Genomic DNA, 144,179 nt, shown 5'->3' with positions numbered 1-144,179 from the left:
AAGGGTTTTCAATGCACTCATTAACCAATCCTAAAACTCCTAAACTTTAATTCGTAATGAAAAGGAGGAAATTAACATGACATTTTAGGGGGATTTAATAAAGCATGTAGTCCTCTGCCTTTGACATAGCAATGCAAAATGTTTCCCCCAATCCTAGTTTTTGTTCAGTATCAATATTAAAATCAACTTAGTGTTCAATAAATATATCGGTCTGCATGTACTCCTGCAATTCAAATATCAGTTGGTTATACAAAATATACATTTTCATGAGATTCAGTGGAATATACAGTATGTCTGCCAAATATATCCATTTTTTAAATGTCCTTAAAAATAAATGAGAATGCATAAGACCTTTTGGTCATGTGTGAATCCTTTCTTTTTAGAAAGTTGTTCTCATTATCTCTTGTAACATGTGACCATAACATGGGTTTATTGACAGGGGTCAGAGGCCTTATTCAACATTCTGCGACTAGAATACCAATTGTATTAGACTATCCACAAACCAAGCAACAGCTGAAACCACATGAACATGTAACTTTCAATTACTGTGATAGAATGTAGAACTTAGAACATTAAACTGTTGAATGGAAGCCCTAGAACATAGGTAACAAACTCATTCCACGGACGGCCAAGTGTCTGTGGGTTTCTGTCAAAGGAATTTAACAATTCCTATATGTCTTCTGATTCAATTAAAATCATTCCGTCTGTTTCGAAGAATTTGTAAGATCCTTATTTGCATGAAATAGACAGAGACCAGTCGATCAAAATTAGACAATAGCATTTATTCTCGAGAGCGCACTGCTCATAGAACCCTGTAGAACAATTTATATATAAAATATGACGTCATAGGTTTAAAATGTCCTTCCTCCTCTCGACCAGGACAAAGCAGGTTCAAAAGTTCATTCCAACTCACTAGCGCACATATATAACACACAATATATCTGGATTAACTCCTGAAGTCTCACCATAATTGATTGCCACTTTAGCAGACAGTTCCAGATACGGAAAACCCGGAGGGGCTCTCGCTGTCTTATTTGATCGCCACAGAGTTATAGTTGAGCAGGTTCAAACATAGGTTAATTAACCTGTTACATCTATGGGGGCGCTATTTCATTATTGGATAAACAAACGTGCCAGTTTTAAGCGCAACATTTTGTCACAAAAAGATGCTCGACTATGCAGATAATTGACAGCTTTGGAAAGAGAACACTCTGACGTTTCCAAAACTGCAAAGATATTATCTGTGAGTGCCCCAGAACTGATGCTACAGGCGAAACCAAGATGAAACTTCAAACAGGAAATGAGCAGGATTTTTGAGGCTCTGTTTTTCATTGTCTCCTTATATGGCTGTGAATGCGCAAGGAATGAGCCTGCCCGATCTATCGTTTCCCCAAGGTGTCTGCAGCATTGTGACGTATTTGTAGGCATATCATTGGAAGATTGACCATAAGAGACTACATTTGCCAGGTGTCCGCCCGGTGTCCTCCGTCGAAATTGGTGCATCATCTTCAACTGCACGTCTTTTTCCAAGCGATTCACAGGAGACAGTAGACATTCACGAACAATATATCAATGAAGAGATATGTGAAAAACACCTTGAGGATTGATTCTAAACAGCGTTTGCCGTGTTTCAGTCGATATTATGGAGTTAATTTGGAAAACAGTTCGCCGTTTTGATGACTGAATTTTCTGTTTTTTTTGGTACCCAAACGTGATGTACAAAACGGAGCGATTTCTCCTACACAAAGAATCTTTCAGGAAAAACTGAACATTTGCTATGTAACTGAGAGTCTCCTCATTGAAAACATCCGAAGTTCTTCAAAGGTAAATTATTTTATTTGAATGCTTTTCTGGTTGTTGTGCAAATGTTGCCCACTAAATGCTACGCTAAATGCTACGCTAGCTATCAATACTCTTACACAAATGCTTGTTTTGCTATGGTTCAAAAGCATATTTTGAAAATCTGAGATGACAGTGTTGTTAAGAAAAGGCTAAGCTTGAGAGCTAGCACATTCATTTCATTCATTTGCGATTTTCATAAATAGTTAACGTTACGTTAGGCTAATGAGCTTGAGGATATAACTGGATACAGGTTTTTTTCATAGCCAAACGTGAACAAAACGGAGTGATTTGTCCTACACAAATAATATTTTTTTGAAAAACTGAACATTTGCTATCTAACTGAGAGTCTCCTCATTGAAAACATCTGAAGTTCTTCAAAGGTAAATGATTTTATTTGAATAATTTTCTTGTTTTTGTGAAAATGTTGCTGGCTGAATTCTAGGCTTATAGCTATGCTAGCTATCAATACTCTTACACAAATGCTTGTTTAGCTATGGTTGAAAAGCATATTTTGAAAATCTGAGATGACAGTGTTGTTAACAAAAGTCTAGGCTTGAGAGCAAATATATTTATTTCATTTCATTTTCGATTTTCATGAATAGTTAACGTTGCGTTATGCTAATGAGCTTGAGGCTATAAATAGGATCCCGGATCTGGGATTGCTCGACTCAAGAAGTTAACCTCTTTGCTTACTTAAGACACACACACACATTCCTTCCTACACAATGGTTATCATTTCCAATTACCCCTTGTCCATGCTACATAACCTCTTTCTTAGGAACTAACATTATTAATCAGATATTGTAAAACAGGGTAGAGTTTAATTAGTTATAGTTCTATTTAAATGTAAATATATTTTTTAGTCATTATTCATAAAATTCCTAACAGTTTCCCCTCCTCCCTTATACTTGATTGATGAATTAAGGTGACTAATTAGTAAGGAACACCCCACACCTGGTTGTTTAGGGCTTATTACAGTTTTTCTCAATTGCTAAAACACTAAAACCCATTGGCAAAACAAAGTTCTCAGTTGCCTGGACTCATTTAGCTAATTATGCAGTCTGTTGTCAATACCTTAACCTCTAGTGACACCCCATCCCGTGAACGCTTTCAAAACCTGGGGCACTTCCGGATTGGATTTTTCTCAGGCTTTTGCTTTTGCTTGCAACATCAGTTCTGTTATACTCACAGACAATATCTTTACAGTTTTGGAAATGTTAGAGTGTTTTCTATCGAAGGCTGTCAATTATATGCATATTCTAACATCTTTTCCTGACAAAATATCCCATTTAAAACGGGAACGTTTTTTTTCCAAAAATGAAAATACTGCACCCTAACACCAACAGGTTTTAAACCATCCCTCATGATAAAACACAATTTGCAGACATTTTGCAGACATTTCAGCAAAACTCTAAACACATTCTCATTCTCAAAACACATTCTGCACTCTAATGCATATGTCATCCATACTGGTAAACACAAGGGGCAACAATCAAATACAAATAGCGAACATATTTCATTGATTGAACACAACCACTCAAAATTGATTTAACCTGTTTCAAATGATGCGACACAACCCATATAAGCCAGTTCAGAGAGAAAACAGGTTGTTGAAGGTGGGAAGGAGAAAGTCTGAGAATGGATACTGAAGTACAGTGCATTGTAGGCTGTCTACTGTACAATGGACAAATTGTATGGCCCTGAACATTGCGCTTTCTATTTATTAACAGCACTGACTGCTCAATAGATTTTGACTGGTTGCAGGTTCAACAAAGAACAAGAATTACAGTATCACAGAGACAAAGGACAAGTTTGTGAGATGCAGGGTACAGTACTGTAAAAATAGGGGTACAAGGAGGAGGAAGAACAAAAAACAAAATTGCAAAGAGTTAAGCAGAGTAGTAATTTCTGAACAATTTTGAGCTACTATGATAGATCATGTTTTCGTTCATCAAAAGACAATGAGGGAAAAATATGAATATTTTTTTTAGATTAAAAAATGTACTTCTCCCTGATAATTGTATGTTTTGAACAATGTGTTTTCTATTTTTCGGTATGTTGTTCACTGACTGCTTGAGAGTGTATATCATTTTGATCATTTTGTTTATGATTTGATAGCAGTGTTTGATTTGGAACACAGGTAAAACTGTTTTGAGGCGAATGTTTCATTTTGCAAGAGGAGTCAGAGGTCATGTAAATAGTGCTTGAAGATGAGCTGTTGAATGTTTTCAGGAAATGGAGCAAGGTTTCAGAAATAGTGTTTTAGCAATTGAGAAAAACTGTAACTGAAAGGAAAAAACTCAAACCTGCAGTAACTAGGCCCTCCATGGAATGAGTTTGACACCCCAGCCCTAGAAAAGAATCAAATCCCCTAAATATAACAGAGTAGAATGGAACAACTGTAGCGAATGTAATGTGCATGATACATTCTCTTATTTACAAAAGCCTATTTTACAGCAATAGAATTGGCCCTTTGAAATGAAAGAAAATTATTCTAATCTCACAAACACACTACTCCCTCTAGAGAGAGAGAGAGAGAGTGAGAGAGAGAGAGGGAGAGAGAGAGAGAGGGGGGGGGCTGCTGTGTGTAGTATGGGCTGTGTGCAGAATAATCTTTAAGATCCCTAAGAGGATCGAAGCCAGGTAATTACAGATTTCTGATCCTGCAAATTGAAGTCAGTCACTGAGAGCACGGTCTATCAGATTTGATAAAAATATAGCAAATACGATGTGAAAATAAGTGCCATATCATTCATTCACACCCAAGCCTCACACACAGAGAGGAGAGATTTGTTAGCCTGTAAGACCATGACAAATACTATTGTAATACCTGCAATTTTTGGCATTACCCCTTCATCGGAACAATGAGGTATTCCAGTGTTCATACAGAATTATGAAGCTAATCCACTACAGGAATTTGACTACCACAGTAACCTACCAGGGTTGATGCTGAGTTTCTGTGAAGGAGCTGTCCCTTGCTGCGGAAGCCTACATTAAGCAAATGTTGAAGTGGCCGGAATTCTAAATTACACGAGGAATTTAAACACCTCTCGAGGCCAAAGATACAGTAGTACATGATTAACGTTAGCTCGGCTAGGGGTTAGGTTTAAGGTTAGGGTTCATTTTAGGAGTTAGGTTAAAGGGTTAAGGTTAGTGTTAGGGGAAGGGTTAGCTAAAAGGTTTACGACTAGGATTAGGGGAAGGGTTAGCTAACATGCTAGGTAGTTGCAAAGTTGTTAAAAATGTGTTAATTAGATCGCTCATCAAGACCAGTAACATAGGGCTGCTTGGAATCCGTGTAGCTGTTCAATAGTGTTTGATCTGTGAGCTAAGCCCTTAGACAGATGATCACTGACTGCCTTGCATTTGCTCAATTTCATGTCCATTTTACATTTGCGCAAAATGAACAGATGTTGATATTTGAATGGAGAAAATAGTACAATAAATACCCATAACTTAATATTTGTATGGAGAGGATACTATAGTGAAGGTTTGAATCAATACGCTCGTCATTGTCGGTAATATGATTTTCAATATGGGAAAGAAATGCCTCAATTTAACACCAATACCTGGCAACAAGCATTGTCCACAGATTACACACCAGCAAGGGCAAAAAAATATATATATTTTTGAATTCCCGGAAGAGGCAGAGGAAAGATTACATTTTGTGTGGCCAGAGAGCTCCCTGTCATCCCGCATTATTAAAATGACCTCGCGGGAAGGAGTGACTGATTGAATTTGTTAGCCTGAGACAGAACCCTTTGCATTTTGTGAGTGACCCAATTTTCTGTTGCATCTGCTAGGCCACTGAAAAGTTGTTTGCCGTGGTCTTGTCATCCTGAGATGCAACATAAATCATAGCCGCCATTCTCACTGTGGAAAGCGACAGGGCAAAAATTATCCCTGGCGACCCTTTTGTCATTCAGTGTGTGCATTTTATGTGCACTTATACAGGTACTTGATTTTGATCACATCAGTATTGATTTTAATGTTTCCATAATAACCTATATTAAGACACATTTGACTGATGTGTTAAGTTCACTGGTTATTGTTTAAAGAGCTAAGCATAATCTGTTTGTTTTTAAACTGCTGTGTCTAGGAATCAAATGGGACACACAAAACAACAACAAGAGCTCATCTGATGAGTGACATTCTTGGTCTCAGACAAATCTAGTCTCAGAGCACTTCGTATTATTCAGTAAGGAAATCCGAAAATCCCAATTTAGAATGATATGTTACGTTTCTTATGGCATGTATTCATTTGTGGATCCATTTCGTATGATACGTTATGAATTGTAACTCATACAATATGTTGTGAATTTGTAAAACACAATATGTTATGAATTGGCAAGTGTATGTTACTGTATGTTACTATTTGTTGTAGCTAATGTTAGCTAGGTGGCTAACGCTAATGTTAACTGGCTGGCTAACGTTAGCTAGGCTAGGGGTTAGGGTTAGGGGTTAGGCTTAAGTTTAGGTTTAAGGTTAGGAGTTAGCTAAAAGTGTTTGGATTAGGGTTAGGAGAAGGGTTCGCTAACATGCCAAGTAGTTGCAAAGTAGCTCAAAAGTATTAAGTCATTGAAAAGTTGCATATTAGCTCAAGTGCTAAAGATGTCCATGATGAGATTTGAACAACATTTTCCTTATACTGCCACCATTCACCCTGACCAACCACCCTACTTTCAATTTTGCCATAAGTAACCTTCTATCTTATGTAACATACCAAACGTAACATATCTCACTAAATAAAAATATAAACCCAACATGCAAAAATGTCAAAGATTTTTCTGAGTTACAGTTGACAGGAAATCAGTCAGTTGAAATGCATTCATTAGGCCCTAATCTTTGGATTTCACATGACTGGGAATATAGATATGCATCTGTTGATCAGAGATACCTTAAAAAAAGTAGGGGCGTGGATCAGAAAGCCAGTCAGTATCTGGTGTGATTACCATTTGCCTCATGCAGCACGACACAGCTCCTTCACATAGAGTTGATCATGCTGTTGATCGTGGCCTGTGGAATGTTGTCGCACTCCTCTTCAATGGCTGTGCCAAGTTGCTAAATATTGTCAGGAACTGGCATACGCTGTCCTACACGTCGATCCAGAGCATCCCAAACATGCTTAATGGGTGACATGTCTGGTGAGTATGCAGGCCGTGGAAGAACTTTGACATTTTCAGCTTGTTTTGTACAGATCCTTGCGACAGGGGCCATGCATTATCATGCTGAAACCATGAGGTGATGGCAGCGGATTAATGGCATGACAATGGGCCTCAAGATCACGTTATCTCTGTGCATTCAAATTGCCATCGTTAAAATGCAATTGTGTTTGCTTTCTGTAGCTTATGCCTGCAATTCCATAACCCCACTGCCACCATGGGGCACTCTGGTCACAGCATTGACATCAGAAAACTGCTCGTCCACACGACGCCATCTGCCCGGTACAGTTGAAACCTGGGAGTCATCTGTGAAGAGTACACTTCTCCAATGTCCCAGTGACCATCGAAGGTGAGCATTTGCCCACTGTAGTCGGTTACAACGCCAAAATGCAGTCAGGTCAAGACCCAGGTGACGCTGTTGAGGATGACAATCACGCAGATGAGCTTCCCTGAGACGGTTTCTGACAGATTGTGCAGAAACTCTTTGGTTGTGCACAGTTTCATCAGCTGTCTGGGTGCCTGGTCTCAGATAATCCCGCAGGTGAAGAATCCCGGATGTGGAGGTCCTGGGCTGGCATTGTTACACGTGGTCTGCGATTGTGTGGCCGGCTGGACATACTGCCAAATTCTCTAAAACAACGTTGGAGGCAGCTTATAGTAGAGAAATTAACATTCAATTATCTGGCAACAGCTCTGATGGACATTCCTACAGTCAGCATGCCAATTGCACGCTCCCTCAAAACTATGTTGTGTGACACAACTGCACATTTTACGGTGGCCTTTTATTTTCCCTAGCACAAGGTGCATCTGTGTAATGATCTTGCTGCTTAATCAGCTTCTTGATATGCCACACCTATCAGGTGGATGGATTATTTTAGCAAAGGAGAACTGCTCACTAACAGGGATGTAGACACATTTGTGGACCAAAACAATGTATAAATATGCTTTTTGTGTGAATGGAACATTTGTGGGATCTTTTATTTCAGCTCATGAAAACATGCGTTTATAGTTTTATTCAGTACAATTAAGCGTCTCGGGTTTAGATTACTATGTTACGTCTAGTCTATGAGACCAGGCTGCTCAGACAGAAATGCAAGAGCAAACCATAATAATACAGTCTATCTCTCTTTAATGCCTCACACATGTCTGCCATCCGCTAAGGCGAAAAGTTGGATCAGATCCATGACAGAGCTGCTTAGCACACAAGATGGCACTGCATCTGTGCTGTGAAGTCACACGCCTCCAATTATGTAATTATATTTCACCCCCCCTGAAAAAACGTTTCTGATTAATTTTCTCCCTCTCTCTGAATCCGTCTGTCTCTCTCTCTCTCTCTCTCTCTCTCTCTCTCTCTCTCTCTCTCTCTCTCTCTCTCTCTGCATTTGCTATGTACACTATACATTATTTAATTGACTGGTATTAGTTGAATGTTGCTGTGATGTGACGTTGGGAAAGTAAAACATTGAGAGAAACTAGCTACATTAAGGAGGCACTGCTGTCTGTCCAGATGCCCAGCGCTATACGTCCCAAATGGCACCATATTCCCACTCCTTTTGAACAAGACCCACAAGGCTCTCATCAAAAGTAGTGAACTGTATAGGGAATAGGATGCCATTTGGAATGCAAGCTCAATCTCTCAATCTTTGAGCAAAATGTCCTGCAAAAGGTATTTTCTCAACCTCACTACTTCCTACCAAGCAAATCAATACAACTGGAAATCAGAAGCTACTGTGTAGTCATGATAGTATCCTTTCAGTAACAATGCTGTGAATAACAAGCAAAATCCTTGACCCATAGCTCAAATATAATGTTTATAAAGGAAATACAGTACTAGACACAAACAGGACTTGTTTTATTTACTTGTGAGTGTACAGTCACACTACTGTTCGTTTATGTATGTACGTATTTAGTGTTTGGAGCATGTTAAGTGGACTTATATTAAAAGACTCCATTTACACTCTGTTTGACTCTCCTGCGCCTGACTTCCCTGCCACCTACACACACAACTCTGAGATTCTGTCCCTGAACGAGGCAGTCAACCCACCGTTCCTAGGCCATAATTGAAAATAAGAATGTGTTCTTAACTGACTTGCCTAGTTAAATAATGATTAAATAAAGGTGTAAAAAAATATATAATAATAATAATTGGCAAATCGGCGCCCAAAAATACAGATTTCCGATTGTTATGAAAACTTGAAATCGGCCCTAATTAATCGGCCATTCCGATTAATCGGTCGACCTCTAGTCAAGACACGTATCTGAATGTCCTTGAGTGAACTAGCCAGACCCCGGACATGAACCTGATCTAACATCTCTGGAGAGACCTGAAAATAGCTGTGCAGCCATGCTCCCCATCCAACCTGACAGAGCTTGAGAGGATCTACAGAGAAGAATGGTAGAAACTCCCCAAATACAGGTGTGCCAATCTTGTAGCGTCATACCCAAGAATATATGAGGAAGTAATCCCTACCAAAGGTGCTTCAACAAAGTACTGAGTAACGGGTCTGAATACTTATGTAAATTATAGATTTCTGTTTTTTTTTTGTTTATACATTTGGAAAAATTTCAAAAAAACTTTGGGGGGTTTTGTCATTATGAGGCATTGTGTGTAGATTTAATCCATTTTAGAATAAGGCTGTAATGTGAAAAAGTCAAGGGGTCTGAATACTTTCAGAATGCACTGCATAATAGTGAATGCCGGCAAACCAAAGAGAGAACATAAAAGCCTATAGGTATTATCACTTGGATTGACAGCACATCCAGTCACATCAACCTCTGCATCAGTGTAGTGCATTCTGTGTTACTCAGAGGCCTGTCAGCTAGGAAGACAACAACAGACAAGCTCGAAAGCCTCAATAAGACAGACAAAGCTATCAGGGCGTGTCATTAGTTAGCAATGCCGCAGATTTTAAAATTAAGACAACAAACCAGTCAGAAACACATGCGAATGCCAATGAACAATCTTGCACACCCGGGCACCATGCACATGCCTGCGCCCGCACGTCCACACATACACACACACACATACATACACACACTTACACTTAAACATGCACACACACACGCACACACACACACGCACATACACACACATACACACACACACACACACACACACACACACACACACACACACACACACACACACACACACACACACACACACACACACACACACACACACACACACACACACACACACACACACCTGATGTATTACTCTCTGAGTCATCAAACAGCAGGCAGTCCGCTGATGGTTATTCTGTGGGGGCGTAAGTGTGTTTGTTATGACAGAAGCTGCACTGATAGAATACAGAAAAATCCATTTACATAAGGAAAGAAATTGGTAACACTTTACTTGACACCCAGCGTCGTAACACGTTACGACACGGTCTTAACCATGTCATAATGGGTCATAACAGCTGACTTAACTTGTGATAACCAATTATAACATGGTCATGACACTGTCATGACACATATACTTAGACCTGTTGTTACAGATATTGTGTTATTTTACGACTGGTTATGACACCTACAAAAGAGTGTCAAAACCCATATAACCTATCACACAAAGCAAACATTCCATTACACCATAACCTACGTGTCAACAGTATGTAAATTGACCGTATGAAATTATCATTGTAATTGTGCACATATTGATGTCAGACTACCCCAATGCTCTGTTGCTGATGACTGGGATGAATGCAGGAGCAGATTTCAGGAGCAAGACAAGACATCCTCTTTTTGACTGAAGACTGATATGAGGGCATGTTCGTGAAAGGCCTAACTGGCATTCAGATGGTCATAATGCTTCTTGACAGTTTCATAAAGTGCATCTTCTTAGTCCAAGTAAAGTGACACAGGATGGTCAAGATGCTTGTGTCAGAGCAAAGAAAAGGAACTTGGCAGGAAAACAACTAATTGGAATAAATGTCACAACAGGTGTAAATATATGTCACGACAATGTTATGACCATATTATGAACGGTTATGACATGTTATGTCAGTTGCAATGACATATTATGACACGGTTATGACAGTGCCATAATGTGTCATGACACTAAGTGTCAAGTAAAGTTTTACTGAGAAATTCATTCTGCAAATTCCCCTCTCTCTCTCTCTGTGTCCCACAGTCATAGACTCTCTCTCTCTCTCTCTCTCTCTCTCTCTCTCTCTCTCTCTCTCTGTCTCCCTCTCTCTCTCTGTCTGTCTCTCTCTGTCTCTCTCTCTGTCTCCCTCTCTCTCTCTCTCTCACTCTCTCTCTCTCTCTCTCTCGCTTCCCCTCTCTCTCTCAATTCAATTCAATTCAATTTGCTTTATTGGCATGACGTTACAATGTACATATTGCCTAAGCTTATTTTGGATATTTACAATATGAAAAAGAATTTGAATCAAAATTGTCAACGGGACAACAGTAACAACAATAACCAAGGGTAGAAATAACTATACATGTATATACTATACATGTGCAGGTTGATTGGTCTGTCCCTCAACTTATGGGAGGCACCCAATTTAGTGAGCTGCCAACCCACAGCTCTATGCATCCTCCCCCAACAGGACGGGTAGCCTAATCTCATCAGAGAGGTCTTTGAAACCTTGAATAAGGATTTCAAATTTGTAGAAATGACACTCTCTAATTGTTTTATATTTTTCAAATTTTGTCAGGAAATGCAGCTCCGTCTCAGGTTCTGCTCTCGCTCTCTCTCTCTCTCGCTCTCTCTCTCGCTCTCTCTTCACCGCTCTCTCTCGCTGTCTGAATCATTGAAATCATAACTTGAACTTGCATTTCATTATTTGAAACTTAACTGAATGAATATTGCATTAAGTTTTTAAATAAAATGTACATTTAATTGAACATTTAAATGTAATATTTATATATTCTGTGTGTATTTAGAGTTGATCAACCTTTCATATTTTCAACTTCTCAGTTGCATTCAGATTCAGCTTTCAAAATCAGTTCTCCAAATTCAGATTCAAAACCAGAGACAACATCCTGGTACCAGGATGGTGGAAAAGCTGGAAAGGTCAAATTAAGCTTCTGGTGGTGTCTGAAGCTAATGTAGCATATTGATTTATTTTTCTTCCTATTAATTTGGCTCCAGTGTTTGCACCATTATGGCTATAAGATGTGATGTGTTTACCCCATTCCTGAAAGCTAAGACTCTCTGGAACACGGACATGCCTTCTGTTCCCCGCTAAGATAAAGGTTGGATCATTGGATCATTCAGAGATCCTCACTGAACTTCTGGAGAGAGTTTGCTGCACTGAAAGTAAAGGGGCTGAATAATTTTGCACGCCCAATTTTTCAGTTTTTGATTTGTTAAAAAAGTTTGAAATATCCAATAAATGTCATTCCACTTCATGATTGTGTCCCACTTGTTGTTGATTCTTCACAACAAAATACAGTTTTATATCTTTATGTTTGAAGCCTGAAATGTGGCAAAAGGTCGCAAAGGTCAAGGGGGCCGAATACTTTCGCAAGGCACTGTATCAAACTGGGAGTCTCGTGAGTGAAAACATCCGAAGCTCATCAAAGGTAAACGATTTAATTTGATTGCTTTTCTGATTTTTGTGACCAGATTGCTGCTAGCTAGGCATAATGCTATGCTAGGCTATTGATAAACCTACACAAATGCTTGTCTTGCTTTGGCTGTAAAGCATATTTTCAAAATCTGAGATGACAGCAGTGATTAACAAAAGGCTAAGCTGTGTTTGAATATATTTCACTTGTGATTTCATGAATATGAATATTTTCTAGTAAGATTTTTTGTCCTTTGCATTATGCTACTTAGTGTCAGTTGATGACAATTCTCCCGGATCCGGGATGGGTAGTTACAATTAAATAATCATGTTTAAATAATGTTTAAATAATAAACATTTAATAAATATTGAAGAATATCCAACAGAGATTGGTAATAAAAATATACAGTAACGTTTTGAAGGTATACTAAAATGAAAACAATGCCTTACAAAATGGAGACAGCTTTAATTTTTGCTTTGTTTTGTTTTCAACGTTGCAATAGGGAAAAAAGACAAATGTGGTTTGAGAGTGATCTGTGTGTATCAGGAGTATTGATTGAGAATGGGTTTTTTTCTACTGGAAAGAGTAGAAGGCTTTTAGTTGAAGGAAACAGATTATGGAGATGAGTGAATGTAACAACGTGAATGATTGGCTTTCAGATGACAAATATATATATATATATATCCCATTTAGCAGACGCTTTTGTCCAAAGCGACTTACAAGTTGGCTGGGGCCACATATGGGTGGTCCCAGCGGGAATCGAACCCACGACGCTTGGCGTTGCAAGCGCCATGCTCTACCGACTGAGCCACACAGGACAATCTAATGATACAATATCTTAGACATTTGAAGGAGTAAGACAGAGGGATTGAGCATTGGGACTGATATTAAATTAGAGGCTGCTCACTCTTCAAGGCCTGGTCCACTGCTCTCGTGTTTATGACATCTGTATTTTGGATTAGAGATCACCTTCCTGTGGAACAATAGATGGCCGCCAGTACACACTGAACTCAAACAGGCTGTGAGAGACACAGTGGGGATGTTTGGGACGGTTTGTACAGAATTGTATGTCACAGCAAAAAGGTCAAAAAGTGAAGTGTTTACTTCTGAAGGTGTCCAATTCAGCTATACGGGACACAGTATCATCTGATATGTCTGAAGTATAAATGTGTCTGAAGTATAATTCTGTATAGACATGGGTTTTATTGAGACGTCCTGCGCAAGATGCAGCAAACTCGATTAATGATTAAGATTTTTTAGGACTGATTAAAGTGTAGCATAAGTACATATTTATTTTCTTTCTTCCGGGACTGATGGAATGTCCGCTATCAATTTTTCGTTCATGTTTATCAATGATTCTGTATCTCTCCCTTTGAAAGGCTTCCTGAGGCAAGGCCTTGGGAGAGCAGCACCACATCTACCGTGAGACGTGAGTCCGAGACAGCAGCCTGTGAGCATGAAGAGAATGGACAAAGAACATTGTGGCTCGGGTGAGAGACATTATCAAGGGCCATTCACTTTGAACATTTGCCAGTAAAAGAAAGAACATACACTATCTGAAGAAGAACATGAAGAAACGAGAGGAAGGATGAGTACTGGGGAACGAGGAGCGTGGTCAACCATGCCCGTAATTGATTTAGGCTTGTTTAAAAAAAAAATTGGGGTATCTTCTATATTTGGGGTATCAGGTTGATTATGGAGGTCTGCACACTTGGGAATGGGAATTGATGGGAAATGATGTAAATATATCACTAGCCACTTTAAACAATGCTACCTTATATAATGTTACTTACCCTACATTATTCATCTCATATGCATACGTATATACTGTACTCTATATCATCGACTGCATCCTTATGTAATACATGTATCACTAGCCACTTTAACTATGCCACTTTGTTTACATACTCATCTCATATGTATATACTGTACTCGATACCATCTACTGTATCTTGCCTATGCTGCTCTGTACCATCACTCATTCATATATCCTTATGTACATATTCTTTATCCCCTTACACTGTGTATATGACAGTAGTTTAGGAATTGTTAGTTAGATTACTTGTTGGTTATTACTGCATTGTCGGAACTAGAAGCACAAGCATTTCGCTACACTCGCATTAACATCTGCTAACCATGTGTATGTGACAAATAAAATTTGATTTGATTTGACACTTCAAAATCTAGTAATTTAGACTAAGAATGCATTGAAATACCAATCTATCATTACCACAGGTGATAAGAAAAGTGAGTGTAAGGGGTGCGTACTGGCGGCAGAGAAGTCGGGCGCAGGAGAACAAAAACTGTGTTTACAACGGAGCAGTTCAATAATAAAAAACACCGGAAACCAGAACAAACAATCAATGGGTACAAACCCGTCGCACACCAGATAAATGTGCACATGCACTTACAATAAACAATTCCAGACATGGACATGGGGGGAACAGAGGGTTAAATACACAACATGTAATCATGGAATTGAAACCAGGTGTGTGGGAAGACAAGTAAAAAAAATGAAAAATGAAAAGTGGATCGATGATGACTAGAAGACTGGCAATGCCGACCGCCGAACGCCGCCCGAACAAGGAGAGGAAACCACTTCGGCTGAAGTCGTGACAGTGAGGGTCTTAAATTAAAGTGATAGAACCAACGTGAAGCACTAAGGACAGTAATTCTGAATTTGGGTTGGGTAATATATCAGTAATTATGATTTGGAAAGGCAAGGCTTCTGGAGACAGAGCTGTGCCCTAAAAATGTGAGGAGAGACACTAGATCAAATCAAATAAAGTCAAATTTTATTTGTCACATACACATGGTTAGCAGATGTTAATGCGAGTGTAGCGAAATGCTTGTGCTTCTAGTTCCGACAATGCAGTAATAACCAACAAGTAATCTAACTAACAATTCCTAATCTACTGTCTTATACACAGTGTAAGGGGATAAAGAATATGTACATAAGGATATATGAATGAGTGATGGTACAGAGAAGCATAGGCAAGATACAGTAGATGGTATCGAGTACAGTATATACATGTGAGATGAGTATGTAAACAAAGTGGCATAGTTAAAGTGGCTAGTGATACATGTATTACATAAGGATGCAGTCGATGATATAGAGTACAGTATATACGTATGCATATGAGATGAATAATGTAGGGTAAGTAACATTATATAAGGTAGCATTGTTTAAAGTGGCTAGTGATATATTTACATCATTTCCCATCAATTCCCATTATTAAAGTGGCTGGAGTTGAGTCAGTGTCAGTGTGTAGGCAGCAGCCACTCAATGTCAGTGGTGGCTGTTTAACAGTCTGATGGCCTTGAGATAGAAGCTGTTTTTCAGTCTCTCGGTCCCAGCTTTGATGCACCTGTACTGACCTCGCCTTCTGGATGATAGCGGGGTGAACAGGCAGTGGCTCGGGTGGTAGATATCCTTTATGATCTTTATGGCCTTCCTGTAATATCGGGTGGTGTAGGTGTCCTGGAGGGCAGGTAGTTTGCCCCCGATGATGCGTTGTGCAGACCTCACTACCCTCTGGAGAGCCTTACGGTTGAGGGCGGAGCAGTTGCCGTACCAGGCGGTGATACAGCCCGCCAGGATGCTCTCGATTGTGCATCTGTAGAAGTTTGTGAGTGCTTTTGGTGACAAGCCGAATTTCTTCAGCCTCCTGAGGTTGAAGAGGCGCTGCTGCGCCTTCTTCACGATGCTGTCTGTGTGAGTGGACCAATTCAGTTTGTCTGTGATGTGTATGCCGAGGAACTTAAAACTTGCTACTCTCTCCACTACTGTTCCATCGATGTGGATAGGGGGGTGTTCCCTCTGCTGTTTCCTGAAGTCCACAATAATCTCCTTAGTTTTGTTGACGTTGAGTGTGAGGTTATTTTCCTGACACCACACTCCGAGGGCCCTCACCTCCTCCCTGTAGGCCGTCTCGTCGTTGTTGGTAATCAAGCCTACCACTGTTGTGTCGTCCGCAAACTTGATGATTGAGTTGGAGGCGTGCGTGGCCACGCAGTCGTGGGTGAACAGGGAGTACAGGAGAGGGCTCAGAACGCACCCTTGTGGGGCCCCAGTGTTGAGGATCAGCGGGGAGGAGATGTTGTTACCTACCCTCACCACCTGGGGGCGGCCCGTCAGGAAGTCCAGTACCCAGTTGCACAGGGCGGGGTCGAGACCCAGGGTCTCGAGCTTGATGACGAGCTTGGAGGGTACTATGGTGTTGAATGCCGAGCTGTAGTCGATGAACAGCATTCTCACATAGGTATTCCTCTTGTCCAGATGGGTTAGGGCAGTGTGCAGTGTGGTTGAGATTGCATCGTCTGTGGACCTATTTGAGCGGTAAGCAAATTGGAGTGGGTCTAGGGTGTCAGGTAGGGTGGAGGTGATATGGTCCTTGACTAGTCTCTCAAAGCACTTCATGATGACGGAAGTGAGTGCTACGGGGCGGTAGTCGTTTAGCTCAGTTAGCTTTCTTGGGAACAGGAACGATGGTGGCCCTCTTGAAGCATGTGGGAACAACAGACTGGTATAGGGATTGATTGAATATGTCCGTAAACACACCAGCCAGCTGGTCTGCGCATGCTCTGAGGGCGCGGCTGGGGATGCCGTCTGGGCCTGCAGCCTTGCGAGGGTTAACACGTTTAAATGTTTTACTCACCTCGGCTGCAGTGAAGGAGAGACCGCATTTTTCCGTTGCAGGCAGTGTCAGTGGCACTGTATTGTCCTCAAAGCGGGCAAAAAAGTTATTTAGTCTGCCTGGGAGCAAGACATCCTGGTCCGTGACTGGGCTGGATTTCTTCCTGTAGTCCGTGATTGACTGTAGACCCTGCCACATGCCTCTTGTGTCTGAGCCGTTGAATTGGGATTCTACTTTGTCTCTGTACTGACGCTTAGCTTGTTTGATAGCCTTACGGAGGGAATAGCTGCATTGTTTGTATTCAGTCATGTTACCAGACACCTTGCCCTGATTGAAAGCAGTGGTTCGCGCTTTCAGTTTCACACGAATGCTGCCATCAATCCAAGGTTTCTGGTTAGGGAATGTTTTAATCGTTGCTATGGGAACGACATCTTCAACGCACGTTCTAATGAACTCGCACACCGAATCAGCGTATTCGTCAATGTTGTTATTTGACGCATTACGAAACATGTCCCAGTCCACGTGATGGAAGCAGTCTTGGAGTGTGGAGTCAGCTTGGTCGGACCAGCGTTGGACAGACCTCAGCGTGGGAGCTTCTTTTTTTAGCTTTTGTCTGTAGGCAGGTATCAGCAAAATGGAGTCGTGGTCATTGTAGCTTAGGCCTGAGTGCAGTGGCACCATTGTGAAGGACGTAACACTGCCTGTTTAGAGAGTATCGTTCCCCCTGCTTCAGCTCAAACGGAGACTCAAACTCAGGACTTCTGCCTTGAAAACACACGTGACTGCCCTCCTGAAGTATTCCAATGCATCGTGCTAAAAGTCTTAGGGATAGCCCCCTTTTTTAATTTTTTTTTTGCCTAAAATGATATACCCAATCAAACTGCCTGTAGCTCAGGCCCTGAAGAAAGGATATGCATATTATTGGTACCATTTCAAAGGAAACACTTTGTAGTTTGTGGAAATGTGAATTGAATGTAGGATTATTTATTTTTTTAACCATTTTTTTCCTACCACCATCTTTGAAATGCAACAGAAAGGTCCCAGTTCTACTCATCACTCTGGTTGTAACTCAGATGCTGTCCACACGATGACAGCAGTAAAGTTTCAGATGGATCAAATCAAATCAAATGTATTTATATAGCCCTTCGTACATCAGCTGATATTTCAAAGTGCTGTACAGAAACCCAGCCTAAAACCCCAAACAGCAAGCAATGCGGGTGTAGAAGCACGGAGGCTAGGAAAAACTCCCTAGAAAGGCTAAAACCTTGGAAGAAACCTAGAGAGGAACCAGGCTATGTGGGGTGGCCAGTCCTCTTCTGGCTGTGCCGGGTGGAGATTATAACAGAACATGGCCAAGATGTTCAAATGTTCATAAATGACCAGCATGGTGATATAATAATAATCACAGGCAGAACAGTTGAAACTGGAGCAGCAGCACGGTCAGGTGGACTGGGGACAGCAAAGAGTCCTCATGTCAAGTAGTCCTGAGGCATGGTTCTAGGGCTCAGGTCACCAGAGAGAGAGAGAGAATTGGAGAGAGCATACTTAAATTCACACAGGACACCGGATAGGACAGCAGAAGTACTCCGGATATAACAAACTGACCCTAGCCCCCCGAAACACATAAATTACTGCATCATGAATACTGGAGGCTGAGACAGGAGAGGTCAGAAGACACTGTGGCCCCATCCGATGACACCCCCGGACAGGGCCAAACAGGATATAACCCCACCCACTTTGCCAAAACACAGCCCCCACACCACTAGAGGGATATCTTCAACCACCAACTTACATCCTGAGACAAGGCCGAGTATAGCCCACAAAAATCTCCGCCACGGCACAACCCAAGCGGGGTTGTGCTGATAACTTGAAGTATGAGCGAACTACATGACATTTAGTTTGAAGTCACCCAGGTACATTTGGGCAAATCGTGAAGGAGACAATTGCATTCATATTACATTTTTCTGCAAGAATATCGTCAAATATGGATACTTGGACTTTGATTTAGCTTTTCCAGTATTAGTAGCCATATTATAAGTTCAACATTTGCAAAACAACCAGTTTTCATAACTTCATAACTCTGAATATTCATTTAATTTTTGTCCAAAAGGAAAGGCATGCTGTCGCACAAGGTTAGTAGCTACATTTTATGACAGCTACAGGGTTTCCAGACATTCCCGTACAGCCCAGCTCATTGGCTATCTAGCTAGCTTTGTTTGACCCCGATTGGTGTTTATTTGACAAAGTTAGAGTTGTTCAAGTGAAGACCACCTGTGTCATCGGCGTGCCATGAGCAACGCCTTCATGGCACGCCGATGACACAGGTGGTCTTCAAATTTGGTGTCCTACAGGATATACTATAACCCTAATGATATAGTGAAGTCTGGATACATTCTAGGATCTCTGAGGGATATATATGAACTTGATTTGACAGGTTGAAACAACGTTTAGGGTTAGATTTTCAAAGATTCCTTTCTTTGCAAATTGAACGAGTAGAAATACAAAATCGATCGTGCATGCTATATGGACCTTTTTAGGATATGAAAAATGATTTTATCTAACCAAATAAAACTTTATGTTATCTCTGGCATCCTTGGGATGATAAATCAGAGCAAGATTTCAGAATGTAAGTTCACATTTCTCCTTCAGAGGTGAATTTATCAAACGTATCGCAGTGAAAAAAGTGTTTTGTTGTTAGGAGCTCTCTTCAAACAATGGCATGGCATTTTTTCGCAGTAAAAGCTATTGTAAATTGGACAGTGCAGCTATATTAACAGGAATTTAAGCTTTCAGCAGATATAAGACACATATGTACCGACATGTGTTGTTTCTCTAAAATCTGCGATGGTGACACAAGCTGCTGCATGATTTACAACTGTCGGCTGACGTAAGGGGGGGACACTTCAGTCTAAGGAGTGAGTTTCACAGATCCCCATCTGCTACATTAATAACAGTCCTCAAGATCCAGAAAGGTTACTCATCAAAAGAGCGCTGTTTGGTGATACATGCTTATCTGATGAGCAACCAGAAGATATATTTTCAAGTCTCCGGCAAGGGTAGTTGTAAGGGACATTTTTATGTTTGTGCTATTCTTGGAACTAATAATATTCTTATAACTCATTTCTGTGTTATATTCATGTGCCAGACTTATTATGGACCGAGTGCAGCATCTACTGTGGATGAGAAAGTGCCAACCCAGTTAATACATATGGATCCCTCCAAAGTATTACATATGAATCTTAAAATAATAAACATTTAATAAATATTGAAGAATATCCAACAGAGATTGGTGATAAAAATATACAGTAACTTTTTGAAGGTGTACTAAAATGAAAACAATATGGCAATATGACAATATGGAGACCGTTTCGATGTTTTGGCCGGGTATGGTTCTCAATCAGGGACAGCTGTCTATCGTTGTCTCTGATTGGGAATCAAACTTTGGCAGCCCTTTTCCTTTTGTATTTGTGGGTAGTTGTCTCCGTTTGTGCATGTATAGCCTTACGGAGCTTCACATTAGTTTTTGTTGTTTATTGTTTTGTTGGCGAAATTTAAAAATAAAGGAAAATGTACGCTCACCACGCTGCACCTTGGTCCGGTCATTTTCAAGACAACGTTCGTGACACTTAAAATTGAAGGACTATTATCAAACAGAGTGATAAGAGGGAATGTTTGTTCTATTCTTATAACTAATAATATTCTTATAAGTAATTTCTGTGTTCTTTTCATGTGCTGTTCTATTAACAAATTGCTGTGTTCATGCAAGTGGCTGACTTTACAAATCACACCTATCAGTAGATGCAATTTTGCAGTATGCCCAGACCATGTTTTGAGAACGAATGACAGTGTTTTGAGATCAAACGAAAGATATCTCAGTTTCAAGGTCTCATCTTAGAGAGGAGAATATTCGTGAGGTGAGGGTCTGTCACATGTTATGAAACAGTATTGGTCGGTCACATGAATGAAACAAAACGGTAATGATTAATTAATTATGCTAAATCATGCAAATATAACTTGTCTGTGTATAGCCATATTTTATTTATTTATTTTTATTTCACCTTTATTTTCAACCAGGTATGCTAGTTGAGAACAAGTTCTCATTTACAACTGCGACCTGGCCAAAATAAAGCAAAGCAGTTCGACACACGCAACAACACAGAGTTACACATGGAATAAACAAACATACAGTCAATAATACAGTAGAAAAAGCCTATATACAGTGTGTGCAAATGAGGCAGGATAAGGGAGGTAAGGCAATAAATAGGCCATGGTGTTGAAGTAATTACAATATAGCAATTAGACACTGGAATGGTAGATATATAAGACAACTGTTTGGACTGCCCCGACAGAGTTTTCTGACAGACACGTGTACTATGGTGCATTGAGTTGGTTTGAACCTCTCCAGCGTGCAGACAAATAAACAATGATTCATTTAAGATTGACTTTCAGTGTCCCTGTGTAAGAATTTCCACAACAATGTGATTGACTGGGTAAAGACTGTGTTGGCCTGCTGATCTAAAGCCTAGGCTTTGGTCCTGTGACTTGGATGGGTCTCTTCAAGGAGGTCAAAGGGGAGTAAAATGTAAAACAGGTGGTTTGGTGACCACACACGCGTGATGAGTTCCTTTTCTGAGACCTGAAAAGTTGCATTGTCTGGCAAACAGGAGACCTGGGTTAGAGCCCCATCAGTCAAACTAACACTTGTCTTCAGGTCTCAGGTATAGTTGCCTATTAAATGGGGTGCACAGATCCTTCTGTCACGACTTCCTCCAAAGTCGGTCCCTCTCCTTGTTCGGGGGATATTCGGTGGTCGACGTCACCGGTCGTCTTGCCATCGCCTATCCACCTTTCATTTTCCATTTTTTTGTCTTGTCTTCCCACACACCTGGTTTCAATTCCATCAATTACATGTTGTGTATTTAACCATCTGTTCCCCCCCATGCCCTTTTCCGGTATTGTTTATTGTAAGTGCTTGTGCACGTTGTGTCTGGTGTGCGTCGGGTTTTGTACCCATTTATTTATTGTTCTGGTTTCTGGTAGGTTTATATTATTAAACTGCGCCGTTGGAAACACAGTTTTTGCTCTCCTGCGTCTGACTTCTCTGCCGCCATTATGCACCCCTTACATCTTCTGCTTCTGTTTGCCACAGAAAGTCATGTTGTGGGCCTGACGTCGAACCCAGTCAGTTATATATGGTGCCGTGATCTCTGAGTATGAGGTCAAAAAGTGGTGAAATGTGGCCGAGGTGGTTTGATGAACCACAATCGTTTATTAGTAACTTTGCTGGACACTTGAAGACTTGTGTTAGTTTCCTGAGCTCCTCCCCATGGGCTTTAGCTAAGTGTGCTAACACAGTCTTGTGACATGCAGGAGACCCAGTTCAAACTCAGTCAGTCACAAGAGCAAGATGAAATAGGGAGTGGAAAGGCTATCCTTAGAATGGCTATGACAGAGCTATTCAATTAAATTCTTATTTAGGCCAAATTACATTTTTGGGGGGACACTTCCTTCTAACATATCTTGCGTGGTCTGTGATAATCATAGAGGGTAACAGAAGGCACGTACATGTTCCAGAGAAGCTTAGCTTTCATGAATTAGGCCATATTAACTTATACCCAAAACGGTTCAAATGCTAAAACCAAATTCATAGGAAGAAAGTCAATTCTACGTGCCACATTGGCTTCAAAAGCTGCCAGAAGCTTCTGTTTACAACAAAGAGCATTTAATTATATATGTTACCTACCTTTCCTGGTTGGAAAAGTACCAGGATTCTGTCTCTGTTTTTGAATCTGAATTTAGAGAGTTACATTTGTGATCTGAAACTGAATGCCTCTGAGAAGTTGAATATATGGATTTTTGTTTTCTTTATATTACCAGGTAAGTTGACTGATAACACATTGGCAATTACAACAGTGACCTGGGGAATAGGTACAGGGGAGAGGAGGGGGGATGAATGAGCCAATTACAAGCTGGGGATGATTAGGTGGCCATGATGGTATGAGGGCCAGATTGGAAATTTGGCCAGGACATAGGTGTTAACACCCCTACTCATATGATAAGTGCCATGGAATCTTTATTGACCACATAGAGTCAGGACACCCGTTTAACGTCCCATCCGAGGAAAGAGTGCCTCTTACTGACCCGCCAACACCACTTTGATGAACTTGAAATTATTGTTTGTAAACTTGATACCCAGGTAATGAATGCAATATAAACCATTTTGAAACGGACTATATAAATACTGAATTTGAATATTCAATTAAATGTGACCGACTGCATCGATTCGGTCTTATGTAGCAAAATTTGAAATTGTGTTTTTTACATTAGATAAAAATAGAGCTAGACTCAGAGCTAGAAAATGGTATATACTGCAGTTGAGGAACAATAGGAAAGTAATTATGCTTTGAAAGTTGACCTTTAGCCCCACTTTTGAGAAAATACCCCTTGAATGTTTTGTTACACCTACTGGAGAGCTCTTTTTTATCGACATCTATTCCAAATCATTTACAGCCTCTTAAGCCTTAGCTCCACCCATCTCTTTAAGGATTTACATGTGAGGCCAAGTGCTAAACAGAGTGAGTAAGGTAGTGTAGTAAACAAAACATGTGGTGAAAGTAGTAGCACAAAATAAGGAAAAAAATAGGAAAAAATACACTTTATCTAGTCCTTGGCCTATATTCCAATCTAACGTTGAAATTGTCATGTAATTATCTGGAAAAGTAGACTATTTTGTTTATACTTGTAGCTAACTAGCTAGCTAAACAATGAACCATAATCCCAACCCATAGCTACAGCACAAACGGTTTGTCATAGCTAGCCACCGTGCATGAAATGCTGGAGTATGAATCTGCAGGTAGCTAAAGCTAACTAAACAGGTTCAATGTTAGCTAACTGCCGAACATTAGTCTATAACGAGCAATGCAAATGGTTTTCTGAGATACAAATAACAATACTACACAGATCATACACGTAGCATTAGCTAGCGAGCCAGCAAGCAAACATTCGCTAGCTAGCTAACAGTACTCTTTAACTTTCAATGAACATGACTTTTTGACAAAATTAGAAACATATACAGTAATATCTGAAAATGTAGTTAGACTTACCCGTCCGTATACATGGATGAACACTTCAAGGCAGCATGTCTTTTATGTTTGGGTTGTAGCTAGCTACAGCTTGTCTGGTCCGTTGTTGTGTCAAGGCACCCCGGTTCACACGGATTGTGTGCAGAAAGTAGTCCATCTCAACTTTTTCCCCACTGATCTTTGTCAATAGCGCCTGCTAAATTCTGGGCAGCAATGTTGCTGAGAGCAGTAGCAACACTTTTGCAGTTCCCCATGGCAAACTTTATATCTTTCAAAAAAAGATGCGGTAGCAAATATTATCTACACATACTGAGAAGCTCACATTATAGGCAGAAGTGTGCTACATGGCAGACCAATCTGAACTCGTCTCTTGACATTATCTCAGCCAATCATGGCTAGCTGGAAGAGTCTTGTCTTTTGGCTAAACCAACTAGGCTCGTAATTTAACAATTTTATTCGTATTTACAGATGGCATACAAGTTTGTTATTAAGGCACACGAAAGTTCACATGTTCCAGAAGGCATTTCTGCCAACAACAAAAAAAGAAATACGTGAGACATACGCCTAGCTTCGTGAAACGGGACACACATTTTTATTTCATTTTAAAACAAATTGCAATATTCATTCAAGCTTCATTTATGAATTCAATTATTACATTTGTGCATTACAAATTAGAAAGTCTTACATTCAAATGCAATATCTTAATACAAATTCAAAATTATGCAATTCTAATTCAATATCCTAATACAAAAACTAAATTGTGGAATTCTAATGTAATATCCTAATATGAAATCGACATTATGGAATTCAAATACAATTTTTGTTGCCACTGAAATAGCTCCATATCTCTTTGTCTTTCTCTCTGCACAACTGATTTAAAAACTATTGACAAGTACTGAGAAGGTGAAAAGAGGACAATATGTTTCTCAAAGTAAAAATCATGAAAAAAGTAAAAGGGGAATTTTCTCTAGGCCATTATCATTACCTTGGCAGCCAGTCAGGTCTTCACCACACACAGATGAGAGTTCCTCTCCACTTAACTGTTCAGCATATATATTGGCTTAGAAGATTTCATATTCATCTATTAGGGTCCTGCCACCTAGGGAGGGAATGCAATCAACTGACTTCGATGCAAGAGGTATTTACCTGCATCTAAATTCATCGTTGGAAGAAAAACACCACACACAGCAATAATGTGAAGGGAGGGTGTCGTAGTAGCAATGGCTGTGTACTAGCGAGCTATAAGCTGGTTACAGTGGGCTTTATGCCTTTATAGGCCCTTCCCCAATGGTAGGGAGTCAGACTCCTCCCTCATTCCTGCCCACTCTTTATTTGGTTTGCTACCTTGTCACCATGGCGATCGATACCACTCAGTAATGGCTGCTTGGAGAGCCGAGGGACTTGAATGACAGACGGTAGTGGGACCGAGCTGAGCATGTCCCAGGCTGAGCTGCCTGACTCTGAGCTGAGTGATGGAACGCTGTAGCCAGCTTAATTAACTTCCAGTCGAGTCTGGAGTATTCATGCTCAGTGAACCCCCCCCCCCCCCATTACCCCTAGCATAAACAACATGCCAATTAAGAAGAAGAGCTGTTGCGCGTCCAAAATGACACCCTACTCGTTTTATAGGGCCATAGGGCTCTTCTTAAAAGTAGTGCACTGTAAAGGGAATAGGGTCCAATTTGGTCCAATTTGGGACGGAGCCCTGGTCTACTCTACAGACACACTCCATGCATGGTCCTGTGTTTTCACTGGTTGTCTTAAGATATATATTTTGACATGCAGTTTGAGACAGAACCAGACTAGACAAATCATGTAGCTAATGAAGACAACATATTAAATGATCTTGGCACTTTGGCAATGTTTTTTTTTCTGCCTCTTAATGACAACAATTGTTTTCGCCCCCCCAACCTCTTGCATCGGGGCCTTATACACTGTAAGTCGACAAATGTCAAAGACATCTGCTTCGCCCCAGAAACTGCAAAGAAGATGGATTGAATTGCAAAAAAATTGTAGATTTTCCTTCTGTCAAGTTAGTTTGAAGAGAGATCAATACATTGACCTGTGGGAAGGAAAGAGGGACATCATTGTAAAGCAATTTTACACCATACAGGATGCAAACCCTTGTATGCAAATACCACTAGAGACCCTGCAAACCCAATGAAGCTGCACACTTGGCTATTCAGCTCCTACGTGTGTCAGTTCTTTCTTTTCCCTTACTGAGCAGAGTGGCAATTTATCAAGTCTGCAAGTCAATAGATTTGGATCGGCTAAACTATTTACAAATTCCGATATAACATTTTTAAAGTGTTGGTTGTTAAATTGCCAGCATTGATAAACTCTAAATTGATAACTTCATGAGGTTCATGAGGAGTGATTCTGCACAAAGTGAATGGGATTAGAGGACGGAATTGCAACAAGACACAGTATATCCATTTATATGGAAACGCATGTCTTCATTGTGTTAGACAGCAAATGAAGAAGAGGTCTTATTCAATAGCATAGTGTTCCAAATCCTGCGCATCATCCAACATTTCTTACAAACTCACATTTAAAAAAAAAATGTCCATGAAGCTTTTCTTTAGAAAATACTGTGATATTTTATTAAAAATGCTGCAGAAAATCTTTATACAGGTGTCCAGCCAGAAATATCATCTATCACTTAAGGCAAAACTGCAAACAATATCAGACAAACTAAAACCATTTCAAATCCTACATCAAAACCCTTGGTATCTTGACAGTTGATGGACCAATGGTAAGGATATATTTTTTTCATTGAATTTACAAATGTAGCATTATTATAAACCTTTTTATATGGACTTGCTTTAGTTTTTTTCGGTAATAGGATGCAGAACGGAAATAATTTGGGTTAATGTTGACTTCATATTGTACTTATAATTGTTATTATTAATAATATCATGTATCATTATTATTATTTACATTCATTCACTTGTGTTGTAGTAACACAACATATCAAAAGCCTGGCACAATACTTTACATATTGCTAGCATATGACAATTTGAAATATCTAACATATACTTCTTTACAAACATATCCAACTAATATTGATACCAAAATCCACTGCCTTTTTTTCTAAATAATACATTTCTGGTCACATTTGAAGCTCAGACAGTGGTGAGATTGCTGCTAGACATTAAAAAAAATTTAAAAGCCTACAAACAAAACGATTAAAAGCAGAACAAGATGAATCGGGTGACAAAAAAAAATGGACTCAAGATATCGAACCTCATTTTGAGACAGAATCAGAATGCTGTCGGAAAATGGAGATTATAAAGCAGTTCCCGGACTAGCGTTGTGTCAGAAATGGATCCAAAGGACACACGGGACAATATAATGGTTGTCTAGACGATGCACAGTATTCTCCCAAAATGGATAGTGTTTTTTTTTTATCTGCTGCTGTGAAAACAGATTTTAATACAACAACAAAAAATGAATAATGGCTGATACTGTTTATTTACACACACCTCAACAGAAAGAACACGCTTGGAAAAGCCATAGTTAAACTCAAACAACAATAGAAGTTCTTTAAAGTTCTATTTTTTAGTTTATTTTCACTCACAACTATATACTGTTTTTTAGTTTTTTTTTTACAAAGTTTTCATAAATACATTTCAGGCTGGGGGTAGTTTCAAATTCAGTGCCCATGACTAGTCTGTCATACTTTACCAATGCAGTAGAGTGATATTTCACTGTACAATTGTGTGTTATTGTCCTCTGATGTACTTAAATGGCACAAAAAGATATTTGAGTAATCCTTGTCATCACTGTAACCCTTCGTGTTTTATATTGTTTTTTCAAGCATTCTAAAGCCGATTATTCCACTTGTCTTCAGGTGTTGATCTTTTGGTAAAAACTCTCTTCGATTCATTTTGAGAAGCTTCACTCTGAAAACGGCGTTACTATGGTAACATTCACTTTTCAAACGCGTCATTAGAAGTTCCTATTTGACTTTGATATATACTGTTCAAGAAGGCATGGTAGCAAAATAACATCTCATCCACTGAGACGAGTTCTGTGTGAAACACAGTCAGTCATTCTCCTCTCGTTCCTCCGTGTTTGTCCAACACAGGCCAGGCCACATGGACGTTTGACTTCTCCACATTGAGCTATACCCTGGTGGTGGAGTGTCCATGGGGCAGGTTGGTACTGTTCTGACTGCCGCCAAACGTGTTGAAGTTGTGAAGCGGCTGCATGGCGGCCAGCGAGTTGGGGATCATGGTTATGGTGCTGGGCGTCATGAGGGGGATGTCGTCTGGCGACCTACGCAGCGTGAGGGTGTAGTCGGGTGGGCAGGTGAGGCGCAGCGCGTCATGGGCCTGGAGCGACTCACACTCGTGGTGGTGCTCGTGATCCGTCTGCTGTTGCTGCTTCATCTGCAGGGACATCAGCTCCTCGCTCTGCAGGTGGGCGATGTCATTGGCGCAGACCGCCGCGTTGGCCGGCCCGGCGGAGATACGCTGTGGGCTTGGCCCGCGCCGGTTTGACTCGTGCCGCCGCTTGTCCTTCTTGTAGTAGAGCGCGGCGAACGCCAGGATGTTGAGGAATAGCAGCGAGGCTCCCACGGCGATGGTGACGCTCAGCTCCGTGGAATAGTCCCGTTTAGTCTCGATAACCACGGCTGATTCGTCGGTGAGGTCCTCACCTTTCCGCTGGTCGGTGGTCTGCTTGGTGTTAGCGGAGGGAACCCCAGGGTGGCGGGTGGTAGAAGGCCGATTCCCCGGGAAACGCTTGGTGTAAGGAAACGGGGTGGTGTCCTGCGGCGGTATCTTGGTCGTTGTGGATACATATTGGAACAACTCATTTATGTTGTGGAGGTGTGGAACTAGTTCAAGCCAGAAGGCTACCTTAGTGGCCCGGTAGTGGTCCCTGACCCTGGGTTTCAGGCCGATGTGCAGGTAGAGCTGGTCCTTGGGGTTGTACTTCGACCAGGCAACCTCTTCAAAGCGGTTGGGTTTTGTATGGATGAACTTGGTGTCCTGAGGAACGGGCTGGTTTGGATCTCTGAAATAGAGAAGATTAAAAAAAGCATTTGTACTTATGAAATCATTATTTCAATTGTCCTTTCCAGGACAGTATTCTACAAAATGTTTAAAAAAGAGAGAAAAAAAGAGAGAAAAAAGGGAAGCATTCTGAATAATGGCCACCTAAGCACTATTTTATCTCCAGGCTTGTGAGTCAATGCTCGTGAAATTGAAAATTATTGACCCAAAATATTAAAATATCCTAGAAAGAAATGTTATGTAATATTCCTCCCAAGTGAGTCAATGCGGTCATTATTACCTCTGTAATAGAGTTTTTCTTTAAGCCCACTAAAGGGAATCTTCAGATAAAATCACAAATGGCCACTAAAACTACGCAGTAGATTCACTTTAGTGCCGAGTCATACTACTGTACAGTTACAAGACTCAAATAATTGATTCATACAAAGCATATCCTGTGCCCCCATTTTTAACGTTCATAACAAACACCACCTGTTATTCATAGAAAAAAAATCTGCAATAGTATGAAATGTCCCAATGTCCTAGGTCATGTTAACATTTTACTGTAGTGTAGCCATTTTATTCTCCCATTGACATTTTGAAGTAGACATTATTGTGGACTACCTCAGAGTTGGAATCGAGCAATTCTCCTGTGACATTGTGACTGTGATTTCATTAACTTTCAAAGGGAGACCGAGGCAAGGAGCACAGTCGAGACGACAACCTTGGAGCCTGACAATGTTGAGTGAGTGGAAGGGCAAGAGGAATGGAATGGGAAGTGGGAATGTCCAGCTGAATGCTGAACAGAAATGCAGGCCTCATCTTGAGTCATACACTGCACTCAGTCACCAGGGGACAGTCAGTACCCATCAGACCCTTCAAGATGACCTCCGAAGCAGACATGGGTTCAAATACTATTTGACATCATTTCAAATACTTTAGCTGGGTTTGATTGAGCTTGCTTGACCCAATGAAACCGGTTGAACAGGCGGAAAACAGCTAACCCCAGCCCACCCGGCACTCCAGAGACTAGCTCAAATATATTTGATCGACGTCTAAATAGCTATGTACCCAGAGGTCTGCTCGGCTTCCGAAACGAGCTCTTCGAGTACAGAGAGCCTGTGAGACTGGGAGAAGGCGGCCTTTATCACAGCGCCATCCGTCCATCGGCCGGCCTACTAGATAACAGTGGTCTCAGGGGATGAGGATACATTTCACTGGCTAATCCGGCGTGACAGTATCTCCGGCTGATGGAGCACTGTTTAATCCTGTCATTACCCATCACAGCAGGATCTAAGTATGTCACTAACTTGTCAATGGAAGCACGGACAGAGCGAGAGAGAAACATTGAAAATATGTCTGCGGATCCCTGGAGAGTAGGATTCAATTAGATCTGATGCAATATGCTATTATTCAATACAAAGCTAATCTTGTGCTGTTTTGCTATGTCATTCTATTTGGGAGAACTTGTATATTTGGTTGCATGACTCTTTGAACGTCATGGGCCACGTCCACTATTATACAATTGCAAAGATGTTACCAAAATGGGTATATTGCTCACAGTACTTTGTGTCAAACCCTAGTGCCGTGCTGACTATTTATTAAACACTACAGTTTTTTGTGAGTAACATCTTCTCATTTGACATGTTTTAACACTGTCAAAATGTCACCTCTGGGTAAATCTCCCTGAAATGGATTCAGTCACTGTCTAGTAATAGTTACATACTGTACATATTGTATGTCCATATGCTTCAGTTAGCATGTGGATCCCGGTACAATATCACTTAAAGGCCCGTAGCCCTGATAAAATCATATGGACGCGTCTGCTGTAACAATATGCCATTTTCTTCCGACACCAAAGACTTGGAATAAAGAAAACGCCCCAGCCATCCTGTGCCCATCAGGCTGATAAATACTCAGCAAGCTATTCACATGTGTCTCAGAAGGTCCATGAAACATGTGCTTCCACCATGCTGTCAATCTGTCTTGTGTGATAACAGAAGTACATTCAGATGGAGGGCTAGTCCACACGTCCTAAGAAACTTTGTCGTCGCAGGTTTATGGAAATAGCAAAGTCACAGATATAAATAAACCGCATGTCGGTCTACCCAGATTCAGCTTTCTCACCAGAGGGAGGTGGCTTGCACATAATACTGCCATGTATCTACTCAGATACTCACAAACGTATCCAATCCTATCTCCCTCTGCTTGACACAAAGCCTCTCTTTGCAGATGTAACAACAACAAAAGAAAATCGAATTTTCCAGTCTGCCATGTGTTCACAGCTGTCTTAATTTTTAGTTTTGGCTATAGCCTGTATGTGCAGTGTATACTAAGAAACGACACGCACGCACGCAACCATGCTCGCATGGATACACACACGCCTCACTCACTGTTCAGGCCTCTATCCACTACGAATAAGAAGAAGGCTTACCTGTGTATTGTGCTTTTCTATTTTGTATTTCACTCACTTTGAAAGCACTGAGATGCGTAGTTAATGATATGCCTCTCCTCCCTCCAAATCCCCTGTCTATTGTTGGGAGCCCTTTTTTCTGAAAAACCCTCTATCTAGAGAGGAAATTGAGGATCGCAACGGGAGTGTTTGCCTGCAGTTGGAGAGACTTGTGAAAAACGGGCACTCTCGAAGCGATGAATTTGCTCTTGGGTTCCTGCTTTGTTTGAAGCAGCACTACGGGAAAGCAAAAAACACTCAGAGTAAAAGAGCCTCCCCATGTCAATAACGTTGCCAATCTATCCCCTGCTGAACTGGCATCAGTTGGACGCTAGCCAAGCCGGAGAGCTGGGGTAGGGCATTCTACAGCCTATGAAGCTTTTCAAGAATGTATTTATTCACCTAAAAATTAATTTTCAGTGTGACTGGGTCGCAAACATCCTTCTACCTGGCTAATCCCAGGGTTCAGGAAACAAAGACGTGATCCAAATATCAAGTGATATTTGCAAACTGCAAAGCCTTAATGAAAACCAAAGCCTCTATAAGACTAGAAACACTGATTTGTTCAGTTTAGGCGAAGCTATGCTCCCATAACTTGCTACGTGTCTTCTCGATCCATGACGGATATTTATCCACTTGAAACAAACAAACAATCTGACAGACAGTAGTATAAACAGAATTGGATAACCTACCCTGTCTTGGCGAAGTTAGTCCAGTAAGTCATAACAACCGCGCTGAGCATGACGTCGTTCTTGGAAAAGTTGCAGTTGAACAGGTCCGTGGGTCCGATCATGGGGATCCCGAACACATAGGGAACCTCGTCCCCATGTGCCGAGTCAGCCCAGCTAGGCTTCATGTCGCTCTGGCAGTGGTGGTAGAAGGCATAAAAATACGTCGGCGAACCATACTGGGCATGGAGGTCCGCTGTGGCTACGGCCGGCGCCACCCACTGGTGGTCGGTGAAGAGTGCGACTAACGTCTTCCTCCTTGTCTCGGGGTTCTCCTTGTCGGCCCAGTCAGTGTACATGAACTTAATGGTCTCCCTTAGCGTGTCCTTGCCCTCCGGGTAGCCGTAGAGGTGATCCACAAAGTCCGACACGGCAAAGTCGAAGTCGTTGGCCGAGACGCCGTCCTCGCTGTCCACGCTGCCCTCCACAAACTTGAACCCTTCGCCTTGGTTGACCCCCAGCATGATATCGTAGTTGAGGAACTCGCCCTGCTCCATGAGGATCTGGGGGTCGTCCGGGATGACATCGCCGTCGATGACGGGGCCGAAGGCGATGTGGTACTTTGCGGGTAAGATGTTCTGTTCGATCAGCTCCTTGTAGTTCTTGCTCTGGAGACACTCCACCAGGTCGATGGTGTCCAGCATGTTGCAGCCCACCTTCTCAGCCAGCATCCGTGTGTACTTGGCAGGCTGGTAGTTAACCGCCCAGCTGGACAGAGCTGTACCACTCTGGATGATGGCTTTCTGGAAGAGATCTGAAAGGGTGAAAACTGATGTTAGACACAAGTCTAAGTCTAATCTCACACATGGTGTTTGGTGTTTTTCACAAATGGAAAACATTTCTTGCAATAAAACTGCTTAAGGAATACACACACCTGGAACAGCCACATTGGTATTAACTCAGTATAGAAATAATTGGTATTTTCTGGTATTATTTAAGTAATTCTGATGTAACATCTTCGGTGAGTTACAGTATACTGCATATTATCCTATACTGACACAATATGCAGCATAAGGATGATTAAGGAGATGGACGGGGACACCACATCTCGTCAACGCTGGTCATAATAAATGAATCAGACTGAAAATAAAATACAGATTTGTTTATTCTGCAATGAGGCTTCAGGGCACTTATTCATCCTGAATTATGTTTATGGTCTGTCTGCCACTGCCACTCTGCAAATAGGCCACAGCGCACTAGGAATACTTCTTGTATGTTACATCTCTTCCCGTATTTTCTTAGTTCTATTTATATCCTTGTGATGGTGACTCAAAAAGGACGACTTGAAAAGTACGTTTCCGAGCCACAGAAGACGTCTCCCGCTAGGCCTAGTTAGCAACAGAGGTTTATTTCACTTTTTTCCCCCCACTTCCCCTGGATGAAGAATATCAGTTAAAGCCTGACTCACCAGAAGGGAATTTAAATATGTTGCATATGCCTCCTGTGTTTTCCTCAGTCTGCTTGCTGAGGCGTGCCCGTGGAGCCGTGAAATAGAAACATATCATGTCCTACAAAGGGAGCAGCGACGAGGGGCTACGGCTTCCATGCCACCTGGGTCTGGCTAAAGGTGGTGATGCAAGAACATAGCTGCCTGACTAACAACAGCCCTAGCAAATCCGATTCCATCACCACACCAATCCAGATGATAGGATACTGGGCTAAACTCGGTAACCCAGAACCAAATCTCGTGCGAGGGATTTTATCCCGGGGGTATTGGTAAAATGTTTGTTCCTAGTGTGAGTGATGGGACCAGGGTGGCAGATGTTAAGGAAATGACCAACTCAAAAATTATCTTTCATATTTGTTTCATTAGTCCACTGATGATACAGTCCCAAAATGTTTTGCATGTCAGCGATCAAGTCTTCAAGATATCCGTACGGGAGTTGTAGCGATAAAACAAGATAGTAATTACTAACAATTGGATACCACGAAATTGGGGAGAAAAGGGGGTAAAATTAAAGAAATAAAAAATAAAAAAGTTTATGTTGTGGGGGTGCTTTGCTGCAGTAGGGACTGGTGCACTTCCCAAAATAGATGGCATCATGAGGCAGGAACATTATGTGGATCTATTGAAGCAACATCTCAAGACATCAGTCAGGAAGTTACAGCTTGGTCGCAAATGGGTCTTCCAAATGGACAATGACCCCAAGCAAACTTCCAAAGTTGTGGCAAAATGGCTTAAGGACAACAATGTCAAGGTACTGGAGTGGCCATCACAAAGCCCTGACCTCAATCCTTGTAGAAAATGTGTTGCCAGAACTGAAAAAGTGTGTGCGAGCAAAGAGGCCAACACACCTGACTCAGTTACACCAGCTCTTAGTATTTGGTAGCATTGCCTTTAAATTGTTTAACTTGGGTCAAAATTCACCCAACTTATTGTGGAAGGCTACCCGAAAGTTTGACCCAAGTTAAACAATTTAAAGGCAATGCTACCAAATACTAATTGAGTGTATGTAAACGTCTGACCCACTGAGAATGTGATGAAAGAAATTGAAGCTGAAATAAATCATTCTCTCTACTATTATTCTGACATTTCACATTCTTAAATTAAAGTGGTAATCCTAACTGACCTAAGACAGGGACTTTTTACTAGGATTAAATGTCAGGAATTGTGAAAAACTGAGTTTAAATGTATTTGGCTCAGGTGTATGTAAACGTCGGACTTCAACTGTACATACACTGCCAGTCAAGGGTTTTTCTTTATGTTTTACTATTTTCTACATTGTAGACATCACATCTATGGAATAACACATATGGAATCATGTAGTAACCCAAAAAGTGTTAAACAAATCAAAAGATATTTTATATTTGAGATTCTTCAAAGTAGCCACCCTTTGACTTGATGACAGCTTCGCACGCTCTTGGCATTCAATATTTGAATTGGACTTCTGACAGAATGACGATGAAAGAAGAATTCATCGTGGTATGTTTTTTTATTGGACATAATCCAGAACTAGATGTTTTCCCCTGAGGCTACTCCTGCTGTTGTCACTTAGTAGCAACAGCGGACATGGAGAGAAATTAAAGGCCCTGGACGAGTGCAAGACATGTCCATTTCCTGCCATAACTGATCTTGATTCATATTGACGGAAATAAAGTCTGAAGTTGCGTGATGTGCCGGTTGAGATCTAGCTGGGATTTCGCCCTATGGAGACTGATTAGGTAATGCTGTTTTCACAGTCACTTACTCAAACAGCTCCTGGTAAGATTTAGCTGCAGAGAAGGAGAGCGAGAAAGAGCGCGAGAGAGAAAGTACAGCTAGCTATTCAATTGTCTATCTCTGCGGGCGTCCCAAATGACATCCTAGTCCCTATATACCGCACTACTTCTGACCAGAGAAATGAAGTGCACTACAAGGAATATGGTACCATTTGGGACGCAGTTTGTTTGCCTCCACTACAATGAGAGGTGCACTGGGCTGTAGGAGAACAACAATGACACTTAATGACACATTTCTAAGGAAACTACTTTCAAATGATATTTTATTTCTTAAACAACGAGATATAAATGTACTATAATGTTACGGGGTTGAGCCATTCTAATGTTCTTGATGCCCACCTACCACTTTTCTCTGGCTGGTCACACAAATATCTAGTGACTGAGGCAGGCAATATTTGACACTTGAGTGAACCCGTGAACACACTCCAGTTGTTATCCCTGCCATGTGGCGATGTAATGGGACACTCCATGTTCAGGTGTATTCTGACTGCTTAAAATAAATCGTAGGGGCTGCGTCCCCAAATTGAACCGTATTCCCTATGTAAATGCGGTATGTTTGATCAGGCGCCATAGGACTCCGGTCAAACGTAGTGCACTGTGCAGGGAATAGGGTGCCATTTTGGGACACGGCCGTACCCTCCCAGCGAGAGAGGTAATTCCTGTTTGAAACAAAAAATCCCTCTGAAGATCTCTATCAAATAAAGCAATACATATAATAAAAGGTATTTATCTCATTACTACGTTCCAAAATGATAGCTGAAGTTCATATGACCATATGAATTGAATTGATAATAATTCGTTGCGGTGTATAAATCTCACAGTGGACACCGAGAATGATTCATTTTATGATTCATTAAACATTCAAAAGGAATTGTATTCACTGACTTTGGCTGAAAAAATATATAGCACAATCTCAATGATCTCCGAGGAGGTAAGGGAACATTTTTGGGGACTACAAATACCCTCTACATACCTTCTGAGTAGTGAGAGAGCGTGAGCAAGCTAACACACGATGCCCCTGCACCAGAGCCGAAGATTGTCACTCTCTTTGGATCTCCTTTGAAGGCCTGAATGTTCTCTTTGATCCACCTCAGGGCTTGGATCTGGTCCAGCAGTCCATAGTTCCCCTTGGCTGCCTGGTCCCCTGTGCTTAGGAAGCCTGTGAGAGCAACAAGAGATGGGAACAAACTCATTGATCACCTCCTTCTTGATCTCCCTCTAAAAAAAACGCTTCTCATTGAAACAGAGGGGAGACAGACGGGAAGAATTCATATTGGCCAATATTCTGTACCTGGTGGTGATTTAGAGATGTATCATAAAGTTAACTACATAAATAAATAAAGCATAACGTGTAAAACACAATGATATTTAAACGAATACATTATTGCGCCTGCTAACACTTTTCAATGTTGATATTGTTGTCTTTGGGACCATGGGACAAGGAAACACAGTACAGCTACTGTCGCGCGCGCGCGCACACACAAAACACACACACACACACACACACACACACACACACACACATCTAAAGAACAGTGCTTGCATCCGGAGGTTTATGTGACAGGAATACATTGACGTAAGTTCCAACGATCAGTGAAATAATGACTTCATCCAGGTATGAATGGCCTGTACAACACAGCACAACGGGACAGGAACCCTCCTTATGGAACCCATTGGTACCTTTCTATTCATAAGAACGGAAGCACGCAGTGAGTCAGCGACACCTGCGTGCTTCCAGTCTTATTATCCAGTCAAATAGCTAAAACTCTTCAGTAAGTCACAGTGGTTCCTAATGACCTGGGAATCATCCCTTGCTGTTAAGATCGAGAGAATCATGTAGGATAATGTGGGGTTGCACTCCCTCAGTCATTCAACCTGAGATGGCTGGAGTGCTCCTGTCCGGACCACCATTATACTGAGAAGACAGAGCGGAGGAGACGGAGAGAGGCGAAGCTCCTTTTCGTGGTCAACATTTACTTGGTTTGGCTTCAACTATACAGTGGAATATGCAGATAGAGAGACAGACAGAGAGAGAAGGCAAGTTCCTTTTTCATAGTCTGAATTTCAACCACATGGCTTTGACTTGGATTCGACTCTATACAGCCGAGTGTCAGGCCAGACAGACAAGCTTGTTGATACGCTTGTCAAAATCAGAAACTTGTTGACAAATTAGTTGATTTGTCTAAACCCATTAGGTGGTGGGCCTTTAGAGTCTGTGAGGGACGGCCACCGGGGTGTCTGGTCCTCGCAAGCGCCAGGCCTTGGATCTCTAAGCCGAGCCCCTGGCACAGACAGCCCCCGGGTAGTGTCGCAAATGGTGCCCTATTGCACTACTTTTGACCAGAACCCTGGTCAAAAGTAGTGCACTATGTAGGGAATATGGTGTCCTTTGGTGTCCTATGGTGTCCTTTTCCGCTTCCATCCCAGGGGGGAGAGCCCAGACAAAGCAGTCTACAGGCTACAGGACAAATCGGATGAAAGGATGGAGAGAAGGAGGAAAAGGAGGAGGAGGGAGAAAAGGAAAGATGTCCTGTGGCCCTGTGATAGGGAGCAGATCCAGTTTGTCATGGTCTGGCTGTGAGGTGGAGGGGATAGAGGAATGGAGGAGGGGTAGAGGGGATAGAGGGATGAGGAAGGGTGGAAGGGATGGAGGAGAGGTAGAGGGGATAGAGGGATGGAGGGATGAGGCGTGGTGGAAGGGTTGGAGGAGAGGTAGAGGGGATAAAGGAATGGAGGGATGAGGAGGGGTGGAAGGGATGGAGGGATAGAGGAGGGGTAGAGGGATGGAGGGATAAGGAGGGGTGGAAGGGATGGAGGAGAGGTAGAGGGGATAGAGGGATGGAGGGATGAGGAGGGGTGGAAGAGATGGAGGGATGGAGGAGGGATAGAGGGGATAGAGGGATGAGGCAGGGTGGAAGGGTTGGAGGAGAGGTAGAGGGGATATAGGGATGGAGGGATGAGAAGGGGTGGAAGGGATGGAGGGATGGAGGAGGGGTAGAGGGGATAGAGGGATGGAGGAGGGGTAGAAGGGATGGAGAGATAGAGGAGGGGTTGAGGGGATAGAGGGATGGAGGGATTAGGAGGGGTGGAAGGGATGGAGGAGGGGTAGAGGGGATGGAGGAGGGGTAGAAGGGATGGAGGGATAGGGGAGGGGTTGAGGGGATAGAGGGATAGAGGAATGGAGGAGGGGTAGAAGGGATGGAAGGATGGAGGAGGGGTTGAGGGGATAGAGGGATGAAGGAGGGGTAGAAGGAATGGAGGGATTAAGGAGGGGTTTAGGGGATAGAGGGATGGAGGAGGGGTGGAAGGGATAGAGGGATGGAGGAAGGGTAGAAGGGAGGGAGGGGGGGTAGAAGGGATACAGGGATGGAGGAGGGGTGGAAGGGATAAGGGGATGGAGGGGGGTAGAAGGGATGGAGGAGGGTTGGAGGTGATGGGAGAATGGAGAGATTGATGAGGGGTGGAGGGGATAGGTGGATAGATGGAGGAGAGGTGGAGGGGATAGGGAGATGGAGGGATGGAGGAGGATGGAGGGGATAGGGAGATGGAGGGATGGAGGAGGGTGGAGGGGATAGGGGGATGGAGCGAGAGGACAGACAGGTGGTGGAGGGGATATGGAGATGGAGGGATGGAGGAGGATGGAGGGGATAGGGAGATGGAGGGATGGAGGAGGGTGGAGGGGATAGGGAGATGGAGGGATGGAGGAGGATGGAGGGGATAGGGAGATGGAGGAGGGTGGAGGGGATAGGGAGATGGAGGGATGGAGGAGGATGGAGGGGATAGGGAGATGGAGGGATGGAGGAGGATGGAGGGGATAGGGAGATGGAGGGATGGAGGAGGGTGGAGGGGATAGGGGGATGGAGCAAGAGGACAGACAGGTGGTGGAGGGGATATGGAGATGGAGGGATGGAGGAGGATGGAGGGGATAGGGAGATGGAGGGATGGAGGAGGGTGGAGGGGATAGGGAGATGGAGGGATGGAGGAGGGTGGAGGGAATAGGGGGATGGAGGAGGTTAGAAGGGATGGAGGAGGGGTGGAGGTGATGGGAGAATGGACAGATTGAGGAGGGGTGGAGGGGATAGGGAGATGGAGGGATGGAGGAGAGGTGGAGGGGATAGGGAGATGGAGGGATGGAGGAGGGTGGAGGGGATAGGGAGATGGAGGGAGGGTGGAGGGGATGGGGTGATGGAGGGAGAGGACAGACAGGTGGTGGAGGGGATAGGGAGATGGAGGGATGGAAGAGGGTGGAGGGGATAGGGAGATGGAGGGATGGAAGAGGGTGGAGGGGATAGGGAGATGGAGGGATGGAAGAGGGTGGAGGGGATAGGGAGATGGAGGGATGGAAGAGGGTGGAGGGGATATGGAGATGGAGGGATGGAAGAGGGTGGAGGGGATAGGGAGATGGAGGGATGGAAGAGGGTGGAGGGGATATGGAGATGGAGGGATGGAAGAGGGTGGAGGGGATATGGAGATGGAGGGATGGAAGAGGGTGGAGGGGATAGGGCGATGGAGGGATGGAAGAGGGTGGAGGGGATATGGAGATGGAGGGATGGAAGAGGGTGGAGGGGATATGGAGATGGAGGGATGGAAGAGGGTGGAGGGGATATGGAGATGGAGGGATGGAAGAGGGTGGAGGGGATATGGAGATGGAGGGATGGAAGAGGGTGGAGGGGATAGGGCGATGGAGGGAGAGGTGGAGGGGATAGCAGCAGAGGGTGTTGTGGGATTACAAGGCCCCTGGCAGGACTCACACTCCTGGGTATATGACTTCCAGGCCTCAGCATGTCTCTCTCTCTCTCTCTCTCTCTCTCTCTCCCTCCCTCTCTCTCTCTCTCTCCCTCTCTCTCTCTCTGCTCTCTCCCCCTCTCTCTCCATCTCTCCCTCTCTCTCTCTCTCTCCCTCTCTCTCGCTCTCTCTCTCTCCCTCCCTCTCTCCCTCTCTCTCCCTCTCTCTCTCTCTCTCTCTCCCTCTCCCTCTCCCTCTCTCTCTCTCTCTCTGCTCTCTCCCCCTCTCTCTCCATCTCTCCCTCTCCATCTCTCTCTCTCTCTCTCTCTCTCTCTCTCCTCAGTCTCCACTCACCATGTCTGTCTGAGAAGAGGAGCTGGGGCGAAGGGGAGCGGAGCAGAGAGGATAGCCCACCAGTAACTCCTCAGGGTGTGTGAAAAGATTAGCGAAAGATTCCATTTCAAGAAGATGCTGCGGATATTACTGAGGAGAACGTTGCATTAGGATGTATTATGGACATGAGCTTTGAAGATATTTCTACTATTTGAACATATATTGATAACTGCTATAACTGCTATTGCAAAGCTTGTGAAAACACACTATGCTAGTATATTTAACATCAATATCAATGGTTTGCATGTAAGAGCCTATCTTCACCTGTGTCAAAAGAAGAGCAACACAATGCCTGATTAAATTCACTGTCACAGACAACACAGCTTAAACCTCCATAAAAATGGAACTCATCAAACATGCTCTTCAGAAATCAAATATTCCTTCAGCAATATATTTCACAAAGTATGTTAGTATTGATCTTACTCTGCCTGGGAATGCATCTGAGTAAAATATTATTTGCTGAATGCTAATATTGTTGCTAGAATATCACAGGGTCGATGCAGAAATGACAATGTCCTTCCAAAGCATTTTTTACGTCTCAAACCTAAGGCATACACATGCTTCCCAGCCGAATCAGTTCGGAAGAGTTTCTGCATACATTATGACGACATTTTGTGACGTTTTTGTTCATTTTGGACTTCGGTGAGGGCACACACCGTTTTCTCTCGAGGTCAGCCGAAGTTCAGGAATCGAAGTCTATGCCCCTTCGTCTGTGATTGGTCAACTGTCGGGATTCTTCAATAAAGTCTGTTGTCATACAACGAGAGACGACACGTTTTCATGCACATGTTTTCATTGACAAATACTGCACCAAACATATTAGTTACATGTAAAATTGCGTCACTAAGATCGCGACAAAAATGTATGACAGATTTCTTGAGTTCGATTAATTCAGACTATTTTGAGAAAGTGTATACTTGCTACAGTGTCTCAAAATGGCTGTAACGGCGTTCTTCGTTTGTCGCAAGAAAGTCGGACCGAAATGCAGCGTGTAAGTTACTCATGTTTATTAGTGAAACAAACAAACGAACTATACATGAACAACTAATAAATACAAAACAACAAACGGAACGTGAAACCTATTACAGCCTGACTGGTGAAACTAACACAGAGACAGGAACAATCACCCACGAAATGCAAAGCGAAACCCAGGCTACCTAAATACGGTTCCCAATCAGAGACAACGAGAATCACCTGACTCTGATTGAGAACCGCCTCAGGCAGCCAAACCTATTAAACACACACCCCTAATCAGCTACAATCCCAAATACTACAAACCCCAATACGAAAATACAATACATAAACCCATGTCACACCCTGGCCTAACCAAATATATAACGAAAACACAAAATACAATGACCAAGGCGTGACAATGGCCAAACAGTACTATTGACACTTTTTTATTGTCTTTCAAGCGAAGGTCTTTTAGGAGAGTATGAGAGCACAGTAGTTTGGTTCACCTAGCCAACTTCAGCTAGCTGCCAGCCGAACTGAAGCATGCTAATGCCTTCAGAGGGAGCTTGCACCATCAGACTAATCTCTCTCTCTCTCTCTCTCTCTCTCTCTCTCTCTCTCTCTCTCTCTCTCTCTCTCTCTCTCTCAGCCAAACGTATGCTGATGCTGCTGTGGCAGGGAGGGCAGGGGTTGCAAGCTTAATGGAAGTCAGACAGCCATCATTCAGCCTCACAACAGTCCAGCTCGAATAGATCTGGGTTTGAGTGGCAGCAGTGACATAAGAGGTCTGCTTGGCCACACTGTCATTTAATGCCACTTGTAACGGCAAGTAAAAGGGCTCCATCCGTGTTACCAAGCATGTAGCGGCTGGTAGCCTAACGGTGAAGGGCGTCGGGCAAGTAAAGACCGCTGGTTCGAATCCCCCGAGCCAACTAGTTGAAAAATCTGTCGATGTGCCCTTGAGCAAGGCACTTAACCCTAGCTGCTCTGGATAAGAGCATCTGGTGAACTGTGATGTCACCAAGCAAATTTCTCTATGGGACAATAAAGTACACATTCATTCTCCTCTGCATGATACTGGGCACTAACACCGTCATGCATTGCCTAAGGAATGTTACAGTATGATACATTTACAGTATGATAAAGGACTATGACACATGCATGTGCTCTCATTGAAATGTCAAGATACTGTGGTCACACGTTCAGGCCATTTGGGGCTGCTGTCTATTGGATGTGTTTGGACACCAGTGGAGGCTGCTGAGGGGAGAATGGCTTTTAATAATGGCAGGAACAGAGAGAATGGAATGGCATCAAACCATGTGTTTTATGTATTCGATACCATTCCACTTATTCTGCTCCAGCCAGTACCACGAGCCAGTCCTCCCCAATTAGGGTGCCATCAATCTCCTGTGGTGGACACTTTCCCTAAATGGTATTGATCCTGTGGAACCATGCTGTGCATTGGCAGGACGACTCCACCGATGGCACACCATGGGTCTGCAAGACATTTTCCACATACTGTGCCAGCCATTTGGCCAGATGCAAGGTAGGCTAAGAGCACAACATACACTGAGTGGACAAAACATTAAAGACCCCTGCTCCTTCCATGGCCTAGACTGACCAGGTGAATCCCAGGTGAAAGCTATGATTCCTTATTGATGTCACTGGTTAAATCCACATCATTCCGTGTAGATGAACGGGAGGAGACCGGTTCAGGGAGGATTTGTAAGCCTTGAAACACTTGACACATGGATTGTGCACAGTATGTGTGCCATTCAGACGGTGGATGGCCAAGAGAAAATATTGAACTGTAACGCTCAACAGTTTCAGGTGTGTATCAAGAATGGTCCACCACCCAAAGAACATCCGGCCAACTTGACACAACTGTGGGAAGCATTGGCGTCAACTTGGGCCAGCATCCCTGTGGAACGCTTTCAACACCTCGCAAGAGTCCATGGCCTGACGAATTGAAGCTGTTCTGAGGGCAAAAGGGGGCGAAACGCAATATTAGGAAGGTTTTCCGAATGTTTTGTACACTCAATGTATAATATACTGCTGTATCACGTCTGTAAACGCATGGTCAATGCACAGATAATATGAAGTTGCTATATTTCTGGAGCAATATATTTCGATTTGACACCAAACATTACAGTGTTTTTTCCAAGCTTCTTGCCACCAGCTGGTGCTTGCCTCATAGCCTTGTATCTACACCTTGATCTGGCCAATTAATAGCACCGGCCTTTCCTATTGTACGCCTCTCTTAATAGGGAGAGACAAGTCTTTTCATTTTTCCCAAGCCTTGTCTTTCACCAAGACAAAACAAACCATAATTGGTATTGAATTGACAAGCCTGACTTTCTTTGTATTAACAGAACACATGGGAGCAAGGAAGAAAAATCTCTGACCGGCGTCTATCCATCTATCCAGACATTCATTGTGGCGGTAATAGTGCCTAACGGTGCTCTCTGTCCAGAGAATAATCCAACCCGTGGCTCCCAGATGAAATTATAATTATCAAAGGGAGAGATGTGAGAGGTAATGTTTGGAATTAGCTGCTCAAGGAGGTCAGGTCACAGCTACAGCTAGCTCAGTGAAAGCCAGTGATTGGGCTAGCATCCCAAATGGCACCCTATTCCAGTTATCTCACAGGGCTCTGGTGAAAAGTAGTGCACTATATAGGGAATAGGGTGCCATTCGGGATGCTGACATTGAATCTCAACCTCTGTCTGCATGTCTGTCAAAAAATGATTCTCTCTGGCGAAGTCCCGGGGAACTGGGGACCCTCACAACTTTGTCATCTCTGGCCAGTCTGTCATATGAACCCGTCAAATATGGTTTAGAATCCTTTATAGATGTACATCTGCAAGCCACCAAATAACCCCATCCCAAATGAAAGACATAGACAAATGTAGCATATCTTGTCAAGTGGGCATGTTGAAGTAGAGCCTGTATCTGTTCGTTTGATAGAGCAACGGAATAATGTGTGTGAAAATGTGGAAATGTGCAAAATGAGGACATAACAGATTAATCCATACAAAGGAAACAGGCGTTGTCCTGCTATCTATCTCATTCAGTTCGAGTCTATAATCATGCTACAGAATTAGAGTACATCAGAGGCAGGTGGGCTGGTTACCCATAATCCCCAGTGATTGACAGACAGCGACCCGTGGAAGCAAAACATAGCAGCTGTCAAAGTGCATTCACTGATGCTGGTAAATTTGGCCATATTAGTGGTGGCGGATTAAAAATGACAGCAGAGCGATTACTTACACTCCAAATGGAATTATAATTATGAGTGAAAAAGACACATTTCCTCCCAGTTCTTTTTTTTCTCTTCTCCTCCCCGGCCGTCATCGCTTACACATTCAGCAGGCTGTGCCCTAATGTGGTTGCTGCTGCTGCTGCTGCGCATGTGTGTGTGTGTGTGTGTGTGTGTGTGTGTGTGTGTGTGTGTGTGTGTGTGTGTGTGTGTGTGTGTGTGTGTGTGTGTGTGTGTGTGTGTGTGTGTGTGTGTGTGTGTGTGTGTGCGCGCGCGTGTGTTTTGTTTGCGCAGGCAGGCCAGGGGCTATACATAATAATCTGGTTTAAAGCTGACATATTAGAGGCGTGTGATGAGGGGGAAAAAGTAGAGGTCACTCTGGGTTGTCAAATCAGTAGCTAAGTAAACAATTCATACTAGTAACAATGAATGGAGAAAAACAAAACACCCTGTCATCGTGTTCTGCTTTGATGGAAAGTTGGGATTGATGATTGATTCAATAACCTGGAAAACTCTCTCCCTAAGATTTACATTATTATTGTGACATGTAGATGTTATTTCCTGGAAGCAGTTTGATGTTGCTGAACAATACACATCTGACATGGGTTTTTGAAGAAACATCTTTTGATGAGAGCTGACTTCACTCTCAGTGTGAAGCCAAGTGGTCAAAACAGAAGCATTTCCTTTGTGAAAATATATGGATTTGGCAACGTCAAAGAATGCAGCAACATTAGGTTCACGGCGTTCAAATGGGAAAATAAATTTTGATGCGCTTTTTGACTGAATTAATAATATTCTTTCATTTGTACTTTTTAATGAATACCATTCATTCAAATAATGTGACAATAACTCTTGCAGTACTCTCTCTCTCTCTCTCTCTCTCTCTCTCTCTGCCTTATTAGAAAGTTACAGATGTAGGATCTTGTTTGTTGCTGAGAATTTCCCTGTATGGCAGGAAATGCAAACTTGTAGTGTATTCAAGTTTCTAATTTCCACTTTAAAATGTCAGACTTGATTTGCCCTAATGAAAAATGTGTCAACCCCTACAAAAATTGTCCATTAATTATAATCCATAATTCACATTTCCTGCTGCAGGATTATATCCCAAATGAAGATCCTACATATGTACCATTAGAACAGCTCGTTTGAAATAACTCAGAATGTCAATAAGATTTGAGCACCTTTCCTCCCAGCTAACAATCAATTAAGTTCCGTAATACAGAGAGAGAGAGAGAGAGAGAGAGAGAGAGAGAGCAGTATGTTTCTCCCAACCGTGAAGAGTGCAATTGGTTACATCCACGGAGTTAGGAAACAACCCCTGTGATCCACCAGCGTATGTTCATTAACTTGTGCGGAGGTAATTAGAATCTATCGGACACCAGACCAGAGACATTTGCACCGCTTGCAGAGTTCATAACTGCACAAACATTCCCCAGGCCCCACAGCTCTGAACTGCATTACAGTAGCAACAGTTTTACAGGAAATGCTGCAGTATGAGGTACGACACCAGAATAGTGTGTTCCACAGCTTAAGTACTTTTTTCTGTACACCTACTGTGAATTTATACGAAAATAACAGTATACTAAATGCCACCGCTGACAATTTGACATGTCTGTCTGTTTCCAAGTTATATGACTTTTCAAGTGTTGCCCACTCTAAAAACAGCCGTGTAAATCAAGTGTTGCCCACTCTAAAAACAGCCATGTAAATCAAGTGTTGCCCACTCTAAAAACAGCCGTGTAAATCAAGTGTTGCCGACTCTAAAAACAGCCATGTAAATCAAGTGTTGCCGACTCTAAAAACAGCCGTTTATATCAAGTGTTGCCCACTCTAAAAACAGCCGTGTAAATCAAGTGTTGCCCACTCTAAAAACAGCCGTGTAAATCAAGTGTTGCCGACTCTAAAAACAGCCGTGTAAATCAAGTGTTGCCCACTCTAAAAACAGCCGTGTAAATCAAGTGTTGCCCACTCTAAAAACAGCCGTGAAAATCAAGTGTTGCCCACTCTAAAAACAGCCATGTAAATCAAGTGTTGCCCACTCTAAAAACAGCCGTGTAAATCAAGTGTTGCCCACTCTAAAAACAGCCATGTAAATCAAGTGTTGCCCACTCTAAAAACAGCCGTGTAAATCAAGTGTTGCCCACTCTAAAAACAGCCATGTAAATCAAGTGTTGCCCACTCTAAAAACAGCCGTGTAAATCAAGTGTTGCCCACTCTAAAAACAGCCGTGTAAATCAACTGTTGCCCACTCTAAAAACAGCCGTGTAAATCAAGTGTTGCCCACTCTAAAAACAGCCGTGTAAATCAAGTGTTGCCCACTCTAAAAACAGCCGTGTAAATCAAGTGTTGCCCACTCTAAAAACAGCCGTGAAAATCAAGTGTTGCCCACTCTAAAAACAGCCATGTAAATCAAGTGTTGCCCACTCTAAAAACAGCCGTGTAAATCAAGTGTTGCCCACTCTAAAAACAGCCATGTAAATCAAGTGTTGCCCACTCTAAAAACAGCCGTGTAAATCAAGTGTTGCCCACTCTAAAAACAGCCATGTAAATCAAGTGTTGCCCACTCTAAAAACAGCCGTGTAAATCAAGTGTTGCCCACTCTAAAAACAGCCGTGTAAATCAACTGTTGCCCACTCTAAAAACAGCCGTGTAAATCAAGTGTTGCCCACTCTAAAAACAGCCGTGTAAATCAAGTGTTGCCCACTCTAAAAACAGCCGTGTAAATCAAGTGTTGCCCACTCTAAAAACAGCCGTGTAAATCAAGTGTTGCCGACTCTAAAAACAGCCGTTTATATCAAGTGTTGCCCACTCTAAAAACAGCCGTGTAAATCAAGTGTTGCCCACTCTAAAAACAGCCGTGTAAATCAAGTGTTGCCGACTCTAAAAACAGCCGTGAAAATCAAGTGTTGCCCACTCTAAAAACAGCCGTGTAAATCAAGTGTTGCCCACTCTAAAAACAGCCGTGTAAATCAAGTGTTGCCCCTCTAAAAAAAGCCGTGTAAATCAAGTGTTGCCCACTCTAAAAACAGCCGTGTAAATCAAGTGTTGCCCACTCTAAAAACAGCCGTGTAAATCAAGTGTTGCCCCTCTAAAAAAAGCCGTGTAAATCAAGTGTTGCCCACTCTAAAAACAGCCGTGTAAATCAAGTGTTGCCGACTCTAAAAACAGCCGTGAAAATCAAGTGTTGCCCACTCTAAAAACAGCCGTGTAAATCAAGTGTTGCCCACTCTAAAAACAGCCGTGTAAATCAAGTGTTGCCCCTCTAAAAAAAGCCGTGTAAATCAAGTGTTGCCCACTCTAAAAACAGCCGTGTAAATCAAGTGTTGCCCACTCTAAAAACAGCCGTGTAAATCAAGTGTTGCCCCTCTAAAAAAAGCCGTGTAAATCAAGTGTTGCCCACTCTAGAAACAGCCGTGTAAATCAAGTGTTGCCCACTCTAAAAACAGCCGTGTAAATCAAGTGTTGCCCACCCTGCTGCTGCTTGCCTGAGTCAATGCCACTTCCTACATATTGCTTGTCATTCTTGTCATTCTGCGGCTGCCTGACATCTATGACACATCCATTACCCCTCAGCCTGAGGCAGGGCTGTTGCTCTCCTCCAACTCTGACTCACATCTTTAAGTCTGGTGGGATCATCAGTCTCAGAAATGCACTCCACGTTGACAACATTCTGGAGTCATCCGAGTTGCAGCGCTCCACGTGACTGATGACATTCTGCCGGGAGACCCACGAGAGCATGAAGTATGTAGTATCTCTGACAAACCTCCATCACCCACCCACTGGTCTGACTGACTCTACCCGGCTACGGACACCCTGGTCCTGGCCCTCTAACACGCTAGCCCTGTTCCTTTTCCATAACATCGGGGGTATGATGCTAGCCTGTTAGTCATATAGACAGAAGGACATTTTGGACCTTCCACAAGGACACAGAGAGGATTGTGATGATTTTGGATGGTACCATGCATATCTGTGCTATGGGTTTTGCATGGGGTAATGACCCCGAAGTCGAATAACGTAATCATCCCTGTCTAGCTGTTATTAATCCCTCAGTAAAAACAATCCCAAACAGATCGTAATACTTAGTGTCATTTTTAATCTAGTGTACATAGATGACGGTGGATAATGAATAGTTAATGACATGCAGAACAACATGGAAAGGGTTTACAAAACACAACTCCATTTGCATCTGTTTTGTTTGGTTTATTGTGCTAGTCCTTGTGACACGGGAAAGAGAGGTTATCAACCATTCTGGCCAGGTGATGCGCTCCATCAACACACCCTGTGACTGAACACAGCTTCTCCACGTGTTCAGTACATGTGGTCTGAGGCTGTAGCTACAGATGCCATGTACTGTATGACAAAACAGTAGTGTAGTATGACAAAACAGTAGTGTAGTATGACAAGACAGTACTGTAGTATGACAAAATAGTAGTGTAGTATGACAAACAGTAGTGTAGTATGACAAAACAGTAGTGTAGTATGACAAGACAGTACTGTAGTATGACAAGACAGTACTGTAGTATGACAAAACAGTACTGTATGACAAAACAGTAGTGTAGTATGACAAAACAGTAGTGTAGTATGACAAGACAGTACTGTAGTATGACAAAACAGTAGTGTAGTATGACAAAACAGTACTGTAGTATGACAAGACAGCACTGTAGTATGACAAAACAGTAGTGTAGTATGACAAGGCAGTTCTGTAGTATGACAAGACAGTACTGTAGTATGACAAAGCAGTACTGTAGTATGACAAAACAGTAGTGTAGTATGACAAGACAGTACTGTAGTATGACAAGACAGTACTGTAGTATGACAAAACATTACTGTAGTATGACAAGACAGTACTGTAGTAGTAGTATGACAAAACAGTACTGTAGTATGACAAGACAGTACTGTAGTATGACAGGTGCTAAAGGTGTCAAGCCTCTTGGTGTGTGTTGGGGTGGGGAGTACAGTCGTGGCCAAAAGTTTTGAGAATGACACAAATATTAATTTTCACAAAGTTTGCTGCTTCAGTGTCTTTAGATATTTTTGTCAGATGTTACTATGGAATATTGAAGTATAATTACAAGCATGTCATAAGTGTCAAAGGCTTTTATTGACAATTACATGAAGTTGATGCAAATAGTCAATATTTGCAGTGTTGCCCCTTCTTTTTCAAGATCTCTGCAATCCGCCCTGGCATGCTATCAATTAACTTCTGGGCCACATCCTGACAGATGGCAGCCCATTCTTGCATAATCAATGTTTGCAGTTTGTCAGAATTTGTAGATTTGTTTTTGTCCACCTGCCTCTTGAGGATTGACCACAAGTTCTCAATGGGATTTAGGTCTGCTGAGTTTCCTGGCCAATCAACCCAAAATATCGATGTTTTGTTCCCCGAGCCACTTCGTTATCACTTTTGCCTTATGGCAAGGTGCTCCATCATGCTGGAAAAGGCATTGTTTGTCACCAAACTGTTCCTGGATGGTTGGGAGAAGTTTCTCTCTGAGGATGTGTTGGTATCATTCTTTATTCATGGCTGTGTTCTTAGGCAAAATTGTGAGTGAGCCCACTCCGTTGGCTGAGAAGCAACCCCACGCATGAATGGTCTCAGGATGCTTTACTGTTGGCATGACACAGGACTGATGGTAGCGCTCACCTTGTCTTCTCCGGACAAGCTTTTTTCCGGATGCCCCAAACAATCGGAAAGGGGAGAAAATGATCTTACAACCATTCTTTGCTACCCTTCTTGACACCAGGCCATCCTCCAAAAGTCTTCGCCTCACTGTGCGTGTAGATGGACTCACACCTGCTCTGTACTGGTGGTGCCCCAATCCCGCAGCTGAATCAACTTTAGGAGACGGTCCTGGTGCTTGCTGGACTTTCGGCACATGTTTCCTTGCAGGTAACCATGATTGACAGAGGAAGAACAATGATTCCAAGCACCACCCTCCTTTTGAAGCTTCCAGTCTGTTCTACAAACTCAATCAGCATAACAGAGTGATTTCCAGCCTTGTCCTCGTCAACACTCACACCTGTGTTAACGAGAGAATCACTGACATGATGTCAGCTGGTCCTTTTGTGGCAGGGCTGAAATGCAGTGGAAATGTTTTAGGGGGATTCAGTTCATTTGCATGGCAAAGAGGGATTTTGCAATTAATTGCAATTCATCCGATCACTCTTCATAACATTCTGGAGTATATGCATATTGCCATCATACAAACTGAGGCAGCAGACTTTGTGAAAATTAACATTTGTGTCATTCTCAAAACTTTTGGCCACGACTATACATAGAGAGGGAGAGAGAGAGAGAGAGAGAGAGAGAGAGAGAGAGAGAGAGAGAGGATGACAGACTCTGTGGAGTGACAGGTCGTCCAGGTAGGGGACAGCTGTGTGACAGTGATGGAGGAGGAGGGATACAGAGCAGCTCAAGCACACACACACTCTGCCTCACTTCCCAGATGTCACACAGCCACATGCTCAAACACACACACACACACACACACACACACACACACGCACACGCACACGCACACAAACACAAACACACTCACAGCTGACACAGTCACTCTTCCCTTCAGCTTCACCATTTCATGCATACGCACAATGTCTGTCACTCTTCCTTCACTTTAATTTGAGCCTCACCACACACACACACGCTGGGGAAACCACTGCTCAGTGCGGATCTGGGTCATGAAGCATTAAATCCCCTTGTTTATCAAGTACCGCCTTTCCACCACACACATACACACACACACACACACACACACACACACACACACACACACACACATACACATACACATACACATACACATACACACACACACACATGCACGCACACACACACCACAACCACAGCCTATCACCTCAATGCACACCATCTGTCCTCCAAAGCTGGGCTACCAAATCCATTAGTGCTTCATGTCGCATTCACGACATTTCGGGAACTTGGCAATTTCCGAATTGCTTACTCGTTGTAGAAAGAAAGATGATACCATGTTTCCTGCTTAAAGAAGTATCAGAATCAACCAATAGGAAGCTCCATGCAAATGACGTACTTTAATTTGAACTCGGAAGTCCCGGGTTTCCAACATGACGTGAATGCTGCATCACAGACAGGTCTCTCTCCCTCTGCAGGAACGGACCACATGAACCAGCCATCTGACAGACACCCTGGACTCTCTGGTAGCCATGCTATGGCTAAAACTACTCTGAACCCTCTGTTAGCCATGCTACCGCTAAAACTACCCTGACCCCTCTGTTAGCCATGCTACCGCTAAAACTACCCTGACCCCTCTGTTAGCCATGCTACCGCTAAAACTACCCTGACCCCTCTGTTAGCCATGCTACCGCTAAAACTACCCTGACCCCTCTGTTAGCCATGCTACGGCTAAAACTACTCTGACCCCTCTGTTAGCCATGCTACAATATACAATGGCAAAATAGAGGTACAATCTGCAATATTTCTAGCGGTAGAATAGTCAGTTCAATACACCCACTGACTGTTGAAGAAAATGAATGAAAGAGCATCATAAGGAGAATCCACAGCTCTGTTAGCCATGCTATTGCTTTCCATTTAAAGATCAATAACTACACAGTGGAAACCATCACACTCTCCCAGGCTTGTACATGGGAAATCTCTTAGTTGGTATAAATTCAACTATTTAATCCAGAAATACAAAAACACAGTAAGTCCACACTCAAAGAGCATTGCAAAAAAAAAGCTAACTTAAAATGTACAATTTGTGTAATGATTTTTTTCTGCATCATAAGGAGAAACAGCACAGCCTCGTTATCTTGCAGCTCAAGCTCAACGGCATGGGGGAGTTCAGTGTCTCTGTCACCCTTCAAAGCAAACAGGTTTGCAAGCCAGCCAGCAGAGTAAGATGGTTAATGATTTAGCGGCACATAAACATGTCAGAGGAACTCCTATGGATTGTCACCCCCGCCGCAGCTCAAAGAGAGATAAGGGACTCCAAATGGCCTTCCTTTGGAATTGAACATGGAGTATATGGGGTACTGCAGTTAAACATCTATTTGTTTGAGTCAGAATGAGGCGAGTGAGTTTCAGAAAACATAAAACAACAGTGATCACTATCTTGTCTATACAGACAAGACTATAAGACGACCCAGTATTGTCTCCAACCAAATTATACATTTGCTGTACATAAAATGCTGTTTGACAACGGTGTACTGCCAGTTAGTTGTGACTGGTCCATCCATCCAAACCCTTAACACAGAAATAGATCTGCTTTTCCTCAACCAGGCATTGGCCCAAATACAGTAGATGTGTTGTCCCAAGCAGCATGCTGCCAAATCATGTGTTATAGCACCATTATAGCATCTTCTGAGTGGTTCTCCAAGACCCACACTGAGCATGATTTACCCCAAATAGTGTAACCAATAAAAAACATCAAGACGCCCCTGTATTAACTAACTGTCTGCAAAACATAAAGAAATACAGCCAAACTGTTTATCTAAAATGGGAATCGTTAAGGATAATAAAGTCAAAGGACCCCAAAGTGGCACTGATTGAAGAGTGCACGTGTCATTGGTTGTTGCCGTATTTCTTATTGGCTTGCCTGGCAACACATGGGGTGCTACTCCACACATCCTCTCCACCGATGTTTAGTCAACAGAAGTAGGTGCCTGGGATCGAGGCAGAGAACACATTACACAGGGAATCGATACTAAGCAAATACATAACCATGTCAAGAAGTGGATCATCCTTTTTGTCTACAAGAGGCACAGCTCTTACAGTAACTCAATCCCAACAACAACACTGTCTGATGGCTAACTGCATCCCAAATGGCACCATATTCCCTACAAAAGGCATTACATTTGATAATAGCCCTATTGAATCTGATAAAAAAAAAAGTAGTGCACTAGGGACTAGGGTGGCATTTGGAACGGAACGGGCGCTGTGTGTAAATGAGGTGAAGAGGAGGCTTCCAAAAACCCTCTCTAGAAAATCAATGTGCCACAGTGCTCTAATTGGGTGATAAAAAAATAAGCCTGTCATACAGTAATTGCATAGATGGTTATTTGTTTATTTTGTTGTTTGTCCTTGGTTTCCCCTGACGACATGTTTAAAAAATAATAATTGCCCTTCAATAATCAAACCGTAATTTGTCAGAAAAAACACCCTGTCTTCTCTTGCTGTCAGTTAGATGTTGCCATGGTGACATTCCAATTTTCTTTGCACACCTCATTCTCTCCTCCATACAACCTTTGCACTGTTTTGACTGTTGCTTTTGACAGCCTTTGCCTTGTATATGACAACTGATGAATTCTAGGCTCACTTGTTGCTCTGACCAACTCGCTGTCTGTGAATGAGAACATGTTATTACGTTGAGTAATAATAACAATTTATTCAACTTTTATAGCACTTTTCATTACAGACAGAATCGCAAAGCGCTTGATAAGCAAAATAAACAAGTAGCGATTTAAAAATAAACATAAGCTACAACAGCTAGATCAGCTGGATCAAATCTGTTTGGCTGAGCATAGATGCCTTTCCTGCAGTCACATGACCAAATTGCCCTCTAGTGGCCTCATGGGTGGAATGTTAGTCATATTTTTCTTAATTTTATAGTTAATAAACATTCTCTTTTTTTAAATGTTGAAAATCTGGTGTTTCTTTATCAAACGGTTTTGTTATATTTCAGTCTTCCATAAAGTGTAATATTGGAATGCAAATTCAAAATGTAATACATTTAAACTCTATATCTGGTACAGGTGTCTTCTTCTTTTTTAAAGCCCATAACCATATGTGTGAGGTGTATACTTCAGTTTCAAAGTATATTTGTTTAAGACTACCAAGAATCACTCTATGTGACCCTGATTTAGCCCACTGCAGTGAAAAGATAAATACAATTTTAGAAATAGGCGTTGTTTGTAAAAGAGCAGATTTACATGAGTTCCTAACCAAATTACTATCTATCAGAGAGGGAAAGCAATCTGGTGAGAATATACTGTATGTATGTATGAGTATTCATTTGGATTCAGTCTGGTTAATTAGGGGAAGTACAAACAGTCTCTGAACATCAAAGACTCCACGTTTGGTGGTTGGCCTCTCTCTCTCTCTCTCTCTCTCTCTCTCTCTCTCTCTCTCTCTCTCTCTCTCTCTCCATCTCTCTCTCTCCTTCCCCCACACTCTCTCCCCTCCCTTTCTCTATTGCTCTCGCTCTCTGTATCTTCCCTCCAGTTGTCGAACGACATTACATTTCAATAAGCTTTTCATCTGGGGAGGAGACCTCGACCCGAAAGAAATCTGATGCAAATGAACCCAACCCAAAACTCTCAGCTTCATTGATTTCTTAATCTGAGGAATCACTGTGGCAAAGACTGTAGTGGATTGGTACTAAAAGTTTCATGTTATATTTTTGTCATACAGTATTGCTAAATATACATACTGTATATACTATATCCAGCGGTGTGAGGACATAATATCATAGGTTGGTTGCATAGGTTAAGTTTGACCAATAAGAGAGTTTCTATGTTATTCCCCTTAGAGGAACAGAACTGTACCACTTAACTCACCAATTCAGCTTTGGGCACAGTGTGGTGGCCTGTTTCAGCTTCCAGCTGGATGGAGCGAAAGTGATCCGACGCTCCTCTCCAGAGAGGTGTCTGGCGGGTGGACACACACACACCCACGCGCACGCACGCGTACGCACGCACACAAACACAGCGTGGGTGGCCACCTGGGTCAGTGAGTACGCGCACATTGGCTTGTTGTGCCTCCCCCTTGTCTATTCTCAAGTCTTAGTGGTGTGTCTATGGCCAATAATAGCCAGCCCCAGCAGAATGTACTGGCTAATGTTCCAGACAGAATAAAGCCATGACCTCCGAGACATTCCTATCCTTATAGGAAGAGCCTGAAGAAATACAATATCATATCCTTTCTGAAGACATTATAAGACAAAATGGCCCTGAAATTTCAGAGCAGTATGAGGGCAAAGAGAATTATGTAGCCTACGTTTGTTTAACTGTAGGGGACAGAGTGGACCATTAGATGTTATCTTACAAATCATTCAAAGGTTTATTTTTTTTGGGGGGGGGACATATTAACATCTTTTTAAGATCTTTCTTTCAGATTGTATGTGCCCAGTTTTATGATCACATTTTACTCATTGAACACAGTGGTAAAGCACGGAGCAGACTAGCAGAGATAACATTTCAAAGGAAAGACTGGAACGCTATAAACACACAGTTGATTCATGTTGATTTATGGCAGTAAACACCTGTATTTAGCTGTCCGAAGAACACAGTTGGTTCCTTACTGGGGTTCAAATGTTGTCGCTTTGTGTTTCCAAGAGAGATAACTGGCAAGTGTTATATTCAGTAGCAATATTTCTCCAAAGGAAACGAAAACGGCAGTCATACCTTAAAACGTCTGTAGTATGTCATTGACTTAGTACCCAAATGCTATGATCAAAATCTGTCGCCTGTAGTAAACTACATGGCATTTGGAAGATGTTTAAAGCGTGCCAAGAGAATATCTCAAGTGTTCTTAATTAGCCATTTAACGCGGTTCTTTAACAACCAGGCATGAATCCAATGTTCTTAAACTTAGTCTTAAATCATCTTTTTCGTGATCTTCTTCGTTAAAAAAAAATATATATTTTCCAGCAGGCATCCAGGAAAAGTGCTAATCGGATTCAAGCTCATGAAATTAAAATGACTCAGCAGGCTGTAATTAGTGTCACGCTATTAACTTTCTGATACATGTCAACTGGTAAATTAATACTTAAACACGGGCTTCACTTTAATCACGGACATCATACACAAACTCTATAGCACCACAGACTTCCTTTTAATCCGAGTACCATACACGTCCTGCCTCGATATGTGTTATGAGAACGCATTAGGCACATCAGCTATAATCCCCTGACATGGGAATACCACTACTCATCAACAAATCAAAACACATCTTCAACCAAGCACGATCTAGAAAAATCCATTATCCGCAAAACAGTGAATTTGTGTGTCTGTTGCATCTCCCTGGTATTTGAGTGTCATAACATTTCAGATATCAAGAATAATCCATTCTCTCCTCATTTCCAGAGTTATACAGCCAGGCCGTACTGTGTGTGGCTTTGCTGTCATTAAAGGGCTCATCGAGGTGGTATTGTACTGTCGTAATTCAAAATGTCTTCATCCCTTACTTGTGTTGAACATCACCGCAACGTTGACAACACTCTTAGAAAATAAGGTGCTATCTAGAACCTTAAAGGGTTATTCGGCTGTCCCCATAGGTACATGTACAGTTGACATCATGATCAAATAATCCCTGTGGCTATCTGGCTATGGCAGGAAACCTCCCTTATTTCCTGTTTCTCTCTCGCTCACGCTACCTACCTCTCATTTCCATACCACTTTCGCCTGAGTGTAGGAATAAGCATGAACAGATAAGAGCATTTTTGTAATATCCTCTAAAAGAAGCTTAAGACGTCTACACTGGATGAAGTGCTGTGTCTCTGATGTTACCAGGGGCACAAGTGAGGGGGACATCATTTTAATTTTTCTTATCTAGCCGGATAAACACTCCATACAGCCTACCCGACCGCTCGGAGGCGCCCGCATGGTCCTAAAGCACACCGTCGCCTTGTGTTATATCACATTCCAATTATAAAACTGGTGGGGGACAAAATTACATTTCTGAATGTGGGGGGGGGGGCATGTCCCCCCCGTCCCCAGTGAAAGTTACGCTCCTGCATGTTACAGAAGAAGGAGAAGGAATTTTGAAGGAATTTTTGTGTAAAATTACATTATCTCGTCTTGCTCAATTCCTTTCCTCACTATTATACATTGCCAGTCTGTGACTGTTAAAGTGAGTCTTCATCACCACCTCGGGGAACTGAAGCATATTAACATCTTGAGCTTTGCAAATAAACAAACTCTGAACATGAATATGCAAAACATTTGACTAAATCGTGACGCTTAGAGGCTCCCAAAACCTTTAAAAACGGAATACTGTGTAAGAGAAGGTCAAACACTTTTACAATAAGAAACGAACAGCATCGGTACTGGTACTACACTGGGAGTTGACATCATCATCATCATCATCATAATAATAATAATAATAATGATGATGATGATGATGACGACTACGACGACGACGACCATCATCACCATCATCATAATATAAAATAACAAAAATATGACAACTTGTCTTCGCTATTCATGTATATATACAAGTGTATGGCCATATTTCAGTAAACTGCAACAGGAAATCATATCTGGGTTGCAACTCATGTGGCTTAATATAGCTGTAATATCACAGATATTTTGAATCTGTACGCGTATTTAATTCAGAGGCACTCCAATAAAGAAAGTCAAAAAGCCTGGCTCTACAGTAATGTCCCATACCGTGGAACCATAACATTGAGCGATACAAGTTTATTGTTGCTTGGTTGGGTGGCTTTTGATTAAATCTGTCTCTTGATGTCTTCTAAACTCAACAGACTCACTGTAATCTCAGAATAATAGTGATCGTCAACTGGTGTCAGATGGCGTGTTTGCTATGTTAAATCCTTCTTGTGTTTTTTAAGCTATTTTTGTTACTATCTGACAATTATGTTCATATATAAAACTGTAAGAGATAAACCATATATATCTTTTTTGCAGCTATAGCAAACAGTATCCACAAGAAACAGGCAGGCCCACCCACCCACCCACCACACTCTCCTAGGCTTCGACTGTTTCACATTACAGCTGGTATAATAGCAATTGAACCTGAAAAGTGTGGGTCGTGAAATGTGCGACCTCTAAACACGGAGGGAGTCACGGGGAGAAATGGACTGTGATAACCTGGTGTTGTTCAGCCACAAAGTCCGCCATAGTGGTTAACCCAGAGGTGGAAACATTGCCACAATCCTTACCCGTTTACTAGCCCCCAGCAGAATCAAATCAACTCCCCCATTGTGTAGTGACTGTCAAAACTTAACAGCTAAAACGGCCAACCCGCCACTCTACTTAGCAAATCAGTCATTTTTTGGCAGTCTGAGTCTCATTGATTAATGTTTACCGTGGCATTTTCCATCCTGCCTCATTATCCACCAGACTGGATAGTGGAGGCCGAGGCTTTCTTAAACCACGGACGAAGATGAGCAAGCGATGCCCGGTCATCTCAACCGATTGTAATTGCCCAAATTCAATGCAGCGTGCAATTACATTCACTATACTCTGTGTACCAGACCACTTACTGAAAGCAAACTCTGCAGGATAAACAATGCATTAGGGAGAGGGAAGGAAGACAGAGGGGGTGAGAGAGGAGGGCATCATTTGCCGTTTGCAGTCATCCTCTGGCGTAACAAAAAAAGGATGCTTTCAGCAACATGGAGATTTACTGAGCCACTGACCAAATCCATTTAAAATACCACCCAGATTTCTTTGTTTTTATCATCCTCGATCTTTCTACTCATCTGAGATTCAGTATTTTCTGTTATCAGTACATCACACACACATACAGTGTGTGATGTGTAGTGTGTGTGTGTGTGTGTGTGTGTGTGTGTGTGTGTGTGTGTGTGTGTGTGTGTGTGTGTGTGTGTGTGTGTGTGTGTGTGTGTGTGTGTGTGTGTGTGTGTGTGTGTCGTTTGTTTTGTGCGTTGCTTGTGCACGTGTGTTGATCCACACGCTGATGATGACCATGTCCCCTTTCCTCTCCATCTGGGCCTGCGTGGCACTACCCAAATCTCTCCAGTGCATCTTGTGTACTGTAGCTTTGCTTGACACAACTGTGTCAGCTCTGTGTGGAGCTCAAGCAGCTCAAAAGCTAATAAAATGAATGTGAATGTGATCAAATATCTCTGTATGGCGGTCTTGGAGAGAGCCTACAGTACATGCCTACTTCCAGAAAAACATAGCTGGCTTGTGTGTTTAGATTCTGTCCATTCTCATATTTACAGTATGAGGACATGAAAATAATGGGGCACTATTTTTGGCCAAGTACTTTTTTTCCCCGAAAGGAACATTTACAAACCACAGAGAAGAGAAAGAATATATCAATACCAATATCAATATATTTCAGGGTTTTGTTTACAATCTTCCACCGAGCCATCATGACAACAATGACCTTTAAAAGTTAACCTGTCTGAGATCAGCCTGGTTTTGCTAAATATTGTTGCAAAAAGCAGGACGCGAAAAGCTCAATCACATCCCTCTAAAGGTCTTCCGAACAAAAACAAGCTATTCGTGTCCACGATAAAAAGCCAACGTAAATCCAGAACGATCTGACAATTACTCAACAGAAATGACGATTCATTTGTTTCATTCCTGATGTGCAAAGTCGTTTTTAACAACGCCTTTGTTGTTATAGTCGTATGCTTGACTCGTTCTTATTTAAAAGGAAACTGCTCCAAAGAAAATAGTGATAATGAATTGTTATTCAAGGATCTGTATCAACCATGATAATAATAAACAAACAGTCAACATGACGTCAATGCCATTTTTATTGACACTAATTTTTACCAGATAAGTTGACTGAGAATGTACTCTCTTTTACAATTATTTACCACTACTACAGTTGAAGTCCAAATCAACCAGTGTGAAGTAAATAAAGGACTAGCCTCGTGGAACACTAAGCCAAACAGAAAATAACTCAGTGTGCTCTTTAACACACCATAAGAGAGGGAAAACTCTAACTCACTGAAATATTACGTTTTCATGTCTTCAGAATGTTCTGACCTACGCTGCTAAAAAACAACAACATTGCAACGTAAAGAATATTTCACTCAATGCAGGTTTTGACTTTATTCCAGGATATTCCTTTTGAACCCGGCATGCAAAAACTTGTTACGGCAAACTTCTGAGCTGAGCACGTCAACTCCTCTTTCTATCTATCACACACCGCCATCTTCCCTGAGACACATCAGAGCTCAATCTGATATTAAGGCTTTGTGTGGAATAAGGGTAGCTAACAGCAGTCAGAGTGGCGACTGTTCATTTGTCAAAGTAGGCGTGAGACTGGCGCACATCGTCAAAAGGAGCAGAGTGAGAGAGGGACATTTGTCATGCTAATGAATGCTTTGCCCTCGTTTTCCTGCCACGGTCCATTCCTTGCGTGTACAGGCCTAAAGGAAATGTATGTTTGTTTGTTAGTTGTTCTACTTTTTAAATGAGCTGGGGCTATTTGAAAGAGAGCTGACCGGGCATCAACACTGGGGCAGTGGGCTGACTCTGTGTTCTCTTCTCATCCCTGTCACGTCAAAGCGGCCTCTCCTCTCTCCTTTCCGTGACTCGGAATATGTGTGTTTATTGTACAGTATATGTCATGAACAGCCTCTCAGCGTTCCAGTCCCTCCAGTCTGCACACATATTCTCCCCTGACTAGCTGGGGGAAATCAACAGGGGGTTCAGATCTGACATCCTCCTGGCACTAGCTGACCTTGGCCCAGTGTGAGTGGAGTTTAGGCCCCCTGTAGGCCCCTAGGGCCACCACCAAAGACCAACAATAGCCCAACAGCATAGAAAAAAAAACACAAAAAATCACGACATGTTGTTGTGAAACACATCATTCACTGTTGATGTGGCCAGTGGTGTCTAGTGTGTGTACGCAAATTCTTCTTTAGGTTCACAAACAAAGTGATTCCATGACAGAATTGAAATTCTGCTTTGTCAATATTAAGAAACCAGGAACTGACCAGCATCTTTCTTATGTATCTCTGTCTCAATATCACTGATGCTATGGCTACACTAATACAGCAACCTATAGACTATTGAAATCTATAACATACAGTAAAACCTTCATTGTTGCTTAATCTTGTTTTGATTAATTGATGAATAGAAGCTGTCAATACTGGTGGTCTGTATCTAAATCATCCTTTTACATACATTTAAAACATTAACATAGACGTCACAGACTTACAGTGATTTCGGATAGAATTCAGACGCCCACGTTTTGTTACAGTACAGATTCTAAAATGGATTAAATAAATAAATACAATCTTCATCAATCTACACACAATACCCCTGTCGTAACTCTCCCGTGACGATTTGAAGGGTCAGGTTACAGTAGGTCCTCTCTACAGAGGAGGAGGGGGGGGGAGTCGGCTGTTTTATGGCGGTCATAAAATACGCTGCCTCTATGATCTGTAATGTTCGAGTTTGGAATGTTAAGTGTGGGTCACGGAGAGACCATTGGACATCAAAAATTTGAATAATTAAACAATATTTCTATTTTTGAGAATGTGGGAGTGGCACATGGACACTTAAGGGACAGTCATGACGTGTGTGTTTCATTTGGCGATCTCATGAAGGACAGGAAACACTCATTACTGTGTCTCTGGGTGTGTACACTTCTTAATTATGGGGTTTGCATCTAAATTTTGTGACATGTATGTGATTAAACATGAAACTAAACTTCTAAATGAGAGAATATGGGTATTCATATAAAGTTAACCAAATCAGTGGCCACGCCCACGTGAGCGTAGACATTACAACAGCGTCATGGACCGCCCTTTTCTCAGAAGTGTATAAAACCCACTCTTGATGAAATTAACATTAGACTAGAAAAATGCAGCTGACGCTACATGTTGAAATGGTTAAGAACGACAACTCTATAGGCCACTGAGACCATACAGAGTGTAGTGTTGGCTACACGTCTGGAAATGATTCAACTATGAGACTATCGACCACCAAAGAATAAGAGCAAATCCTAGACGTAGAATTACTAGTCTACAGCTGGAAATGACGTAAGTCTAGTACGAGAATAACAACAATTGCGGAAGAATCTATTCTATGGAACAGCCATCTGTAAGCCGGACGTATCCATTACAACAGACACTATCCAGAGCCGCGGAGAAAGCTACAACCATAAAAGACATTGTGACTTCTGGGGAAGTTAACCAGAGACTCTCTGATTAACTGACTCTCCAGCAGACGGACTGGCGATTCCAACATAGAAGACAACAACGGCATACGGGTGTAAATATATACATTGCAATTATTTCCGAATGAACGGCCGTTTATGTGCAAAGGATTAGCATTTCAATTAATATAAATATCAACTCTGTGTAGTGAATCCATTTTGTCATTCCTACTTCTTTTATCTGTCCCCACCCCTTTCCATTATCTACCAAGCCGTCATACCGGTTTAGCCCACTAGGGACCTATCAATGCATTGTGTTAGTAACCAATAACTATATTGTTTGATTATGTATTTCTGTGATTTGTTTAGTTAGTTAGTAAATAAATACCAAAACATTTCTGTAGCATTGAAGGTCCCCAAGAACACAGTGGGCATCATTCTTAAATGGAAGACGTTTGGAACCACCAAGACTCTACCTAGAGCTGGCCGCCCAGCCAAACTGAGCAATCTGGGGTGAAGAGCATTGGTCAGGGAGGTGACCAAGATCCCGATGGTCACTCTGACAGAGCCCCAGAGTTCCTCTGTGGAGATGGGAGAACCTTCCAGAAGGACAAACATCTCTGCAGCACTCCACCAATCAGGTGTGGCCAGACGAAAGTCTGCAGCACTCCACCAATGATAGAGTGGCCAGACGAAAGTCACTCCTCAGTAAAAGGCACATGACAGCCCGCTTGGAGTTTGCCAAAAGGCATCTAAAGGACTCTTAGACCACGAGAAACAAGATTCTCTGGTCTGGTAAAACCAAGATTGAACTCTTTGGCCTGAATGCCAAGCGTCACGTTTGGAGGAAACCTGACACCATCCCTACGGTGAAGCATGGTGGTGGCAGCATCATGAAAAACTTACAGGTCTGTGAGAGCCGGAATTCTTACTGGTTGGCAGGTGATCAAATACTTATGTCATGCAATAAAATACAAATTAATGACTTACAAATCATACAATGTGATTTTCTGGATTTTTGTTTTAGATTCCGTCTCTCACAGTTGAAGTGTACCTATGATAAAAATGGCAGACCTCTACATGCTTTGTAAGTAGGAAAACCTGCAAAATCGGCAGTGTACTGCAGTTAAATATGTGTCTGCTGACACAATCAGCAGGGGCAGGGAGGAATAGAGGCTTCAAGCTGTTTAAGATCTACGGACACTGACAAGTCCAACTGAGGCAGAGGCTATCCTAATATGGACACTGAATTGAGATCAATCAGCTAAAATACTATTGTGTTAAAATTGTTCTACTCATCTGACTGAATAGGCCAAGAATGTTGGACATATCGTGTTCCCAAAACAACATTTCCATTCCATTACTGATTCACCAGAAAAACAAACTATTGGTAATCCCCGTTATATTTCCAGACCATGTAAGGGTGTAAAAGCCCTTATCTGGACCTATATCTGGACAGGATTAAGTTGGTATTAATTTGTATTTTAAGACCTAGATGCCAAACTCTCAGAACCTGTGTTTACCAGGCAGAGAGAGAGCAAGAGAGAGAGAGAGCGAGAGAGAGCGAGAGAGAGAGAGAGAGAGCGAGAGAGAGAGAGAGAGAGAACGAGAGACAGAAATAGAGAGAAAGAGATAGGCAGAGATGATGTGGGGGAAGGTGAGGATGGGAAGGGTTAAGTGAAGGCAGACAAGACACATGTGTCTGTATCAGGGAGACATCAGCAGGCCCCTCACGTCTCGCCATAATAGGATGGAGAGAGGAGGAGAGGAGCGGAGTGCCATGTGGCTCTGACACATCCCAGCTCAGAGTAATGGAGCTCAGGGAGAGCTCGTCACACAGATCGGCCCATGTGGCGCTTGGACACAGATGGTGCAGTGTTACGAAAGCAGCGTGGAGGCATGGCATGGTACCAATGCGGCCACAGCCAGGGCCAGCCACTGGATACAGAGATGGAGATGCTGCCGGAGATGCACGCGCACACACACACACACACACACACACACACACACACACACACACACACACACACACACACACACACACACACACACACACACACACACACACTCTGCACAGATGACCCACTGACTGCTTTTGATTCCATCTCACACACACTCGGACACCATGCAATCCTTCTGTGCATTTGTGAGATTAAGAGGCTAAAGATACCATCCGTCACCATGACAGTTGGTTACATAATATAGCACTGGTTGGTTACATAATATAATACTTCTCTTGTTTTTAAAATTAATTGAATCTTCAAACCCAGCAGAGTCTTGAGTTAGTTTGAATTAATGAATCAATACAGTGTAAAAGTGTATTAAGTTCACAAAATGAGGACATTTTTTTTCATATTTCAAAACGCAAAGCTTTGCTGTTTACTCCTGGTATATGTGACCTTATAGGAAACCAAACACACCCTCATGACCTGAGACTATCTGATCACACTATTCAGACATCAGAATAAACTGTTCAGATATTAGACTACCTGAATAAACTATTCAGACATTATGCTACCTGATCACACTATTCAGACATTAGACTACCTGAACACACTATTCAGACATTAGACTACCTGATCACACTATTCAGACATTAGACTACCTGAACACACTATTCAGACATTAGACTACCTGAACACACTATTCAGACATTAGACCACCTGAACACACTATTCAGACATTCGACTACCTGAACACACTATTCAGACATCAGACTACCTGAACACACTATTCAGACATTAAAATCCCTGATCACACCATTCAGACATTAGACTACCTGAACACACTATTCAGACATTAAACTACCTGAACACACTATTCAGACATCAGAATACCTGAACACACTATTCAGACATTAAACTACCTAAACACACTATTCAGACATTAAACTACCTGAATAAACTATTCAGACATTAGACTACCTGAACACACTATTCAGACATTAAACAATCTCATCACACTGTTCAGACATTAGACTACCAGAATAAACTGTTCAGACATTAGACTACCTGAATAAACTGTTCAGACATTAGACTACCCGAATAAACTGTTCAGACATTAAACTACCTGAATAAACTGTTCAGACATTAAACTACCCGAATAAACTGTTCAGACATTAGACTACCTGAATAAACTGTTCAGACATTAGACTACCTGAATAAACTCTTCAGACATTAGACTACCAGAATAAACTGTTCAGACATTAAACTACCTGAATAAACTGTTCAGACATTAGACTACCTGAATAAACTGTTCAGACATTAAACTACCCGAATAAACTGTTCAGACATTAAACTACCTGAATAAACTGTTCAGACATTAGACTACCTGAATAAACTGTTCAGACATTAGACTACCTGAATAAACTGTTCAGACATTAGACTACCCGAATAAACTGTTCAGACATTAAACTACCTGAATAAACTGTTCAGACATTAAACTACCCAAATAAACTGTTCAGACATTAGACTACCTGAATAAACTATTCAGACATTAAACTACCCGAATAAACTGTTCAGACATTAAACTACCTGAGTAAACTGTTCAGACATTAAACTACCCGAATAAACTGTTCAGACATTAAACTACCTGAATAAACTGTTCAGACATTAAACTACCCGAATAAACTGTTCAGACATTAGACTACCTGAATAAACTGTTCAGACATTAAACTACCCGAATAAACTGTTCAGACATTAAACTACCTGAGTAAACTGTTCAGACATTAAACTACCCGAATAAACTGTTCAGACATTAGACTACCTGAATAAACTATTCAGACATTAAACTACCCGAATAAACTGTTCAGACATTAAACTACCTGAATAAACTGTTCAGACATTAAACTACCCGAATAAACTGTTCAGACATTAGACTACCAGAATAAACTGGTCAGACATTAAACTACCTGAATAAACTGTTCAGACATTAAACTACCCGAATAAACTGTTCAGACATTAGACTACCAGAATAAACTGGTCAGACATTAAACTACCTGAATAAACTGTTCAGACATTAAACTACCTGAATAAACTATTCAGACATTAGACTACCTGAATAAACTATTCAGACATTAAACTATCTGATCACACTGTTCAGACATTAGACTACCAGAATAAACTGGTCAGACATTAAACTACCTGAACACACTATTCAGACACTAGCCTATCTTGCAGAGACTGTCAAATGTTCTGGGAGAGGAAGGTGATGAGTGTGAAGAGAAAGAACCTCCTGGTCCTTATCTTTACCTGGGATGAATACATGTCTATTTATATGGGAGAATAGAGACCATGTAGCTGAGGAATACTCGAGCCTGAACCTCTACTCTGAGAGACACACAAACACGTGTGCATGTATAGGTACACACAAACATGTACACGCGCGCGCACACACACACACACACACACACACACACACACACACACACACACACACACACACACACACACACACACCCCTCATCTCTCTCCTCAACCAGTCTATCAAAGAAGCAGAGATACAGACTCAACGAGGGCCTCCTTTCTCCTCTCTCTACGTTTCTTTTCTCCCTTTCTTCCGCAGTGCACACTTTCCCAGAACACCTTTTCCCCCTGGCTCTCAATCGCAAAACTAAATATAGCGAGTGGTGCAGACAGCTCGGCTTCATAACAAATGGAAACCAGAGCAGCAGTGGATACCGGGGTGTGAACATGAATTGAACACCCTGGATGTAGCTTTTTATTTTTGTATGGGCTTAACAACACTTCAGCATCTTGGTCTCCATGAAACTACCAGGTATAGTTTCAGCTCGTCCCCAGGCTCAATTATTACCATGTATAGACAGTGAGGTGTTGTACTTATAGACAAGAGAGGTGTGAAAGAGACAGAGCCGGCTGGTGGACGAGATTAGGAGTCTATCAGAAGACTGCAGAAAGAACAGCGAGATGTACTGTATAGTGGATTTAGAATATAGACATGGATAAATCTTCCAGATGCTTCTGACTAATATTGCTGTTGGTAAAAATAGGTATAGGGACCAAGCATAACACTCAAGTAAGACAGTATAGCTTGAGTGTTTGTATATCTTCTAATTCATAGGTGTAGTATAATTTGCTAAAACATGCACAGTATCATTATGAACTGGGATGACAAAGCCTATCAGGTTGATAACCTCTCCGACTCCATCATCCTCAGAGTTCATACTGGAGTTACAGGAGATGATATGCTGGGGGGAAATTGCTTAATTCCATGTCGGAACATTTAACATTGTTTTACCAGAAACCTCTCCTATGATAAATATTCTCTCCTACCATCACATTCTCCTCTCTTGTACTATTAGAGTAATCTTATCGGAGATGTCCACTTCTGCCAAAACAGGTAGAAGTAAAGACAAAATCTTAAAATCCTCATCCAATTTACTCCCCATTCAATTTGTATGGGTTTATTTCCTGCTGTGCCATCAGTTGAGAAAATACTGAATACACATATGGAAAAATACAAATTATACCACATAAACCTCACAATTTGAATCGCCAGCATTTACAGTAACACAGCCAACCAAAACACACATCAAACACACAACATGGATGAATCGCTCAATCCGTAGAAAACACATCACAAAGCGCCTCAAAGACCCAAATGATATGCTGTGACTTACCTAACACTCCGAGCCTGTAGTTTATGGTGATTACGATGACGTTTCCGTAGCTCGCCAGGATACTCCCATCGATCATGTTCCCCGTTCCCTCCATGTAGGATCCACCGTGGATGTACACCATGACCGGCTTCAGCCCGTTCTCATCATGGATGTCTGGAAAGAAGAGCAACGAGCATGAGCGCCTATAGATATCACTTGGTCTGGTAGTCCGTCCGAAATGGCACGCTATTCCCTATATAGTGCACTACTTTTGACCATCGCCCTAAGGACCTCCTACATAGGGAATAGGGCGTAATTTCGGTGGTTAGGAAGCCAGCCAGTCACATCCTTTACATTGGATACATATTTTTGACATTTTAAAAAAACAGCAGGCCAATGGAATATGGGTAGTTCAAAGTGGGTGTCATATGGGTGTCATATGTAAACGCTATTGGATGAGAGAGGTTCACTGTAGTATTGGAGATACTGTACGAGGGAACAACTTGATCTCTTTAAATATGTGATAGAGGCATCAGATCTGCAGAGATCTGTACAGGGACTATGTTCTTGGAATGACATCAACACACAAGGACTGTTTCCCAAATGGCACCATGTCTCCTATATAGTGCACCACTTTTGACCAGAGTCTGTATCAAGGGAGTTACAGTGGAATTTGACTGCAACAGTACAATTAGATAGGGTGAATGCCTTATTTTGGAGCTTTGCTACTCTGATTAGTACATGTGCAGGAGTTGATTATAAATTAAGAGGGTAGCGTCTTAGTATTGGAGAAGACTGGAGAGGGATATCATGTTCCACAAACAACCAGCCTGCTAGCAGGATAAATCAACACTCGGTTCAGTCAGCAGTCACAGGCCTCATTAGGGTGTTTCTCAATTTGCAGTTGATTCCTATGGGTCCAGCATTTCAGAAGTCACAGCTCAGCATTCTACCACTGCTTTCCACATTCTACCTCCTCAGGACATGGTGGAGAAGCAATGAGTTTAGAATCAATGATTTGGGGAAGGAGGGATTTTTCAAGGATTTCATTACTTAAATAAAAAATAAAAGGTGTCCTTCTAGCCTCTGGGTAGAAACACTATACAGTGCATTCGGAAAGTATTCAGACCCCTTGAGTTGTTCCACATTTTGTTAGGTTATAGCCTTATTCTAAAATGTATTAAATTATTTTTCCCTCTCATCAAACTACGCACTATAACCCAGTGACAAAGAAAAAAACAGGTTTTTAAAAATGTTTGCAAATTTATTTAAAATAAAATGGAAATATCACATTTACATAAGTATTCAGACCCTTTACTCAGTAGTTTGTTGTATGACGCTACAAGATCTGAACACCTATATTTGGGGAGTATCTCCTATTCTTCGCTGCAGATCCTCTCAAACTCTGTCAGGTTGGATGGGGAGCGTCACTGCCCAGATATTTTCAGGTCTCTCCAGAGATGTTTGATCAGGTTCAAGTCTGGGCTCTGGCTGGGCCACTCAAGGACATTGAGAGACTTGCCCCGAAGCCACTTCTGCTTTGTCTTGGCTGTGTGCTTAGCATCGTTATCCTGTTGGATGTTAAAACTTTGCCCTGGTCAGAGGTACTGAGTGCTCCGGAGCAGGTTTTCATCAAGGATCTCGCTGCACTTTGCTCTGTTCATCTTTCCCTTGACCCTGACAAGTCTCCCAGTCCCTGCCACTGAAAAACATCCCCATAGCATGATGCTGCCACCACCATAGGTGTGGTGCCAGGTTTCCTCTAGGCGTGATGCTTGGCATTCAGGCCAAAGAGTTCAATCTTGGTTTGAGAGTCATTTTGGTGCCTTTTGGCAAACTCCAAGCTGGCTGTCATATGCCTTTTATGGCCAATCTACCACAAAGGCCTGATTGGTGGAGTACTGCAAAGATGGTTGTCCTTCTGGAAGTTCTCCCATCTCCACATAGGAACTCTGGAGCTCTGTCAGAGTGACGATCAGATTCTTGGTCACCTCCCTGACCAAGGCCCTTCTCCCCCGATTGCTCAGTTTGGCCGGGTGAGAGTCTTGGTGGTTCCAAACTTCTTCCATTTAAGAATGATGGAGGTCACTGGGTTCTTGGGGTCCTTCGTTGTTCCAGAAATGTTTTGGTACCCTTCCCCAGATCTGTGCTTTGACACAATCCTGTCTCAGATAAAAGTTGCTTATATGTGCCTTTCCAAATCATGTCCAATCAATTGAATTTACCAAAGGTGGACTCCAATCAATTTGTAGAAACAAGGATGATCAATGGAAACAGGATGCACCTGAGCTCAATTTCGAGTCTCATAGCAAAGGGTTTTTCTGTTTTTTATAAATATGCAAACATTTCTAAAAACATGTTTCTGCTTTGCCATTACGGGGTATTGTGTGTAGATTGAAACGTGTTTTTAAAAATGTAATACATTTTAGAATAAGGCTGTAACTGTCACACTTTGATGTGATTCACCTGTCTTTGTGATTGTCTCCACCCCCCTCCAGGTGTCGCCCATCTTCCCCATTATCCCCTGTGTATTTATACCTGTGTTCTCTGTTTGTCTGTTGACAAGTCAACCAGCATATATGTGTCGACTCCGGCCAACGGTCAACTGTAAGTGCTGCTATTGTGAAGTGGAAATGCCTCGGAGCAACGGCTGAGCCACGTATTGGTAGACCACACAAACTAACAGAATGTGACCACTGAGTGCTGAAGCGCGTAGCGAGGAAAAATAATGTGTCCTCGATTGCAACACTCCCTACCGAGTTCCAAATTGTCTCTGGAAGCAACAATAACTGTTTGTCGGGAGCTTCATGAAATGGGTTTCCATGGTCGAGCAGCCTCACACAAGCTTAAGATCACCATGAGCAATGCCAAGTGTCAGCTAGAGTGATGTAAAGCACACCGCCACTGGACTCTGGAGCAGTGGAAACACGTTCTCAGTAGTGATTAATCATGTTTCACCACCTGGCAGTCTGACGGACAAATCAGGGTTCGGTGGACGCCAGGAGAACACTACCTGCCCGAATGCATAGTGCTAACTGGAAAGTTTGGTGGATGAGGAATAATGGTCTGGGGCTGTTTTTCATGGTTCGGGCTAGGCCCCTTAGTTCCAGTGAAGGTGTAAAGAGCCCTCACCTCAACTCTATCGAACACATTTGGGATGAATTGGAACGCTGATTGTGAGCCAGGCCTAATTGCTTAACATCAGTGACCGGCCTCACTAATGCTCTTGTGGCTGAATGGAAGCTAGTCCCCTCAGCAATGTTACAACATCTAGTAGGCAGCCTTTTCAGAAGAGAGGAGGCTGATGTAGGGTGGACCAACTCCATATTAATGCCCATGATTTTGGGATGAGATGTTCGATGAGCAGATGTCCACATACACTACATGGTCAAAAGTATCTCGCAAATATCTACTACACTGGCTGAACATCATCCGTGACCATATCATCAGGGCTCTATGGTACTCTTCAAAATGTCACCAAGGATGAGAGCATCAACGAGGGAAAATCGTAGCACAGACCCTCCACAGGATTGGATAACAGTCAATATGAGTGAGTGTATGCATGACTCACCAATGTATTTTTGAGTATGTATGGTGATCCTCAATGTGAGTATGTGTGAGATAATGTTAGTCAGTGTGTACAGCAATGTAAATGTGTGTGAACTGCAATGCTATTTCAAATCATGGAATTCCAAATAAATAAGATTCCACTTGGTCTAGTGTTGCAGGGGCCAAAGCATTGGTCATGGAAGCAGGCAGCGGGCTAAACGAGTCAGGGTTTACCCAGCCATGACCCGAACTATGCAATTGGTATTCAACCAAGGCTCTCTCAGTACACCCCGATTATTGGTTTCTGTTGCATCCGCCGTTGGCTGCTGCTGAAAAGTGGGCGGGCCAGCTGCCTGGCTGTCGTCTAGGTCACATTGCTTCTGCCTCCGCAGGCTTGGCAGTGAGTAGCAGGGCCTATGGGCAGACAGACGACTGCCTTGCATTGGAGCTCAGCTGTGTGTGTGTGTGTGTGTGTGTGTGTGTACGCTTGTGTGCGTGCGTGTGTGTATATCGCTTCCCCTCCTCCTCTGCAAAAAACCCCCCACCAATATATAGAAAGGAGAGGTGGAAAACAACCCATAGTGGTTATTAATCTCCGCTGTGTTCTGAGTGGGCGCCTAGTGCTACGATAATGTGAATATATCTATTTCACAACTCCTCACATGTTAGCACCAGCCTATACCGTGTGTAGCCTGCAGTCTGCTGTTGTGGCCGAGGCCATCTTGAGAAGGACCCCCTTCACCTCTGCTGTTATGAACTTGAGTGAAGACCCAAAAGCGGTTTTAACAGAAAACAGAGTTCTTTAATGAAAATACAGGAATGGCATAAATCCTCTTCCAACGTTGTCAGCGGAACAAAAGAACGTTAGTATAGTGCAGGATGCTCCTGCCAGGCAGACTCCGACAGGACAGGACAAGGTGGAAGCAAACGAGACGACAGCTTGCTTCTGGCATCAAAAAACACAAACAAGAATCAGACACTGAAAGTAGCAGGAACAGAGAAAGAAATAGAGACCTAATCAGAGGGGGAAGAGAGAACAGGTGGGGAAAGAGAGAATGAGCTAGTTAGGGGAAATGTAGAACAGCTGAAGGATGAGAGACAGAGAAGGTAACCTAAAAAGACCAGCAGAGAGAGAGAATGAAGAGAAAGGACAGGAACAGACATAACAAGACATGACAGTACCCCCCCACTCACCGAGCGCCTCCTGGCGCACTCGAGGAGGAAACCTGGCGGCAACGGAGGAAATCATCGATCAGCGAACGGTCCAGCACGTCCCGAGAGGGAACCCAACTCCTCTCCTCAGGACCGTACCCCTCCCAATCCACTAGGTACTGATGCTGACCACGGCCCCGAGGGCGCATGTCCAAAATCTTACGAACCCTGTAGATGGGTGCGCCCTCGACAAGGATGGGGGGAGGGACGAGCGGGGGCGCGAAGAACGGGCTTAACACAGGAGACATGGAAGACCGGGTGAACGCGACGAAGATAGCGCTGGAGAAGAAGTCGCACTGCGACAGGATTAATGACCTGGGAAATACGGAACGGACCAATGAACCGCGGGGCCAACTTGCGAGAAGCTGTCTTAAGGGGAAGGTTCTGAGTGGAGAGCCATACTCTCTGACCGCAACAATATCTAGGACTCTTGGTCCTACGCTATTAGCGGCCCTCACAGTCTGCGCCCTATTACGGCAAAGTGCCGACCTGACCCCCTTCCAGGTGCGCTCGCAACGCTGGACAAAAGCCTGAGCGGAGGGGACGCAGGACTCGGCGAGCTGAGATGAGAACAGCGGAGGCTGGTACCCGAGGCTACACTGAAAAGGGGATAGACCGGTAGCAGACGAGGGAAGCGAGTTGTGGGCGTACTCTGCCCAGGGGAGCTGTTCTGACCAAGACGCAGGGTTACGAAAAGAAAGACTGCGTAAAATGCGACCAACAGTCTGATTGGCCCGTTCGGCTTGACCGTTAGACTGGGGATGAAAGCCGGACGAGAGACTGACGGAAGCCCCAATCAAACGGCAAAACTCCCTCCAAAATTGAGACGTGAACTGCGGGCCTCTGTCGGAAACGACGTCAGACGGAAGGCCATGAATTCGGAAAACATTCTCGATAATGATCTGAGCCGTCTCCTTAGCAGAAGGGAGCTTATCGAGAGGAATGAAATGAGCCGCCTTAGAGAATCTATCGACAACCGTAAGAATAACTGTCTTCCCCGCTGATGAAGGCAGTCCGGTGATAAAATCTAAAGCGATGTGAGACCACGGTCGAGAGGGAATGGGAAGCGGTCTGAGACGGCCGGCAGGAGGAGAGTTCCCAGATTTAGTCTGCGCGCAGACCGAACAAGCGGCGACAAATCGACGCGCGTCACGTTCCCGAGTGGGCCACCAGAAACGCTGGCGAATGGAAGCGAGCGTACCCCGAACGCCGGGGTGGCCGGCTAACTTGGCAGAGTGGGCCCACTGAAGAACGGCCGGACGAGTAGGAACGGGAACGAACAGAAGGTTCCTAGGACAAGCTCGCGGCGACGGAGTGTGAGCGAGTGCTTGCTTTACCTGCCTCTCAATTCCCAGACAGTCAACCCGACAACACGCCCCTCAGGGAGAATCCCATCGGGGTCGGTGGAGACCTCAGAAGAACTGAAGAGACGAGATAAAGCATCAGGTTTGGTGTTTTTTGAGCCCGGACGATAAGAAATAACAAACTCGAAACGAGCGAAAAACAGAGCCCAACGAGCCTGACGCGCATTAAGTCGTTTGGCTGAACGGATGTACTCAAGGTTCCTATGGTCAGTCCAAACGACAAAAGGAACGGTCGCCCCTCCAACCACTGTCGCCATTCGCCTAGGGCTAAGCGGATGGCGAGCAGTTCGCGATTACCAACATCATAGTTACGTTCTGACGGCGATAAGCGATGAGAGAAAAACGCGCAAGGATGGACCTTGCCGTCAGAGAGAGAGCGCTGAGAAAGAATGGCTCCCACGCCCACCTCTGACGCGTCAACCTCAACAACAAACTGTCTAGAGATGTCAGGTGTAACAAGAATAGGTGCGGATGTAAAACGATTCTTAAGAAGATCAAAAGCTCCCTGGGCGGAAACGGACCACTTAAAGCACGTCTTAACAGAAGTAAGGGCTGTGAGAGGAGCTGCCACCTGACCGAAATTACGGATGAAACGACGGTAGAAATTAGCGAAGCCCAGAAAGCGCTGCAGCTCGACGCGTGACTTAGGAACGGGCCAATCAATGACAGCCTGGACCTTAGCGGGATCCATCTTAATGCCCTCAGCGGAAATAACGGAACCGAGAAAAGGGACAGAGGCGGCATGAAAAGTGCACTTCTCAGCCTTCACATAAAGACAGTTCTCCAAAAGGCGCTGGAGTATCGCACGTGCTGAACATGAATCGAGAGAGACGGTGAAAAAATCAGGATATCGTCCATGTAAACGAAAACAAAAATGTTCAGCATGTCTCTCAGGACGTCGTTAACTAGTGCCTGAAAGACAGCTGGAGCGTTAACGAGGCCGAAAGGAAGAACCCGGTATTCAAAGTGCCCTAACGGAGTGTTAAACGCCGTCTTCCACTCGTCCCCTTCCCTGATGCGCACGAGATGGTAGGCGTTACGAAGGTCCAATTTGGTGAAAAACCTGGCTCCCTGCAGGATCTCGAAGGCTGAAGACATAAGAGGAAGCGGATAACGATTCTTAACTGTTATGTCATTCAGCCTCGATAATCCACGCATGGGCGCAGGGACCCGTCCTTCTTCTGAACAAAAAAAAACCCAGCTCCGGCGGGGAGGAGGAGGAGACTATGGTACCGGCGTCGAGCGAAACCGACAAATAATCCTCGAGAGCCTTACGTTCGGGAGCCGACAGAGAGTATAATCTACCCCGGGGGGAGTAGTTCCCGGAAGGAGATCAATACTACAGTCATACGACCGGTGTGGAGGGAGAGAAGTGGCCTTGGAACGACTGAACACCGTGCGCAGATCGTGATACTCCTCCGGCACCCCTGTCAAATCGCCAGGCTCCTCCTGTGAAGAAGAGACAGAGGAAACAGGAGGGATAGCAGACATTAAACAGGTTACATGACAAGAAACATTCCAGGATAGGATAGTATTACTAGACCAATTAATAGAAGGGTTATGGCGCACTAGCCAGGGATGACCCAAAACAACAGGTGTAAAAGGTGAACGAAAAATTAAAAAAGACATGGTTTCGCTATGATTACCAGAGACAGTGAGGGTTAAAGGCAGCGTCTCACGCTGAATCTTGGGGAGAGAACTACCATCTAAAGCGAACAAGGCCCTGGGCTCCCCTAACTGTCTGAGAGGAATGTCATGTTCCCGAGCCCAGGTCTCGTCCATAAAACAGCCCTCCGCCCCAGAATCTATCAAGGCACTGCAGGAAGCAGATGAACCGGGCCAGCGGAGATGGACCGGAAAGGTAGTGCGTGATCCAGAAGGAGAGGCCTGAGTAGTTGCGCTCACCAGTAGCCCTCCTCTTACTGATGAGCTCTGGCTTTTACTGGACATGAGGTGACAAAATGACCAGCGGAGCCGCAGTAGAGACAGAGGCGATTGGTGATTCTCCGTTCCCTCTCCTTGGCCGAGATGCGAATACCCCCAGCTGCATAGGCTCAGCATCCGAGCCGGCGGAGGAGGGTGGCAGTGATGCGGCAGGTGGCAGTGATGTGGAGAGGGGAGCAACGGAGAACGTGAGCTCCTTTCCACGAGCTCGGCGACGAAGATCAAACCGTCGCTCTATGCGAATAGCGAGAGCTATTAAGGAGTCCAGACTGGAAGGAACCTCCCGGGAGAGGATCTCATCCTTAACCTCGACGTGGAGACCCTCCAGAAAACGAGCGAGCAAAGCCGGCTCGTTCCAGTCACTAGAGGCGGCGAGAGTGCGAAACTCAATAGAATAATCCGTTATGGATCTATTCCCCTGACATAGGGAAGACAGGGCCCTGGAAGCCTCCTCGCCAAAAACAGAACGGTCAAAAACCCGTATCATCTCCTCCTTAAAGTCCTGATACTGGTTAATACACTCAGCCCTCGCCTCCCAGACTGCCGTGCCCCACTCACGCGCCCGTCCGGTAAGGAGAGAAATGACGTAGGCGATGCGGGCTGCGCTCCTGGAGTAAGTGTTGGGCTGGAGAGAGAACACCACATCACACTGAGTGAGGAATGAGCGGCACTCAGTGGGCTCCCCAGAGTAACACGGCGGGTTGTTGATCCTGGGCTCCGGAGACTCGGAAACCCTGGAAGTGGGCGGTGGATCGAGGAGGAGTTGGTGAACCTGTCTTGTGAGGTCGGAGACTTGGACGGCCAGGGTCTCAACGGCATGTTGAGCAGCAGACAATTCCTCCTCGTGTCTGCCTAGCATCGCTCCCTGGATCTCGACGGCGGAGTGAAAAGGGTCCGGAGCCGCTGGGTCCATTCTTGGTCTGATTCTTCTGTTATGAACTTGAGTGAAGACCCAAAAGCGGTTTTAACAGAAAACAGAGTTCTTTAATGAAAATACAGGAATGGCATAAATCCTCTTCCAACGTTGTCAGCGGAACAAAAGAACGTTAGTATAGTGCAGGATGCTCCTGCCAGGCAGACTCCGACAGGACAGGACAAGGTGGAAGCAAACGAGACGACAGCTTGCTTCTGGCATCAAAAAACACAAACAAGAATCAGACACTGAAAGTAGCAGGAACAGAGAAAGAAATAGAGACCTAATCAGAGGGGGAAGAGAGAACAGGTGGGGAAAGAGAGAATGAGCTAGTTAGGGGAAATGTAGAACAGCTGAAGGATGAGAGACAGAGAAGGTAACCTAAAAAGACCAGCAGAGAGAGAGAATGAAGAGAAAGGACAGGAACAGACATAACAAGACATGACATCTGCCACGCTCCTCTTGGACAGGCAGCCAAATACATTGCACTTCACATTCACAGATAGACTGGGTCAACGAGACAAGCTGGAGGAAGGGTAACTAACTCATTACTTATAACTTATTTATTGGGCCACTTTCAACATTCCATTGTTAAGGTTCTGATTTTTATTTATTAGCAGGATAGGAGTGGCTGAAACCAGGTGGAACATTCCAGATGCCCAATAAACAGAGGGGCAGTACATGAAGTTGTCAGGCTCCCAGAATAAGTTAGAGGAAAAACAAAATCGAGGAACTTATTCAAGAAAGATCCAGTGTATTATAAAGAATAAAGCGAACTGGATGGAATATGGCGAACAATGCACCAAATTCTTTTTCAATCTTCAATATAGAAATGCTACCAAAAAATGTATTGAAACTTGTTACAAATGATGGAGTCACGCATGATTCACCAAATTATACTACCATCTTCACTAACCGAAGCTAATTGTATGGATTTTTTCCCAAATAATAATGTCAAATTAACATCTGTACAGAAAGACTCTTGTGAAGGCAGAGGAGGAATTTCTTGATGCAATTAAAGCCTTTAAGGCTGGGAAAACCCCAGGGCTGGGTGGCATACCAGTAGACGTATACCAAACTCTTTTTTGATATACTCAGAGGACCATTATTAGCATGTTTTAACCACTCCTATATAAATGGTAGATTATCGGAAACACAACAAGAAGGTCTGATATAATTATTACTGAAACAGGACCCAAGTGGTATATATAAAGATCCAGTCCGTTTAAAAAATTGGAGGCCTCTTACACTTCAGTGTTGTGATGCAAAAATCCTAGCTAAATGCTTGGCGCATAGAATTAAAAAATTATTGTCAGATATTATTCATTGGAGATAATATAAGACAAGTACTGGAAACAATAGAATACTATGAAATATCTGGGATTTTGAAAAGGTTTTTGATAAAGTACGACTGGAGTTTATATATAAATGCCTAGAATATTTCAATTTTGGGGAATCTCTTTTAAAATGAGTTGAATTTATGTATAGTAACCCTAGGTGTAAAATAGTAAATCATCTCAGAACGTTTTAAACTGTCTAGAGGAGTAAAACAAGGTTGTCCACTATCGGCATATATATTTATTATTGCCATCGAAATGTTAGCTGTTAAAATTAGATCCATGTCACGCCCTGGTCGAAATATATTATGTTTATTCTTAATTTATTCGGTCAGGCCAGGGTGTGACATGGGTTATTGTGGTGTGTTTTTGTCTTGGGGTTTTGTGGGATGTCTAGCGTTAGTCTATGGCTGCCTGAGGCGGTTCTCAATCAGAGTCAGGTGATTATCGTTGTCTCTAATTGGGAACCATATTTAGGCAGCCATATTCTTTGTGTGTTTCGTGGGTGATTGTCCTTAGTGTCCTTGTTCCTGTCTCTGTGTTAGTTTACACTAGTATAGGCTGTTTCGGTTTTTCTTTACGTTCTTTGTTTTGTAGTATTTGTATTGATTCGTGTTTACGTTTGTTGATTAAACATGGATCGCAATCTACACGCTGCATTTTGGTCCGACTCTCCTTCACCGCATGAAAACCGTTACAATCCAAAAATAATATTAAGAGATTAGAAATCCATGGCTTAAAAACAAAGGTGTCATTGTACGCTGATGATTCATGTTTTCTTTTAAAACCACAATTAGAATCCCTCCACAGCCTCATAGAGGATCTAGATACTTTTGCTAACCTCTCTGGATTCAAACCATTTTTGGTCCGACTCTCCCTCACCGCACGAAAACCGTTACAGAATCACACACCACAAACGGACCAAGCAGCGTGTCAACAGGCAGGAGCCACAGGAGAAACAGCAAAGGCAGCAACAGCGGCGCAATGAGGATTGGACATGGGACGATATATTGGATGGCAAGGGTTGCTACACATGGGAGGAGATCCTAGCGGGAAGGGATCGCCTTCCATGGGAACAGGTGGAGGCAGCGAGGAGAGCAGAGGCAGCCGGAGAGAGGAGCCGGCGATATGAGGGAACACGGTTGGCTAGGAAGCCCGAGAGTCAGCCCCAAACATTTCTTGGGGGGAGGCTCACAGGGAGTAAGGCTACGCCAGGTAGGAGACCTGTGCAAACTCCCTGTGCTTACCGGGGGGCTAGAGAGACCGGGCAGGCACCGTGTTATGCAGTGGTGCGCACGGTGTCCCCAGTGCGGGTGCATAGCCCGGTGCGGTATATTCCAGCTCCTCGTATCGGCCGGGCTAGAGTGGGCATCGAGCCAGGTAAGGTTGGGCAGGCTCGGTGCTCAAGAGCTCCAGTGCGCCTGCACGGTCCGGTCTACCCAGTACCACCTCCACACCCCAACCCTCCGGTGGCAGCTCCCCGCACCAGGCTTCCTGTGCGTGTCCTCGGCCCAGTACCACCAGTGCCAGCACCACGCATCAGACCTACTGTGCGCCTCGCCTGTTCAGCGCAGCCAGAGCCTTCCTCCTCTCCTGCGCTGCTGGAGTCTCCTGCCTGTTCAGCGCAGCCAGAGCTGCCAGCCTGCATGGAGCAACCAGAGCTGCCAGCCTGCATGGAGCAGCCAGAGCTGCCAGCCTGCATGGAGCAGCCAGAGCTGCCAGCCTGCATGGAGCAGCCAGAGCTGTCAGTCTGCATGGAGCAGCCAGAGCTGCCAGTCTGCATGGAGCAGCCGGAGCTGCCAATCTGCATGGAGCTGTCAGTCTGCAAGGAGCTGTCAGTCTGCAAGGAGCTGTCAGTCTGCATGGAGCTGCCAGTCTGCATGGAGCAGCCAGAGCTGTCAGTCTGCAAGAAGCCGCCAGATCTGCCAGTCAGCCAGACTCTTCCAGATCCGCCAGTCAGCCAGACTCTTTCAGATCTGCCAGTCAGCCAGACTCTTCCAGATCTGCCAGTCAGCCAGACTCTTCCAGATCTGCCAGTCAGCCAGACTCTTCCAGATTCGCCAGTCAACCAGACTCTTCCAGAATAGCCAGTCAGCCAGACTCTTCCAGATTTGCCAGTCAGCCAGACTCTTCCAGATCCGCCAGTCAGCCAGACTCTTCCAGATCCGCCAGTCAGCCAGATTCTTCCAGATCTGCCAGTCAACTAGACTCTTCCAGATCTGCCAGTCAGCCAGGATCTGCCAGAACCGTCAACCAGCCAGGATCTGCCAGAAACGTCAACCAGCCAGGATCTGGCGGATCCAACTACCTGGCTGAGCTTCCTCTCAGTGCTGGGCTTCCTCTCAGTGCTGGGCTTCCTCTCAGTCCCGAGCTTCCCCTCAGTGCTGAGCTTCCCCTCAGTGCTGAGCTGCCCCTCAGTGCTGAGCTGCCCCTCAGTACTGAGCTGCCCCTGTCCCGAGCTGCCCCTCTGTCCCGAGCTGCCCCTCTGTCCCGAGCTGCCCCTCAGTCCCGAGCTGCCCCTCTGTCCCGAGCTGCCCCTCAGTCCCGAGCTGACCCTCAGTCCAGTGGGGTTCTGGGTGAGGACTACTAGGCCATGGTCGGGGGAGAAGGTGGACTATCCTAGGACGCAAGGAGGAGGGACTAAGACATTTAATGAGTGGGTTCCACGTCCCGCGCCGGAGCCGGAGCCGCCACCATGGACAGACGCCTACCCGGACCCTCCCTATTGTTTTGATGTGCGTCCGGGAGTCCGCACCTTAGGGGGGGGGTTCTGTCACGCCCTGGTCGAAATATATTATGTTTATTCTTCATTTATTCGGTCAGGTCAGGGTGTGACATGGGTTATTGTGGTGTGTTTTTGTCTTGGGGTTTTGTGGGATGTCTAGCGTTAGTCTATGGCTGCCTGAGGCGGTTCTCAATCAGAGTCAGGTGATTATCGTTGTCTCTGATTGGGAACCATATTTAGGCAGCCATATTCTTTGCGTGTTTCGTGGGTGATTGTCCTTAGTGTCCTTGTTCCTGTCTCTGTGTTAGTTTACACTAGTATAGGCTGTTTCGGTTTTCTTTATGTTCTTTGTTTTGTAGTATTTGTATTGATTCGTGTTTACGTTTGTTGATTAAACATGGATCGCAATCTACACGCTGCATTTTGGTCCGACTCTCCTTCACCGCATGAAAACCGTTACAATCCAACAATAATATTAAGAGATTAGAAATCCATGGCTTAAAAACAAAGGTGTCATTGTACGCTGATGATTCATGTTTTCTTTTAAAACCACAATTAGAATCCCTCCACAGCATCATAGAGGATCTAGATACTTTTGCTAACCTCTCTGGATTCAAACCAAATTATGATAAGTGTACTATATTACGTATTGGATCACTAAAAAATGCAAATTTTACATTACAGTGTCGTTTACCAATAAAATGGTCTGACGGAGATGTGGACATACTCGGTATACAAATCCCAAAAGAAATGATCTCACTCCAATACATTTGTAGAGAAAGTTAGCAAAAATAGATAAGAACTTGCTACCATGGAAAGGAAAATACCTGTCTATGTGTGTAAAAATCACCCTGATTAACTCTTTAGTCATATCACAGTTTACCTATTTGCTGGTTCTCTAGTAAATTGGTAGGAATGTCTTACCCCATGTTCAAGAATGCTCACTTTCGGTTGTTTGAAAAAGGAAATAATCTCCAAAATATTGTTATTTTTTAAACAAGCCTTAGAAAGTTGGTTGCAATTTCAGCTTAATCCACCAGAAAAGACAGAACAAATAATACAACATATATTGTGGTTAAACTCAAATATACTAATTGATTTTTAAAAAAAACATATTTTTCGATGAAATGTTTCAAAAAGGTATAATTTTAGTGAATGATATCATAAATAGGACTGGTGGAGTTATGTCACACATGCAGCTGACACAGATATATGGAAATGTCTGCTCTACCCAAAATTACAACCAACTAATTGCAGCATTACCACAAAAATGGAAAAGGCAAGTAGAAGGGGAAAAAAGTTAAGAACTTGTCTGTCGGCCCTGTATTTAAGAACATAAAGGGTTAAAGAAAAGTGTGATAAATAAAAACATATACCAATTTCATTTAAGGACACAGCTGTGTCATATAAATTGCAAAATAGTTGGGAAGACATTTTTGATGATGAATTGTGAATTGACTCGCAAAACAACGACGGATTCAAAACCAATACAATGTTATATATTTCAGGGATACAATCTTCCCAGCTCTGCAGAATTTGCTGTGAGGAGGCAGAGTCATTAGATCATTTATTTTGGTACTGTCCATATGTAGCTCGTTTTTGGACACAGGTCCAGGAGTGGCTGAAGAATTCCAACATTTGCCTAGAACGAAAGCTGCAGATAGCAATACTGGGTGATTTGAAAAGCCATAGTCAATCAATCAATAATATAATATTTATTTTAGCAAAAAAGTCTACCTTTAATTTACAATCAGTAGAAGCTATGAGAATAGAAAGGTTAAATACTTTTGTGAAACATCACAGCACAGTGGAAAAATATATGTCAAACAGAAATCCAAAGTGGGTGGTCTTAAGAGATAGATGGGAGGGGTTGAATGGAGCTGAAGGGTGGGACTAATAACCAAGATAAGATAAGATAGATAAGATAACCAATGTAAAACATACGGGGTCTATAAAATGTACTTAGGTTCAAAAATGTTGCGAAATAACACAGTTACAAATAGAAAACAAACTGGGTGGACTTCCTAAATAGAGGAAGGACCAAAAACAAACGTAAAATAGATTGCGTCTGACAAATGTGTCTGTATGTGTATAAATATGAAGGTAGAAGCCTAAGTGTTACTGTTTATTGGTTTACTCCGAATGGGGGAAGGGTGGTAGGGTTTGCGAATAATAATAAAGGTCTATTCTTTTTTTTTAAGTATGTATGTCTATATACAGATGAGTGTTGGAAATTTACATAAACTTATGTTGGAGTCATTAAAACTCGTTTTTCAACCAATCCCAAATGTTCTTGTTAAACAAACTATAGTTTTGACAAGTCGGTTAGGACATCTACTTTGTGCATGACACAAGTACATTTTCCAACAATTGTCTACAGACAGATTATTTCACTTATAATTCACTGTATCACAATTCCAGTGGGTCAGAAGTTTACATACACTAAGTTGACTGTGCCTTTGAACAGCTTGGAAAATTCCAGAAAATGGCAAAATCAAAAGAAATCAGCCAAGACTACAAAAAGGTAGTCTACAAGAGGTCTACAAAAAACATTGTCGACCTCCACAATTCTGGTTCATCCTTGGGAGCAATTTCCAAATGGCTGAAGGTACCACGTTCATCTGTATAAACAATAGTACACAAGTATAAACGCCATGGGACCACGCAGCCGTAATTCCGCTCAGGAAGGAGACGCGTTCTGTCTCCTAGAGATTAATGTACTTTGGTGAGAAAAGTGCAAATCAATCCAAGATCAACAGCAAAGGACCTTGTGAAGACGCTGGAGGAAACAGGTACAAATGTGTCTATATCCACGGTAAAACGAGTCCTATATCAACCTTAAAAGCTGCTCAGTAAGGAAGAAGCCACTGCTCAAAAACAGCTATGAAAAAGCCAGACTACGGTTTGCAACTGCACATGGGGACAAAGATCGTACTTTCGGAGAAATGTCCTCTGGTCTGATGAAACAACAATAGAACTGTTTGGCCATAATGACCATTATGTTTGGAGGCAAAAGGGGCAGGCTTGCAAGCCGAAGAACACCCTCCCAACCGTGAAGCACGGGGGTGGCAGCATCATGTTGTGGGGGTGCTTTGCTGCAGGAAGGACCGGTGCACTTCACAAAATAGATGGCATCATGAGGAATTAAAATGATGTGGATATATTGAAGAAACAAGTTAAACCTTGGTCGCAAATGGGTCTTACAAATGGACAATGACCCCAAGCATACTTCCAAAGTTGTGGCAAAATGGCTTAAGGACAACAAAGTCAAGATGGCCATCACAAAGCCCTGACCTCAATCCTATAGGAAATGTGTGGGCAGAACTGAAAAAGCGTGTGCGAGCAAGGAGGTCTACAAACCTGACTCAGTTACACCAGCTCTGTCAGGAGGAATGAGCCAAAATTCACCCAACTTACTGTGGGAAGCTTTTGAAGGCTACCCGAAACATTTGACCCAAGTTGAACAATTTAAAGGCAATGATACCAAATACTAATTGAGTGTATGTAAACTTCTGACCCACTGGGAATGTGATGAAAGAAATAAAAGCTGAAATAAATCATTCTCTCTACTATTATTCTGACATTTCACATTCTTAAAATAAAGTAGTGATCCTAACTGACCTAAGAGGGAATTTTTACGAGGATTAAATGTCAGGAATTGTGAAAAACTGAGTTTAAATGTATTTGGCTAAGGTGTACATAAACTTCCGACTTTTATATGGATATATCTATTTACCAAAAAACGATATGGGGGATTGGAAATTATGCCAATAATTGCATTGATTGAAGCAACAATCTTTCCGCAATAAATATTAAGCTGATCCACCCCTAAAAATGTTATATTTAAATAAAAGTTTTCAGGCTCTTCTTTAAAGCTAGGTTCTGAGTTCTTTGTTCTGAGATGGAATTTGGCTGGCCTTCGATCAAACATAGAAGGCAAATTGGCTGTCACTCTTCATCTCTAATGTTGACTTGCTCTGGGAATGTTGAACTGGAGGAGACTAAGACAGATAAGCAACTTTGATCCGTTCTTACAGACCATGGCAGATTTTAGGAGCATGGTTTTTTATTTTTAATATTTTCAGAAGGGGTCGTCTTAGGGTCTCCTTGTCCCAGCGTGTCCCCATCCGGTCACTGCAGAGCACTTAAAACAGAAATAGAGAGAGGGAGGGAAGAGAGTGGAGACAGAGATAGAGGAGAGAGAGAGCGCCACGAAAGAGGGAGAGAGAAGAGAGAGGAGAGAAGAGAACACTTTTCTCGCTTCTCTCTTCCCTCTACCTATCTCTCTTCTCTCTCCCCGTCCCTCGTACCCCTCCCCCAATCTCTCTCTCTTTCACTCTCTCTCTCTATTCTCTCTATTCTCTCTGGGCTCTGTCTCTGTAAAGGAGCTGCATGGACCTGCCTAGCTGAGAGGTCCCTGGCTGGGTGACTCCGCAGTGAGCATGCCCTAGATATTCATCACTGCCACACCGGGCTGAGGGGATAATATATTCCTCCATGGCACAGCGGCGCCACACACATTACTCATCTCTATATGGAGCGGGAGAGGGAGGGAGGAGGGAGAGGTGGGAGAGAGGGAGAGGAGGGAGAGAGGGAAAGGAGAGAGAAAGGGGGAGAGAAAGGGGGAGAAGGGAGGGAGCGAGTCGGGGAGGTTGGGTCATCAGAATTTTCCATTGGTTTCAGCATTTTCCAAGTGTTAGTAATGGGATAGAGGGATGAAAGGGAGGGATGGAAGGAAGGAAGGGATAGAGGGATGGGAGATGGCAGTTAATGACCATACAGGGGGAACAGTGAGCTCCTCCAAACCCACAGTCAGACAGGTAGTAGCTGGTCACACTTCCTGTTCCTGTCTGAGAGAGCTGGGTCGTAATCATTAGAGCACATCGTAGCAAAATGTTTCGCAACCGTAAACTAGTGTTTCTTATTGGACGTTTTTTTCCCAGTTTGGTGTCAATCTGGATACGATCTTGCTTTAACACAAACTCTACACACGTCTCTATGTGCCATACAAAGACCTGTCAAGGAAAACAGAAGAGCAATTAACAAAAAGGAAATTGTTCAGAGCTTAGTCTCAGATGTCTCCAAGGCATTATATTAGCTCCCACACTTTAGTTTTGAAGTATGTACGTACACACTCCACTCCTCTAATGTACTTAGACATGGTCTCAATTACAGAGACATTTCAAATAATACCCTTCTTTCTTACTCCAAACTAAGTCATGAAATAATAAGGATATATTTGATCGCTCATTTCAAAGTTTCCTTGAGGCAGCCCTTTAAAACTTCCAAGAGAATAGGAATACGCTTCTATCTCATTTAAGCCTGAGGTGAGTGTTTTTAGTGAGGGAACTACAACAGAGAAGGTAGTAGTCAGAGGAAGGAGGGACTCAGTGAGCTGCATTGTTGTGCTGTGAGCGAGGTGCGCATGCGTGCGTGTGTGTGTCTGTGTGCGTCCCTTCCGTGCATCAGTGTGTCTGTGCGTGCATGTGTGTGTGCGTCCCTTCCGTGCATCAGTGTGTGTGTGTGCGTGCACGGGAATGCTTGCATGTGTGCGTGAGGTGTCTCTGTACTCTATGGCAGCAGGGTTATAATCTCAGGGGAACGGGGGGGGGTAATTCATCGGCGGTGTCGATGTTCAAACAGTCAGTGAGCATGGATTCTGCACTGGTAGTAGCACTCCTGAAAACACAGGCGTGGGTTTGACACGACACGGCAGTACTTCTTAAAATGAAGCACTGCCGTGTACTTTTCGAAGGCCTGGATGGATAAAATGTTTATCCAGGCATTTCAAAATCTGACCGTTGCTTTCTTCAACAGAAACAGCCTGAACAGTTAGTTAAACTTGTGCATCTGTACACACAGAGAGATTCTTACCCAGTTGATCAGACAATACACATTGAGAAAACAGTAAAGGCATTCATGGAAATTACCAGTAGATTCTAAAGGGGACAATATATACTTCTGAGAAACGTTTGACGATTTCTGAGGGGTAAAAAAAAGTAGAAATAAACATGTCTGATAATGCCATGAGAAAAAGGTTATGAAGAAAAGTTCATGCACACAGCAGGGCCTTTAGCAAACTCCCCTAATAGGGATTTAAGGTGAACCTTATTCACAGCTTTCACTCCTACCTACCTAGGCCTATTACCTTTTCACATTATCAAGACCGCTATAAGAAGGCAATCTGGATTTTCTACAGTACGTCATTGAGAGGTAGAAAATGCCTGGATAAAGCCCGGTATGTTCTGAGGAGTTCAAAACGACACGTTCTCGTGTTGCAGCTTTCGAGAAAGAGAATGCCAACCGTCGTGGCACAGTGATCGAAAAATGTCAGCGCTCTGCCCTTTGATTTTAAAACCATGAAGACAACCTGTGCCTTATTGTGACTGAAACATTTCCCAGTGCTTTCACTCATCTCCTAGATATCCCCAGATCTTTAGAGAAACACAATCGAACCACCATTTTGGGTTAACAGTACCAAGCAAAAGAAAGCGAACGGAAAACATACGACAGAGACTTTGACAGAGTTACAAATGAACAAGGTCTCCAACTGTCAAAACTGAACAAACGTGGGTTAGTGTCGTGCTCATGCTTCACCGAGCAATGAAGACTAAGAAAGAAGAAAATAACCTAAAGGGAAAACATGACTGTTTAATAACTTCACCTCCAAGGAGGCCAGAGAAAATACATGCAGAGTTTCAATTTAACATCTTTCACTTTGCAGCAAAGGTGGGAGTGAGGCGGGAGATTCTTGGAAACGGTGACTATTGGAGCGTACACCTCATTCACCATTTAGAGGTGACCTTTCACCCTTAGTACACAACCTTCTGGTTCGCTGTAAATTATGATCTGCATCTCCAAAGAGGAAAGAGGTTGTTTTTTTTAAAGGAAGATCCAAGAGGTGTCCATTGATATGCACTTCAAGGGATAAAAAGGGAAAAAACAAAACAATTTTTTTCCTCTAAAAATAGTTGTGCACATGCATGAATATCAGGCTTTTCTTTTTGGGGGTCAAAAAGGGAAAAAGACAGAAAAATACCTTTGTCTTCGTCACCATCATTATTGGTGAAATCACCGCCTTGACTGTTTGAGTTGGCTCCTACGGTCAACAACAGGAGGGAGAAAAGTAGAGGGGAAGAAAAAAACAAAAAAAACTGGCTCTTATAAAAAACAAAAACTAATTATAAAAATGCATTGAAAACTTTCTAAATCTTTGGCATTTGTGTTGAGAATAAAATTCTTGTGGAAACATTCATTCTAACAGTAACCAATTGGATAGCATGACACACAAAAGTAGGAGCACCAACACAGCATTCTGATAAGAACTGTTCACAAAACACAGATGTTTAGTACAGGTAAGAACAGATGAAGTCGGAAGTTAACATACACCTTGGACAAATACATTTAAACTGTTTTTCACAACTCCGAACATTTAATCCTAGTAAAAAGTCACTGTCTTAGGTCAGTTAGGATCTCCACTTTATTTTAAGAATGTGAAATGTCAGAATAATATTAGAGAGAATGATTTATTTCAGCTTTAATTTCTTTCATCACATTCCCAGTGGGTCAGAAGTTTACATACACTCAATTAGTATTTGGTAGCATTGCCTTTAAGTTGTTAAACTTGGGTCAAACGGTTTGGGTAGCTTTCCAACAAGCCTCCTTGCTTGCACACTCTTTTTCAGTTCTGCCCACAAATGTTCCATAGCATTGAGGTCGGGGCTTTGTGATGACCACTCCAATACCTTGACTTTGTTGTCCTTAAGCCATTTTGCCACAACTTTGGAAGTATGCTTCAGGTCATTGTCCATTTGGAAGACCCATTTGCGACCAAGCTTTAACTTCCTGACTGATGTCTTGAGATGTTGCCTCAATATATCCACATAACTGTCCTGCCTCATGATGCCATCTATTTTGTGAAGTGCACCAGTCCCTCTTGCAGCAACGCATCCCCACAACATGATGCTGCCACCCACGTGCTTCACGGTTGGGATGGTGTTCTTCGGCTTGCAAGCCTCCCCTTTTTTCCTCCAAACATGACGATGGTCATTATGGCCAAACAGTTCTATTTTTGTTTCATCAGACCAGAGGACATTTCTTCAAAAAGTACAATCTTTGTCCCCATGGGCAGTTGCAAAACCGTAGTCTGGCTTTTTTATGGCAGTTTTGGAGCAGTGGCTTCTTCCTTGCTGAGCGGCCTTTCAGGTTATGTTGATATAGGACTCGTTTTACTGTGGATATAGATACTTTTGTACTGAATATAATGTGTGTGAATGTGGTCAAGAGTTAGAACAATGACTGTCTGTTCCTTGGTAGAAATGAATGAACGATATCTTCAGACTGGCTAGAATGCTTATCTACACAAGAAGACCTTGACTCATAAATTATATGATCTTAATAGGGAGAGACGATGTGAGAACCATACAGCCTTTGTACTGGAACGGAGATGGCACGGGTTGGTGCTGAAACTAATGACGTCATTTTCAGTTTATAACCTGTGGTAAACTGTATCGTGTTCAGTACTCTCGTGAATAAAGGCTGCTATTTGACTTTAAGACCGGGCTCTGTCGATCTCTATAAAATAAGGATCTTACAAATTCTTATGAATTGACAGAGTGTTTAATTTTAATTGGGAATTAAAACAGAGGAATTAAATTCCTGCAACACCTTCCTTTGACATTGGGTGCTGTAGGTGTCATGGGCAGGTAATTTCCCCCCGGTGATGTGTTGTGCAGACCGCACCACCATCTGGAGAGCCTTGCGGTTGAGGGTGGTGCAGTTGCCGTACCAGGCTGTGATACAGCCCGGCAGGAGTTTGTCTGTGATGTGTAAGCTGAGGAACTTAAAACTTTCCACCTTCTCCACTGCTCTCCCTTCGATGTGGATAAAGGGGTGCTCCCTCTGCTGTTTCCTGAACTCCACAATCATCTCCTTTGTTTTGTTGCCCTTGAGTGAGTGGTTGTTTTCCTGACACCACACTCCGAGTGCCCTCACCTCCTCCCTGTAGGCTGTTTCGTTGGTGTTGGCAATCAAGCCCACTACTGTTGTGTCGTCTGCAAACTTGAATGCTGAGCTGTAGTCAATGAACCACATTCTTACATAGGTATTCCTCTTGTCCAGATGGGATAGGGCAGTGTGCAGTGTGATGGCGATTGCATCGTCTGTGGACCTATTGGGGAGGTATGCAAACTGAAGTGGGTCTAGGGTGGCTGGGAAGGTGGAGGCGATATGATTCTTGACTTGTCTCTCTAAGCACTTCATGATGACAGAAGTGAGTGCTACGGGGTGGTAGTCATTTAGCTCAGCTATCTTTGCCTTCTTGGGTACAGGAACAATGGTGGCCATCTTGAAGCATGTGGGGACAGTAGACTGGGATAGGGAGCAATTGCATATGTCCGTAAACACACCAGCCAGCTGGTCTGCACATGCTCTGAGGACATGGCTAGGGATGCCGTCTGGGCCAGCAGCCTTGTGAGGGTTAACACATTTAAATGTCTTGCTCACGTCGGCCACGGAGAAGGAGGGAGAGGGGGAGGGGGGGTGCAGTCCTTGTTAGCAGGCCACGACGGTGGCACTGTATTATCCTCAAAGTGGGCAAAGAAGGTGTTTAGTTTGTCTGGAAGCAAGACGTTGGTGCCCGTGACGTGGCTGATTTTCTTTTTGTAGTCCGTGATTTCCTGCAGACCCTGCCACATGCGTCTTGTGTCTGAGCCATTGAATTGCGACTCCACTTTGTCCCCGGACCGGCATTTCGCTTGTTCGACTGCCTTGTGACAAATAACATTTGATTTGATTTGATTTGATTTCGTCGTGTTCTGAGGCATGAGAGACACTGCAGTGATTTCCACCTCCAGCCCGGTAACAGTGTGTGATGTATGAATACAGGGGCTGTATGGGGGTTGTAATAGTGTCTGTACTGTAATGTGCAGGTAGTGTTAGACCCGTTCTCCACAGGGGTCTGATTTGGGTCCTGTGCTATTTGAGATGGACGTGTTGTTAAGATGACGTGATTAGCCATGGCTTGATCGACAACTGGACCGTTAGCCTGCTGTGGTCGTGAGAATACGTGGTTGATTATAGACTTAATTCTCAGATAGGCACTGCGGATTGACTCACTGACAGACCCATCAGAGTTGTAACGATGATCATTATTAAGACTAAGACAGCTGAGACAGGAGTAGCATCCTGTGACATTGCGTAGTCACTTGCGTAGCCACTCTCCGACTGTGGTTGCATCCCACCCGCTTTCAAGAGAAACCATATGATTAGACGTGTGGAAGATCACATGATTTCCCATGTCAAATCATGTGAAAACATCTTTTTGGAACACTTTGCTTTCCACTGGGCACGCACTGGTTGAATCAATGTTGTTTCCATGTCTTTTCAATGAAATGACGTAGAACCAAGATGGAATAGATGTTGAATTGACGTCTGTGCCCAGTGGGATGCGATCATATGTTTTCACGCGTAGTGTCATGTGATCACATGTTGCTTTACACGTAATCACAGTAACTTCACATGAGATCACGTGATCACATGAAAACATGTGTTTTTGGAACACTTCACATGTTCATGTGAAATTCCTGTGATCTTCCATACGGGCATATCCTATATATAGTCCACTATATTTGACCAAAGCCCTATGGGCCCTGGTGACAAGTAGTTAACTATACAGGGTATAGGGTGCCATTTGGATTGCATTCTTGTTCTAATTAAAATATTATTTCCTTTAAAGAAAGCAACAAACATTGCTATGATAACTGTTTGTTTTGACACTATGTTGGTCTGGTGTCTCTGAGGCGCTAGATCACTAGCTGGTTAGTACATAATGAGGCCTAAGGCTTGACACACACACACACACACACACACACACGCACACACGCATACGCACACGCCCGCACACTCACGCACGCACAACTGAACAGGCCTATAATCTCCCAGTTAACGGTATCTCAAGCTGTACAAACAAAGGCAAGTGGCCATGTCAGTTTAACGCAGCAAAGCATAAACTCCCACATCTGTCCTGTACAGAATGCCCCCCCCTCCCCCCCTCACGCGTGTCTGTCTGATGGTACGGCCATCAGACAGACACCCAGCACATCAGTCAGACCAGATGAAAGAAGAAACCTGTCTCAGTGTTTGACTGAGTCTTGGTTCGTTTGTTGCCCTTGAAAAAGTCAAAAGGGAAAACCGAGAGCGTGCAGAGTTGTCCAAGGTTTGTAGTGATGCGCGTCTTTGGAGGCTGCATCCCAAACGGCTCCCCATTCCCTATAGTGCGCTACCTTTGACCAGAGCCCTCTTCCTCTTCCCTAAGGAGGCACCCTAGTCCCTATAGTGTACCAACTTTTCACCAGAGCCTTCTGGGTGCCATTTGTGCTATCTCATGACCTAGCCTGGAGATATTGTCCTCTCTCTGCCTGCCTGGCCTTGCCTGCCTGGCCTTGCCTGCCTGGCCTTGCCTGCCTGGCCTTGCCTGCCTGGCCTTGCCTGCCTCTCCATGCGTATGACTGGCTGTCTGAATCACACACTCACCACAGACAGACTGGCAGCTAATAGCTCAGGCTCCAGTGCTGTGAACCCAACTGGGATTGGCAGGCTACTTATGCTCAGAGAAGGGCCAGCGGCCCAAATGGCTCCCCATTCCCTTTCAGTGGACATTCCCCATGGGCCCTGGTAAAAGGAGTGCACTATATAGGGAATAGGGTGCCATTTGGGAAGGGCCCAAAGAGCACGGCTCTCTCTTACACAAGCCACTCACACAAGAAAAAGCACTAGGGCAAGGTAAACCTACTATAATACTGTATTGAGCTGTCATTCATGCCCTGTCAATGTATTTGTTCTCTTTCTTCAATGTACTGTAGCTTTTCTCCCTCCTGTGTTTCTATGCAAAGGAGAATTGGATTCATAATGAAATACAAGATTACAGGTTATCTGCTGCACTATCCCATTGATGGATGTGAGTCTGAAATGGCACCCTATTCCCTATATAGTGCACTACTTTTGACCAGAGCCTCATGAACAGAGCCAAGTACAGTATGTAGGGAACAGGGGGCCATTTTGGATGTACTGTCGCCAAGGTGTGGGCCACAGCCATACACCCCTAAAACCAACAAAGATCTGATAAATCACAGGCCATTATCTCTGGGAGCACACATGTAGGTAACAAGCAATACATTTGTTGTAATTTCTGCTTTCTATTTCTGTTCCAGTGTTGATAAGTAACACAGAACTAATATAGGAGGGTGTTATAATTAAAGATGGAGAGAGAAAGAGATGAGGCCTTGGACGTATCCCAAATTGCACCCAATTCCCTGCATAGTGCACTATGTTTGACCAGAGCACTGTGAGCCCTAAGGATGCCATTTGGGACACGGGCCCGCTGTGGTATTGTCTTCTCACCCAGAAGAGCCCTCAAGAGGCTCCATATTCACTCTGATTAATTCACAATAAAACAGGTTTACCTCCCGGGTCTCCGCAGTAGTACCCAGTCTGCAGCCACTGCAGAGGCAGATAGAGCCAGCTCCAGGAGCTATCATACACACACACACACACAGAGACACTGCAGAGGCAGATAAAGCCAGCTCCAGGAGCTATCATACACACACACACACACACAGAGACACTGCAGAGGCAGATAAAGCCAGCTCCAGCAACAGCTCCAGGAGCTATCATACACACACACACACACACACACACACACACACACACACACACACACACACACACACACACACACACACACACACACACACACACACAGAGAGACAATGCAGAGGCAGATAAAGCCAGCTCCAGGAGCTATCATACACACACACACACACACACACACACACACACAGAGACACTGCAGAGGCAGATAAAGCCAGCTCCAGCAACAGCTCCAGGAGCTATCATACACACACACACACACACACACACACACACACACACACACACACACACACACACACACACACACACACACACACACACACACACACACACACACACACACACACACACAGAGAGAGAGAGACACTGCAGAGGCAGATAAAGCCAGCTCCAGGAGCTATCATACACACACACACACACACACACACACACACACACACACACACACACACACACACACACACACACACAGAGAGAGACACTGCACCTCAAATTAAAGGAGCTCTGGTATTAAAATACAATCCCAAATGTACCACTTTTCACAAGCCAACCCTTGCTAGCCAAAACAGAATTCACCACCCACACTGCACAATCAAAAAGGATACAAAAGAACAGAACTTGTGCAGGTTATCAATATTGAACTATATATGGCGTAGTCGTTTGTACTTAAATCAGACGACACAATGGAAGCGTTCTTAATCTGTCAGTCCATTTCAAAAGGAGAACCATAAAACTATAAATCCTCTATTCTGATCCCGAGCTGTCAGGATGTCTCCACATTACACAGGATTTGAAAAGGCCAACTCTGAGGGCGTCTGTAAGGATGACGGGCAGCCGGCAGTATGGAGGAGGAGAAGATGAACAGAACAGGGAGAGAGAGAGAGAGAGAGATGTCTTCCATGAAGCACTGACTCCTCAAGAGGAGACAGAGGCTGTGTCCCAAATGACAAATGTGGTGCACTATGTAGTAGGGAATAGGGGCCCTGGTCAAAAGTAGTGCACTATGTAAGGGAATAAGGTGCCATTTGGGATGCACTCAAAAATACTATGGAGAGAGTTGTCTTCTTGGCTCCTGAAGAGGAGCTGTTGAGTCTTTCCTCCGGGGCCAATTGCCTTAAGCTAAGAACTGTAGCGTTAGTTCAGGAGATTTTTAACACATCAACATTCATGGCCTGCATTCATACATTTTAATGCCGGCAAACGTATCCTAATGTATTGATACTTCAGACTGCCTGCATTCTGTAATTGACATCTATGAATTCAGGTTAGAAGGCATAATGTATCCAAATGAAAGATACCTGAGGCTCGTTATATGACCCGAGGGTCTAATATTAACAATACACAGACCAAGGAGTTCAGATGCCTCTGCTAAACCAGTGAATAGACAGCAGCAACTGCTGCAATCTGTCCACTAGAATTCTAACCCTTGATCCACTCCGCTTCTACAACCATATCTTTCCTATCACATTATTGGTAAAGCCACACGACAACAGAAATGACTGGATAGAATGGATACACTTGGACATCCTACATATTTGAGTCCAGTTGCCTACACGTAAACGGAAAATTGCACACGGGGAATAGAGATTACGGTTCACGCCAGTGATTATAAGAACTGTTCTTATAATTCTCAGGAGATTGTATGTCAGAGTAACGGCCCAGGCTGTGCATCCGGACCGGGATTGTCAGATTATCTATCGCCTTCTGTGGTATTTAATCTCGCAAGAGCTCTGGCTAAATGTAGCATAGAGAGGTCTAGAGTTCTGCATGAACACATTGGAGAATTCTCTTCACATTGACCTTCATAGACCGGAAAGAGTCTGTGTCTTCAGAAGAGACAGCGACAGCCCAGCAACAGTTCACGGTTCGACCTTAAACATCTGTGTTCCAGTTGCACTAAGTTAACCAGCTTTTTATTTTATTTTATCTTGCTGCAGGAGTCTGATGGTGGGGCCTGAAGGGGGTAAGTGCATGACATCCGTGGTGTAAGTGTCAGAACTACTCCAAACCAGGAGTGCTCACTCAAAGCCCATAGGTTGACTGCTACAGAATAGAATAGACAGGAGTGGGACATCCTACGCCCTCAGACAGTAGGGAGGTCTAAATATCTATTTTCTCTCTCTATTACACCACATACAGTAATCCACATTCATTTCAAGCCTTCAGTCAAAAGATCATTGTGCCCTTTGGTAAAAGTATCGCACTTTGATCAAGAGTACACCACCGTTTCTGGTTCAAGTAGTTATCCCAGCCACTTTGAACTGCTTCAGAACAAATGGACCTGCAAAGTGAAATGTCAAATCAAACAAAAAGGCAAACGGAGGATAACAAGACATTTGTGTTAATCAAGGTGTGACATACCATCCTCAGTTGGCACGTAAATGTTTAGGTACAGGCAGTCCTCGTTCTGATCCTGCATATAGGTTACCACTGTATCCAAGTTGGCTGTGAACCACACCGGCAGCATGTCGTTGAGTAACTTTTCCTCCAGGTACTGTGGACACACAGAGGCGAACTGGGTAGCATTCCTGATCCCAGGCCAGGACATGGGCGGCTCGGGGGGCTGGAAGCGTCTCTCCCCTGTAGGGGCCAAAGCGTACGGGATCCCCAAGTACTGCTCCACGGGCCCTAGGATCTCATTGGGCAGCGTCGTCTTTAACCCACGCAGCTTCCCGTAATTTGTGGTGACAACAGGGTGGACTGGGGTCTGAGCCATGACCGGCAGACACACAGACGCTAACAGGAAGCCAATCCATAAGAGAAGGTAGACCTTGGATAGGTAGACCATCCCCATTCCATGGGCTATAGTGGCTCCTCCAGAGCTCAATGGAGAGGTACTGGTTCCCTCTGGCCTGGCTCCCCTCAACATGCTCCTGCTGCGCTCAGCCAAGCAGATTGTGGTCCTGGAAGTTCCGGAACTCCTCTCCCACCCCCCACAGCAACCCAGACCAATAACCTGCTCCTCAGGCTGTGATTGACAGCTGACAGACAGAGCTCCAGCCAATCAGAGCAGTTTTGTGCAACTCGGTGCCCCCCATCCCAAGAGAGTGGGTCTACGTGTAGGTCATTGGTCGGGGGTGCAGTGCCTGTATTTGTCTCCAGATGTCTTTGCTCGTCGACCCAGTTCCAGCTTGGTTGGTTACCCTGCTGGGAAGAGAGAATGGGACATGTAAGTTAATCCTCGACACATCAAAGGCTACATACAGTATGCTGTCCAAATCCCTTCCAATAGATGTCCGCTTGTTGAGCATATAGCAAATCTATGACTGCAAGTCCCCTCTGTGTATGATCAAAATGTGCAAGAGATGCAAGGCATGAAATTGTATCTTTCTAACAAATCAATAGCATGGAATAGAGAACAACATAAAAGTGTGGTTTCGAGTGGAAGCAACAACAGAGATAATATATTGGCAAACTGCTTTATTACCTTGTGTGACATCGTTATGGTCAGGATAACGTTGCACATAGCAGCAGTTTCAATAAAAGAAAACCTAAAGTGTGCACTTGCACACTTGCCATAATGGAGTTAACAGTGGTGGAAACACTCTAGCCAATGATTACACCAATCCAATGCTTGTAAATTCATGACAGGAAGGGCGCAAGTACACAGTTCTGGAAAAGGGGGGAGAAAAAGGATGCAGCCCAAAACACACATAAAAAAATACTACAGTTTACTATAGAATAATACAGTACTTACTATAGAATTCTGAAGTTTACTGTAGAATACTATACTACACACTGTAGTATCCCTTGATCATGTGTACTCTAGTACTTAGTATTTTTTGTGTACTGTTGAATACTTTAGTAAATACTACTGTCACGTCCTGATCTGGTTCGCCTGTCCTTGTGCTTGTCTCCACCCCCCTCCAGGTGTCGCTTATTCTCCCCAGTGTATTCATCCTTGTGTTTCCTGTCTCTCTGTGCCAGTTCGTCTTGTTTTGCCAAGTCGACCAGCGGTCCTAGCTCCTTCTCCCAGTCTCTGTTTTTCCTAGCCCTCCTGGTTTTGACCCTTGCCTGTCCTGACGCCTAACCCACCTGCCTGACCACTCTGCCTGTTCTGATCTTGAGCCTACCTATCCCATTGTACTGTTTGGACTCGGACCTGATTACTGAAACCATGCCTGTCCTGACCTAAAGCCTGCCTATCGCTGCCAAGCTAACCCCTGATTCAGATGACCATCCTACCCATGCTAGATTATGGAGACATAATTTATAGATCGGCAGGTAAGGGTGCTCTCGAGCGGCTAGACGATCTTTACCATTCGGCCATCATATTTGCCACCAATGCTCCTTATAGGACACATCACTGCACTCTATACTCCTCTGTAAACTGGTCATCTCTGTATATTTGTCGCAAGACCCACTGGTTGATGCTCATTTATAAAAACCTCTTAGGCCTCACTCTCTCCTATCTGAGATATCTACTGCAGCCCTCATCCTCCACATACAACACCGGTTCTGCCAGGCATATTCTGTTAAAGGTTCCCAAAGCACACTCATCCCTGGGCCGCTCCTCTTTTCAGTTCGCTGTAGCTAGCGACTGGAACGAGCTGCAACAAACACTCAAACTGGACAGTTTTATCTCAATCTTTTCATTCAGAGACTCAATCATGGACACTGTTACTGACAGTTATGGCTGCTTGGTATGATGTATTGTTGTCTCTACCTAATTGAACTTTTGTGTTGTTGACTGTGCCCAATAATGTTTGTACCGTGTTTTGTACTGCTACCATGTTGTGTTGTCAAGTGTTGCGGCCTTGCTATGTTGTCTTAGGTCTCTCGTTAGTGTTGTGTTGTCTCTCTTGTTGTGATGTGTGTTTTGTCCTATATTTATATTGTATTTATTTATTTTAATCCCAGGCCCCTGTCCCCGCAGGAGGTCTTTTGCGTTTTGGTAGGCCGTCATTGTAAATAAGAATTGGTTCTTAAATAAAGGTTAAATAAAAAAATATATTGCCTGGTACTGTTTGGCTCTGACCTGGTTTATGAACTCTCGCCTGTCCCCGACCTGGCTATTGCCTACCCATTTTGTTATAACAAATATCAGAGCTCAACCATCTGCCTCCCGTGTCTGCATTTCGTCTTGTGCCCTTATAACTACAGTATTATCCACACACACACAAAAACTGTAGTAAACACAACAGAAATGTCTGCAAAAACACTAATGGTCCACAAAAACACTGTCAAAAAAATATAGAAAATACGACTGTATTTCATTTACATCTACCCTACCCATTCCTCTCCCCCATATCCCAACGTGTGCCCACCTGTAAGTGACAAACCTACATGCCAAGTATAGACCATATTGTTTGCTTTTTTAGAACCCAGTTCTACGTACCTGCAGATTATGGAAAATTTGCTTAGTGTTTAGCATTTCTCCAGTAGGTTTTCTCAAGGAAAAATAAAACAGATATAATAAAACAAAAACACTATACTAAATCCTACAGTAATGTCCCCAAACACACTAGAGTAAATATTACAGTATACAGTATTATATTCTGAAAAATACACTATAGTAATTACCATAGTACATACTACTCTTTTTTTTACCACAGCATTTATACTATAGTAAACTGTAAATACTGCAGTATACTACAATAAATACTACAGTATTCACTGTACTGCTATTAAGGACTTCAGTCCACAAAAACATGACAGTGAATACTACAATAAAGTCCAAAGACACTACAGTGAACACTATAGTGTTCCTAACATAGTACAGTTGTAGTCGGAAGTTTACATACACTTAGGTTGGAGCCATTAAAACTCATTTTTCAACCACTCCACAAATTTCATGTTAAAAAAAATATAGTTTTGGCAAGTCAGTTAGGATATCTACAGTCGTGGCCAAAAGTTTTGAGAATGACACAAATATTAATTTTCACAAAGTTTGCTGCTTCAGTGTCTTTAGATATTTTTGTCAGATGTTACTATGGAATACTGAAGTATAATTATAAGCATTTCATAAGTGTCAAAGGCCTTTATTGACAATTACATGAAGTTGTAGCAAAAGAGTCAATATTTGCAGTGTTGACCCTTCTTTTTCAAGACCTCTGCAATCTGCCCTGGCATGCTGTCAATTAACTTCTGGGCCACATCCTGACGGATGGCAGCCAATTCTTGCATAATCAAAGCTTGGAGTTTGTCAGAATTTGAGTGTTTTTTGTCCACTCGCCTCTTGAGAATTGACCACAAGTTCTCAATGGGATTAAGGTCTGGGGAGTTTCCTGGCCATGGACCCAAAATATCGATGTTTTGTTCCCCAAGCAACTTAGTTATCACTTTTACCTTATGGCAAGGTGCTCCATCATGCTGGAAAAGACATTGCTTGTCACCAAACTGTTCCTGGATGGTTGGGAGAAGTTGCTCTCAGAGATGTGTTGGTACCATTCTTTATTCATGGCTGTGTTCTTAGGCAAAATTGTGAGTGAGCCCACTCCCTTGGGTGAGGAGCAACACCACACATGAATGGTCTCAGGATGCTTTACTGTTGGCATGACACAGGACTGATGGTAGCACTCACCTTGTCTTCTACGGACAAGCTTTTTTCCGGATGCCCCAAACAATCGGAAAGGGGATTCATCAGAGAAAATGACTTGACCCCAGTCCTCAGTAGTCCAATCCCTGTAACTTTTGCAGAATATCAGTCTGTCCCTGATGTTCTTCCTGGAGAGAAGTGGCTTCTTTGCTGCCCTTCTTGACACCCGGCCATCCTCCAAAAGTCTTTGCCTCACTGTGCATGCAGATGCACTCACTCACACCTGCCTGCTGCCATTCCTGAGCAAGCTCTGTACCGGTGGTGCCCCGATCCCACAGCTGAATCAACTTTAGGAGACGGTCCTGACGCTTGATGGACTTTCTTGGGCGCCCTGAAGCCTTCTTGACAACAATTGAACCGCTCTCCTTGAAGTTCTTGATGATTCGATAAATGGTTGATTTAGATGCAATCTTAATGGCAGCAATATCCTTGCCTGTGCAGCCCTTTTTGTGCAAAGCAAGGATGACGGCACGTGTTTCCTTGCAGGTAACCGTCGTTGACAGAGGAGGAACAATGATTCCAAGCACCACCCTCCTTTTGAAGCTTCCAGTCTGTTATTTGAACTCAATCAGCATGACAGAGTGATCTCCAGCCTGGTCCTCATAAACACTCACACCTGTGTTGACAAGAGAATCACTGACATGATGTCAGCTGGTTCTTTTGTGGCAGTGCTGAAATGCAGTGGAAATGTTTCTTGGGGGATTCAGTTAATTTGCATAGCAAAGAGGGACTTTGCAATTAATTGCAATTCATCTGATCACTCTTCATAACATTCTGGAGTATATGCAAATTGCCATCATACAAACTGAGGCAGCAGACTTTGTGAAAAGTCTCAAAATGTTTTGGCCACGACTGTACTTTGTGCATGACACAAGTAAATTTTTCCAACAATTGTTTACAGACAGATTATTTCACTTCTAATTCACTGTATCACAATTCCAGTGGGTCAGAGGATTACATGCACTAGGTTGACTGTGCCTTTAAACAGCTTGGAAAAATCCAAAGAATGATGTCATGGCTTTAGAAGCTTCTGATAGGCTAATTGACATCATTTGAGTCAATAGGAAGTGTACCTGTGGATGTATTTCAAGGCCGACCTTCAAACTCAGTGCCTCTTTGCTTGACATCATGGGGGGGAAAAATGTAGACCTCCACAAGTCTGATTCATCCTTGGGAACAATTTCCAAACGCCTGAAAGCGCCACGTTCATCGGTACAAACAATAGTATGCAAGTATAAACACCACGGGGCCACGTAGCCATCATATCGCTCAAGAAGGAGACGCGTTCTGTCTCATAGAGATGATCGTACTTTGGTGAGAAAAATGCAACTCAATCCCAGAACAACAGCAAAGGAACTTGTGAAGATGTTGGAGGAAACAGGTACAAAAGTATCTATATCCACAGTAAAACTAGTCCTATATCGACAGCAAGGAAGAAGCCACTGCTCCAAAACTGCCATAAAAAAGCCAGACTACGGTTTGCAACTGCACATGGGGACAAAGATCGTACTTTTTGGAGAAATGTCCTCTGGTCTGTTGAAACAAAAATAGAACTGTTTGGCCATAATGACCATCGTTATGTTTGGGGGAAAAAGGGTGAGGCTTGCAAGCCGAAGAACTCCATCCCAACCGTGACGCACGGGGGTGGCAGCATCATGTTGTGGGGGTGCTTTGCTGCAGGAGGTGCACTTCACAAAATTCATGTCATTGTGAGATAGGAAAATTACGTGGAACAATTTAAGCAACATCTCAAGACATCAGTCAGGAAGTTAAAGCTTGGTCGCAAATGGGTCTTCCAAATGGACAATGACCCAAAGCATACTTTCAAAGTTGTGGCAAGTTATTGGAGTGGCCATCACAAAGCCCTGACCTCAATCCTATAGAAAAGTTGTGGGCAGAACTGAAAAAGCGTGTGCGAGCAAGGAGGCCTACAAACCTGACTCAGTTACACCAGCTCTGTCAGGAGGAATGAGCCAAAATTCACCCAACTTATTGTGTGAAGCTTGTGGAAGGCTACCCGAAATGTTTGACCCAAGTTAAACAATTTAAAGGCAATGCTACCAAATACTAATTGAGTGTATATACACTTCTGACCCACTGGGAATGCGATGAAAGAAATTAAAGCTGAAATGTATAATTCTTTCTACTATTATTCTGACATTTCCAATTCTTAAAATAAAGTGGTAATCCTAACTGACCAAAGACAGTGACTTTTTACTAGGATTAAATGTCAGGAGTTGTGAAAACTGAGTTTAAATGCATTTGACTAAGGTGTATGTAAACTTCCGACTTCAACTGTATATACGCTTTATTATTTTTTTCATATGGGAATCACTCCACAGTGTAGGAAACATTTCCTCATGGTTATCCATATAAAACCAGAGCACCCCATTCACAAAATTAGCCTACCTAGGTCATCCTACACTCCAATACAATCTATCAGCATTCTGTTAGTAGTATCATAGCCAAGCAAGGGGGGCGATATACACCAGTCTACTGAGTAGATTATTTCTCTTAGGGTACTTTACTCCACCAAGAAGCTTATGTGTGAAGCCTTGTGAATAGGAGAGCTGGCCGATTAAGAAGAACCTCACAGACATTTGTGTCAGAAGCAGATGGCTTATGCATGCAGCAGATCATTTCATTTCATTTCGGAGGGAGAAGAGACTCTCCTCTCTCGCCTCATTCCCCTGCATGCCCTCGGATGGTGTTGAGACTGAGACGATGGTGGTCTGCTTGTCAAATCAGTGACGTCGATGAATTACTTTACTATTTTCTTGTAACACAGCATGACAATGGTGCTCACACTGCCCGGGGGGATTACATCAAATGCCTAACTGCCATTGTTGAGTTCATATATTCTGTTTGACATCAAAAATGGAATAATTCAGTAAATAAGTCAGAGTTGAATGTAAGAAACAGAACCAGAATCTAAACAAAGGCAGGATAAGGAATGTGATCCGAGAATATGGTCCAGTTTAATGTTGATTGAGGAAATAATAAGATGGAATGGACTATGTTCATATATTTCAGCAGTTCCTGTATAAACGCAATACATTCAGTCTGCCTTCCTACCAGTAACACAAAAGAAAGAGAAAAGGCGAGAGATGGAATATGGAGAGATGGAAGAGATGGCGCATACTATTCTCACTGTCTGTACGATCACCAGAGATACGTCTTTTGAATTTCAATATTGGCTGAAGCCATCATTTGCACTTTAATTCCTATAAAACATGTGGTGCGGGGTGCTGTATCTCCTCACTGAAATAGGTAGTCGGTAGAAAATGTCCTTGAACTGACAAAAAAAAATGAAACATCACAAATCAACGTCCCAAATGGCACCCTGTTTCGTATATAGTGCACTACTTTTGACCAGGGCCCATTGGGAATAGGGTGCCATTTGGGACGCGCACCAAACAAAACTCAAAACTTTACTTGACCTTCTCATGACGCACATACAGGACATCTTTTACTGGCCTCTTAAAGATGGTGATAAACACTGCACAATAGAAAGGAAGACAGACTTCCTCCCTCACTAAAACGAGATAGAGGGCCAACAGAGATCCTTGACAACCAATAAAGGAATGATATTTATCAAAGTTGACAGTACTGAACACGAAGATATTGTCAACTGCTGAGCCCTCACTGGAAGAAAAAAAGTGTGTGTGTGTGCGTGTGCGCGTACGTGTGTGTGCCATTTGTAATGACAGTTTTGTTGACAATTCATGTTGAACTTGGACGGAGCAAATACATATTTCTTTTTTTAACAGGATTGATTTGATAAGGATAGCGCATGACGTTGTGACACTGTAATAACCTTGCTCTTTGTAACCATGCCAGCAGACATGGGTCCAATGTGTGTTCCACTAACATCCAAATATCCATTTCCTAAATAGTAGGGGATGCATGTAACAAAGTGCTAAACTATTGAACTTTAGTCCAGTAGGCTAACACTGTGTAGGTCCTGTGTGGCTCCGTTGGTAGAGCATGGCACTTGCAGGGCCAGGGTTGTCGGTTTGATTCCCACTGGGGCCGCCCATATGAAAATGTATGCAGGCACAATAGTCACTTTGGAGAAAAATGTTTGCTAAAGGATGGATAATTGTATATTATAATAATACAGTTGTTTTATGCAGTCTTACAGTGAATGGCTATGCCTACTATTGGATTCCAAATTGAAATGCTGTACAATATATTTGGATAGGCAGGCCTACGTCCTTTTTTGACACTTATGCCATGTTATACACAGAATGTTGTCTATAGGCCTGTCACCCATAGGCCTATTCTTGAGGAAAATTGCACAAGTGAGGTAAAATGTCTCCAATTGTGAATTAAATGTATTTTTTTCTGATGGGGAGGCCTGACTGACCGACTCAAATAGGCCTATAATGATGTCACCAACTGGGAGAGCTATGATAACAGTGTGTCACTCCAAATATGTCAAGTGTATTTGAAATAGGCCTAATGTTCAAATAATGTTAAAAGTAAGCCTATTTGATAACAATTTCCATAAAGTACATACCTATGATGCTTTATAACGTATTTTGTATTGCATTAAAACACTTATATTGTGTAATGACAATATAGACCAATTATTTACAATAAATATTTGGGTTGAGACCTGATGCCTCTCCAAAGCTTTCAGTCTACCATCACATCTAATCAAAAATGCATGCAGGCCTTTTAGGGACCAGAATGTTGACCTTTCGTTCATTACAAATAATATTGTTAAACCCTGTTACATTTCTGACAATGTCTATAATATTACTCTCGGTGTCAATTCGAGCAGCACACGCCTATTTATAATCTGGAGGAAGGCAAGGGGTTGGTGGAATAGACTTGAAGACGGCTTGAAGAATCTTTCATAGTAGAGTGATAGCCTCCTCTCATGCTTGTCCGTCTGCTTTGTAACGACTAAAAATATAACAAATATTCAAATGCAACCAAGATTTTTTTTTAATGGCTTACAGTTTTCGAGGTAGCAGAACATTAGCGGGATTCGTTAAGGTGAATGTTCAAGACAGTAGCCTACACATTTTTTCCCAATTCGTCTCGTCCCCAAATATCTACCAGATATCCACAGTACCATCTTGTGGTTCTCCGCTGAACTCACTCTGGTGATGTGGTGCCAGATTCAGCCTGGATGGGAATCTGCAGTCTACAATGCATCTCACACCTTTTGATAGGTATACGGAGGTGGTCAAGTTATGCTGAATGGTGGGTCAAACACACATTCACTGCTAGATGCTCCTCTTCCATTCTAAAAGCCTGCTATTGTGTGGAATATAGATGACAGACAGACAGACAGACAGACAGACAGACAGACAGACAGACAGACAGACAGACAGACAGACAGTGGACCTGGCCCTTCAACACTGATGGTGAGTGTATGGTTACAGTTGCACTTATAGACAGTCTATATTCTTAAATGGCATTAATTATGGCATCTCCATAGCAGTGCTGCCAATAGTCGCTTTGTCGTCTACAGGGATTAAATAGCACTGGACATCATGGGTGCTGCATTCTGTTCAAACACAGATAGCCTTTTCCAAGGGCTTGTGTGAAATAGTGTGGCCACAGCCGATTAGGGTTATGAATGGCATGTCCCTTAGGCTATAATACGTTTTTGCGGGTTTTTCTCCATAGCCAATTTGTCATTATCGAATCCAACGCATGTTGCTGTGTCCCTTTACATAAGAAGCGAATAAACCACAATTTGATCATTCTGGCTCTGAGCAAAGAAACCCCTCAACACGTCTTTAAAGTGCGTAGAGCATGGCTCAATCGTCTTTGCAAAGCCAGGCGATTTCGTTCAACACATGGCTTGTTTTCGTAATTACATTGAATAATGATTATACACATTTCTGAAAAACTGGTTGCGCGCAACGCACTTTAAGCAAATGATAAAAATTAATTCCCTGTGGTAGTCAAGCTCTTCTCAAAATGTCTGCAGCGCGAGTCCAGACAAGCCATATAATCGGAAAGCCGCCAGAAAACATCCAGAAAACAAACAAATTATAGGTGGTCTAAATTAAACTAAACTGTGTGAAAGAGAAAATGGGTTTACTGACTATTTGTAGGCTAATAACAAGACTTACCTTTGCGGTATTCCAACTGTGTGAATTTAGCTCGTAGTCCTGACTTCAAGGGATGTGATAATAAAATATACACCACCACACCGGCAAAAAATAAAACTCCACAGTGTGCGCTCCTCTGAAAATCCCAACGTGACAGTGGGGTCCAGATAAAAACAAGTCAAACTCCGCTTCAGGTTCTATGCAGAAAATAAAAATTGAGCTTTCCGGTTGTTAATGACTCTCATAGTCTATAAGGTAATTTCAGTGAGTCGTTGTAGTAGCACGGTCAATTGTGCTGCATCTAATTGCCGTAATAGAGAGAAAGCGAGGAGAGATCGGACAGCAAAGACGAGAGATTTAAGGATAGAAAGACCAGGGTTGTTCAGTCGCGCGCCCCCACCCCCCACCCTCCCTCTCGCTCTCTCTCTCTCTCGCGCGCGCTCTCTCTCACTTTTTCCCTTTCTCTAGCTCCAGTTGCTATTGGACTACACTAAATGAAATGTACAAAGCCTGCAGCCAATGGATTGCCGCATTCTCTCCATCACTGTTAACCAGCTGCCAGTATGGACCAGTTTTGGCATCCATGAGGAAAGGACAGGAGGGTAGCAGGTGTAGTAGGGCATACTGTAGTTTTGTTTTGCTGATCATATTCACCCAGGCTGGCTGTTTGACCCATGTAGGTGCCTGTAATGAAACGTGTATCAAATATCTATTAACTAACTATTCAGCTATACAATGGGCCAATTCATTACACCTGATATGCAACATGAATTCAGCTTCAGCAAAGTTTCGATCCAGTAGCCAAGCACTAGCATATCCTATTTGAACTGTTAGTGTTTTCATATATATTTAATTACGCTTAAATGGAGGTAATCTGCCATTAAACTGGCTGAGACACCGTGCCCTATAGCTATCAATAACTGATACAAAGGGGGAAAGTTATTAGGGATTTTCAACAAGCAGAGTGAAGCCAACTGTGCCAAAACGCAAGAAACAATTCCATGGAAACACACATTTACATTTGAGTCATTTAGCAGACGCTCTTACCCAGAACGACTTAGAAGAGCAATTGGGGTTAAGTGCCTTGTTCAAGGGCGCATCTGCAGATTGTTTTGTCTTGGGGATTCGAGCAAGCAACCTTTCAGTTACTGGCCCAACGCTAGAGAAAACATGTAAAAGTTAAGTACAGTATGGATTATCCCACACATGCCGATTGACAGACCACGTGAGAAATGATCAGCGGAACCTGGAGACCTCCCTCTGAGTTGAATGTGAATGTGGTCGCCTCCGACAGCCTAACGTAAATTCGGAAAACCACGTTTCCTTTCCCCTCATGTTGGTGCTAGCAAACAGGCTAGGTAGTGCTAGGTGTCAACAGCCAATCCATTCGGGGCTGGAAACTATAGTGAGCTTCGACTGGTCAATAGCAACGCGATGTCACGGAGTATTTGTATAAAGTTCAGCTTTCCCCAACTTTGGTAACTCGCTGTTCACTCTGCCGTGCCCATGCCTGCATCACCCAGCTTTATTAAGACGGCAATAAGGAAACCCTCACTAGCGCACCGAACCTATGTCAAATCATTTGACATTTCTGTATATTTAATGCCATTAATCTCTAGCTAATCTCTAGTTTACAAAGTAGCCTAGATGTAAATTAATTTTGTTTAAATCAGTCTTTAATTCACCTAGGTGTGTTAGTATGTAGCCTGTGCTGAAAGGTTTTGTGAAAGGCAAAGACTTCCTGTGTTTCTCTTCAGGGTTCCTCTGGCAGCACCTTACAGTCGCTGTCCGACGTCCTTTGGTGCTGAACATTAGATCGCGGGATCCAAATTGTGCCGCTGCTGAAATAACCTCTCGGCGCTATTTGCTTGTCTGTTTAGGCCTACACATCTGAACTTTCTACACACGAAAACGTCGCTATAGTAGGCTAATGAATTGCCTTCACGCCATGTTTACCATTTCCCCTGGGGTTGGGTTGCCAAATTCCTCATAATCACTACAACACTTCAATTCTGTCTCCACAATAAAGTTTGGAAAAACATCAAACATCTGTATCATTTGGGTTGAGCATTGAACACCATACTGCACACCAGTCTATGTTATATTGAAACAGGAATTACTTACAGTCTTTAGTTTGGGTATCTACTTGGCTTAGTAAATATATCAAATCAGAGTTGCTATACGAATATTAACGTGTCTGTTAAATAGGAATGAATTCATGATTAAATCATTATTTAACAACTCGCTCTGTCTAGATAAATTAAAGGGGATTCTTTAAAGCAAGAACGTCTTCAACAGTTGCAGGTTTCTTTCGGATTATAATGATATGCAAACAATTTTAAATTAAACAGTTACTGGAGGAAAGAGTTGTTAAAGCTACTGTAATCATGTAATATTCATGTCATTTTCCTTTTTAAAATGAACAGGAACACAACAGGTCAAAGGTCACACCGGTAGACATACAGTAAGGAGCTAAGTGGCATTGGAAACTGTTTGGCATCTGCCCCTGCATGTCCGGGGTCTGTTTAATCTAAAAGACAAAGCTATTGCTGGATTTTTTTTAAGTTGTGTTCTTTTTCTCCTGACTCTGGCCTTGGCTCCTCCTTGATCTTACTGTGATCGTTGTATTTGAATGAGGAAAGTGAGGTGCCCAGACGACTCTGAGCCTCATGAACTTGGAGTGATTTTATGCCCATCGGGGTTGCCCCAGCCCCACCTCTGAACATGGAAAGTCCAGACCTTTTAATCAAAATCACAAATGGCAGTTTGTTATACACTCAGAAATGGCAGTTTGTTATACACTCAACAGTTTGTTACATACTGGATCCCGGTGTGGTGAATTAATGAAGTTCTCTGTATGTCTGGTCTACAGTAAAATGGCTTTCAGATAGATTATGATGATCTGTAACACAGTGGGGAGGAGTGTGAAATTCCTCCATTCTGAGGGTGATTAGGAAGTCTTTAGCCTGGCTAATTTGTCAACGAGAGGCCCCTTCAACGGTTGGCCTGTGAATAAGGCCTGGGATGCTCAATAAAGGACTCTGTTAATCAGGGGAATGAGATGACGAGGACTGTTGGATTCCCCGTGGATTCAAAATCCCCTCCTAAATGGGGTTTATGATGATTGACTGGACTCGGGAACAGATTGTAAATCATTAGGAGCAATGACTTCTGTTGTCACAGGGTAGCCTTCAATCTTTCTCCACATCCACATTTTTGTGATGATTTGTTTCACATTATATGGTATCATACTTTGTTTTTCTAACATTACTGTAGTGTAAAATGTAAACTGGCCTCTAAAAGTAATGTTTGTGCTATACCTTTGTACATTCCACTTCAGTTGGTGATTAAATCAAATCAAAATCAAATCAAATATATTTATATAGCCCTTCGTACATCAGCTGATATCTCAAAGTGCTGTACAGAAACCCAGCGTAAAACCCCAAACAGCAAGCAATGCAGGTGTAGAAGCACGGTGGCTAGGAAAAACTCCCTAGAAAGGCCAAAACCTAGGAAGAAACCTAGAGAGGAACCAGGCTATGTGGGGTGGACAGTCCTCTTCTGGCTGTGCCGGGTGGAGATTATAACAGAACATGGCCAAGATGTTCAAATGTTCATAAATGACCAGCATGGTCGAATAATAATAAGGCAGAACAGTTGAAACTGGAGCAGCAGCACGGCCAGGTGGACTGGGGACAGCAAGGAGTCATCATGTCAGGTAGTCCTGGGGCATGGTCCTAGGGCTCAGGTCCTCTGAGAGAGAGAAAGAAAGAGAGAAGGAGAGAATTAGAGAACGCACACTTAGATTCACACAGGACACCGAATAGGACAGGAGAAGTACTCCAGATATAACAAACTGACCCTAGCCCCCCGACACATAAACTACTGCAGCATAAATACTGGAGGCTGAGACAGGAGGGGTCAGGAGACACCCCCGGACAGGGCCAAACAGGAAGGATATAACCCCACCCACTTTGCCAAAGCACAGCCCCCACTCCACTAGAGGGATATCTTCAACCACCAACTTATCATCCTGAGACAAGGCTGAGTATAGCCCACAAAGATCTCCGCCATGGCACAACCCAAGGGGGGGCGCCAACCCAGACAGGATGACCACATCAGTGAATCAACCCACTCAGGTGACGCACCCCTTCCAGGGACAGCATGAGAGAGCCCCAGTAAGCCAGTGACTCAGCCCATGTAACAGGGTTAGAGGCAGAGAATCCCAGTGGAAAGAGGGGAACCGGCCAGGCAGAGACAGCAAGGGCGGTTCGTTGCTCCAGAGCCTTTCTGTTCACCTTCCCACTCCTGGGCCAGACTACACTCAATCATATGACCCACTGAAGAGATGAGTCTTCAGTAAAGACTTAAAGGTTGAGACCGAGTTTGCGTCTCTGACATGGGTAGGCAGACCGTTCCATAAAAATGGAGCTCTATAGGAGAAAGCCCTGACTCCAGCTGTTTGCTTAGAAATTCTAGGGACAATTAGGAGGCCTGCGTCTTGTGACCGTAGCGTACGTGTAGGTATGTACGGCTGGACCAAATCAGAGAGATAGGTAGGAGCAAGCCCATGTAATGCTTTGTAGGTTAGCAGTAAAACCTTGAAATCAGCCCAGCATTGCAGTAGTCTAACCTAGAAGTGACAAAAGCATGGATTAATTTTTCTGCATCATTTTTGGACAGAAGGTTTCTGATTTTTGCAATGTTACGTAGATGGAAAAAAGCTGTCCTTGAAATGGTCTTGATATGTTCTTCAAAAGAGAGATCAGGGTCCAGAGTAACGCCGAGGTCCTTCACAGTTTTATTTGAGACGACTGTACAACCATTAAGATTAATAGTCAGATTCAACAGAAGATCTCTTTGTTTCTTGGGACCTAGAACAAGCATCTCTGTTTTGTCCGAGTTTAAAAGTAGAAAGTTTGCAGCCATCCACTACCTTATGTCTGAAACACATGCTTCTAGCAAGGGCAATTTTGGGGCTTCACCATGTTTCATTGAAATGTACAGCTGTGTGTCATCCGCACAGCAGTAAAAGTTAACATTATGTTTTCGAATAACATCCCCAAGAGGTAAAATATATAGTGAAAACAATAGTGGTCCTAAAACGGTACCTTGATGGAACACTGAAATTTACAGTTGATTTGTCAGAGGACAAACCATTCACAGAGACAAACTGATATCTTTCCGACAGATAAGATCTAAACCAGGCCAGAACTTGTCCGAAAAGACCAATTTGGGTTTCCAATCTCTCCAAAAGAATGTGGTGATCGATGGTATCAAAATCAGCACTAAGGTCTCGGAGCACGAAGACAGATGCAGAGCCTCGGTCCGATGCCATTAAAATGTAATTTACCACCTTCACAAGTGCCGTCTCAGTGCTATGATGGGGTCTAAAACCAGACTGAAGCATTTCGTATACATTGTTTGTCTTCAGGAAGGCAGTGAGTTGCTGCGCAACAGCCTTTTCTAACATTTTTGAGAGGAATGGAAGATTCGATATCGGCCGATAGTTGTTGTTTTTTCTGGGTCAAGGTTTGGCTTTTTCAAGAGAGGCTTTATTACTGCCACTTTTAGTGAGTTTGGTACACATCCCGTGGATAGAGAGCCGTTTATTATGTTCAACATAGGAAGGCCAAGCACAGGAAGCAGCTCTTTCAGTAGTTTAGTTGGAATAGGGTCCAGTATGCAGCTTGAAGGTTTATCTAGGGATGATTACCTAACAGAACATGCAATGCTCTCTTACCTAAGCCCCTAAGTCACCTCTTGTCCTGGGTGGCTGTGGAGTGTGGAATGTGAAATGTGGAATGCACAGGAGGCCTCAGGTTCTATCATGAGGAGTCTTTGCAGAACACCTGAGCCCGTATACATAAAACAGTGTGCTGATCTAGGATCAGGTCTTCTCTGTCAATATAGTCTTATTCAATATGATCTAAAAAGGCAAAACTGAGAGGGTCTTACATAGTGGGCTTCAGTGGATGACAGCTTCATTCAACATTTATCCACAGAGTCCCTGTCTTTCACTGTTGTAGGGAATGGTTTCTCAGACCCGGAGTAAGCCGAGCAATAAGCATATTTCATGGATTTTTGCCATTTAAAAAGTGCTTTTTACTCTAGGATTAGGCTTAATCTGTTCCTGGCAAACCGGCCCTAGAGTTTGTTTGTTTAAGTGTGTTAATTTGGATCAGTAGCATCGATGTCAAGATCATTGAGGGGCAGCGGGACAAACATGGCAACATGGAGTGTTTCCTGACAGGCTGCGGCCTGGGCACACACACACTGTTGATGGAAACACTCATGTACTTACCCTCGGCTTTAGGCAAAACATTGTTATGATTGCCACTGCCATGAAAAACAATGGTATTTTATGTATTTATTTGCCTTGGGCAATCTGAAAGCTCATTTGTTGAAGCAGTCTATTGTTGGTGTCTATCTAGGGATGTCAAAATGCTGCAGCTGCTGAATTAAGTAGCAAAACAGCGATACTTATGCATTGATTCATTCATTTCCCATTTGTGAACACCGTATACACATCAGAGAAATGCGATAGACATTTTAAAGGTTTACATTTTTCCCAAGCCAAACCAAAATACAAGTATGAGCACCAAACATGGTTAAATATATGCTTCCAATTTGTCATCTGCCGTAATTGTCTGTTTTGGCAACACTATTCCACTCATTGAGAAGAAACCCATGGCCTATTATGAAAGATAGACATTACATAAAACAATTACTGCTAAATCAGTGTCAATTTAAAGTGAAATAGCATGAAATATGGGACTGAAGCTACAGTATATTTAGATATGAGCACCAAGCATGAAATCCTTCACTAGCATGTGTTTTTTTGCATTGGGACTAATAGTCTCTCTATGAAAAAGAACTGTCACCCCTCAACCCCTTCTTGTCATGTATTTCACTCAAAGTCACATTGTGAACTTGTTAATGGTAAGGTTTGAGGCATTCCCATACTGTATACTATTCATGTAGGAGTCCATCTCACTCCCATTTTATATACATGTTGTCACAGAGACCTGTGTAATGGACTGTGGCTGTGTCCCAAATGGCACCCTTTTCCCTATTTAGTGCTCTACTTTTGGCCAGGGCCTATAGGGAAACCCATAGAGCTCTGTTCAAAAGTAGTGCGCTACATATGGGATAGGGTGCCACTTTGTGACGCAACCTGTGCTTTTACATATCTTTTTTGTTTGACCAGAACATTCTGACCTAGTCTAATACTCAGTTGCACAAATTCAACTGCAGCTCTCTTTGCTGCGATCGAACACACAGGGAACCAACTTTTTAGTTATAAAATGCATTTTGAGAAGAGCAGATAGTTGGTCAAGTATGACGTCACCAAACCAGTTATATCACCCACAATTCATCTTTAAGACTTCCACTGTGAACATCTTTAAGGTAGAGGCCCAGTGGGCTCATGGGTGCTGGTCTTTAAAGCAAAGCTAAAGCATAATAGTAGCCTATAGTGTATCAGTGAATTGATGATGGTCAGTTTACTAAAACATAACAACCAGCTAACTGGGACAACAGTAGCTGATGATTCAACTCACATGGCACATACACAATGTACACTGCTCTTCTACATGGCTTGGTAATGTGAACATGGCCAGCCAAGGTGCACCTGGTGCACAGGATTCAACCTATACACCTTTCCCATATGTTCTCTCTCTCTCTCGCTCTCTCCATTTGTTTTTTATTCATCATAAATTCTCTGAAACCACTTAGGTCTTCCATGGGTCTGGGACAATGCAACTGTAGTTGGGTTTCTCTTGTTGTTGTTGTTGTTATTTTGGTTGTTGTTGTTGTTTTCTCTAACCTTGTCTCTAGCTCTCATACTGTTCATGACATGATGTGACGACATGACTGGCCCATGACTGACCCATGACTTGCCCATGACTGACCCATGACTGACCTAGGACTGGCCCATGACTGACCCATGACTGACCCATGACTGGCCCATGACTGGTCCATGACTGGTCCATGACTGACCCATGACTGATTCAGAGCCATCCAGGCCGTGAAAGAGAGAGGCTGAGAATTCCCACCCCTCACTTCAGGCTCAGAGGCTCTGCTTTGGGCAACACTCCCTCTGACATGCAGCATCCCTCCACAGCCAATGGCTCTCCACACCCCATGTAACTGGCACGCAGCAGCAGCACTGCCCCACTTCTCCCCTCCTGTTGTGAAAGTATTACCGGATGGCGCCCATCCGCCTCGCCCACACGCGGTGAGAGAGGACATGCATAAAACAAGACTGAGCTGAGCCCCAGAGGTTAGTGTGTGGACGAGGGCACGGACACAGAAAATACACTGACACAGAATACCTCTTATAAAACAAGAGAGGAAAGGATACACTGCCGGACATGTTGGGAGTTGTATGCAGAGTGCAAAAAAACCAACATAATTTTACACGCCTTTGCGTGTATTTGTTTCTATATTTCATGAGGAGTGTACTGAGTATTTCTGTTGTTGGGTACATTCTATGTAGTGTATTGTGTGTAGTGTCTGCAGTAATATGACATCTTGAGGTTAGATACTGTACACGAGAGTCGTCTTCTGTATGTTTGTGGATATTACTCTAGGATCACAGAAGCTGATCAAGGTAGGAGAAAAATCAGTCATCCAAACACATCAAAGAGGGATAGGATAGCTTGGCGTGTGTCCTTTATGATGTACAGCAGAGTACACATCAGTAAGGGACAACAGATCACAGGGTCTGAATCCCAAATGGCACCCTACTCCCTACATAGTGCACTACTTTTAAACAGAGCCCCTTCCTCACCTTATGGGCCCTGATCAAAAGTAGTGTACTATTGGGGTGCCAATTGGGACGCATCCAGAATGAGCCATGAACAGGGCGTTGGATCCATGGGACATTTTCTTGCAATGACTTGATGGGTTCGGTTCGGGTCGATGCAGTCACCACCTGCTGCCCATCTGTAATGTGTTGCTAGCTCCATCCCTCACGTCAACACCTGTGTACCGCCTGTCTAACCCTGCAGCTTCTCTTGGAGAAACCTTCCTGTCCAAGTGGTTACAACTTCTTCTGCTAAGAGGGCAATAGGGGTGTTGTATATAGCCTTAACATATAGTCATGGCTCTGGATGTGGTTGTCACGCCTCCCGCTCCAGCGCTCAACCACCGGCCATCAGTAGTCTCAGTCTTCAGGCAGTATTGGTTTAGTTTTTAATGTCCAGTACGGTTCTCTTGTTTTGTATATCTTCATTTTCCTTGTTCTTAAACCCTCCTCCAACTGCACTTGCTTCCTGACTCCCCTGCGTCTTCGTTACAGTGGTTCCTGTTTTGAAGTGGTGTAACAGTTTTCGTCCTCCTCTCCTGGGGAGGAGTAGGAAGGATCGGACCAATACGCAGCGTGGTAAGTGTTCGTCATATTTTTAATCAAAACTGACCACTACACAAACTGAAAAGAAAACAGTTCTGTGTGGAAAACACGGACACAAAAATCAACCACCCACAACCAAAATGGGGAAAACAGGCTACCTAAGTATGATTCTCAATCAAAGACAACGATCGACAGCTGCCTTTGATTGAGAACCATACCAGGCCAAACACAGAAATACAACATAGAAAAAAGAACATAGACTACCCACCGCAACTCACACCCTGACCAAACTAACACACAGACATAATAAAGGAACTAAGGTCAGAACGTGACAAGTGGTTGTTGTTCTGTCTTGTGCGTTCACAATCAATCTTGGAAAAATAAAGTCAGGAAAACGATTCATAATTCATCTTCCGTTATTGAAATGAGCTTGTTTTGAAATGTGACATATTGACAAAGCTACTTTAACTACATTTGAATGGGTGTCAGATATATTAACCATTTGATGGGAGGGAGGCCTTGACCCCTGAGCTAACCTGGCGAATACAACGTCTCCATTCTGCTGAGCTAGGAAGGGGGCCTTAGCTTGGATCGTCCATCAACTCTACCAGGCTCTCTTTATAGGCTACAGGAGCCTATGTTGAGGGAAGCAGTATTACAGTACATTACTTCCATCAAGATGCGTTCAGACTGAGGTGCTCTGGTGACTTCTAGACGAGAAATGACGCATTTCAATGAACCATTCATGCCATAATGAAGCTTCTGAATTAGCCACTTCTTGTTACCTGTTGAGGAAAAACAAATCTTCCCTCATTGACATTCTTAGAAGGAAACAGGCATCGCTATAACAGGAGAGTGTAGAAGTCATGCGATATAAATCAGGAACATCTTAACATGGTTCTGATTGATAAATCATCGTAGACACCAACGGTTGGGAGAATCAATTAGGTATTGAACCAGCCTCCGGCTAATAGCAGCCGTTTAACTGGGCCTAAACAGCGAGACTGGTGATTGCATAAATCACAAAATCAACATCTGTTTGTGTGTGTGTGTACGTGCGTGCGCGTGCATGCGCGTGTGTGTCCCAATCCTTCGTAGGCATCACTGAGTACTCTATCCAGCTCTAGTCACAGGACCATAAGGAGAGGCTGACCATAGTGTCCCCAGATAGGCTGTCCCGTCCAGTAATGGTCAGTCATTGGATCTATCTGGAAATACCGTGGTGGCAGTCCAACCCAAGGGAACGCTGCCAACGATGGCTTCATTTGAAGTTGGAAATTAGAACAGTCACCTCTGAGTGTGTGTGTGTGTGTGTGTGTGTGTGTGTGTGTGTGTGTGTGTGTGTGTGTGTGTGTGTGTGTGTGTGTGTGTGTGTGTGTGTGTGTGTGTGTGTGTGTGTGTGTGTGTGTGTGTGTGTGTGTGTGTGTGTGTGCCACTGCGTAAGTTCCATCAGCTTTCTTGTTCTGTGTCTATAAAGTATAACATGTAGGTATACTATGTGAAAAGTCTGTTTATATTACATGAACTCGGTTCAACTGTGCCTGGAACTGCCCATGCTCAGGTGTTCCAGTGAGGCTTACTCAGAACCCTACGGGCAAATAAGTCATTGGATCACAGGTGTAAAACGAATCCCTGCCTGGACTATAGTAGTTGCTAGGCGGATTTGTCAACAATTACAGAACATGTCCTGGATTTGACAGCCATGAAGTAGGGTTATTACAAAAGACAGACAGGCAGATGCTGCCTCCCCCTTCTTCCTGAAATGTCTTCCACAGCCAAGGACACATCTGACAACACAATTAAATAATCAACACATCATTTATTTTGAATTATACTCAAAATTATTCAAATCTTTTTGTATTATTAATGTACAGTGAATAGACAAATTAGTCATCACAATTAAAGAGACCGTCCTTTAGATGATGATGCTTCAGGTTATAATCATCAAATGTTTATTTTAACTGTGCTCAAAATTATTCCATGTTTTTCCTCATGAAGCCATGAAGTCGTAGTGAATGGTTGACAATATCTCTGAGCTGGACTGTTGGCTGACAGTCGTGTTGCAGCTGGTCTCTCTCTCTCTGTTGAGCTGAGCTGCCTCTCTCTGTCTAACTGTCATAGTCTGAACGCTTCATTCCTCTCTTCCCCCAGCTCTCTCTGTCTCTCTCTCACTCTGTCTCTCTCTCTCTCTTCTCTCTGTCTCTCTCTCTCTCTCTGTCTCTCTCTCTCTGTCTCTCTCTTCTCTCTGTCTCTGTCTCTCTCTCTGTCTCTCTCTCTCTCTCTCTCTGTCTCTCTCTTCTCTCTGTCTCTCTCTCTCTCTCTCGCTCTGTCTCTCTCTTCTCTCTGTCTCTGTCTCTCTTCTCTATCTCTCTCTCTCTATTTCTCAGGTGAAAGCTATGATCCCTCATTGATGTCACTTGTTAAATCCACTTCAATCAGGGGAGGAGACGGGTTACAGAAGGGTTTCTAATTGAGACACGGATTGTGTTTGTGTGCCATTCAGAGGGTGAATGCGCAAGACACAATATTTAAGTGCCTTTGAACGGGGTATGAGGGGGGCGTGAAACTCAATATTAGGAAAGTGTTCCTACTGTTGGTATAATCATTGTAGGTCAACTTAAGATCCTACACCTGTGTAGCTCAATTGGTAGAGCATAGTGCTTGCAATGCTGGGATCATGGGTTCAAAAAGTATGCGTGGACTAATGTGCTTTGCGATCTGTTCTTTAATTTGAAGTAACTATCAAGTTCATCCATCATCACATTAAAGTCGACTCAACCCTGTAAATGTTCCTGCAGTATTCTAATTGTTAATCAAGCTGAATAAAGTGAATTGTAATAGGCTTTTAATTGCTATTGATCTTATGGCTGCCTGCATTTGAGTATAATTCAATTTGGCTTGGGTACCATGTTCCACCAGCTGGTCTCTAAACTAGCCTAGTCTCAGACCAACAAATGACTCACAAGCCAAAAATACGTTATTTTGCTTGTAAAGAGAAAAAAACCAAAGGATATTAATTTGCTTCATTATACTATTAAGTTACAGGATAGCCCAGCGGAAGTACTTCTGATTCTGAATGATAATTCATTAAGCCGGCCCATTTTATTCTCATTCGAATATCTATTTCAAACTCTCAGAAAGAAGACTATGAACTATTTTGTTCATTCGCTTCGCATTGTTCTCCATCTGCAGCAGTGTGAAAAGCCTCCCCAAATCCAGCACTCTCCGGCATTAAGCCGGTCTAATTCAGTCCGAGTTAGAGCATGAGGCTGAAGCAGCGACTGCAGACAGTGTCTATAAACACAACGGGTGCCATTTGGTACACAGCCTATATCTGAACAGTAGCCTCGCTATCTGGCAAATGGCACAAAACTCATTTGTAAGCCATGAGTGAACATTGGCTTTTTTTCCCGGAGCAGACCGGGATTTGGCACAGAGTATGCCATATGTGACACTGGTGAGGAGGTTTAGACTGGCTGGATTCAATTGGATGTTTGATGAACGGTCTGTACAGTGAAAGGCATTTGACGTGACTCAAACTTGAAGAGGAGGTGGAGATGGGCTATGTGTGTTTGTTGACTGCAGTGATCAAGTTTGCTGACAATTTTTACACACACCACACTTCAAACATATCCAGTCTTGGTCATGAATACAACGTGCATTGTGTGTTTAGGAAGGAAGGATGAAGATAAGGGAGGGAGGGAGGGAGGGAGGGAGGGAGGGAGGGAGGGAGGGAGGGAGGGAGGGAGGGAGGGAGGGAGGGAGGGAGGGAAGGAAGAAAGAAAGAAAGAAAGAAAGAAAGAAAGAAAGAAAGAAAGAAAGAAAGAAAGAAAGAAAGAAAGAAAGAAAGAAAGAAAGAAAGAAAGAAAGAAAGAAAGAAAGAAAGAAAGAAAGAAAGAAAGAAAGAAAGAAAGAAAGAAAGAAAGGAAGGAAGGAAGGAAGGAAGGAAGGAAGGAAGGAAGGAAGGAAGGAAGGAAGGAAGGAAGGAAGGAAGGAAGGAAGGAAGGAGAAATGAGGAAGGAAAGAAGGATGGAGAGAAGAAAAGATGCTCCACTTGAGCTGGGCTCACACAGGGAGAAAACTTTTAATTAAAGATAATTTATGCATAATTTATGAAGGCACCCTCTCTGCTCCCAGGTTCCTGGGTTGGCTTCTTTCTCTGCATCCCAAATGGCAACCTATTCCCTATGTAGTGCGCAACTTTTGACCCGGGCCATTTGGGACGCAGGTGGGTGACGTGACGGAACACAGCCCATTGGAAAGAACTCCTTTCAGAACAATACATGGTTTAAGCATTAGCACAGAACAACTCTCTACTCTCCTGCTGCTGCCTGAACAATGAACAAATAGAGAGAGAGAGAGAGAGAGAGAGAGAGAGAGAGAGAGAGAGAGAGAAAGAGAGAAAGAGAGAGAGAGAGAGAGAGAGAAACCAAATTACAACACAGTCAAAACTAAACTACATTTACTACTTAGAAAAACTTGACAAAGTACAGGCTCAATGAGCACTGCCTTGCTATTGAGAAGGGTAGACACAGGAAAACCTGGCTCCCAGTAGAGGAAAGGCTGTGCAACCACAGCACCACAGCAAAACCCGAGACAGATCTGCATTTTCTGACAAAATGTAAAAATTATAAAACAATTAGAGAGTGTTATTTCCACAAATTTGAAACCCTTATTCGAATAAGGGTTTCAAAGAGCTCTCTGTTGAGAATAGGCTACCCATCCTGTTTGGGGAGGACTCTGTGGGTTGTTGTTGTTCAATGTATGGCTATTTTGACCATTGATTATAGTTGTTACTGTTGTCCCGTTGACAATATTGATATTTATTATATTAATTATGTTAATATTGTAAATCTACAAAGTAAGCTTTGGCATTGTGTACATTGTTACATCATGCCAATAAAGCAAATCAAATTGAATTGAGAGAGTGTGAGAGAGAGTGTAAGAGAGTGTAAGAGAGAGAGAGAGAGTGTGTGTGAGAGATTGAGAGAGTGAGAGAGAGTGTGTGAGAGAGAGAGAGAGAGAGAGTGGGAGAGATTGGGAGAGAGTGAGAGAGAGTGTGAGAGAGAGAGAGAGAGAGAGAGAGAGAGAGAGAGAGAGATAGTGAGAGAGTGTGAGAGATTGAGAGAGAGTTAGAGAGAGTGTGTGTGAGAGAGAGAGAGAGAGTAAGAGAGAGTAAGAGAGAGTGTGACAGAGAGAGAGAGAGTGTGAGAGAGAGAGAGAGAGAGAGAGGCCGAGAGACAGACGGAGACAGAGGGACAGAGACAGAGGGACAGAGATATAGGGACAGGGGCGGAGAGCTACTACAGTGCAGTTGGAGACTTTTTTAGCATCAATTATATCAATAGCTTCACTACTCTGGATGGTCCTGACCTAGAATACGTGGACAACTACAAATACCTAGGTGTCTGGCTAGACTGTAAACTCTCCTTCCAGACTCATATCAAACATTTCCAATCCAAAGTCAAATCGAGAATCGGCTTCCTATTTCGCAACAAAGCCTCCTTTACTCACGCCGCCAAACTTACCCTAGTAAAACTGACTATCCTACCGATCCTCGACTTCGGCGATGTCATCTACAAAATAGCTTCCAATACTCTACTCAGCAAATAGGATGCAGTCTATCACAGTGCCATCCGTTTTGTTATACCACCCACCTTTGCGATCTGTATGCTCTAGTCGGCTGGCCCTCGCTACATATCCGTCGCCAGACCCACTGGCTCCAAGTCATCTATAAGTCTATGCTAGGTAAAGCTCCGCCTTATCTCAGTTCACTGGTCACGATAACAACACCCACCCGTAGCACGCGCTCCAGCAGGTATATCTCACTGGTCATCCCCAAAGCCAACACCTCCTTTGGCCGCCTTTCCTTTCAGTTCTCTACTGCCAATTACTGGAACGAATTGCAAAAATCGCTGAAGCTGGAGACTTACATTTCCCTCACTAACTTTAAACATCAGCTATCTGAGCAGATAACTGATTCCTGGAGCTGTACATAGTCCATCTGTAAATAGCCCACCCAATCTACCTACCTCATCCCCATATTGTTTTTATTTACTTTGCTGCTCTTTTGCACACCAGTATCACTACACCATCATCGGCTCATCATCATCTGCTCATCTATCACTACCGTGTTAATCTGCTAAATTGTAATTACTTTGCTACTATGGCCTATATATTGCCTTACCTCCTCACGCCATTTGCACACACTGTATATAGACTTTATTTTTTTCTATTGTGTTATTGACTGTATGCTTGTTTATTCCATGTGTAACTCTGTGTTGTTGTTTCTGTCGCACTGCTTTACTTGATCTTGGCCAGATCGCAGTTGTAAATGAAAACTTGTTCTCAACTAGCCTACCTGGTTAAATAAAGGTGAAATATTTTTTTATATATTTTTTTCTACAGTTTAACATAACTCAAACATAATCATTTGGATGGGCAGCATAGAGAGACATATGGATGCTCCCAAAAGCAGAACAGTGTAGCAAACTGACTGTAAGGTATCGTTCTCAACGCATTCTGTGCAAAGTAGTAGAAACTCGAGCTGGTTGACAAATATGCAGATAGGCGGCGATAGGGCTGTGGCGGTCATGTCATTTCATCAGATGGAGATTGTCAAGCAAATAACTGCCAGTCTCACCACAGTTGTCCGTTAGTTAGTATGAACACATTTCTCATCTCCTGGCTTCCACACATATGGTAGCCTACACGCCACTGATGCAGACCTTTGGAGCATCTACAGTCTAATGAATCCATGTACACCTTCACAATAAATCCATGATTTATTTTAGCCAGGTCCAAAGAAACATGATATGAAGAAAATGTAGACTATTTCAGAAGAACAGAATACCATACTCTGAGTTGTCCTTCTGTTAGGTCCTGATTCGGCTGTGCCATATGTCTGTTCATTTAGCAGACAAGATTTGCTTAGAATTCCCTGGCACTATTTTGTAGTATTTTATAGTATGAAGGGTACAATTGAACAGAGCTGAATAAAATAGAAAGGATATTTTCTCCCAAAAGATTTAATGTAGTGCGCACATGCGGCTATTCTGTGCTGAGGGGTTAACAAAGAGACAGGTACTCCCATATGTTTCATTTAGAAGTATTTATGTAACTTTAGTTGTGACGTGGTTCATTTTCATGCCAGCCATGGAGGCTGTACTCTTGTTGAAAAGACATGCAATGTGCTTAATATTCGAAAAGCTGAGACTTACGTATACATTGTATTCAGACCCCTCCCCTCTTCTCCACATTTTGTTACGTTACAGCCTTATCAACACACAATACCCCATAATGGCAAAGCGAAAAAAGGTTTTTAGAATGTTTTGTTAATTTATAAAAATAAATATCCACATAAGTATTCAGACTCTTTGCTATGAGACTCAAAATTGAGCTCAGATGCATCCTGTTTCCATTGATCATCCTTGAGATGTTTCTACAACTTAATTGGAGTCCACCTGTGGTAAATTCAATTGACCGGACATGGTTTGGAAAGGCACACACCTGTCTATATAAGGTCCCACAGTTGACAGTGCATGTCAGAGCAAAAACCAAGGCACGATGTCGAAGGAGTTGTCCATAGACCTTCGAGACAGGACTGTGTTGAGGCACAAATCTGGGGAAGGGTACCAAAACATTTATGCAGCATTGAAGGTCCCCAAGAACACAGTGGCCTCAATCATTCTAAAATGGGAGAAGTTTGGAACCACCAAGAGGTGGTAGAGGTGGCCGCCCGGCCAAACTGAGCAATCGGAGGAGAAGGGCCTCGGTCAGGGAGGTGTTCCTCTGTGGAGAAGGAAGAATCTTCCAGAAGGACAACCATCTCTGCAGCACTCCACCAATCAGGCCTTTATGGTTGAGTGGCTAGATGGAAGCCAATCCTCAGAAAAAAGGCACATGACAGCCAGCTTGCAGTTTGCCAAAAAGCACCTAAATCGAGATTGAACTCTTTTGCCTGAATGTCAAGAGTCACGTCTGGAGGAAACCTAGCACCATCCCTAAGGTGAAGCATGGTGGTGGAAGCATCATGCTGTGGGGATGTCCTTCAGCGGCAGGGACTGAGAGACTAGTCAGGATCGAGGGAAAGATGAATGGAGCAAATGGCAGAGAGAACCTTGATGAAAACCTGCTCCAAAGTGCTCAGTACCTCAGACTGGGGAGAAAGTTAACCTTTGAACAGGACAACGACCCTAAGCACACAGCCAAGACAACGCAGGAGTGGCTTCGGGACAAGTCTTTCAATGTCCTGGAGTGGCCCAGCCAGAGCCCGGACTTGAACCGATCGAACATCTCTGGAGAGACCTGAAAATAGCTGTGCAGCGACGCTCCCCATCCAACCTGACAGAGCTTGGGAGGATCTGCAGAGAAGAATGGGAGAAACTCCCCAAATATAGGTGTTCCAAGTCTATAGTGTCATACCCAAGAAGACTCGAGGCTGTAATTGCTGCTAAAGGTGCTTCAACAAAGTACTGAGTAAAGAGTCTGAATACTTATGTAAATGTAATATTTCCATGTTTAATTTTTTTATGAATTAGCAAAAATGTCTTGGCTTGACAGTATATTGCTTTGTGTGTAGATTGATGAGGGAAAATAACCATTTAATCCAGTTGAGAGTAAGGCTGTTATGTCAAGGTCAAGGTCTGAATACTTTCCGAATGCACTGAATGTACATATTTAATCATGCTTAATAGGTTTTATGTAAATAGCTAAATAAATGAGTGCGAATCAAGTCTTGATATCTTGAACTGGATTCCTGGCCGTCACAATGAAAATCAGCGTTGTCAACAATCTAGCTAATGCTAGCTAGCAGGAGTGTGTTCTTAATTTGAATTACACCTACTGACTTTTGCTTGTTTTTCACCAATGGTGACCCCAGAGTTGGCAATGGGCCAGATTTACATTGCTAAGGATGACATTTCCGAAGTAAGAAGTGGGCGTACTCTGTGGGGAGCTCAAACTTCATCAGTCTCAATACAGAGAACTTGCAGACAGCAGAGATGCCCTGATGACATCGAGCTGCCTGCCTGCCTGCCCTTGGACATGCTGACGTGACCACCACCTCCGACCACCACCTCAGCTGACTATCGAGCAGAGCTATGAGCTTCCAAATCCTCTCATGACCGTGGCTACCCATTTGCTGGATGCTTCAAACAGACTTGATCAAGCTGATCTAGCTACTGTAGGGTGGCAGGTAGCCTAGCCGTTAAGAGTGTTGGGCCAGTAACTGGAAGGTCGCTGGTTTGAATTCCCGAGCTGACACGGTGAAGAATCTGTCATTGTGCCTTTGAGCTAGGCACTTAACCCTAATTGCTCTTGTAAGTCACTCTGGATAAAGGTATCTTCTAAAATGTACCATGGTAGCCTATATTTCTTTAAAAATAATTGTTTGTTTATTTTCGCTTAACAAGCGCTCTGAGATTCTGTCTGTAATGAAAAGCACTATCACAGTTGAAAAAATGATTGTTGTTATTATGTCTTTGTCCTCAATGCTTCTTCCTTAAAATGTTCTGTTAGAGAATGACAAGGCTGTTCCTCTTGAGATCACCTAGGTCAAAACATGAAAATGTCTAAATCGCTTGCAAAGTAGATGTATTCATAATACCTCTAATAATAAAGAAGCACTTTCATGAACTTCCACTGTCCTTAATTTCCTCATCACTTTAATATATGCTGAACAAAAATGTAAACCCAAAATGTAAAGTGTAGGACCCATGTTTCATGAACTGAACTAAAAGATCCCAGTAATGTCCAATACACAAAAAAAGCTTCTGGCCTCCAAATCTTGTGCACAAATTTGATTACATCCCTGTTGGTGAGAATTTATCCGTTGCCAAGATAATACATCCACCTGACAGGTGTGGCATCAAGAAGCTGATTAAACAGCATGATCATTACACAGGTGACCCTTGTGCTGTGGACGATAAAGGCCACTCTAAAATGTGTTGTTTTGTCACACAACACAATGCCACAGATGTCTCAAGGTTTGAGGCAGCATGCAATTGGCATGCTGAGTGCAGGAATGTCCACAATAGCTGTTGCCAGATAATTTAATGTTCATTTCTCTACCATAAGCCGCCTCCAATGTCATTTTAAAGAATTTGGCAGTACTTCCAACAGGCCTCACAAACGCAGACCACGTCTATGGCATTGTGTTGGTGAGCGGTTTGCTGATGTCAACGTTGAGAACAAAGTTCTCCATGGTGGCGGTGGGGTTATGCTAAGCATAAGCATAAGCATAAGCTACAGACAACAAACACAATTGCATTTATCAATGGTAAATTGAATGTACAGAGATACCGTGATGACATATTGAGGCCCATTGTTGTGCCACTCATCCGCCGCCATCACCTCATGTTTCAGAAGATAATGCAAAGGCTCCATGTTGCAAGGATCTGTACACAATTCCTGGAAGCTGAAAATGTCCCAGTTCTTCCATGGCCTGCATACTCATCAGACATGTCACCCATTGAACTAGTTTGGGATGCTCTGGATTGACATGTACAACAGCCTGTTCCAGTTTCCGCCAATATCCAGCAACTTTGCACAGTCATTGAAAAGGAGTGAAACAAAATTCCACAGGCCACAATCAACAGCCTGATCAACTATACGAAAGAGATGCCTCGCGCTGCATTTACCTCGCGCTGCATGAGGCAAATATAGTCACACCAGACTGGTTTTCTTATCCACGCCCCTAACTTAATAAAAACATGTATATCAGTGACCAACAGATGCATATCTGTATTCCCAGTCATGTGAAATTCATAGATTAGGGCCCAATATATTTATTTACATTTACAGATTTTCTTATATGAACTGTAACTCAGTAAAATCCTTGAAATTGCATGTTGTGTTTATATATGTTGTGTTTCAGTATATAGACTGTACGTATTATCACAATGAGAGCACTGAAGTCGTAGTACTGTTCCACAGAGATGTCTATGGAAGCTGCAAACCTTACTTATTCAAATGCATCCTACTCAGTTGGGAGAGGCTAGACGGACAAGCCTGGTGACCAAAATTGATGACGATGTACACCGAGTGTACAAAACATGACATAGACCGACCAGGTGAATCCAGGTGAACGCTATGATCCCTTATTGATGTCGCCTGTGAAATCCACTTAAATCAGTATAGATGAAGGGGAGGAGACATGTTAAGATGGATTTTTAAGTCTCGAGACAGTTGAGACATGGATTGTGTGTGTGCTATTCAGAGGGTGAATGGGCAAGACAAAATATTTAAGTGCCTTTGAGCAGGATATGGTAGTAGGACCCAGGCGCACCGGTTTGAGTCTGTCAAGAACTGCAACAGTGTTGGATGTTGTTGTGTTGCTGGCTTGTAGCGCAAACTCTCCCCATTGAGCAGTAGGCTGTATCATGGTGACATCTAGATGGTTACAATACTAGCAAATACCAATATTACAAGTGTCTTCACTGATATTTTCAACCTGTCCCTGATTAAGTCTGTAATACCAATATGTTTCAAGCAGACCACCATAGTCCCTGTGCCCAAGAACACTAAGGTAACCTGCCTAAATGACTACCGACCCGTAGCACTCACGTCTGTAGACATGAAGTGCTTTGGAAGGCTGGTCATGGCTCACATCAACACCATTATCCCAGAAACTCTAGACCCACTCCAATTTGCATACCACCACAACAGATCCACAGAAAGATGCAACTGCAACTGATCCTGGACTTCCTGATGGGCCGCCCCCAGGTGGTAAGGGTATGGAACAACACATCTGCCACTCTGATCCTCAACATGGGTGCCCCTTAGTGGTGCATGCTTAGTCCCCTCCTGTACTCCCTGTTCACCCATGACTGCATGACCAAGCACGACTCCAACACAAGCATTAAGTTTGCAGATGACACAACAGTGGTAGGCCTGATCACCGACAACGATGAGACAGCCTATAGTGAGGAGGTCAGAGATCTGGCCGTGTGGTGCCAGGATAACAACCTCTCCCTCAATACGATCAAGACAAAGGAGATGATTGTGGACTACAGGAAAAGGAGGACCAAGCACGGATGATAACTTCAAGTTCCTTACCAACAACTATCATGGTACAAACACACCAAGACAGTCGTGAAGAGGGCACGACAACACCTATTCCCCCTCAGGAAACTGAAAAGATTTGGCATCAGATCCTCAGAAAATTCTACAGCTGCACCATCAAGAGCATCCTGACCGGTTGCATCACTGCCTGGTATGGCAACTGCTCGGCCTCCGACCACAAGGCACTATAGAGGGTAGTGCGTATGGCCCAGTACATCACGGGGGCCAAGCTTTCTGCTATCCAGGACCTCTATGCCAGGCGGTGTCAGAGGAAGGCCCAAAAAATTGCCAAAGACTCCAGCCACCCTAGTCATTAGACTATTCTCTCTGCTACCGCACGGCAAGCGGTATCAGAGTACCAAGTCTAGGTCCAAAAGGCTTCTTAACAGCTTCTACCCCCAAGACATAAGACTCCTGAACAGCTAATCAAATGGCTATATGCATTGTCCCCGCCTTCCCCCATTTTTACGCTGCTGCTACTCTGTTTATTATCCATGCACAATAAACTCTACCTACGTGTACATATTACCTCAATTACCTCAACTAACCGGTGCCCCCGCACATTGACTCTGTACCGGTACCCCCTGTATATAGCCTCGCTACTGTTATTTTATTTTTGCTCCTTAATATTTTTCTATTTGTCTTATTTTATTTTTCATTGTATTTATTTATTTTTTACTTCAGTTTATTTTAGTAAATACTTTCTTAACACTTTTTTTCTTTTTCTCGAAAATTGTTGGTCAAGTGCTTGTAAGTAAGCATTTCACTGTAAGGTCTACTACACCTATCGTATTCGGCGCATGTGACAAATACAATTTGATAGTCTTTTTTATTTGATTTAATACACAATGAAATCAAACACAAACAAGCCTTTGCTAATCAGGAAACTATTGGGTATGTTGTGGTGGACTTTCATTACAATTGTTTCACGGCAACCTGGTAAAATTGTGTTTGCAGTGTGGCTCTGAATTCACTGCCAGCATGCAGTCAAAGCTATAACCACTTTTGGAGTCAACTAGTGCTATCAAATTGTATCCTGATGTCGACAGCAGATGGGAGTTATACTCATAACGTTGATACATAGCTCGCTAAAATACATTTTGAGAAAACAAGTTATATTAAGCAAGTATTGGAACCGGTTCAAGGAACAGAACCAAAAGCCAGAAAATAACTCAATTATTTGAGGAACAGAACCCGAAACTGAAACAAAAGTGATCTACACATCTGTATTTTAAAAAGCATGAGAACTGGTTAATAACATCATTTTACATTACAGGCATTGTTTTCCAGTCCCACAAAAATCACAACAAAGCGCCTATGCAAAGCACACACTCTGTCACCAAGAAATGTTTCCTAACTTCTGCCTACCAGCTGGATATCTTTGCCAGTGTGTGTGTGTGTGTGTGTGTGTGTGTGTGTGTGTGTGTGTGTGTGTGTGTGTGTGTGTGTGTGTGTGTGTGTGTGTGTGTGTGTGTGTGTGTGTGTGTGTGTGTGTGAGATACTTGCCCCTCCCTTCTGAAGCATAGGTTTCTGTAGCCTACTGACAACGTTACACACATGGTTCAGAAATTAAGGAGAGATGTTTATTTCGAGAAGAATGGAATAACTTGTTCAACGCTAACGATAGTATAGTTATCACATTTCACATTGGATTTATTAACTACTAAAAGTTGAGCTGTTTTTAATTCTAGTGCTGCTCTGCACACACAAGCTTGTTAGCTAGCTCGTGAGCATTTGCTCTGATCCAGTGTTAAACCAACTTGGAAGTTCAAAGAAATTCAATGTTCCTCCATAGAAGCCGCTCCTCAGTAGGTATAATTTTAGGGGCCTAATTCAGATAATGTGTGCCATAACATGATGCCCAGCACTTCAAGGCCAGCTTTCAGTTGCAACTCGCACCCTACACTATGACTGGCTACCTGCTCTATTGCAAGCTACTCTATCCGCACAGAGGTTTAAAATGGAACAGAAAGGAACTATATAAACCACTACTATTTTAGGGTTCGAACCGGTTCAGAACTTTATTTTGCTGCTCGAAACAATGGAACTGAAAGAAAGAAAAATACAGTTCCAACGAAACGATTGGAATATATTTCTGATATTAAGTGGCTAGCAAGCTAGCATTAGCAACTTCTGATGGCCAGTGAGACTGAGAGCTAGCTCACCGACCGAGTTAGCAAACAATGTAACAAAAGTATAATATCGAATTCGAAAAATACTCCATCAAACAGGCTCAGCAATTCAGGAATCACAGAAACAAGTACTCCTGCTGCTGTTCAATTACTTAACCATTAAAATGTTGGTTTTTTTAAAAAGAATACTCTCTGGTTTTGCCATAGCCCTGACACTGGTTTCCATGTGATTTAAACGCGAGCTTGTCCGAGGTGTCGGACTCCACGACATTTGCTATCCTTTGGAGCGTCGCGATTGGGCGGGGATTAGCAAAGTGCATTAATGTTTATGCATCGTTGGTTACAATAGGCTCACGTACACTGTGAAATGCATCTACAGTAAATCAAAGTGATGACACAATGATTTATACAACATAACACGTGTCACTCCACGTGGTACACCCTAATTTATGAATATTCTGTACAGGTGTTTGCTATCGCCTATTAGACTGGCATCAAGTAATACTAAAATACCAGATGTTTCACCAGATGTACGAATCTAAAGCATCCGGTTGGCATTTCCACTCACCACCAAATATGGTAATGAGAGGAAGCCCAGTGGCTGGCAGTGGGAGAATATGGAGCGAGATGGATTTTGGCAGACATTTTGCTAATTTTGTCATCAATTAAACATTTGATCTCAACACAGTTTTCTGTTCCCAAAACGAAAATGTGTTATGAACAGAGTGGTCGACACGAGCGCACTTCACAGAATAGGTGTTCCCTAATCAAATACATATCCAAATACATGCTAGGATGTCGATAGAGTCTCGCTAGCTCGTGCTCGGCTCTGCCCACCTCCTTGCTTGTTCTGCTCACTATGATTAATTTGCTCCCATTGGAAACGACAAGCTCTGGTCTATCTTGGGTTAGTTATACAAATCTTTGCTACTAAACTGTAAATTCAGGTCTATAGGTAAATTCTATATTGTATCCTATAGGTTTTTGATCATATTCACAATACAGTTGATGCTCTCTTGTGTTTTCAATATATTTATGGTTTCCCAGACTGCGAATAATGGTGTGGTATGTCTGTGACAGGTGTGAAAAAGTATTGAAAATGTATCCTATGCTCAAAGCTTTCTTTTCTTATATGAGCTGCTTGTTCAGTTCAAAGTCTCCACTATTCACCCTTGTTGCTTAAATCCGGAGCTGCAGCTCTCTCTTTGTCTGTGTGTTTTAATGTTTTAATGGCTCCTACTCCTTTCTTTGATTATTGCTTACGAAATTGATGTTGATATAACATAATCCTCCACTGGGTCCGTCTCTCTCCGCCTTTTACCCAATTGTTTTTACGCTTCTGCACCTCTTTTCAGTCCACCATCTCCCAGTGGTGGAATTGTACCTAATTTCTGTTCTTCTCCTTCCTTTCTTTTCAATATCTGTTTCCCTGAGATAACATAATAACCCAGAGAGAGGCTTGCGACGAAAGCCTCTCAACAATTCATTATCCAGAAATTGACAGCAGGTTGACTATAACATTAATGGAAAATGAATATACAATGCCAACATCTAGATAGTTATGTATGTCTAGTTATGTCTCAAAAACTAGACGACAGCCTATATGTACCATAAAACTGCTCTGTATAACCTAGAGGCCATTTGATGCTCTGAAAATAGTCACTTTTATATGTATTATGCTATGCTGTGGTACATGCATCAACCAACATCGTATCTAGTCTCCCAGAGTATTATGGGCTGTTGGTCAAGTAGTATTCAACTACCTTGAACATGCTAGTTCAGAGGTTGTACTAAGTGGCAATATATCCTCTGAATCATCCACAAATCTTTGCTGACACTAGTCAGAATGCTATGTGATCCATTTCAGAACATCATTCACTTCAGAAAAGCCACAGGGGTTTTGCCCGATATAATATTCGATTTGTCATCAGTATCTTAACGTTGCACCATTGTTTCGATCTCTAGCTCCATATATTGTCACGTCCTGAACTGACAAACAGTTGCCCAACAGCCCGGCCCCTTGATGAACAAACAACTTCAAGGAACAACCTGCTAAATGTGGATCCAGGATCCTCTGTCTTGCAGCGGAGAATGTCTATTTGTGGTGCGGTATAGACATGAATTAATTCAATGTGATTTAGAATTCATGAGGAATGGCTGCTAACATCTTTCACCAGGCAACACGGTTCATCTTCTCATCCCTCTCCATCCTCCTGTTGTACCTGGCTGACAAATGAAAGGACTAATTCATGCAGATGCATTGCAGGTCCCTCAGAGAGAAAGAGTGAGAGAGAAAGAGAGAGAGAGAGAGTGTGTGTGTGTGTGTGTGTGTGTGTGTGTGTGTGTGTGTGTGTGTGTGTGTGTGTGTGTGTGTGTGTGTGTGTGTGTGTGTGTGTGTGTGTGTGTGTGTGTGTGTGTTTGTGTGTGTGTGTGTGTGTGTGTGTGTGTGTGTGTGTGTGTGTGTGTGTCAAGTCGGACGCATCTCTTCTCTACAGTACATCTGGGAGTCTTACACATGAGCGATGAGAAATGAACCTCCCTAAATGCAAAAGAAACTTTGGGGGGTCTCTAAATAATGCTAATTTAACCATTCTCCTATTTGTTTAAAATGCCATTTGTACTACTGCAGTGGTATACATGAAAATAAAAGCTTATTCCAAATTAAACAACCCCCCCCCCCTTCCCCTTCCCATGTGGCTGTACTTGTCATCCAAGGACAGTCCCGTGTTGCATGCCTTTTCAGGTGTCCCAACTTTTATTTTATACAAAAAATGTCATTTTGTCAGCAAGGTGCATCAATGAATTCCTGCGACAAGAGTGTACAGTCGTGGCCAAAAGTTTTGAGGATGACACAAATATGAATTTTCACAAAGTCTGCTGCTTCAGTGTCTTTAGATATTTTTGTCAGATGTTACTATGGAATACTGAAGTATAATTACAAGCATTTCATAAGTGTCAAAGGCTTTTATTGACAATTACATGAAGTTGATATTACATGAAGTTGATATTACAAATAGTCAATATTTGCAGTGTTGACCCTTCTTTTTCAAGACCTGTGCAATCCACCCTGGCATGTTGTCAATTAACTTCTGGGCCACATCCTGACTGATGGCAGCCCATTCTTGCATAATCAATGCTTGGAGTTTGTCAGAATTTGTGGGGTTTTGTTTGTCCACCCACCTCTTGAGGATTGACCACAAGTTCTCAATGGAATTAAGGTCTGAGGAGTTTCCTGGCCATGGACTCAAATTATCGATGTTTTGTTCTCCAAGCCACTTAGTTATCACTTTTGCCTTATGGCAAGGTGCTCCATCATGCTGGAAAAGGCATTGTTTGTCACCAAACTGTTCCTGGGTGGTTGGGAGAAGTTGCTCTCAGAGGATGTGTTGGTACCATTCTTTATTCATGGCTGTGTTCTTAGGCAAAATTGTGAGTGAGCCCACTCCCTTGGCTGAGAAGCAACCCCACACATGAATTGTCTCAGGATGCTTTACTGTTGGCATGACACAGGACTGATGGTAGCGCTCACCTTGTCTTTTCCGGACAAGCTTTTCTCCAGATGCCCCAAACAATCGGAAAGGGAATTCATCAGAGAAAATGACTTTACCCCAGTCCCCAGCAGTCCAATCCCTGTAGCTTTTGCAGAATATTAGTCTGTCCCTGATGCTTTTCCTGGAGAGAAGTGGCTGACATCAGGCCATCTCAGGTCATCTTCTTGACATCAGGCCATCCTCCAAAGGTCTTCACCTCACTGTGCGTGATGCACTCACACCTGCCTGCTGCCATTCCTGAGCAAGCTCTGTACTGGTGGTGCACCGATCCCGCAGCTGAAACAACTTTAGGAGACGGTCCTGGCACTTGCTGGACTTTCTTGGGCGCCCTGAAGCCTTCTTCACAACAATTACATGGCAAAGAGGGACTTTGCAATTAATTGCAATTCATCTGATCACTCTTCATAACATTCTGGAGTATTAGGGTTGGGGTGAAAGCCTTACGGACGGTAGCTCTCCAGGAACAGGTTAGGAGAACCCTAGTGTAGACCCAATGACAATCGCTGAATGTTTGTTTTTTTAACAGATGTCTCTTTCCATTCATCAAATGGCCCGAGTGGAATTATTTCCAGCATCTAAACAGTGGATGAACATGCGCAGGTAGCCTACTTTCTGAAGTGATTTGTTTGACACTATGATGAAAACATCATGGCTGGTTGGTGTTCATGGCAAATTAAAAAGTTAACAAATGTTTACGTTAAATTACGTCTTTATTATTAGACCCATTATTGCGCTACAGAGAAAAGAAAAAGGTTTGTTTTGAAATGCCTGCAGTATTCTGTTCATGTACAGTATCTGAAGAGGAGCGCTATACTGTCTGTCCTGGTGCTGGTTTCTCCTTTTTCTAACATTCAAACTCGCCCTTCTTTCCACTCTTTTCTATTTCATCTCTCTCTAATTGCAACCCATTCCTCTGGCCAGTGTTGACTTAATTCCAGTAGACAGTGGCGCTTCTCAAAATTCAGCAGGCAGACCTTTGTAAATAAAGGGTTGGCAGAGAGGGGGTGTGCACGACCTTGGTTCTGGTGAGTCAGGACATGGCTGAATTAAAAAAGCTGCTCGAATCCATGGCTGAATGTTCGCCGCTGTGCGTGAAGATGCGAGCGACAGCATCAGAATGTTCCGTCTTCACATGAACCGAACACTTTCTACGGATGCGTTGAGTGGAACAGTATGACCGTTACCAAACATACTGTAGGCCTATGTGTGTTTCACTTCAAGTGATCCGATCACAGGAGGTTGGTGGCACCTTAATTGGGAAGGACGGGATCGTGGTAATGGCTGGGGCAGAATCAGTGGAATGGTATCAAACACCTGGTTTCTATGGTTTCCATGTGTTTGATGCCATTCCATTCGCTCTTTCCCAGCCATTATTATGAGCCGTCCTCCCCTCAGCAGCCTCCACTGGATCCAAGCAATGAAGAAATAGGTTGATGTTCTTAACATACGGACGTTGCACCGTTGAAGCCTTTTGCTCCACAAGGAGCTAAAAGGAACAAGTCAAGTAGCTAAGTCAAGGCATTGTAATTAACATAGTGTATCCTTGTCTATTCATCTTGCCTATTCATCAATTAAAAAAATTCCCATCCAAACCTGTGAAGTGACCTGGTGTATGTGCATAATGTACAGTTGTTTCCATCCCCTAGCGTTGTGTGGTAGAGCTATGCCCATGTCTGGAGGCTAGCTAGCTCCAAGCAGGAACACTAGTCTGCATCCAAAATGGCACCCTATCCCCTTATAGTGTAATATTTCTGAACAGAGCCTCATGGGCCCTAGTAGTGCAATATATAGGGGATAGGGTGCCATTGGGGATGCAGATAAGCATCCATGCAGGAAAACTAAGCGTCCTGGAACTAAACTCCCCCCCACCATGTTTCCCACAGAGAGGGAAGCTCCCAGGATCCCTTTGATGAGCGCAATTTCCGTCTAATTAATGAGGTGAAATTAGGGGATAAGGGGCTTTTTTTTAATTTTTACATCAACCTTAATTCTTCCGATGGCTCATTAAAAACCATTCTGTAAGCACCCTGTGATGTGATAGCCTGCCCCTTCTGTGTGCAGAGAGTCATTGATAATAATCTGCAACAACAACAAAAAACTGCGTCATTACATTAAATAATGGGGATCATTAATATATTCAACCAAATTCACGAGTTGATTTAAAACCTATGTTTAACCCTTTATCATGGTTGGTGTCTTGACGGATTTGTCCAAAACATAAGACATTACTTTTCTGTCCTTGCATTTATGGCAGTGTAAGTTGACGTTATATCATATGTTAATCATTAATCAGTTAAATTAGACATTGAACTTGAACCCTGTAAGAATCCTGGATCTACAGAAGCTGTTGGACAGGTTTTTTGCATAGAGATCTCAGAAATGCAGGGTAACCACATAACACTTCGCGTCTCCTTACGTTACAAGGAGAAAATAGTTTTCATGGGCACACAAATGACATTTTCTGAATGCCAGGCAAGTGACGAACAGCTGTTGTGATAGCACAACAGGAGAAGGGTGTAATTGCACACTGCAATTAGGGGCGTTTTCTGATATAGGCGTTTTTGATATAAAGTTACTCCCATTGATGCTCGCTATTGGTCCATGGCCGTTTCTTTCATGTTGGAGACAACAGTTGTTGACGACTGTAGCATTGTAACTAAGCTTAACCGTACCCATTTTCGTAACCTCAGTCTCCTAACCTGCCACACTAATTCAATTAACCTGCCACGCAAATGATCCTAACCTGCCACATTAGTTATCCTAAACTGCTTTGTAAACAAATCATTTGTGTTGAGAAACCATCAGTATTGTAAGACAGGAGTTGACCAATGGCAGGTATCAATAGGCATTTCCTGTTAGCAGGACACACCCACATGAAGAAACGCCCCAAATTGCAATCTGCAATTACACCATATTTGACCGCAGCCCAAGTGCTGGAAAAAAGCTGTTTGCAAGCAATGGCCAGAATATTTTGCTGTCTAATTCATTATCCTGGTGAAGACAGTTGTGCCTGGATCCACGTTGGATCTAATATCCCTAGCCAATGTTGATCATCTGTTGTCTGCTTGACTTGCAGCAGGGTCTTGTTAGATTTAACAGAGAAAGCATCAAGGTAATGAGTTCCTGTTTTTGTACCTTGAATTGGACACCGAGTCTAGGTCTACTGTGCGCAATTCTGTAGGATATACTGTTGAGTAACACCCAGCGCTATTCCTTTTAATTATTTTATATAGTGACAACACATTACATAGCCTAGTGGGCTCATTCCCACTATGATCTGGTAATGTAAATGTAATGAAATAACATGACAAATATATTGTGTTTTCCATGTTACACTTGCAATACAAGGGGCTTGAAGTAGCCTGCTTGCCTTAAATGATCCTGGATAACATTTTTGATCAGTTTTTGTGCCACTTTCATTTGTTTCCGGCTGTTTCAAATTCTAATGTTGGCTTCAACTTGGCTTTACATACAAATCCTTTCATTAAAAAAGGAAACTGGTTTTTGGTAACGTTCTCATTATAAAAACAGCGATAGTGAGATTGAAATGGTGAGATGAATACTACTGCTATTCATGACTTTAGCCTACAGAAAAAACACCATGCAGGCATCCAATCTATTTAGTCAGGAAGTCCACATTACCCTCACACATTTTAGAATGTAATAATCTTTTGAATAAAAGTGGCAGAGGCCTACTTTAAAAAAAAAAACTTTTTGCATGCTTTTGGGGGTAGAAGGAGGGTTCTGTATTAGGCCTTATATGTACAATTATATCAACTTCAATACTGTATAACATTGAGAATCTTTAAAATTACAATTAAGTGCTTGAAAAAGTCCCTGAAAGTCCTTGAATTTGACTTGCCAAAGGCTGTATAAACCCTGCTTAAAGGATGTATAGACCTAGTCCTATGTTGTTGTATAGCTGGAGTAATGGGCCAATTTGCACAAGTACCCAACTGAAACTACATAAAAAGAATTTACATTTTTGTTTCGAAACATTTTGAAAAATGTTTCCCAATGTCACACATTAGCCCCATTGTTTATAGAAAGAACCATAAGCCCTCTCTTCCCCTCCACACACACACACACACTCTCTCTCTCTCTCTCTCTCTCTCTCTCTCTCTCTCTCTCTCTCTCTCTCTCTCTCTCTCTCTCTCTCTCTCTCTCTCTCTCTCTCTCTCTCTCTCTCTCTCTCTCTCTCTCTCTCTCTCTCTCTCTCTCTCTCTCTCTCTCTCTCTCTCTCTCTCTCTCTCTCTCTCTCTCTCTCTCTCTCTCTCTCTCTCTCTCTCTCTCTCTCTCTCTCTCTCTCAAATCTTTATCTTTCCCTCTTTCCAAATCTAACTGTTTAGTTTCTGGCAGGGTGGGAGTGGGTGGTAGAGGCTCCGGGAGGTGGAGTCCCCTGCGGCGAGAACAAAAGGCCAAGGAAAAATGTCATCCTGGCAGGCCACACCATCAGGGACGGCCGCTAATATATCCCTGTGATAATTCCGTTTTGTCAGGGTGTACCACTGAGGAACGAGCTCTAGGCCGGACAGACACAGGGGGATCACAGCCAGGCAGTCCCGTAGCCTTTATACAGCCTTACGTTGTGCCTCAGTGACTATTTCTCGAGAAAATATCACTATGTATCTATTGTACATAACTGCCACTACCTGAGACATTGCTTCTGTTTCTAAAGTTCCACTGTGCACAGCATCAAACTGTACAAAGGGCAACTTACTATGTGGAAAGCAATAGAATCTTACTCAAACCTGCCCTGACATTTCAAAACACCTGCATGTACCACATACTGAAAACTATTTCCTCCCCTTAGACCCTGGCCATCAGAGGTCCTGTGGTGCACTCAGTCATCACGTAGCATACTGTAAAAACAGAGAGTATGAACCAATCCCTGGTAGTTTTATTAAAGTAAATATATTCATATTAGGTATTTATACAGACCTATTAACTCAGATTTGGCCTTGACAGATTGTTTATTTGATTGAATACTCTTAGATGTACAGTTGAAGTTGGAAGTTTACATACACTTAGGTTGGAGTCATTAAAACTCGTTTTTCAACCACTCCACAAATTTCTTGCTAACAAACTATAGTTTTGGCAAGTTGGTTAGGACATCTACTTTGTGCATGACACAAGTAATTTTTCCAACAATTGTTTACAGACAAATTTATTTCACTTAGAATTCACTGTATCACAATTCCAGTGGGTCAGAAGTATACATACGCTAAGATGACTGTGCCTTTAAACAGCTTGAAAAACTCCAGAAAATGATGTCATGGCTTTAGAAGCTTCTGATAGGCTAATTGACATAATTTGAGTCAATAGGAGGTGTACCTGTGGATGTATTTCAAGGCCTACCTTCAAACTCAGTGCCTCTTTGCTTGACATCATGGGAAAATCAAAAGAAATCAGCCAAGGCCTCAGAAAAAAATTTGTAGATCTCCATATCTGTACAAACAATAGTAAGCAGGTCTAAACACCATGGGACCACGTAGCCATCATACCGCTCGAGAAGGGAGATGCGTTCTATCTCCGAGAGAAGAACGCACTTTGGTGCAAAAAGTGCAAATCAATCCCAGAACAACAGCAAAGGACCTTGTGAAGATGCTGGAGGAAACAGGTACAAAAGTATCTATATCCACAGTAGTTTCACATTCTTAAAATAAAGTGGTGATCCTAACTCACCTAAGACGGGGAATTTTTACTAGGATTAAATGTCAGGAAATGTATTTGGCTAAGGTATATGTAAACCTCCGACTTCAACTGTACATACCCTTAAAAATGATTTCAGGACCTTTGGAGTAAGGCCTACTGATTTACCAGTTCATCCCCATTTAACGCTGGCTGCTCATTCTGTGTTGGAAGGCAAAGGTTTAGACATAATGATTTATAGTTTAAGCCAAATAAAAACCAATATGTTAATTTATCGTCAATTCCATTATTATTATTTTTATTATTTCTGTCAATATTAAAACATCAAGGCAAACATTTTACTGCTTTAAATTAAATAAATAATCGATACAATTGAACTGATTTAGCATTTTTATCCATAACCATGGAATGAATACATTTATGTTGAAAGTGGTGCACTCAAACAATGTATATCAAAACATCTTGAATTGTTGCTCGTCCAACCCTGTTATGTGACATTATCCGTTCAAAAGATGTCACCTTGGGACATTCATTCAGTCTCGAGACTCTGAGTCACATCAAAACCTCCATCGACATCTCAACACAAAAGGACGGTGTCCTTTCTATCCTTTGCCTTCCTTTCAGACCGACTGCAATGCAAATAAAAGTAGATAATAAACCAACAGACATGCAGCCAGGACCATCCAGTGCTCCTACAGAAAGTTCCTATACAGCTCTCTGGTTTCAAAGTCAAATCCCCTTTCAGAGTCATAGACACTCCATTCACACTCCATTCTGTGTCAGTGACACTGACGAGGCTTTGTTTACTCCCAGGGAAGCGAGTGAGACACTTCGTATTCAGACCAAACACATTGGGGCTGTGTCCCGAATGGCACCCTATTCCCTATCATAGTGCACTACTTTTGACCTGGGGCACTATATAGGGAAGCGGTGACAATTGGAATGCACACAATCATGATCTGTGTTTGTCAAACGGTCACGGGTGGATTTGTTTGCCGTTGCCTGCACAAATGGTCGTTTGCCATTTGCTGCTGAAATGCATCCTTGAACCGCTGATGTATTGAGCAAATGCAACACAACATTAAAGGGAGTATAGAAAACATGATTTCTTTCAGCATATTTCAGCTGAATTCTATAGCCTCCTTGACTGTCACGGCCCAGGTTTAATAAAGTATTTCAATCGGTTCAGAATGTAAAACTCAAGTAGTCTACTATGTCTTTATTCCAACATCAATTACATTTTTTGTTCAGTTTCTTCTTTTTAATAAAAGTACATTTGTTCAGAGGTTTAGCGGATTCATTTTGTTCTTTCATAGATACATTCTATTATAAATCTGTTTGGATATTTAATGAAACAAACAGACATTTTAGACAAAAAAAATCATCAACCCATAAAACTAATTTGAACCTTGGGACAACACCTAAGATCCTCTGGGATTTCAGCACCAGGGACAGCGACTATCTCCCACATCTCTGGTGTGTGTGTGTGTCTGTTCATTCTGTCCAGCCAGCAGAGTTGTGTTCTGCATGCCCATCAGACAGACAGGCTATGGGGGCATCACTTACTGTCTACCCCAGGTCCCAGGGGAAGGGAGTGCATACAATACCGTTAGCGACCTGCTATATTTTCACACTGTAGAGCACATATGATCTGTGGTAGAACACTCACACAAAATTCATAACCACTGTATAGCAAGCGTGTGTGTGTGAAACCTCTGTGTATGCGTGCACATGTGTAGTCTACATGCATGTGTGTCCGGGTACACACACTCCACCAACGTGTGTGTGTGTGTTGATAGATGTTGAGTGGAGCTTACAGTAGGCAAACTGATGCACATCCATAATGCAGTATATCAGGGGTAGGTGGCAGCCCGGTGTTACTGACGTGTTGTACATTCAGATGCCAGAGGCCCTTTTAACGGCGCCCAGAGCACTCTTTGCTGCACTGCTTAAACCGCTTAAATGGATTTCAGCCCTAAATGCATATTTATATTTCAGTTGCTTACATTACTTTTAATGTGGCGTCTTCTTCGAGAGATCTCTGGAGGAGGATATGGAGACGGGGGGGGGGGGGGGTATTTGATTCTATGCAAAGATAGGGGATCTAGTCCTACCACCAGACAGAGCGCAGAATGTTTGTGGGGCTCCTCGTTGAGACTAGCACTCGTTCGTTACCACCAGACAGAGCGCAGACTGTTTGTGGGGCTCCTCGGTGAGACTAGCACCCGCTCGTTACTTTGACACTGTGACGGTTGAAGCCCACTTCAGTGTTTCTGTGTTAGTGTTCCTGAGCTAAGGAGAGAGAGGAGAGGTGCATCGATCATCTGAAGAAGAAATCCTCTGTTAACAATGTGTGTACTTAACTACTGTATAACTCATAAGTAGACATGTTCCACAACACCGAATGTGATATGCACATGTTTTTCAATGTCATACATCGGAGATTAATCGTTAGTCACATCTACTCAGTGGTGGAAAAAGTACCCAATTGTCATACTTGAGTAAAAGTAAAAGATACATTAATAGAAAATGACTCAAGTAAAAGTGAAAGTCACCCAGTAAAACACTACATGATTAAAAGTATTTGGTTTTAAATATACTTAAGCATCAAAAGTAAATGGAATTGCTACAATATACTCAAGTATCAAAAGAAAAAGTATAAATCATTTCAAATTTCTTATATTAAGCAAATCTAATGGCACCGTTGTCTTGTTTTTATATTTATGGATATCCAGGGACACACCAACACTCAGACATAATTTACAAACAAAGCATGTGTTCAGTGAGTCTGCCAGATCAGAGGCAGTAGGGATGGCCTGGGATGTTCTCCTGAATTGGACCATTTTTCTGTCCTGCTAAGCATTCAAAATGAAATTAGTACTTTGGGGTGTTAGGGGAAAATGTATGGAGTAAAAAGTACATTATTTTATTTAGGAATGTAGTGAAGTAAAAGTTGTTAAATATAGAAATAGTACAGTACAGATACTCCCCAAAAAACAGCTTAAGTAGTACTTTAAAGTATTTTTACTTAAGTACTTTACACCACTGCATCTACTGGACAAGGATTTATTTTAATTTGTAACTGACACGAAAATCAGGCCCTTACTCATGGCTTCAGGGTGGGTGTTTGATATTTTGTGAACTCTGAAAAGGAGATGTGTTGTTGCCATGTATTATATGATTGAATACATTCATATAAGATGCAACACATGGCACATCCTTCAACTCTATCCTCCGACGCAGAGATTTAGCAAACTGTGAGCTGTGATGACTACTCAACTATAATATCTGAAGCTATATGTGTCATCTCATCTTCCTTGGTCTTTGTTTTCAACCCACACGTGAAAATGACTACACATACAGCCTATTTCTATGCCTGCGTCCATAATGACACCCTATTTCTTTGATAGTGCACTACTTGTGACCGGGGATCTGGTCAAAATGTGTGCCTTATACAGGAAACATAGTGTGCATCCCAAATGGCACCCTATCTTATTGTTATGATCTGGTGGAACAATCAAACGAGTGTGATTCAAGTCTAAATAATGAATCACTTCACATGATGAATTAGTCTGTGCAGCATGGTTGAAATTACAAGCATACGACGGTATTAACATTTGATATGGTTAGATTGAATGTTGCATTGTATTTCAAATGAAAAACCAAATGTTCCATGTTTGCTCTCACATCCCAGAAGAGCACAAGGGACTCGGAGGGAGAAACCGGGGAAGGAAGAACATTTCTAGTTCCATTATACTTCATTTCAAATTGATTAATCAGTCTTTCATTGTTCTATTTGAAACATACATGTCTTGTTTCCTTGCATACACAAACGTGTACGCGACATTGTCGTCTGTAACAAGCTACCTGCTCGTGTAATAACGTATTCTCTCATCATACAATAATGCATTAAACCATTAGGTGTAGCCCGATATATTTGCATCTTTGAAAGATTGTTGGGTCTTGTAGAAATTGCAAAGCACTCATCTCCATTTCCTCTGCTACAGAAGACCGGCTCCTCTTGGCCAGAGGAGTCTTTCATATCTCGATCCGAGCTCCACAAGATCCTTTGGATGCCAAGATCTGATTGAAGAACTCACTATGGATGCTCTCTCTCCATTATCACAAGTCTACAGATTGAAAGGAAATTGTAACTTGCCACATCATGAGGATGCATAATGTATCATGATGTAAAACGCATCATCATGAGGATGCATAATGTACCATGATGTAAAACGCATCATCATGGGGATGCATAATGTACCATGATGTAAAACGCATCATCATGAGGATGCATAATGTATCATGATGTAAAACGCATCATCATGGGGATGCATAATGTACCATGATGTAAAACGCATCATCATGAGGATGCATAATGTATCATGATGTAAAACGCATCATCATGAGGATGCATAATGAACCATGATGTAAAACAAATCATCATGAGGATGCATAATGTACCATGATGTAAAACAAATCGTCATGAGGATGCATAATGTACCATGATGTAAAACGCATCATCATGAGGATGCATAATGTACCATGATGTAAAACGCATCATCATGAGGATGCATAATGTACCAAGATGTAAAACGCATCATCATGGTGATGGTGCAAGTGACACTTTGCTTCTTGAAAGTCCAATATGTCAAAGACTTGACTGCTAAAATGCAAAACATTTTGTCACTGTATCAACAGTGGCCTAACGAAATAAATAGCTAAA

At 43.0% G+C, this 144,179-nt stretch overlaps 1 protein-coding gene across 2 annotated transcripts; it reads right to left on the bottom strand.

Moving 5' to 3' along the window:
* Window positions 1-26,818: 26,818 nt before the first annotated feature.
* LOC135542531 (neuroligin-4, X-linked-like) lies at window positions 26,819-107,077 on the bottom strand. 2 transcript variants are annotated; one of them, XM_064969562.1, is made up of 6 exons: window positions 106,722-107,077; window positions 96,447-97,232; window positions 68,412-68,564; window positions 36,616-36,801; window positions 32,388-33,177; window positions 26,819-29,265 (listed from the first exon to the last, which is right to left on the bottom strand). In XM_064969562.1, exons 2-6 carry the CDS (start codon window positions 96,952-96,954, stop codon window positions 28,371-28,373), a joined length of 2,532 nt encoding a protein of 843 aa, XP_064825634.1. In that variant the 5' UTR covers window positions 96,955-97,232; window positions 106,722-107,077; the 3' UTR covers window positions 26,819-28,370. The 2 variants fall into 2 exon arrangements, with proteins under 2 accessions (XP_064825634.1, XP_064825635.1); XM_064969563.1 differs by having other exon boundaries at window positions 96,447-97,229.
* Window positions 107,078-144,179: the final 37,102 nt, after the last annotated feature.

The sequence above is a fragment of the Oncorhynchus masou genome, chromosome 6 (assembly GCF_036934945.1).
Source record: "Oncorhynchus masou masou isolate Uvic2021 chromosome 6, UVic_Omas_1.1, whole genome shotgun sequence".
Classification (NCBI taxonomy): domain Eukaryota; kingdom Metazoa; phylum Chordata; class Actinopteri; order Salmoniformes; family Salmonidae; genus Oncorhynchus; species Oncorhynchus masou.
Note: the sequence above shows the minus strand (reverse complement) of the source record. Positions and strands in the feature narration are given on the sequence as shown.

What these genes read in the sequence shown, in the direction of transcription:
- LOC135542531 (XM_064969562.1), bottom strand. Translation starts at nt 96,954, where the DNA reads ATGTTGAGGGGAGCCAGGCCAGAGGGAACCAGTACCTCTCCATTGAGC. An exon ending in TTACGTGCCAACTGAGGATG is followed by an intron (nt 68,565 to 96,446) that starts GTATGTCACACC and finishes TCTTCTTTCCAG; the next exon opens with ACATCCATGATGAGAACGGG. An exon ending in CTACAGGCTCGGAGTGTTAG is followed by an intron (nt 36,802 to 68,411) that starts GTAAGTCACAGC and finishes TTGCTCTCACAG; the next exon opens with GCTTCCTAAGCACAGGGGAC.